General features: G+C 41.5%; 7 protein-coding genes across 14 annotated transcripts; 3 read left to right on the forward strand and 4 right to left on the reverse strand.

Annotated features, from left to right (window-relative positions):
- Positions 1-2,490: 2,490 nt before the first annotated feature.
- grid2ipb (glutamate receptor, ionotropic, delta 2 (Grid2) interacting protein, b) lies at positions 2,491-52,497 on the reverse strand. The gene is made up of 20 exons (XM_060939704.1): positions 52,427-52,497; positions 37,038-37,301; positions 34,444-34,529; positions 21,488-21,557; positions 19,569-19,862; positions 18,811-18,962; positions 18,522-18,647; positions 18,093-18,175; positions 17,853-17,997; positions 17,314-17,630; positions 16,276-17,196; positions 16,111-16,198; positions 15,693-15,770; positions 10,247-10,443; positions 9,968-10,123; positions 6,135-6,221; positions 5,852-5,981; positions 5,602-5,720; positions 3,644-3,808; positions 2,491-3,501 (listed from the first exon to the last, which is right to left on the reverse strand). Exons 1-20 carry the CDS (start codon positions 52,453-52,455, stop codon positions 3,430-3,432), a joined length of 3,579 nt encoding a protein of 1,192 aa, XP_060795687.1. The 5' UTR covers positions 52,456-52,497; the 3' UTR covers positions 2,491-3,429.
- A 12,301-nt stretch (positions 52,498-64,798) lies between these two features.
- On the forward strand, positions 64,799-80,043 carry zdhhc4 (zinc finger DHHC-type palmitoyltransferase 4). Of its 3 annotated transcripts, none has more exons than XM_060939707.1 (7): positions 64,799-64,872; positions 65,131-65,263; positions 72,505-72,578; positions 75,009-75,187; positions 75,266-75,391; positions 75,569-75,813; positions 76,200-80,043. In XM_060939707.1, exons 2-7 carry the CDS (start codon positions 65,141-65,143, stop codon positions 76,488-76,490), a joined length of 1,038 nt encoding a protein of 345 aa, XP_060795690.1. In that variant the 5' UTR covers positions 64,799-64,872; positions 65,131-65,140; the 3' UTR covers positions 76,491-80,043. The 3 variants fall into 3 exon arrangements, with proteins under 3 accessions (XP_060795690.1, XP_060795688.1, XP_060795689.1); XM_060939705.1 differs by having other exon boundaries at positions 64,805-65,040; XM_060939706.1 differs by having other exon boundaries at positions 64,805-65,028.
- Positions 80,044-93,179: 13,136 nt separating this feature from the next.
- Positions 93,180-95,288, forward strand: pgp (phosphoglycolate phosphatase). Its single transcript, XM_060939709.1, has 3 exons — positions 93,180-93,980; positions 94,056-94,384; positions 94,585-95,288. Exons 1-2 carry the CDS (start codon positions 93,386-93,388, stop codon positions 94,379-94,381), a joined length of 921 nt encoding a protein of 306 aa, XP_060795692.1. The 5' UTR covers positions 93,180-93,385; the 3' UTR covers positions 94,382-94,384; positions 94,585-95,288.
- Positions 95,289-95,522: 234 nt separating this feature from the next.
- On the forward strand, positions 95,523-98,635 carry bricd5 (BRICHOS domain containing 5). The gene is made up of 6 exons (XM_060939710.1): positions 95,523-95,890; positions 96,165-96,293; positions 96,410-96,562; positions 96,645-96,752; positions 97,749-97,902; positions 98,240-98,635. Exons 1-6 carry the CDS (start codon positions 95,837-95,839, stop codon positions 98,329-98,331), a joined length of 690 nt encoding a protein of 229 aa, XP_060795693.1. The 5' UTR covers positions 95,523-95,836; the 3' UTR covers positions 98,332-98,635.
- A 141-nt stretch (positions 98,636-98,776) lies between these two features.
- On the reverse strand, positions 98,777-105,101 carry mlst8 (MTOR associated protein, LST8 homolog (S. cerevisiae)). The gene is made up of 9 exons (XM_060939708.1): positions 104,941-105,101; positions 104,523-104,659; positions 101,527-101,578; positions 101,284-101,446; positions 101,124-101,199; positions 100,861-101,013; positions 100,619-100,743; positions 100,360-100,523; positions 98,777-99,738 (listed from the first exon to the last, which is right to left on the reverse strand). The coding sequence occupies exons 2-9, from the start codon at positions 104,649-104,651 to the stop codon at positions 99,620-99,622; spliced, it is 981 nt and encodes a 326-aa protein (XP_060795691.1). The 5' UTR covers positions 104,652-104,659; positions 104,941-105,101; the 3' UTR covers positions 98,777-99,619.
- A 118-nt stretch (positions 105,102-105,219) lies between these two features.
- On the reverse strand, positions 105,220-111,685 carry meiob (meiosis specific with OB-fold). Of its 6 annotated transcripts, none has more exons than XM_060939712.1 (14): positions 110,840-111,685; positions 110,622-110,701; positions 109,992-110,049; positions 108,864-108,995; positions 108,697-108,781; positions 108,403-108,598; positions 108,212-108,312; positions 108,086-108,138; positions 107,406-107,501; positions 107,199-107,297; positions 106,950-107,094; positions 106,676-106,862; positions 105,698-105,784; positions 105,220-105,482 (listed from the first exon to the last, which is right to left on the reverse strand). In XM_060939712.1, exons 2-14 carry the CDS (start codon positions 110,685-110,687, stop codon positions 105,375-105,377), a joined length of 1,413 nt encoding a protein of 470 aa, XP_060795695.1. In that variant the 5' UTR covers positions 110,688-110,701; positions 110,840-111,685; the 3' UTR covers positions 105,220-105,374. The 6 variants fall into 6 exon arrangements, with proteins under 6 accessions (XP_060795695.1, XP_060795696.1, XP_060795697.1 ...); XM_060939713.1 differs by having other exon boundaries at positions 110,874-111,684; XM_060939714.1 differs by having other exon boundaries at positions 105,704-105,784; positions 110,622-111,685.
- A 1,916-nt stretch (positions 111,686-113,601) lies between these two features.
- Positions 113,602-115,635, reverse strand: msrb1b (methionine sulfoxide reductase B1b). Its single transcript, XM_060938938.1, has 4 exons — positions 115,458-115,635; positions 115,127-115,269; positions 114,873-114,987; positions 113,602-114,757 (listed from the first exon to the last, which is right to left on the reverse strand). Exons 1-4 carry the CDS (start codon positions 115,510-115,512, stop codon positions 114,738-114,740), a joined length of 333 nt encoding a protein of 110 aa, XP_060794921.1. The 5' UTR covers positions 115,513-115,635; the 3' UTR covers positions 113,602-114,737.
- Between the last annotated feature and the right edge of the window lie 715 nt (positions 115,636-116,350).

The raw sequence follows: 116,350 nt of genomic DNA on the forward strand, positions 1-116,350 counted from the left end.
CAGTGAGAAACCACCAGTATCCTGCAATCCTTCAGTAAAGAGCTTTCATATAAAGGGGGATAATAATAACACAAAACGATTCTGTGCAAATTATCCTGGGCCTTAACTGAATAAATCCTTAAGTCAACTGGATTTAAAAAAAAAAAAAAGTGGTGCACTCTAGTTCTTACTTGGAGCCTTCCTCTATTTCACTCAGATTTTTCAGGATCTCTGTGAGCACTACAGACGTGGACTGGAAAGAGTCATAAATGTATAAAGTTATTACAGTGAGATCCATAAGTATTTGGACAGTGACACAATTTTCACAATCTTGCCTCTGTACACCACCACAATTGATTTTGAAATGAAGCCATCAAGACGTGATCGAAGTGTAGGCTTTCGGTTTTAATTCAAGGAGTTTAATTAAAAAAAATAAATAAAACTGCATTAGCTCTAATCATTTAGGAATTGCAGAGGCAAAGTCACGAAAATGGTGTCCCTGTCCTGGCAGTTTTGCCTGACTGTATTTGAACAACATTTTATTCACAGTATACCTCCAACACATGGATAATGGATTTAGAGTACAGCAGGAACAATCCAGTAACAACCTCTCTCCTTTATTTTCTGCAATTTGGATAGAAATTCTTAAATATTCTGAAAGAAAACAGCTTCTGCTGTTGAAAATGTCATTCACACTAAATATAGCTGGATGTCCTGCTCGGTCAAGCTCACCTGTTACTGCACTACAGTATATTTATACTTATTTATGCAGTTCTGGTTTATTTTTGCCCCCAACCAATCTGTGAATATTGTTTTCAAGGGGAAAAAGCAGATATTTATGTAACTGTCGTCATTTTAAAGTTTCCTCAAAATAAACTGACAAGCCTAAACAGCTAAATAAACTAGTAACTAGATCACTGGCGGCATGGTGGTGTAGTGGTTAGGACGGTCGCCTCACAGCAAGAAGGTTCTGGGTTCGAGGCTGGCGAGGGCCTTTCTGTGTGGAGTTTGCATGTTCTCTCCGTGTCCGCGTGGGTTTCCTCCGGGTGCTCCGGTTTCCCCCACAGTCCAAAGACGTGGTTAGGTTAATATGGGACGGCCTTGAGCGAGGCACCTAACTCCCAACTGCTCCCTGGGTGCTGTTAGCATGGCCGCCCACTGTTCTGGGTATGTGTGTGTGCTCATTGTGCATGTGTGTGTTCACTGCTTCAGATAGGTTAAATACAGAGAGCAATAAAGTTGTGCTTTCTTTTCCTTCTTGAAGCAATTAGCTTATCTAGCTACATGTAACCAATTACTGAATAAGTGAAAATACAGGAAAACGTGTGATAATTTAATTTAAATGATTTAATTAGTTTGTTTTATATATTCATTAAAAAGCGGGATTTTTGAATGCATTAAAACGTAAAAAAGGCGTACTGAGTCATGTTTCTGCCTCTGAAGGAGACGGTTTCTGGCGTTAGCTCCTTGCTAATGACTGCAGTGAAACAGCAGAGGGCGCCAGAGATCCTCAAAATATCTGTCAATCAACATCCATCAAAACACATCTATCCAAAAAGTACATTTAATAAATCTCATCTCATCTCATTATCTCTAGCCGCTTTATCCTGTTTTACAGGGTCGCAGGCAAGCTGGAGCCTATCCCAGCTGACTACGGGCGAAAGGCGGGGTACACCCTGGACAAGTCGCCAGGTCATCACAGGGCTGACACATAGACACAGACAACCATTCACACTCACATTCACACCTACGGTCAATTTAGAGTCACCAGTTAACCTAACCTGCATGTCTTTGGACTGTGGGGGAAACCGGAGCACCCGGAGGAAACCCACGTGGACACGGGGAGAGCATGCAAACTCCACACAGAAAGGCCCTCGTCGGCCCCGGGACTCAAACCCGGACCTTCTTGCTGTGAGGCGACAGCGCTAATCACTACACCACCGTGCCACCCCACATTTAATAAATTTTACATTAAATCTATAATACATTTAAAGTATGCAAAAACAGATGGTGTCTGAATACTTTACCAACTAATGATTAACTTAGTTTTTAAGCATTTGTTAATGAATACATTTGCATCTATCTTATGTTTACTTATACAGGGATATATAGAATAATATATTAGTCTTAATGGCAAACATTTTTAAAAGTTGTTATTCTGTGCTGTTCTTCCATTAAGCCCATGAAACTATCTGAGGAAGCTTTGTGTTTAGAAGTGGTCATTAAGCTGCTTTAAACACTGGGATCTGACAACCCTGCTGAACATATGTGCAGGTCAGTATACAAATGAATCAGAGAAGCATGAAGCATAAGTGCTTGTCAGTTTTGTTTATTCACAAGATATAAATTAGACAGCAGAATAAAATGCAGCCCAATGTGGCCCAAAGAAAGTGAAGCTGAAGGAGAATTGCACAGGATAAACACTATCCTACTCACAAACAATCTATACACCAATACACCTAAATCCTAATGTGAAATAAAGGTTAAGAGGAAACCACTGTTTAGGCTTACATTAAGAATAATAAAATAATTTGCCAACAAAAATAAACACAATGCTACATGCAAACTGTAGATTACCCTTTCAAAATACTGTCACTGGTTTGAAAAAGGACAGACAAAATAGGAACAGGGGTGTATGTTTTTGACACAAAGACAAGCAATTAGTTGTCCATGCATTTGGATTTAATAAGGAGGCTACTAATAAATTGTTGGGAACACAAAACATCAGGCAGAAAGAACATTTTAAACATTATTTCAAGGAAAAATCTGCCAAGCTGCATAATATTTTATCATGTAAACATTAAACAAACAAGATGTACACACAGGGCTGTTTCACTGAGACTACAAACAGACCTATGCATTTTCATTCAGGTTTTGTCACAGCAAGTGCGTTCAGAGATGACTGTTTCATAATACGTACTGTTACACTGTACAGTTTTTCATGCACAGCTTCGCCACTGTTCAGGCAGGTTGGGTAAATAAGTGGCCGTTATTAGTGTGGCAGGGCCTCTTCTCAGCAAATGACAGTGACAACACTAACGCCGAGCAAAAATTAATCATCTGTTTACAATGTTGATACACTGCTGACTAACATGATTAACACATTATCCATCATCATAGTCGGTCTGCAAGTTTTTGGTCAGTATTCATCAGAGAAAGGAATAATAAATGCACAGCTGACTATAGTACCATCAGCTGTGGGTGAAAGAATTGTAAAGTGCTCACGTTCTTGTTACATTCTCTTGCCACGGGAAACTTTTTAAAAAATAATGAAACTAGATCCATATCCTTGATAGCTTTAGAGTTGTACAAAATATATATTCTTTATGTCGAAGTTACACTTTGAACGTGTAGGTCATAAACTTTTAATTTAGATTAAATTCTTTGCTTCTCCTGTTGTTTTGTCAAGTTCTTGGCACGTGGATGGCCTTAGTTTTCTAAAGAATATTCTCACCAGGCTAAAGGTGAAGCAATGCGAGGGCTCCTGGGGTTTTCTGTGGTTCGCGTCTCATTTAGTGCTCTCTGCAACACAGAGAAAGTGGCATGACAAAACTCAACCCCAATCACTTTGGTTCAGTCAGACTGAAATGGCATCACTTATAGCGTTACTGCGTATTATTTTAAGATGTAGAACACAGTTTCTTCATTTCCATGCATGGCTCACCCCAAATTTAGAGATGAATTCTGCAAAGATGCCAAAGAATGCTTCTGTGGTTGTGGTCTTGCTGTCTTCTCCAAAGTAAGAGGCTACCTTGGTAAACTCTTCCATTGCTTTCTGCTGGTGAGAGTCCAGAGACTGCACAGTTGGATGCGAGTTTTCCAGAAAGCTCTGATACCAAAGTTAAGAGGTCAATACACACATTCTTCTACATCAGTGTCTCGGCAGGCAAATTTGCACTTAATACTTGTGTTACATGAAATATAATTTTCTAATTTCCTAATCATGTTGTGTGTTCTGTAAATGCATGATGTTTAATAAGTAAGGAATAAAACATGACAGGGCATGCTGTTGTTCCAGGAAACTAATCAATGATGGGGTGGTGTGATGAAGCCTAGCATGAAGCAGAGAGCTATTACCACCCCAAGGTTAAATATTTTCATATGATAACACATACTCTTATATAACACAATGTTTTATTCCTCTTATACCACAGCGATTTGTGTATAATTACAAATTTTAATTTATTAATGAATGGCATGTCATTCTTTTTATCCAGTTATAATTACATTTAGGGCGGCACGGTGGTGTAGTGGTTAGCGCTGTCGCCTCACAGCAAGAAGGTCCTGGGTTCGAGCCCCGGGGCCGGCGAGGGCCTTTCTGTGCGGAGTTTGCATGTTCTCCCCGTGTCCGCGTGGGTTTCCTCCGGGTGCTCCGGTTTCCCCCACAGTCCAAAGACATGCAGGTCAGGCTAATTGGTAGCTCTAAATTGACCGTAGGTGTGAATGTGAATCGTTGTCTGTGTCTATATATCAGCCCTGCGATAACCTGGCGACTTGTCCAGGGTGTACCCCGCCTTTCGCCCGTAGTCAGCTGGGACAGGCTCCAGCTTGCCTGCGACCCTGTAGGACAGGATAATGGATGGATGGATAGTTACGTTTAATGCTGTGGTACATCCACAAGACAAGTTAGTTCTTGTTACCACTTACAAGTTATTCCTTCACCAGGCTCTGTTTTTTTTCTCTTGAATTTAATAATAATAAAAATGCAGCTTGTCATGTTACAGAGAAATCAGAAGGCATACACTCATCAGTCCTGAAAATAAGTCCCTGCACCCCAACTTGTGGACTGTTACAAAGTGCTGACAAACAAGACTCCTTCCATAAACGTTAAATAAATGTCACCTTACAGAAAATGCCTCCATAGCAACAATTAGACGTTTCCTTGTTAAAAAAACCCCCAACAAATTCTCTTAATCTGTTGCTTCTATTATGTGGATGTCAAAAACCATCACCAGTACCTTCTGACCTATTAGATTCAAAGTTTCCACAGTACTGTGGAACGCATTTATCAAAGCCAGAAAACTGAGTATTTCTGTGAAAGAGAGGATCAAGAAATTAACGTGATGATGCACCAGTATTGTTAAAACGCTGGGATACCATTACAAATGGCAGGTCCAGTCAAGCACCATCTCATCTCATTATCTCTAGCCGCTTTATCCTTCTACAGGGTCGCAGGCAAGCTGGAGCCTATCCCAGCTGACTACGGGCGAAAGGCGGGGTACACCCTGGACAAGTCACCAGGTCATCACAGGGCTGACACATAGACACAGACAACCATTCACACTCACATTCACACCTACGGTCAATTTAGAGTCACCAGTTAACCTAACCTGCATGTCTTTGGACTGTGGGGGAAACCGGAGCACCCGGAGGAAACCCACGCGGACACGGGGAGAACATGCAAACTCCACACAGAAAGGCCCTTGCCGGCCCTGGGGCTCGAACCCAGGACCTTCTTGCTGTGAGGCGACAGCGCTAACCACTACACCACCGTGCCGCCCAGTCAAGCACCAGTAGTAGGGATTTCAAACCCCACTCTCAATGATACACAACTGCCTGAAATCCACCTTCTATCCTAGACTATCTTTTTGTTTATAAGGGCTGTGCATTAGCAGAGGATACACTCATAACTGCTGCAAATCGATCTTCTGCTGTGGCCGGGATCTTTAGGCAGGCAGTCCTGATTTCCTGGATGGTGGAGTGGAGATCACTGAGGTCTGTTGTAATGGTTCTCTGATTCACTGGGTGCATAGAGAAAAAAAAAAAAATCAGCCAAACATGACTTATGTTATCTGCTAAGCTTTTTAAAACATGTATAAAAGATGATATATGATATAAATACAGTGCATTATTGGCTCTTGTCTGATTTTACCTTTGGCAGCCAGGGGCACTGTTATAAGTTCTCCTGCAAAGTTGAGAAGTTCTGGAAAGTGTTGGCATAGTGATTTGGCTAGAATATGGAGGAAAGTTGACTTTCCATCAACTGTTTTTGTTGTGCTGAGCTGTGGAAAGACAGTGGTTCAGGATTTTCACAACTTTTGATTAAATAAGCCAGTTGAGAAGCTTACAGGGTAATTAACTTAATGGCAAATTAAGAAAAAATAATAATAATAAAACATCCTTGAAACCATCTTTTTGATTTGTATCTACTGTACCTCAGTAAGGAAGTTGATTTTAAAGCCTGTGGGTTTATTTGTCCTGGGTTGGCCATTATTAAGATAGTTTCCCATTGCTAAGACAAACTAAAACAAAACATTATAATAATTATATTTAAGGAAAAGTTCACCATCCAGAATATTAATGCATATAAAATTAGAAGAACAGATGCATGACTTATTACAGTGGCTATAAAAAGTGTACACACCCCATTAAAATGATAGGTTTTTCTGATGTAAAAAAATGAGACCATGATAAATCATTTAAAAACTTTTCCCACCTTTAATGTGACCTATAACCTGTACAATTCAATTGAAAAACAAACAAATCTGTTCGGGGGGAAAAAACAAAACAAAAAAAAAGGTACCACCCTGATTCCAAAAAAGTTGGGACAAAGTACAAATTGTAAATAAAAACAGAATGCAATGATGTGGAAGTTTCAAAATTCCATATTTTATTCAGAATAGAACATAGATGACATATCAAATGTTTAAACTGAGAAAATGTATCATTTAAAGAGAAAAATTAGGTGATTTTAAATTTCATGACAACAACACATCTCAAAAAAGTTGGGACAAGGCCATGTTCACCACTGTGAGACATCCCCTTTTCTCTTTACAACAGTCTGTAAACGTCTGGGGACTGAGGAGACAAGTTGCTCAAGTTTAGGGATAGGAATGTTAACCCATTCTTGTCTAATGTAGGATTCTAGTTGCTCAACTGTCTTAGGTCTTTTTTGTCGTATCTTCCGTTTTATGATGCACCAAATGTTTTCTATGGGTGAAAGATCTGGACTGCAGGCTGGCCAGTTCAGTACCCGGACCCTTCTTCTACGCAGCCATGATGCTGTAATTGATGCAGTATGTGGTTTGGCATTGTCATGTTGGAAAATGCAAGGTCTTCCCTGAAAGAGACGTTGTCTGGATGGGAGCATATGACGCGGTACGCGGTGGTCCGGATCACCGTATTTTCCATACAAAACGAGGGCATTAATTAATTATTTTTCCTGGATTGTGGTCCGGTTCACCGTATGCTGTATTATATTACGATATAAATAAAAACTTACCAAAATCATACTGTGTTTGTCATTTAATACGAGTTTTTTTACAAAGTCGTACATCATTTGTTATTTTTTCTCAAACCGGAAGAGAAATGCATGCGTAAAACACACGCGCAATAAAAGATACCAGTTCTAACGCATGTAAAAAAGCGGGAGCTGCCACGAGGGAAGTGAAAAATAATTTATCTTTATGGATAGGCCTAAACCATGCAACATCACAGTAAGACTTTTTATTTGTCTTCTGAACTTGGTGGTCCGGACCACACCTGAAAACGGCGTGGTCCGGACCACAACGGTAGTCCGGACCACCGCGTACCGCGTCATATGTTGCTCTAGAACCTGGATATACCTTTCAGCATTGATGGTGTCTTTCCAGATGTGTAAACTGCCCATGTCACACGCACTAATGCAACCCCATACCATCAGAGATGCAGGCTTCTGAACTGAGCGCTGATAACAACTTGGGTCGTCCTTCTCCTCTTTAGTCCGAATGACACGGCGTCCCTGATTTCCATAAAGAACTCCAAATTTTGATTTGTCTGACCACAGAACAGTTTTCCACTTTGCCACAGTCCATTTTAAATGAGCCCTGGCCCAGAGAAGACATCTGCGCTTCTGGATCATGTTTAGATACGGCTTCTTCTTTGAACTATAGAGTTTTAGCTGGCAATGGCGGATGGCACGGTGAATTGTGTTCACAGATAATGTTCTCTGGAAATATTCCTGAGCCCATTTTGTGATTTCCAATACAGAAGCATGCCTGTATGTGATGCAGTGCCGTCTAAGGGCCCGAAGATCACAGGCACCTGGTATGGTTTTCCGGCCTTGACCCTTACGCACAGAGATTCTTCCGGATTCTCTGAATCTTTTGATGACATTATGCACTGTAGATAATGATATGTTAAAACTCTTTGCAATTTTACACTGTCGAACTCCTTTCTGATATTGCTCCACTATTTGTCAGCACAGAATTAGGGGGATTGGTGATCCTCTTCCCATCTTTACTTCTGAGAGCCGCTGCCACTCCAAGATGCTCTTTTTATACCCAGTCATGTTAATGACCTATTGCCAATTGACCTAATGAGTTGCAATTTGGTCCTCCAGCTGTTCCTTTTTTGTACCTTTAACTTTTCCAGCCTCTTATTGCCCCTGTCCAAACTTTTTTGAGATGTGTTGCTGTCATGAAATTTCAAATGAGCCAATATTTGGCATGAAATTTCAAAATGTCTCACTTTCGACATTTGATATGTTGTCTATGTTCTATTGTGAATACAATATCAGTTTTTGAGATTTGTAAATTATTGCATTCCGTTTTTATTTACAATTTGTACTTTGTCCCAACTTTTTTGAAATTGGGGTTGTACAATAAGCTGGTTGCATAAGTGTGCACACCCTTAAACTAATACTTTGTTGAAGCACCTTTTGATTTAATTACAGCATTCAGTCTTTTTGGGTTCACACCTGCCATCAATTAAAATGACTGTGATTAACCCCAAATAAAGTTCAGACATTTACTCGGTTGCATCCTCCAGCAAAAGCCAGGGTTCGCAGAGAGCTTACAAAGCATCAAAGGGATCTCATTGCTGAAAGGTACAGTATCAGTCAGGAGAAGAGTACAAAAACATTTCCATAGCATTAGATGTACCATGGAGCACAGTGACGACAGTTGTCAAGAAGTGGAGAAAATATGGGACAACAGTGACATTACTGAGAACTGGAAGTCCCTCCAAAATTGATGAAAAGACATGATAAAAACTGGTCAGGGAGGCTGCCAAGAGGCCTACAGCAACACTGAAGGAGCTGCAGGAATTTCTGGCAAGTACTGGTTGTGTACTACATGTGACGACAATCTCCTGTATTCTCCATATGTCTGGACTATGAGGTAGGGTCAAAGAAAAACATCCAGGCCCGGCTAAATTTTGCAAAAAAAAAAAATCAACTGTCCCAAAAGCATGTGGGAAAATGTGTTATGGTCTGATGAAACCAAGGTTGAACTTTTTGGCCACAATTCCAAAAGGTATGTTTGGTGCAAAAACAACACTGTGCATCACCAAAAGAACTCCATACCCACGGTGAAGCATGGTGGTGGCAGCATCATGTTTTGGGGTTGTTTTTCTTCAGCTGGAACAGGGGCTTTAGTCAAGGTGGAGGGAATTATGAACAGTTCTAAATACCAGTCAATTTTGGCCCAAAACCTTCAGGTGTCTGCTAGAAAGCTGAAGATGAAGACGAATTTCATCTTTCAGTACGACAATGACCCCCAAAAAGTTTTGGAATGGCCCAGCCAGAGCCCAGACCTAAATCCAATTGAAAATCTGTGGGGTGACCTGAAGAGGGCTGTGCACAAGAGACGCCCTCACAATCTGACAGATTTGGAGTGCTTTTGCAAGGAAGAGTGGGCAAATATTGCCAAGTCTAGATGTGGCAAGCTGATAGACTCCGACCCAAAAAGACTGAATGCTGTAATTAAATCAAAAGGTGCTTCAACAAAGTATTAGTTTAAGGGTGCGCACACTTATGCAACCAGCTTATTGTACATTTTTTTTATTTTTTATGTTTTCCCCCCTAACAGATTTGTTTGTTTTTCAATTGAACTGTACAGGTTATTTATAGGTCACATTAAAGGTGGGAAAAGTTTTGAAATTATTTATCGTGGTCTCATAGGTTTTTCTGATGTAAAAAAAAATAATTTTAACAGGGTGTGTACACTTTTTATATCCACTGTAACTCATTTCTGTATGAATGGCTGTTTTGATTATAAAAGTACTTTACCTCCAGGATCTTTGCCAATTTCTTGCTATTTTTTAGCTCTAGGGAGGCTTTGTAGATGCACTCATAACCGATTCGCATTTCTTCAGTTTTCTCCTGCAGGGTGGTTTTAAACAGGAGACTCCGCAATCTGGTTTTATACTCCGGCACTAATAACATCTGCAAGACCCACACAAAGTCATAAGCATTCATAAACAAATCAAATGTCTTCTATATTTTAATGGAACTAAATGGAATTGTTTTTCAGAAATAAAATATCTGCACAGTAAAAGAAATGTGCACCTGAAGGACAAATTTGTCAGGTTCGCTAAGCTTGGCAGGATCCTGGTCATACTGCTGGAACTGTTTAACCTCATCATCATCAGGGGCATACAGCAACAGCTGCTTAATGTGAGAAGGTTCTAGACGCTCAGTGCTCATGGTCATGAGGACCTGTCGTAACTCTGCTGGAGACAGCTTCAGATGGGCTATGAGGATAGCTGGGGAGAGCAACCAGGCAGAGAGTGAGCACACTTCACCTCTTACACTCACCAGACACTTTGTTAGGAACACCCTCCTTTTGCCCTCAGAACAGATTCAAAACTCCATGGCATGGATTCCACAAGGTGTTGGAAACATCCCTTTGAGGTTCTGGTCCATCACATAATTGTTGCACATTTGTCAGCTGCACATTTATGCTGTGAATCTCCTGTCTATCACATCCCAAAGGTGTTCTGTTGGGTTCAGATCTGGTGACTGGGGGACGGCCACTGAACTCATTGTCATGTTCATGCAACCAGTCACAGATGACTTGTGCTTTGTGACATGGTGCATTATCATCCTGGAAGAAGCTATTAGAAGATGGGTAAATTATGGCTATAAAGGGATGGACGTGGTCAGCATCAATACTCATATTGACTGTAGCATTCAAACAATGCTCTATTGGTATTAATGGGCCCAAATTGTGCAAAGAAAATATTCTCCACACCATTACTCCACCACATCCACCACCATCACCACAACCACCACCCTGAACTGTTGGCACAAGGCAGATTGGGTCCATGGATTTACAGTGGTGCTTGAAAGTTTGTGAACCCTTTAGAATTTTCTATATTTCTGCATAAATATGACCTAAAACATCGTCAGAGTTTCACACAAGTCCTAAAAGTAAATAAAGAGAACTCAGTTAAACAAATGAGACAAAATTATTATACTTGGTCATTTATTTATTGAGGAAAATGAGCCAATATTGCATATCTGCGAGTGGCAAAAGTATGTGAACCTTTGCTTTCAGTATCTGATGTGATCCCCTTGTGTAGCAATAACTGCAACTAAACGTTTCTGCTAACTGTTGGTCAGTCCTGCACACCGGCTTGGAGGAATTTTAGCCCATTCCTCCATACAGAACAGCTTCAACTCTGGGATGTTGGTGGGTTTCCTCACATGAACTGCTCACTTCAGGTCCTTCCACAACATTTTGATTGGATTAAGGTCAGGACTCTGACTTGGCCATTCCAAAACATTAACTTTATTCTTCTTTAACCATTCTTTGCTAGACCGACTTGTGTGCTTAAGGTTGTTGTCTTGCTGCATGACCCACCTTCTCTTGAGATTCAGTTCATGGACAGATGTCCTGATATTTTCCTTTACGATTCACTGGTATAATTCAGAATTCATTGTTCCATCAATGATGGCAAGCCGTCCTGGCCTAGATGCAGCAAAACAGGCCCAAACCATGACACTACCACCACCATGTTTCACAGATGGGATAAGGTTCTTATGCTGGAATGCAGTGTTTTCCTGTCTCCTTACATAATGCTTTTCATTTAAACCAAAAAGTTCTATTTTGATCTCATCTGTCCACAAAACATTTTTCCAATAGCCTTCTGACTTGTCCATGTGATCTTTAGCAAACTGCAGACGAGCAGCAGTGTTCTTTTTGGGGGACAGTGGCTTTCTCCTTGCAACCCTGCCATGCACACCATTGTTGTTCAGTGTTCTCCTGATGGTGGACTCATGAACATTAACATTAGCCAATGTGAGAGAGGCCTTCAGTTGCTTAGACGTTACCCTGGGGTCCTTTGTGACCTCGCCAACTACAGCGCCAAAGTATTCATACCCCTTGAACTTTTTCACATTTTTCCACCTTACAACCACGAACTTAAAAGTTTTTTATTGAGATTTTATGTGATAGACCAACACAGAGTAGCACATAATTGTGAAGTGAAACGAAAATGATAAATGGTCTTCAAAATGTTAAACAAATAAAAATCTGAAAAATGTGGTGTGCATTAGTATTCAGCCCCCTGTACTCTGATACCTCTAAATACAATCCAGTGCAATCAATTGCCTTCAGAAGTCATCTAATTCATTAATAGAGTCCCACTGTGTGTAATTTACTCTCAGCATAAATACACTTGTTCTGTGAAGGCCTCAGTGGTTTGTTAGAGAACACTGAAGAACAAACAGCATCATGAAGACCAAAGAACTCACCAGACAGGTCAGGGATAAAGTTCTGGAGAAGTTTAAAGCAGGGTTAGGTTATAAAAAAATATCCCAAGCTCTGAACATATCAAGAAGCACTGTTTAATCCATCATTCAAAAATGGAAAAAGTATGGCACAACTGCAAACATACAGGCTGTCCACCTAAACTGACAGAGTGAGCAAGGAGAGCACTGGTCAGAGAAGCAGCCAAGAGGCCCATGATCACTCTGGAGGAGCTGCAGAAATCCACAGCTCAGGTGGGAGAATCTGTGCACAGGACAACTATAAGTCGTACACTCCACAAATCTGGCCTTTTTGGAAGAGTGGCAAGAAGAAAGCCATTGTTGAAAGACAGGCATAAGAAGTTCCGTTTGCAGTTTGCCAGAAGCCATGTAGGGGACACAGCAAACATGTGGAAGAAGGTGCTTTGGTCAGATGAGACCAAAGTTGAACTTTTTGGCCTAAATGCAAAGCGCTATGTGTAGCGGAAAACTAACACTGCTCATCGCCCTGCACACACCATCCCCACTGTGAAACATGGTGGTGGCAGCATCATGCTATGGGGATGCTTTTCTTCAGCAGGGACAGGGAAGCTGGTCAGAGTTGATGGGAAGATGGATGGAGCTAAATACAGGGTAATCCTGGAAGAAAACCTGTTGGAGGCTGCAAAAGACTTGAGACTGGGAAGGAGATTCACCTTCCAGCAAGACAATGGCCCGAAACATACAGCCAGAGCTACAATGGAATGGTTTAGATCAAAGAATATTCATGTGTTAGAATGGCCCAGTCAAAGTCCAGACCTAAATCCCATTGAGCATCTGTGGCAAGACTTGAAAATTGCTGTTCACAGACGCTCTCCATCCAATCTGGCTGAGCTTGAGCTATTTTGCAAAGAAGAATGGGCAAAAATTTCAGTGTCTAGACGTGCAAAGCTGGTAGAGACATACCACAAAAGACTTGCAGCTGTAATTGCAGCAAAAGGTGGTTCTACAAAGTATTGATGCAGGGGGGCTGAATACTAATGCACACCACATTTTTCAGATTTTTATTTGTTTAAAATTTTGAAGACCACTTATCATTTTCGTTTCACTTCACAATTATATGCTACTCTGTGTTGGTCTATCACATAAAATCTCAATAAAAAACTTTTAAGTTCGTGGTTGTAAGGTGGAAAAATATGAAAAAGTTCAAGGGGTATGAATACTTTTTCAAGGCACTGTATTACAGGCCTTGTTCTTGGAGTGATCTTTGTTGGTCGACCACTCCTGGGGAGGGTAACAATGGTCTTGAATTTCCTCCATTTGTACCCAATCTGTCTGACTGTGGATTGGTGGAGTCCAAACTCTTTAGAGATGGTTTTGTAACCTTTTCCAGCCTGATGAGCATCAACAACGCTTTTTCTGAGGTCCTCAGAAATCTCCTTTGTTCGTGCCATGATACACTTCCACAAACATATGTTGTGAAGATCAGACTTTGATAGATCCCTGTTCTTTAAATAAAACAGGGTGCCCACTCACACCTGATTGTCATCCCATTGATTGAAAACACCTGACTCTAATTTCACCTTCAAATTAACTGCTAATCCTAGAGGTTCACATACTTTTGCCACTCACAGATATGCAATATTGGATCATTTTCCTCAATAAATAAATGACCAAGAATAATATTTTGTCTCATTTGTTTAACTGGGTTCTCTTTATCTACTTTTAGGACTTGTCTGAAAATCCGATGATGTTTTAGGTCATATTTATGTAGAAATATAGAAAATTCTAAAGGGTTCACAAACTTTCAAGCATCAGTGTACATTATTGATGGCATAATGACCCTACAATTTCCATGTAGCAGCGGAAATTAATCAGAGATTTATTAGACCAGGGAAGGTTTTTCTAATTTTCAGCTGTCAAGTTTCAGTGAGCCCACTGTAGCCTCAGATTCCTGATTGCAGGAGTGGAACCTGATGTGGTCTTTTGCCATTGTAGCCTGTTCACCTCAAACTTCAATGTGTTGTGTCCTCTGAGATGCGTTTTTTTTCTTACCACGGTTGCAAAGAGTGGTTATTTGAGTCATTGTAGTATTTGTGTCAGTTCAAACCAGTCTGGCCATTCTCCTCTGACCTCTCTCATCAACAAGATATTTCCACCCACAGAACTGCCGTTTGTTGGATGTTTTTTTTTTTTTGCACCATTCTGAATAGAGACTGTTGTGTGTGAAAATCCCAGGAGATCATCAGCTTCTGAAATATTTACACTTGCCTGTCTGGCACCAACAACTATGCCCTGGTCAAAGCCAGTGACATCACATTTTTCCTCATTCTGATGTTTAACGTGACCATTAACTGAAGGTTTTGACTTGTATCTGCATTATACACACTGCACTGCTGTCATACAATTAGCTGACTGGAGAACTGCAGGAATGAACAGGTGTTCCTAACAAAATGGCAGCTGAGTGGATATAGCTAGCAAATCTTTTTTTTGTCTTCCTCCATTATGTGCTGTTAATCTAAATAGTTCTATGTTTTACTGTTGATATTTCAAATCTAATAAGTATATACACTACCGTTCAAAAGTTTGGGGTCACTTTGAAATGTCCTTATTTTTGAAAGAAAAGCACTGTTCTTTTCAATGAAGATCACTTTAAACTAATCAGAAATCCACTCTATACATTGCTAATGTGGTAAATGACTATTCTAGCTGCAAATGTGTGGTTTTTGGTGCAATATCTCCATAGGTGTATAGAGGCCCATTTCCAGCAACTCTCACTCCAGTGTTCTAATGGTACAATGTGTTTGCTCATTGCCTCAGAAGGCTAATGGATGATTAGAAAACCCTTGTACAATCATGTTAGCACAGCTGAAAACAGTTGAGCTCTTTAGAGAAGCTATAAAACTGACCTTCCTTTGAGTAGATTGAGTTTCTGGAGCTTCACATTTGTGGGGTCGATTAAATGCTCAAAATGGCCAGAAAAATGTCTTGACTATATTTTCTATTCATTTTACAACTTATGGTGGTAAATAAAAGTGTGACTTTTCATGAAAACCACAAAATTGTCTGGGTGACCCCAAACTTTTGAACGGTAGTGTAAGCAAAGGTTAGGCTTCCCATGATTGCACATTGAGACTAGGCATACAGTACTTTAGCATTCTTTACACAAGACATTTGCATCAATACACCTTCAAGTATTTTATATTCCTTTTCAAATTCAGCTATCTCAGTCTTGGGTGCAACCTGGATAACCCCTCTGTGAAGCAATCCCTGTTATACTCACAAGCATTGTAGGCCTTTTTATGAGAGAGAATCTCGACCACGTCTTTCTTTTTAAAGCTCTCAGGTAGAATGGTGGGCTCTGGAAGAGAAACTGACACATTTAATTACATTGTAAGGATCGGTTCTCCTGGAGCCAGCAGAGGGAACAATAAAAGGAACATCATGAGAATAAAGAAAGATGCTGAGATGCCAGTGTGGGAGGGGAGGACACTGTGAATGGATAGACTGTAAGTGATCCATGAGAAATTGTATACGTGATGAGCTGAAAAAGCACAAACATAGATAACACAAATGAGATGTATGTTAAGTATCAATGCAGATGTTAATAACATATCACAATGTGTAATCAGCAAAGATGCTTTGGTAAATGTTTCTTGATGGTGATATTGACATGAATAATTGTGACATTCCAAACTTACTGGAACCTGTGTGCGTGCCAAAGTGCAGCTCCAGATTGAGGTATTTCACCATGTCACTCAATTTACCATAGTCAGGGTCTTCTCCAAGCTGGCAAAAGAGCAGAAAGAAGCATCATCAGACCATCATACTTGGATTGCATTGTGCTTATTGTATAACAAACTAACCTGTCCCCAGATAGTGCCTTCAGAATTCTCCACTTGTTCCCAGCGGAGCCGCTTCACACTCATGTGGTTGGTATCTGAAGACTGAGGGGTTGGTTTTGGCAGAGGTGGGGGCTCACAGGGTGGGGGCAGTGGAGGTGGAGGTGGTGGTGGTGGTATTATCTTTGAGATGGTACTCTCATAGGTCTTACTGGTAGCATGTGGTGAATCTCTCTTTGCTTTGGACTGCATGGCTGAGCTCTGTTGGCTCTGATAGATGGACTGGGTGCGGTGCCTCAATGGGAGGTGTGCGGATGTGTAAGCAGGCTGAGAGGATGAATGAGGGGGCTGTGTGGATGTGTGAGGAGGCTTTTGGGAAGTGTGAGGAGGCTTTTGGGAAGTGTGAGGAGGCTTTTGGGAAGTGTGAGGAGGCTTTTGGGAAGTGTGAGGAGGCTTTTGGGATGTGTGAGGAGGCTTTTGGGATGTGTGAGGAGGTTGTGAGGATGTGTGAGGGGATGAATGCAGGATGGGGTGGGCTTTGGGTTGGTGAAGTTGTTGGCTGGCATGAACAGAGGGCTGAGAAAAGGGCTTTCGGGGCTGTGTGTGATGGAACCTTGTCTCTTGGCATGTAGGCAGCACTTGGTGAAGAGATGGCCGACTGGAGAGGACGAACCGAGGAGGGGGTGGTGGAGGGGGTATGATGGGGTGGTTCTGAAAGGCCGGAGGAGGTTGAGGCATATGTTGTGGTGTGAGGCAGATGGGGGAAGGTGTGTCAGTGAACTGAATGGGTGGGGGCGGGGGCGGTGGGCTCTGAGGAGGGGGTGGGATTTGCTCTGATTCAGATGAGTAGGTTAATGAGCTTGAATCCTCAGTGCTGCGGTCCTCACTGCTTGCGCTGCTAGCTTGACGAGACAATATGTTGTCCTGTTCTTCCTGGAAACTCATCTGTCAAAGACACATGCACTCGTTATGTCTCTGTATATATAAACTATTTAGATTAGTCAAGCACAATACACACACACACACACACACACACACACACACACACACACACACACACACCTCTTCATAGTCATTCTCGCCTCCCAGAAAATTATCCACAATAGTGACTCGGTGGCCGAGCTGTTCACTCAGGGCATCCAGGAATTTGTTTGTGTCTTGGCTGCGTGGAGGTCTGGAGAAAGTGAAGAGTTTTCTTCGACGGGACTGAGGGCTGGAGGTCTCATCTGAGTGCTGAGGGGAGGTAGGAGAGCTGTCGAGGCTGACATAGGGGTTAGAGTCCATGCTTCCAGGAGAAGGGATGGTCTGCTGGTAGAGATCATACTGAGGGCTGGAGCAGGGTTCCTTCCAAGTCAGAGACAGGCCTGACTTACGGTTCCCTGTACAAGGAACAAAATATTTTTAAGGGAGGATGATGGATTACAGATTATGTGCATATGTATCTATGTGTCAATTTTTATGTTTTCATTTATATTCAGCCATCATAATCAGGTAACTTTTCAGAAATGTTTTATAACAGCCATGTTTGTATCATACTTCACCTCATCAAGGACCAGTTAACCATTTCATTTCAGAGACACTGGGTGGCATTATGAGTGTACCTTTTTTAGCATGTGTGAAGGAGGGAGTGAGTGCATGGCTGTCAGCATGGCTCATGCCCTCATTCCCAGGTGAGGAGTTACTCTGCAGAGGCTTGCTGTTCTTCACCGTGTATGCACTCTCCAGTTCTGTGTACACTCCTGATATCTACAGGTTTTTATGTGGTTAGATGACAATGGCATGACTGAGTAGAAGCAATTGAAAATGCAAGAGGTACTTGGCAAGTGCTGAATGGTACCCACGTGGTTCAAATCTGGGGACTCTGGAAAGGAGGTCCCATCGCCACATTGTCTTTCTCCTGGGGTAGCAGGCTCAGTGAAAGTCCCTGAGGAGAAAGATCACTGTCCAGCACACAGTACCCCAAAGCAAGCTGACAAGCCCTCCCCCCAATGAAAACACAGGCACAAACAGCAGTTGTTTGTAATTCACCTTAGCGGTAAGGTTGTTGGACTGAGCAAAAAGCTACTTGCAAAACTCGACACATAGCAGCAGTCTTATTGAACCATAAACATTAGACCTGACATGGCTAGTTGTTTAAGGCTCCATAAGAACAAAGTAATGATTCTATAGCATAATGTAAAAATGGGGGTGGAGGAGTCATAGCTAATATGAGCTAGTGTAATATGATCTACATTTACAGAAGCCTCCATACTGATGAATATAAAACATACCCATTCCTAGATGAGTGCCAATAATACAATCATCTGAGCTTCTTTCTCGGACACTGTTTCGGTGGGATGTTCCAGTCACTCTCATGGAGCTGCTTCGTCTGTGACTTTCTGTGCCTAGTTCAGGCTCTGCCAGCACACACCGAAAGGGGATTAAATAAACAGTGTAAACAAGAAAAAAAATACGAAAAAATGTCTAAAATACATTATTTAACATTTATACAAGCAATAATATTCATGTCTAGTTCTTAATCAAGCCTACACGGACTACACAAAGGTCTTCACTGCACACCTGCTCCTTTGAAGCCCAGGAAGCGGGAGATCTTGCTCTTACAGCGCTCCTGCTCCTCGCAGGTCAAAAGCTGATAGATGAACTGCCAGATCAGCTGCTTGGCAGGAGTGTCCAGCACAGGATAAACATCCACAATGAGTGTGTCCACATTTCTGGATTCCAGAGAGACATGGGAGGTATTTCAATGACAGAAAGACAGCACTCCCTGTATGCTGTCTCAGTGTAATGGCAAGTTCTATAGAAAATCCAAGAAAACCCACGCAGAATGTTCTGTATGCATCTATTTGTGCCAGGAACTGCAGCTATTTTTAAAATGCTCTGCACATTGATTTCACCACTGTGAGGCTGATGAAATATTTCAGGCCTTGGGAATGCTGTACTCTGACATTTGTCCTGAAAAGCACGTTACTCTCAGTGACCGTTAGTTAGTTTTCTTCAGACTTCAAAAGTTTCTGTCAAAATTTGTTGGGGATTTACAAAATAATTAATGAATACATTTGTCTGCAGTAAGGATGCAATGCGAGATTTTGATATCTGAGCAAATGACAAATTATCTCAAAAGGTGAGGTGTAAAGACGATATCTTTCTCCATAAGACAGAATATACCAACCCACATAAAACTGGTTCTAAATCAACAGCCTGAGAAGCTTCGTAAGTACTGCTATGATGACATTAATAAAAGTAATAAAGTTTATTAATAACAGGTGAACTGTCTAAATCTGTGCTGTATTTGATGTGTGACAGCAGGAGACAGTAACCTGTGCTGAAAGAAGGTCTCAAGAGCCTTGCAGATGGTGTATCTCTCTTGCGTGGTGAGGAGGTGCTCAAGCTGCTGACCGAAGGTGCGGCCGTGTACACGGATGCTAGGAGGAAGGATCTCTGCTACCCACTGCAGGGAGCTGAGGGCAGGTGAGTGAGAGCAAGGAAGTGCGGGAGTCTCCTCGGTTTCAGAGTCTGATGGAGAGTATAGGACAGGCCCCTCCTCCACCACCAGAGTGGGATTTGCACCGCTGCCCTGAAGCATTGATACCACCTTCTCATGGGAGCAATTCCTAAACAAACCGCAAAACTGTGTTTAGGAACTCTTGGCTTTGTTTGCTTTATAAAAACTATAATTATTTGAAAGGATTCAGGGAGTTGTTTATTATCCTAGTACAAGTGAACATTATTATTATAAACACTATTATTGACCTCTTAATCTCCTTTACATTTCCAAAGCGTAAAACATATTGTGCAGCAACAACATGGAAATTGAGTGGATTTTACAAGGTTAAGACTTTTATTATTATTATTATTATTATTATTATTATTATTATTTCAACAGTATTATTTAATCAGCAGCACGTCCACATTCCTATATCACAAAAAGAAGTAGCTCATTATCCTTTGAATGAATGAATATTTAGCTTTAACCACAGAGTACAAACACACACTGATCATCCATAACATTAAAACCATCTGCCTAAAATTGTGTAGGTCCCCTTGTGCTGCCCAAAACAGCTCTCACCTGTCTAGGTATGGACGGCACAAGACCTACAAAGGTGTGCTATGGTATCTGGCACCAAGACGTTAGCAGTAGATCCTTTAAGTCTTGTAAGTTGCAAGGTTAGGGCCTTCATTGATCAGACTTGTTTGTCCAGCACATTCCATACTCAATCAAATTGAGATCTGGGGAATTTGGAGGCTAAATCAACACCTTGAACACTTTGTCATGTTCTTCCAACAATTCCTGAGCAATTTTTTGTAGTGTGGCAGGGTGCATTATCCTACTGAAAAATGCCACTGCCATTTGGGAATAGGGAACCTTCTTCCACTGCTCCTTGGTCCAGTTCTGATGCTCACATGCCCATTGTAGGTGCTTTTGGCGGTGACACCTAGCACCTTTCTATCACAGCCAGCATGAACTTTTTCAGCAATTTGTGCTCCAGTAACTCTTCTATGGAATCAGACCAGATGGCTTGCCCTCACTCCCCACATGGATCAAGGAGCCTTGGCTGTCCATGACCCTGTTGCCAGGTCACCAGTTGTCTTTCCCTGGATCACTTTTGGTAGGTACTAACTACTGCATACTGGGAACACCCCACAGGACTTGCCATTTTGGAGATGATCTAACCCAGTCATCGAGCCATCACAATTTGGTCCTTTGTCAAAGTCCCTCAGATCCTTACGCTTGCCCATTTTTCCTGCTTCCAACACATCAATTTTGATAACTAAGTGTTCATTGCTGCCTAATATATCCCACCTCCTGACAGATGTCATTGTAATGAGATAATCAATGTTATTCACTTCACCTGTCAGTGATTTTAATGTTATGGCTGATTGTTGTAATTTTCCATCACATATTTTGAGCAATAAGTGAAGAACAATAATATTGAGTGTCAGATAAAAAACCCAATTACTTGTACCTCAGAGAACAATTAATATTGTTCTAAGCTCTACTTATAACTGACTTGGATTAATGGCCCAGCAAGTCATCCACACAACAATATCCTTATTATCAATCTAAATTTGCTCACAAGATAAGCTTGCAATCCCTTACCATTTTATATACACAATATAAGTACTGCATTTGTAGTTGAAAGTAGTTAAACACTGCAGCTAAATATTTTGTGAGAAAAAAAATTATTCCATTCAGTATCTCATAAAAAGATGAAAACTTCTCATATATATAACTTACCTCATATCCAACCCATTGAGAAACAGAATGCGATCTCCTGGTTTAAGTCCACACTCCTCAGCAGGGCTATCTGGAGTAGGTGAAGAAACAAGACACAATGAGAGATATATTTATCTTAAGTATATTTTTTGTTATAGAGCAGCATACTGTATGCTTTAGTATAATCAGAATTTTTCAGTGTTATCAATTATTTATTTGCCCCTCCTTGAACTGCCACCTTATTGTGGTGGAGGGGTTTGTGTGCTTGAATGATCCTAGGAGCTATGTTGTCGGGGGCATTATGCCCCTGTCAGGGTTTCCCAAGGCAGACAGGTCCTAGGTGACAGGCCAGACTAAGAGCAGTTCACCAAAACCCCTATGGAGAAAAATCCGAGGACCGTGACGTCGCCCGGGATGACGCAGCCGGGGCCCCACCCTGGAGCCAGGCCCGGGGTTGGGGCTCGTATGCGAGCGCTTGGTGGCCGGGCCTTTGCCCATGGGGCCCGGCCGGGCTCAGCCCGAAGAGCTGACGTGGGCCCGACCTCCTGTGGGTTCACCACCCACAGAGGTAGCAGTAGGGGACTGGTGCAATGTGGATTGGGTGGCAGTCGAAGGCAGGGGCCTCGACGACCTGATCCCCGGACACAGCGGCTGGCTGTTGGGACATGGAATGTCACTTCGCTGGGGGGGAAAGAGCCTGAGCTTGTGCGGGAGGTTGAGAGGTACCGGCTAGAGATAGTCGGGCTCACCTCCACGCACAGCTTGGGCTCTGGAACCCAGCTCCTCGAGAGGGGCTGGACTCTCCACTTCTCTGGAGTCGCCCGTGGTGAGCGGCGGCGGGCTGGTGTGGGCTTGCTTATAGCTCCCCAGCTCAGCCGCCATGTGTTGGAGTTTACCCCAGTGAACGAGAGGGTCGCCTCGCTGCGCCTTCGGATTGGGGAGAGGGCTCTTGCTGTTGTTTGTGCCTATGGCCCAAATAGCAGTATAGAGTATCCGGCCTTCTTGGAGTCCCTGGGAGAGGTACTGAGGAGTGCTCAGACTGGGGACTCCATTGTGTTACTGGGGGACTTCAATGCTCACGTGGGAGATGACAGTGACACCTGGAGGGGCGTGGTTGGGAGGAACGGCCTCCCCGATCTGAACCCGAGTGGTGTTTTGTTATTGGACTTCTGTGCTAGTCATGGTTTGTCCATAACGAACACCATGTTCGAGCATAGGGGTGTCCATAAGTGCACGTGGCACCAGGACACCTTAGGTCGGAGGTCAATGATAGACCTTGTAGTCGTTTCATCTGATCTCCGGCCCTATGTCTTGGACACTCGGGTGAAGAGAGGGGCTGAGCTGTCAACTGATCACCACCTGGTGGTGAGTTGGATCCGCTGGCGGAGGAGGAAGCTGGACAGACCTGGCAGGCCCAAACGTATGGTGAGGGTCTGCTGGGAACGTCTGGCCGAGCACTCTGTCGGGGAGGTCTTTAACTCCCACCTCCGGGAGAGCTTTTCCCAGCTTCCGAGGGAGGCGGGGGACATTGAGTCTGAGTGGACCATGTTCTCTACCTCCATTGTGGACGCAGCTGTTCAGAGCTGTGGCCGCAAGGTCTCCGGTGCCTGTCGTGGCGGCAATCCCCGAACCCGGTGGTGGACACCAGAAGTAAGGGATGCCGTCAAGCTGAAGAAGGAGTCCTATCGGGCCATGTTAACCTCCAGGACTCCCGAGGCAGCTGACGGGTATCGGCAGGCCAGGCGTGCTGCAGCTCGGGCAGTTGCGGAGGCAAAAACTCGGAACTGGGAGGAGTTCGGGGAGGCCATGGAGAAGGACTATCGGTCGGCCTCGAAGAAATTCTGGCAAACCGTCCGGCGCCTCAGGAGGGGGAAGCAGTACTCTGCCAACACTGTTTACAGTGCGGGTGGGGAGCTGTTGACCTCGACTGGGGACATTGTCGGGCGGTGGAAGGAATACTTTGAGGATCTCCTCAATCCCACCGTCATGTCTTCCACTGAGGAGACTGAGGCTGATGACTCAGAGGTGGACTCGTCCATTACCCAAGCCGAAGTCACTGAGGTGGTTTGCAAGCTCCTCGGTGGCAAGGCACCGGGGGTGGATGAGATCCGCCCTGAGTATCTCAAGTCTCTGGATGTTGTGGGGCTGTCTTGGTTGACACGCCTCTGCAACATCGCGTGGCGGTCAGGGACAGTGCCTCTGGAGTGGCAGACTGGGGTGGTGGTCCCTCTTTTTAAGAAAGGGGACCGGAGAGTGTGCCCCAATTATAGGGGAATCACACTTCTCAGCCTCCCAGGGAAGGTTTACTCCAGGGTACTGGAGAGGAGAATTCGACCAATAGTCGAACCTCGGATCCAGGAGGAACAATGCGGTTTTCGTCCTGGTCGCGGAACACTGGACCAGCTCTATACCCTTCATAGGGTGCTCGAGGGTTCATGGGAGTTTGCCCAACCAGTCCACATGTGCTTTGTGGATCTGGAGAAGGCATTCGACCGTGTCCCCCGTAGTATTCTGTGGGGGGTGCTTCGGGAGTATGGGGTTCGGGGCTCTTTGCTAAGGGCTGTCCGGTCCCTGTACGAACGGAGCAGGAGTCTGGTTCGCATTGCCGGCAGTAAGTCAGACCTGTTCCCAGTGCATGTTAATTAATTAATTATTTGGCTTCTTCAAACCAGGACCTTCAGCATGCACTGGGGCGGTTTGCAGTCGAGTGTGAAGCGGCTGGGATGAGAATCAGCACCTCCAAGTCCGAGGCCATGGTTCTCGACCGGAAAAGGGTGGCTTGCCCTCTCCAGGTTGGTGGAGAAGTTCTGCCTCAAGTGGAGGAGTTTAAGTATCTTGGGATCTTGTTCACGAGTGAGGGAAGGATGGAGCGTGAGATCGACAGGCGGATCGGTGCAGCCTCCGCAGTGATGCGGTCGCTTTACCGGTCCGTTGTGGTGAAGAAGGAGCTGAGCCAAAAGGCGAAGCTCTCAATTTACCGGTCGATCTACGTTCCGACTCTCACCTATGGTCATGAGCTTTGGGTAATGACCGAAAGGACAAGATCGCGGATACAAGCGGCCGAAATGAGTTTCCTTCGCAGGGTGGCTGGGCGCTCCCTTAGAGATAGGGTGAGAAGCACAGTCACTCGGGAGGAGCTCGGAGTAGAGCCACTGCTGCTCCACATCGAGAGGAATCAGCTGAGGTGGCTCGGGCATCTTTTTCGGATGCCTCCTGGACGCCTCCCTGGGGAGGTGTTCCAGGCATGTCCCCCCGGGAGGAGGCCCCGGGGAAGACCCAGGACACGCTGGAGGGACTATGTCTCTCGGCTGGCCTGGGAACGCCTCGGTGTTCTTCCCGAGGAGCTGGCCGAGGTGTCTGGGGAAAGGGAAGTTTGGGCTTCCCTGCTTAGACTGCTGCCTCCGCGACCCGGTCCCGGATAAAGCGGAAGAAGACGAGACGAGACGATCAATTATTTAACTTTCATGATTCAACTCATCTGCTACAGTCCCCGCTGAAAATATTGGAACAGCAAGGCCGATTCTTTTGGTTTGATATATATCAAGAGCCCGGGTGCCTGGAGCACACCAGCGTAGTCTCCAAGATCATAGAGGACGCAAAAAGGAGCCGGGGTGATCTTGCAGTACTGTGGCTTGACCTAGCAAACGCCTACGGCACAATCACCCACAAGCTAGTGGAAATAACTCTAAGGACTTATGTTCCAGAGCGATTCCAGAGTCTCCTGCAGGGATATTTTGAGAGGTGTCAGATGCGCTTCACCTGAAGGAACTTTACTACCAACTGGCAAAGGCTAGAGGTGGGGATTGTTACCGGTTGCACAATATCAGTGGTCCTGTTTTCTGCAGCAATGAATCTTCTTGTGAAATCAGCTGAGAAACTGCGGCGAGGTGCAATACTGTCAAGTGGCGTCCAGCAGGTACCCGTTAGGGCATTCATGGACGACCTGACAATTACAGCCAAGTCAGTACCAGAGGGAAGATGGATTTTGGAGGACCTGGTGGAACTCATGGATTGGGCAAGAATGGAGTTTAAACCAGCAAAATCCAGGAGCCTGGTGCTGAGGAAGGGGCAAGTCCAGGATCATATCCACTTTAACATCAAGGATGTCACTATTCCAACAGTACGAGAGAAGCCTGTGAAGAGCTTAGGCAAGTGGTTCAGGGCAGACCTCAATGACAGAGAGAGCGTGAAAGAGATGCTCATTCAGGTAGACAAGTGGATGACTGCTCTGGACAAGAGTGGATTACCCGGAAAATACAAGGCCTGGGGGTACCAGTACGGGGTCCTCCCAAGAGTGTTCTGGCCACTACTCGTGTACGAGGTCCCTGTGTCCACAGTGGAAAGGCTGGAGAGGAAGATCAGCTCCTACCTGAGGAGATGGCTTGGGGTCCCAAGAAGCTTTTGCTCAATTGGACTCTACAGCACTGGGAGCAAGTTGCAGATGCCAGTTACTTCAGTGGTGGAGGAATTTAAGATGGCAAAAACACGCCAGGCAATGATGTTGCGAGACAGCAAGGACGAGAAAGTTCGCCAAGCAGGAATCAAAGTCAAAACAGGTCGTAAGTGGTCAGCAAATAAGGCACTGAGAGAGGCAGAAGACCGTCTGCAACAGGCTGACATCGTTGGCACGGTGGCCCAAGGGAGGTTGGGCCTGGGATGCATCACAAGGGCAAGCTGGGCGAAAGTGACCCTGAAGGAGCGCCGGGGTATGGTGCAGAAGGAAGTCCACAGGGCAGAAGAGGAAAGCAGGCAGGCCAAGGCAGTGATGATGGGCAAACAGGGTCGCTGGACTAGGTGGGAGGGGGTGCAAGAAAGGACATTAACGTGGCAGGACATGTGGAACATGGAGGGCTATAGAGTGAAATTCTTATTGTGCTCTGTGTATGATGTCCTGCCAACACTATCAAACCTTCACACATGGGGGTTAGCAGAAAGTCCATGCTGCACACTCTGTGGAAAACCAGCTAACCTTGAGCACGTCCTTTCCTCATGCCGTTTAAACCTGGCAGATGGGAAATTTCGGTGGAGACATGACCAGGTTTTGACCAAACTGGTGGAAGGTTTGGAGCAGGCCAGGAGGAAGCAGAGAAAGACGTTTAAAGGACCACAGTACATCAAGTTTCTCAGGGCAGGAGAGACCAGCGTGTCACAACCAACGGCGAGAGGGATCTTGGCCACAGCAAATGACTGGGAGATGCGGGTAGACCTATGAAGGCAGCTGAAGTTCCCGGAAGAGGTAACGACCACAAGTGTTAGGCCAGATGTCATTCTCTGGTCAAAAGCCACCAAGCAGGTCGCATTGGTGGAATTAACCGTGCCTTGGGAAGAGAGGATGGAAGAGGCACATGAGTTCAAGCATCGGAAATATCAGGCCCTCATCCTCGAGTGCCAGCAGAACGGGTGGAAAGCCTGGAATCTGCCGGTGGAAGTGGGTTGCCGCGGCTTCGCAGGGAAATCACTCTGGCGGACACTAGGACAACTAGGCATTGAGGGACTGGCTAGGAAACAGCTTATAAGCAGCATGACCAAACAGGCGGAGGTGGCATCCTGGTGGATTTGACTGAACCGGGATAAGCGATGGGAGAATGGAACATCAAGAATTTAGAGTAGGGTGTCAGGAGGTATAGGGTAGGGTATAGGTCAGTAAGGGGCTACTGAGCTGAGTGGCAGAGGTGGGGGTAGCTCCAGGACGCTGGTTCTACGACCGAGCCCCCTGGAGGCGTCATGGGACTAAAATCGGCGAAACGCCGGTGAAGGGGGGTGCCCATTTGACAACCCACTGAAGCCTCTCAGCTCAGGTCCTGGTGCCTCTGGAGGGGGAGGGGGTAGTGAGAGAGAGAGGGAGCGATGACCAAGCTACTGGCTCAAACGTGGGACAGGAGGAGGGCCTGTAAAGTTGAGCCAGGTGCGATGAACAATCGTATTCTGCGCATATATATATATATATATATACACACACACACACACTAGTGCATCTCAAAAAATTAGAATACCATGAAAAAGTTCCTTTTTTTCATAATTTAATTCAAAAAGGTAAACTTTCATATATTCTATATTCATTACATGTAAAGTGAAATATTTAAAGCCTTTTTTGTTTTAATTTTGATAATTATGGCTTATAGCTCATGAAAATCAGAAATCCAGTATCTCAAATTATTAGAATATTCCCTAAGATCAATCAAAAAAAGGATTTACAATACAGAAATGTCCAAATTCTGAAAAGTATATTCATTTATACACTCAACACTTGGTTGGGGCTCCTTTACCATGAATTACTGTATCAATGCGGTGTGGCATTGAGGTGATCAGTCTGTGGCACTGCTGAGGTGTTATTGAAGCCCAGGTTGCTTTGATAGTGGCCTTCAGCGTATCTGTATTTTTGGGTCGGGTGTTTCTCATCTTCCTCTTGACAATACCCCATAGATTGTCTCTGGGGTTCAGGTCAGGCAAGTTGGCTGGCCAATCAAACACAGTAATATCATGGTCAGCAAACCATTTGGTAGTAGTTTTGGCACTGTGGGTAGGTGCTAAGTCCTGCTGGAAAAGGAAATCAGCATCTCCAAAAAGCTCGTCAGCAGATGGAAGCACGAAGTGCTCTAAAATCTCCTGGTAAATGGCTGTGTTGACTTTGGACTTGATAAAATACAGTGGACCAACACCAGCAGATGACATGGCACCCAAATCATCACAGACTGTGGAAACTTCACACTGGGCTTCAAACACCTTGGATTCTGTGCCTCTCCACTCTTCCTCCAGACTCTAGAACCGTGATTTCCAAATTAAATGCAAAATGTACTTTCATCTGAAAAGAGGACTTTGGACCACTGAGCAACAGTCCATTTCTTTCTCTCCTTAGCCCAGACAAGATACTTCTGACATTGTCTCTGGCTCAGGAGTAGCTTGATATTAGGAATGCGAAAGTTGTATCCTCTTTCTTGAAGATGTCTGTTCGTGATGGGTCTTGATACACTGACACCAGCCTCAGTCCACTCCTTGTGAAGCTCTCCCAAGTTCTTGAATCAACTTTTCTTGACAATCCTCTCAAGACTGCGGCCATCCCTGTTGCTTGTGCACCTTTTCCAGCCACCCTTTTCAGCAATGACCTTTTGTGGCTTACCCTCCTTGTGGAGGGCATCAGTGATCGTCTTCTGGACAACAGTCAAGTCAGCAGTCTTCCCCATGATTGTGGTTGTGTGCACTGAACTAGACTGAGAGATACACTGTGTTCAAACTGTTTTACTCAAACTCGAAATGAAATATTCTAATATTTTGAGATGGGTTTTTTTGTTTGTTTTTGTACTGTATGCCATACTGATTAAAATTAAAATATAAAAATGCTTGAAACATTTTAGTTTATGTGTAATGAGTCTATAATATATAACTTTCACTTTCTTAAATAACTGATGGAAAATATTGAACTTTTTCACAATATTCTAATTTTTTGAGATGCACTAGTACACAACCCCGATTCCAAAAAAGTTGGGACAAAGTACAAATTGTAAATAAAAACGGAATGCAATGATGTGGAAGTTTCAAAATTCCATATTTTATTCAGAATAGAACATAGATGACATATTAAATGTTTAAACTGAGAAAATGTATCATTTAAAGAGAAAAATTAGGTGATTTTAAATTTCATGACAACAACACATCTCAAAAAAGTTGGGACAAGGCCATGTTTACCACTGTGAGACATCCCCTTTTCTCTTTACAACAGTCTGTAAATGTCCGGGGACTGAGGAGACAAGTTGCTCAAGTTTAGGGATAGGAATGTTAACCCATTCTTGTCTAATGTAGGATTCTAGTTGCTCAACTGTCTTAGGTCTTTTTTGTCATATCTTCCGTTTTATGATGCGCCAAATGCTTTCTATGGGTGAAAGATCTGGACTGCAGGCTGGCCAGTTCAGTACCCGGACCCTTCTTCTATGCAGCCATGATGCTGTAATTGATGCAGTATGTGGTTTGGCATTGTCATGTTGGAAAATGCAAGGTCTTCCCTGAAAGAGACGCCGTCTGGATGGGAGCATATGTTGCTCTAGAACCTGGATATACCTTTCAGCATTGATGGTGTCTTTCCAGATGTGTAAGCTGCCCATGCCACACGCACTAATGCAACCCCATACCATCAGAAAAGCAGGCTTCTGAACTGAGCGCTGATAACAACTCGGGTCGTCCTTCTCCTCTTTAGTCCGAATGACACGGCGTCCCTGATTTCCATAAAGAACTTCAAATTTTGATTTGTCTGACCACAGAACAGTTTTCCACTTTGCCACAGTCCATTTTAAATGAGCCTTGGCCCAGAGAAGACGTCTGCGCTTCTGGATCATGTTTAGATACGGCTTCTTCTTTGAACTATAGAGTTTTAGCTGGCAACGGCGGATGGCACGGTGAATTGTGTTCACAGATAATGTTCTCTGGAAATATTCCTGAGCCCATTTTGTGATTTCCAATACAGAAGCATGCCTGTATGTGATGCAGTGCTGTCTAAGGGCCCGAAGATCACGGGCACCCAATATGGTTTTCCGGCCTTGACTCTTACGCACAGAGATTCTTCCAGATTCTCTGAATCTTTTGATGATATTATGCACTGTAGATGATGATATGTTCAAACTCTTTGCAATTGTACACTGTCGAACTCCTTTCTGATATTGCTCCACTATTTGTCGGCGCAGAATTAGGGGGATTGGTGATCCTCTTCCCATCTTTACTTCTGAGAGCCACTGCCACTCCAAGATGCTCTTTTTATACCCAGTCATGTTAATGACCTATTGCCAATTGACCTAATGAGTTGCAATTTGGTCCTCCAGCTGTTCCTTTTTTGTACCTTTAACTTTTCCAGCCTCTTATTGCCCCTGTCCCAACTTTTTTGAGATGTGTTGCTGTCATGTAATTTCAAATGAGCCAATATTTGGCATGAAATTTCAAAATGTCTCACTTTCGACATTTGATATGTTGTCTATGTTCTATTGTGAATACAATATCAGTTTTTGAGATTTGTAAATTATTGCATTCCATTTTTATTTACAATTTGTACTTTGTCCCAACTTTTTTGGAATCGGGGTTGTGTGTGTGTATATATATATATATATATATATATATATATATATATATATATATATATATATATATATATGATGGTCTGGTGATTGACTTGGACAGTCTAAAACGTTCCACTTTCTTCCTTGATTGAAGTCTTTTGTTGTGTTGGCAGTGTGTTTTGGGTCACTGTTTGATGCATGATGAAGATCCTCCCAATTAGACTGGATACATTTCTCTGTCAATTGGCAGACAATGTTTCTGTAGATTTCTGAATTCATTCTGCTGCTAACATCATGGGTTACATCAATAAAGATTAGTGAGCCCATTTCAGACACAGCCATGCAAGCCCAAGTTATGATGCTACCTCCACCATGTTTGACTGATGAGCTTGTACGTTTTGGCTCATGAGCAGATCCTTTCTTGCTGCACACTTTGGCCTTTCTATCACTTTGGTAGAGGTTAATCTTGATTGCAGAACATTTGTGTCTCATTTCTGTATTTCTTTGTGAATTCCAATCTGGTCTTCCAATTCTTACTGCTGATGAGTGGATTGCATCTTGTGGTATGGTCTCTATATTTCTGCACTATATTTAAGTATTTAAATATAAAGTATAAATATGGATTGTGATACCTTCACTCCTGCCCTATGGAGGTTGTTGGTGATGTCAGTGACTGTTATTTGTGTCATGTTGTTTGTTTTGGTGATGTCTGTGACTGACAATGTTTCTGTCATCGACTGCTGTGGCTTTCCTTGGCTGACCTGTTCAGTGTCTGGTTGTTAGTGTACCAGTGGTTCATTTCTTTTTAATGACATTCCAAATTCTTGTATTGGCTATGCCCGATGTTTGTGCAATGGCTCTGATCGATTTTCCCTCTTTTCTCAGCTTCAAAATGACTTTCTTTTCTATCATAGACAGCTCTCTGGTCTTCATGTTGGTTTATCCTTTTTAACAACAAATGCACTCTTCAAAGGTGAAACCCAGGGCTCAGACCAAGAGCAGACATTCAGTTATTAATTGTTTAAACAGTCAATCTAACAGGACACATCTGGGCACAAGAAACACCTGTTCCACACCTGGGCAACAAGAAACACCCATTCCACACCTGGGCAACAAGAAACACATGTTCCAATATTTCTGACCACTTGAAAAATGGGTGGGTTCAATCGAAAGGTGCCATGTTTTAAGTTGTTTAACACATCTAGATGTAAATATTGGGAAATGAAAACTGAAATTCTGATCTATCGTCTCATTCATCTTTTGATATCAAATCCAATATGTTTTCACTGTATAGCACAAACAAAAGGTTTGGCCTTGCCATTCTCATACTTTTGGAAGTGACTGTATATATTGTGTCTAGTAACATGCCTGCTGATAGATTAAAGGTCCACTACTGCAGCCAACTGAATGACCCTCCCTTACACCTCCCATTCCAAGCACATATTAGAACATTTGGTGGCCGTCAAGTGTCTGCAGTGGACTTCCACCACTTACATTCATGCTCTCTTGCTTTTTCACATGCTAAATAATATGATCCTCCAATCTTCAAAATTTGGGTTCTCAAACTTTTTAGCCAACACCAGCAAACACTGATTCCTCTTCATTCTTCTTCTTATCTTTCTTCCTTCCAGCGCTTCTTTCCAAATTCACGGTGCCACTTGTAAAAGCACAAAACTTGGAAGGTGCTTTCTAGAGTTTTGTCCATTCTGGGCTACTATAGCAGTGCAACATGGTGGCTCTGTGGAAGTGGACCCGTGCCCTATGTACAGTGGTGCTTGAAAGTTTGTGAACCCTTTAGAATTTTCTATATTTCTGCATAAATATGACCTAAAACATTATCAGATTTTCACACAAGTCCTAAAAGTAGATAAAGAGAATCCAGTTAAACAAATGAGACAAAAATATTATACTTGGTCACTTATTTATTGAGGAAAATGATCCAATATTACATATCTGCGAGTGGCAAAAAGTATGTGAACCTTTGCTTTCAGTATCTGGTGTGACGACCTTGTGCAGCAATAACTGCAACTAAACATTTCTGATAACTGTTGATCAGTCCTGCACACTGGCTTGGAGAAATTTTAGCCCATTCCTCTGTACAGAACAACTTTAACTCTGGGATGTTGGTGGGTTTCCTCACATGAACTGCTCGCTTCAGGTCCTTCCACAACATTTTGATTGGATTAAGGTCAGGACTTTGACTTGGACATTCCAAAACATTAACTTTATTCTTCTTTAACCATTCTTTGCTAGAACGACTTGTGTGCTTAGGGTCGTTGTCTTGCTGCATGACCCACCTTCTCTTGAGATTCAGTTCATGGACAGATGTCCTGACATTTTCCTTTACAATTTGCTGGTATAATTCAGAATTCATTGTTCCATCCATGATGGCAAGCCGTCCTGGCCCAGATGTAGCAAAACAGGCCCAAACCATGATACTACCACCACCACCATGTTTCACAGATGGGATAAGGTTCTTATGCTGGAATGCAGTGTTTTCCTTTCTCTAAACATAACGCTTCTCATTTTAACCAAAAAGTTCTATTTTGGTCTCATCTGTCCACAAAACATTTTTCCAATAGCCTTCTGGCTTGTCCACTTGATCTTTAGCAAACTACAGACGAGCAGCAATGTTCTTTTTGGGAAAACAGTGGCTTTCTCCTTGCAACCCTGCCATGCACACCATTGTTGTTCAGTGTTCTCCTGATGGTGGACTCATGAACATTAACATTATTCAATGTGAGAGAGGCCTTCAGTTGCTTAGAAGTTACCCTGGGGTCCTTTGTGACCTCGCCGACTGTTACACGCCTTGCTCTTGGAGTGATCTTTGTTGGTCGACCACTCCTGGGGAGGGTAACAATGGTCTTGAATTTCCTCCATTTGTACACAATCTGTCTGACTGTGGATTGGTGGAGTCCAAACTCTTTAGAGATGGTTTTGTAACCTTTTTCAGCCTGATGAGCATCAACAACGCTTTTTCTGAGGTCCTCAGAAATCTCCTTTGTCCGTGCCATGATACACTTCCACAAACGTGTTGTGAAGATCAGACTTTGATAGATCCCTGTTCTTTAAATAAAACAGGGTGCCCACTCACACCTGATTGTCATCCCATTGATTGAAAACACCTGACTCTAATTTCACCTTAAAAATTAACTGCTAATCCTAGAGGTTCACATACTTTTGCCACTCACAGATGTGTAATATTGGTTCATTTTCCTCAATAAATAAATGACCAAGTATAATATTTTTGTTTAATTTGTTTAACTGAGTTCTCTTTATCTACTTTTAGGACTTGTGGGAAAATCTGATGATGTTTTCGGTCATATTTATGCAGAAATATAGAAAATTCTAAAGGGTTCACAAACTTTCAAGCACCACTGTCGATGTAAACAGCTCATTCTCAGCTTACAAAAACACAATTTGTAGTTACAGGTAATTATACAATAAGGAAAGCATACTTATGAATACTATATTCAATTTCTGCTAATAGATCTCCCTAAATTCTACACAGTGGACCTTTAAGACACACAAAACATACACTCAGGTTTGAGCCTGCAAACTGAGTTTGCAATCAGTTTGTTCATCACGATACTGGACGCCTACAATATTTCCATAAGCAGCCCCACGTGGCTCGGCTGAGTCAGTGCTAACTAGGTTCTAACCAGGCCTGTAGTGGGCGAATATCGTCATGCAGACACTCACACATTCACCTCCCACTCTCCAGCCCCTCACACATTAATCCAGACTTTCATACACAGTGTAGACCCAAACTCTAAATCACAACAATATCATAAAACATTAATTGACTTCTTGAGTATATGTACCACTGAGCAATTCTGGTTAATGCACAGTCTACTTATATTCTCATGACTTGTGACTTTTTTTTTTTAATAATAGCTGTCTAACTCAGAAATAGGTACAATGCAGTATGTCGTCTACCTGGAATGACAGAGTCAATCCACACAGGAGCATGGCCTCGGAGCGTGAACCCAAAGCTCTTCTTTCCTCTGTATACACGGATGGTCCTATAGGGGGAAAAAACATCAATTGTAAAACTATAAGTTGGAGATGATGTCCCTGTCTGAGATTGAATCAGATTTGAATTTTTGTGTGTTTAGGCAAGCTTGTATACAAATCTAAAGTCATCTAATCTAAATAAAAATTACAAAAAAAGTCAGGGGCTTATTAATTTTAATATGGCTAAGATTTGTAAAAACAGGCTGATTTATTTACACTCAAATCTTTAAAAAGAAAATGAGCAATGGATATTAAATTCTCACACCTACAGAACCAAACATATCTAATTCCGGATTCTATTTTTGGCTTCTGCTGACACAGTAAGCAATAAATTGGATTGAAGAGTAGACAGCACTGCACTAAAAACAAGGACCAAGAGCATCTGACGTTTCAGTACAGAAGAGTGCCCTGATTTTTCTGCTTCTCACTGAAAACATTTGACATTTGAACATCGAACAGCATGCATATTGGTTGCTGTGGCAACTCCTCAAAAAGATACTGAAGATGTTGAGCAAAGATGGAAATGAATAGGCAGTAAAATGCCATACTATACCATTTATACCAGGCAAACTCATCCAGCTAGATGAAGATGTGCTGATGAAAACAGTCAGGTGATGGCAATCAGTGATGCTTGCTTAAGAGGACATTATTACATAAATTACAAACATAAAATAATAATAAAAAAGAAAAGCAGATTAAGCATTAAAATGGAATCTTGATAATGGCAGTGAATCATATATGATCTATAGATTCAGTTATTAAAATGCACAACCTTGTTGTTACAATGTGCCTGTGTCAAAAATAACACCATTTAATGGCTGGAAAAATAGTTTATAGTCTTGATGAATTAATTATATAATGAACTGCTAAAAAGGTTTAAGGTGTTGTCTGGTTTTCATCTATATAAAAGTAAACCTGTTAAAAAAAAGTATCACAATAAATGGAAGCCAACAATTTGAAAAATGTCACAGTATAAAAGGTTTTGCAGTACCACAGAGGCATTATAAGAGAAATTCATGGCCATCACGTAATGAGATAATGTATGCTGAAAGCTATAAGGCCTTTCAATTTCATAAAATTGGTGAAATTTAGTTCCCTCTGAAATTTGGTAATTGTGATATACGTTTATTCCTGCAAAATCTCAAAAAACAAAAACAAACAAACAAAAAAAACAGGCCACTATGTGGCTAGGAAGTTATTTAATTTTAGGGGATTCCTGAACAAATAATGTGCATGAAATCGCTCGCTTCGTGCAGTCAAGCAGACAGAGGAAATCCGTGTGCGCATGCGCAGGTTTACCTGCTTCTTCTTCTGGGTTTTATGGCAGCTGGCATCCAGTGTTGCATTACTGCCATCTACAGGTTTACCTTGGCCGTGCACTGACGGTTACATCATTCTGTCACTAAACGAACAGCTGATCACACCGAGGTGCTCGCTGACCGCCGATATTTATTAGTTTGGTCCTGCGTTTCCTTTCCTTCGCAACATAATGTCTTTTCTTCTCACTTTCCGTTACTGTAGTCGGCCTTTCACGTTTCATTCGCACACTCACGTCCTCCATTTTTCTCTCCTGTTTCAAATTTGTATCCCACAATGCCTTGTGTGAATGGGGAAAGCCCACCACGTGATGCATGACGTAGTATCTTGAATTGGGTCATGGTGAAGCAGGAAAAAATAGCGGAGAATTTAGGGCCACATGGCCCTAAATTCATTAATTGTTCTATTTAAAAAAAACCTAATAAAATTGAAAGTCTGTGATTCAAATTCAGTAGCTTTCAGTCCACTAAACAAAAATAATTGGGTGTCAGGGAAAATTCTTATGACCTACACTTGAAAAATCTGAAAGGCAGTCTACCTTTAATCGCTTCTTTAATTCTATAAACAGCCACTTGCTGTTTTATGAGATGAATATTGTATTGCAGAGCAATGGTACAACAGAGGTGTGACAACATTGAACATGCGTGTGTGTGTCTAAACAGAGATTCCTACCAATATTAATCAAATATATTACACTTTAAGCTTCATTCTACTTCATCAAGCAATGGATGTGAAGTCCTGAAATAAGCATATGCCAGTGATGCTGTTCCCACCCACCTGCCCACACACACACCCCCTCCTACACATGACGCAGTTCCAACATTCCACAGACTATGAGGTGTCAACACTGATTTTTTTAAAATGAAAATACATCCTCATACAAATTTGTCTTTTATTTTATCATACTTTTATATTCACGGAAAATACACTTCCCTTTTGGAGGAACAATGCAAAACCACAGCACAACCTGTACACATGCAGTGTCTGGTCTAGTACATCATATACAGTGATATATACAGTGCTGAGAGAATTTTCTCATCAATTAAATCTGTTGTAACACTATCCATTTACAGGGATATACACGTGTATATTTAAGGTAAAAATCCATGGATAAACTACAGTACACAGTAATTCAACAATAAAATTAAGAGCCTTGGAACATATTTTATAGTATGTGATGTCTGTTTATATTTATATACCTCTGATTTGCCCCAGTGGAGGGGATGCTGGGGATGCCAGCCGTGCTCTTCTTGTGGCCACGTTCATGGTTCTCTCCAGTGTCTCTGGGAACTGAGCTGGCCCTTTTGGAGGCATGTGGCCGCTCATGGTGCTCCTGGCTGCGGCTGCGGCGCAGTCGGTTCTGGCCTGGCTCGCTCACACTCTTACTGCGGTACACACGGTTGAGAAGACTCTGGGAGACAGCTTCATCAAACCGCTGCCGGTGCTTCTTGGGGATGAAGATTCTAGCAAACATAGTAACAGCAAGGCAGAAGAAAGGGAAGGTGAAAATCAGCTGTAAAGAGCCATTAAGTTGAGCTTTCGGACCAGTTCAGATAGCTATGAGCTCCAGCCAAAGACGTCAGTCGTGTTCAAGTGAAAGCTGAGAACAGATTCCCTTCCCTTTGATCAAAAGAAGTAGTAGCTGGAAAATGTTCCTGTTTAAAAATCCATTACAGCAGTACAGAATGTCCTTCTGTGCTGCAGATGATGACTGAGCCTCTCAAATGGGAAAAAAAGTCTAGTTTCCTACTGACAAGCTCTCCCACTACAGCAGACAGCCTATAGCAAATTGAAAGGTGTGGGAGTATCTCTAACACTCTCTTTCTCCCCAGCTCTCTCTCTCTCTCTCTCTCTCTCTCGCGTTCCAAAGGTCTAAGACCACTAGTGAAAATACTTCTATTTTGCATTCTTTTTAAATGTAATACAAAAGTTTTCATTACACATATTACACATATTACTAACAGCTTGAGTGAAAAGTAGAATTTTTTAAATATTTACACAAATTGCAGTTTCTTAGTATTTGGTTTGTCCCCTTTTTGCTTTAATGACAGTGTGCATTTGACTCCACAAGTTTGTGTAAATTCTTATGATCCATTTTGGATCTACTTAGTCTCAGTGTTGTCTGATCATATTCTTCAATACAAGAGATTAGACATGAGGAAAATCTGAGCTTTTGTACAAAGCAGTTAACATGATCAATATCACACATTTGCTTACATTTAAACAGGGGCGATTCTAGCATCTGATCTTTGGGGGTGCTTAGCCCCCAGAGCTGACAGACGCACCTGGCTTGAACGACAGTGTTTCCACGTTTATTCCGCATTTAGACTAGACTTGACTAGACTAGACAAGACTAGACTTATGCAATGTTTTAACAGAAGCTGACCCAATAAACTATGATATCTACACATTTACAACCACTGACAAATATTTACGTTACATTTTTAACTAAACAAGACCTACTACTGCATTTATAATGTTGGAGCTATTCATTTTGAACAGTGGTAATTGTTAATTAATGTGTTATTGTGTAATAATAGTGTGTATTATTATGATTTTACATTAGTTTACATTAGTAAATGCTATGTTACATTAAATAAAATTGACTAACACACGGTGGTCTAGCACCGTAGCACTTGTACAGCTCTGCACAAAAGTATCTCGATATGGATGATAAATGTCGTTTTTATCATTCTGTTCATAGACCAGGGAACATCAATATTGCATTATGCATATTATTGTGTTGTGTTTAACAATTGTAACTCCAGTCCGTACCTTCACATCTCGCTATGCCAGTAATACTCAGGTGCTACTTCGAGTTCCTCATCGGTGTGGAATCCAGTTAAAAAAACACCATGTCGTAGCAAGCACTCGCACGGACAGGCAACCCAATCAGAGGGGATGCAAGGAGGAGAGATATTTTACTGCTCATAGAACTATCACGTAACAGGTGAATTCAAGAACACACACACGCCCGCGCACACATTCATTGCGCAGTGCGCAAGGGCACTTATTTCTGAAAATTACGTCCAAAAGCAGTGTTTTTGAGGGTGCTGAGCTAGGGGGTGCTGAGCTCGTTTTTGGGGGTGCTTGAGCACCCCCAAAAATAGGCTAAACACGCCCCTGCATTTAAATAGGAACCTAGAAATAGTGCAGAATCTTGAATATTAAATCTCAATAATATTAAATATTTACTTTCTTCGTTTTAAATATTTCAATGTTATTTACAATTTTAGTCGTAAATAAAAGACAAAAATCCAAGATTTTCAGTTTGGTCACAGATATTTGGACTCCACTCCATACTCCATATACTAGGCATTAATTAACAACAGGATTTGCATGCAATTTAGATAGTGATGGAATACAAAAAATGCAAAATGAGTGTTCAAAGCCACTTCTTCAGGAATCAGTTATTACATACTGGAGTGTAAACTTTAACTGATAAACTTAATGTCCATTAGTGCTTCACAGTATTATTCTAATATTATTTTGGTAGCAAAGGAAAAATATGATTTTATTACAATTCTCTAAGGTATTGCAAAGCAAGGTGATGAACAGTGCTAGGTAATTAGCAGTGCAAGAATAATAATCACTAAGTAATATAAAATACAAATTAGAGATAATTATATAAACAACAAATACAAAATACCAAATTGTATGTAAAGGCTAATCTAGCCAGTAACCGAGAGACCCACAGCCTAATGACAGAATGCAGGTAAGCATGGGTAGCAACAGAGAGGCAGCATCATGCCCAAAAGTCAATTTCACCCCACCATCACTGATGGGAGATGAAAGGTTGTATGACACAGGCAGACAAATGACTTCCTCAGTCTGTCAGTTCAGCAGGACAGTGACAACAGTGTGCCACTAAACATACTCCTCTGCAGAGTGAATGTGCTGTGCAGAGAGTGGCAGGCATTATCCATGATGGACAGCAGTTTATTTATGGTCCTTCTCTCTGCCACTGACGTAAGGTGATCCAGCTGAGGTGGTACCTACCACAGAACCAGCTCTCCTCACCAGCCTGTCCAGCTGCATGGCTTCACTTTTCATACTAATGATGCCACCACAGCATAGAAGAGAATACTGATGACAAATGACTGGTAAAATATCAGCAGGAGTTTCCTACAGTTGTTGAAGGACCCCAGCCACCTCAGGAAATAACACCGGATTGGCCCCTTACTGTAAAGTATATCAGTATTTGCTGACCTGTCTACTCCATCCTCCAGTTGCAACCCCATGTACTTGTAGGTCCTGACCATCAATCCCCCTCAGTTGAGACTCGTTGCAGAAGGAGTCTGGGTCTCCGGAAGTCCACCATCATCTCTTTGGTCTTGAAGGTGTTCAGCTGCAGATGGTTTGACCAACATCATGTCCCAAAGTCCTCCACCAGGCTCCTGTACTCTCCCCACTATCCACCCATAATACACCCCACAATTGCCGTGTTATCTGAGAACTTCTGCATATGGCATGACTCACAATTGGATTTGAAGTCAGAAGTGTAATGAGTGAAAAAGACAGGGGAAAGCACAGTCCTCTGTGGTGAGCCAGTGCTACAGACCACAGTCTCAGAGGAGCACTCCCTGAGTCTCCCTGTGAGGCAGTCTGTTATCTAGGCCACCAGGTGTGAGTCCACCCTCATCTCTGTCTGCTTGTCTCTCAGCAGTAGAGGCTGGATGGTGTTGAAAAAAAACAAGAAACTGATTTATCTTTGCTAAAAATTGAAAAGAAAATCTCACATAATAAGGATGATGAGTGTCATATAATATCAAGGTATTAATTAATAAATAAATGTATTAATAAACTGCAAAATGAAAGTTTACTTGGGTAAATATAAGATCTATGTTACCCTTTTATGTCATATATATATATATATATATATATATATATATATATATATATATATATATACACACACACACAAGTATATCTTCTTCTTCTGGCTGCTCCCAATTAGGGGTCGCCACAGCGGATCTTTCGTCTCCATTGCTCCCTGTCTTCCGCATCCTTCTCTACCACACCTGCTACTTTCATGTCCTCTCTCACCACATCCATGTATCTCCTCTTTGACCTTCCTCATTTTCGTTTGCCTGGCAACTCCATCCTCAACATTCTCCTTCCAACATGCTCTGCATCTCTTCTCAGGATGTGCCCATACCATCTCAGCCTCATCTCTCTTAGCTTCATTCCCAAGCTCTCCACATGTGCGGTCCCTCTGATGTGCTCGTTCCTTATCCTGTTCAACCTCGTCACTCCCATCTCAAACCTTAACATCCTCAACTCCGTCACCTCCAACTTTGCCTCCTGTCTCTTCGTTAAGGGTACGGTCTCCAATCCATACATCACAGCTGGTCTCACTACACTGTGTGCACAATTATTAGGCAAGTGAGTACTCTGACCCTACCATTATTTCTATGCATGTTTTCCAACCGCAAGCTAGATACACTTGAATGCTAATTGGATTTAAGCATTCTCAGGTGGTATTTATTTGTGTAATGAGGGAGGGTGTGACCTAAAGTAATTAATACCCTATATTAAGGTGTGCATAATTATTAGGCAGCTTCTTTATCTCAGGCAAAATGGGCCAAAAAAGAGATTTAACAGACACTGAAAAGACAAAAATTATAAAATGCCTATCAGAGGGATGCAGCACTCTTGAAATAGCTAAGCTATAGAAATGTGAGCACAGAACAATCAAATGTTTTGTTGCAAATAGTCAACAGGGTCACAAAAAATGTGTGGAGAAGAAAAGACACAAATTAACCGCAAAAGACTTGAGAAGGATTAAACATGAAGCTACCAGGAACCCATTATCCTCCAGTGCCACAATATTCTAGAACTGCAACCGACCTGGAGTGTCCAGAAGGACAAGGTGTTCGGTGCTCAGAGACATGGCCAAGGTAAGGAAGGCTGAAACACGACCACCACTAAACAAGACTCACAAGTTGAAATGTGAAGATTGGGCCAAGAAATATCTGAAGACAGATTTTCCAAAGGTTTTATGGACAGATGAAATGAGAGTGACTCTGGATAGACCAGATGGATGGGCCCATAGCTGGATAACTAATGGACACAGGGCACTTTGACTCAAAGTGCCCAGCAAGACACCAGACACCAGCAAGGTGGTGGAGGGGTAATGGCATGGGCTGCTATTATTAAGGATGAGCTAGTTTGACCATTTCAGGTTGAAGATGGACTTAACATCAACTTCCAAACCTACTGCCAGTTTCTAAAAGATACATTCTTCAAGCAGTGGTATGGGAAGAAGTCTGCATCATTCAAGAAGGCCATGATTGTTATGCAGAACAATGCACCATCACATGCACCCAAGTACTCCACTGCTTGGCGAGCCCACAAAGGCCTTAAAGATGACAAAGTAATGACATGGCCCCCTTCCTCACCTGACTTAAACCCTATTGAGTACTTGTGGCCCCTTCTTAAGCATGAGATTTACAGCGAGGGAAGACAATACACCACTCTGAATAGCATTTGGGAGGCCATGGTTGCTCCTGCACAAAAAGTTGATCGTCAACAAATCAAAAAACTAACAGACTGGATGGAAGGCTCATGGCAGTTATTGAAAAGAAGGGTGGCTATATTGGTCACTGAATATTTTTGAAATGCTAGAAGTGTTTATTTGTTAATTCTGAGTTGTTTATTTGTTACACTGAAAATTAAAATAAACAAGTGAGATGGGAAACTTTAAGCTTTTCATTTAGTTGCATAATAATTCTGCACACTAAATGTTGCCTAATAATTCTGCACACTTATATATTCCCCTGAGAAGGCCTAAACTCCCCTTTCCTTTGTTAATCATTCTGGTTTTAGGTTTATTAACAATTTGGATTGACTGAGAGCACTGTATTTGTTCAACAATAAAATTAATCATCAGGAATACAACTTGCCTAATAATTGTGCACACAGTGTACTGTCTTATACATCTTACCTTTCACTTTTGCTGGGACTTTCCGATCACAAATGACTCCCGAAATCCTTCCCCAACTGTTCTACCCTGCCTGCACTCTCTTTCTCACCTCACTATCGCAGCCCCCATTTTCCTGCACAGTTGACCCCGGGTACTTGAATTCACCAACTTTCTTTATGTCTACTCCTTGCATCTTCACTACACTCTCATCCCCATTCTCATTGATGCACATGTATTCTGTTTTGCTACTGCTCACCTTCATTCCAATGCATACCTCCATCTCTCCAAACCCAACTCAACCTCCTTTCTACTTTCACTACATATCACAATATCATCCGCAAACATCATGTTCCATGGTGACTCTTGCCTCACTTCGTCCGTCAAGCTATCCATCACTATGGCAAACAAGAAAGGACTCAAAGCAGATCCTTGATGGAGTCCCACCTTCGCCTTGAACCATTCAGTTGTTCCAACTGCACACCTCACTGCTGTTTCACTGTTCTCATACATGTCTTGCACCACTCTAATATACTTCTCATTCACGCCACACTCTCTCATACAATACCATAACTCATCTCTCGGCACTCTATCGTATGCCTTCTCCAGGTCTACAAACATACAATGTAGCTTTCTCTGGCCTTCTCTGTACTTCTCCATTAACATTCTTAAAGCAAAAATTGCATCCGACGTGCTCTTCCTTGGCATAAACCTGTACTGCTGTTCACAGATTGCTACCTCTCTTCTCAATCTCACCTCCAATACCCTTTCCCATAGCTTCATGGTGTGGCTCATCAATTTTATTCCTCTGTAATTACTGCAGCTCTGTACATCTCCCTTAGTCTTGTACATTGGGACTAGCACACTCTTTCTCCATTCATTTGGCATTTTCTCATTCTCTAGGATCTTATTAAACAATCTCGTTAGGAACTCCACAGCCGTCTCACCCAAACATCTCCAAGCCTCAATCGGGATACCATCTGGTCCGACTGCTTTCCCAGTCTTCATTCTTGTCATGGCTGCCCTCACCTCATCCTTACTGACCAACTCTGCTTCCTGATTTGCTGTCTCCAATGAATCTGACCTTTTCTCTCTTGGATTCTCCTCATTTAATAAATCCTCAAAGTACTCTTTCCACCTTCTTAATACACTCTCTTTATTTGTCAGCACATTCCCATTTACATCTTTCATCACTCTTACCTGCTGTACATCCCTCGCTTCCCTGTTTCTCTGTCTAGCTAGTCTGTACAGGTCTTTCTCTCCTTCTTTGGTCTCCAGTCTTTCGTACAACTCCTGGTATGCATCTGCTTTCGCCTTCGCTACCGCTTTTTTTGTCTTCTGTCTCGTCTCTCTGTATAACCGCCTGCTTTCCTCGTCTCTCTCATCATCCCAATTCTTCTTTGCTAGCCTCTTCTCTTTTATAATTTCCTGCACTTCTTTGTTCCACCACCATGTCTCCTTGTCTTCCTTCCTCCTTCCCGATGACCACCCTAGCACCTTCCTTGCTGCCTCTCTTACTAGTACAGCAGTAGTATTCCAATCTTCTGGCAGACTTCCATGACCACTCAATGCTTGTCTCATTTCCTCCCTAAACTCCTTCTGATGTTCAACCTCTTAGTTTCCACCACTCTCCTTCAGGTTACCCCTTCTGAAGAATATGTAGTCCACCTGTGTAGATCTTCCTCCACTCTTAAACATCACCCTGTGCTGCTCTTTCTTCTCGAAGTATGTATTGACTATTGCCAAATTCATCCTCTTTGAAAAATCAACCACCATTTGCCCTTCCACATTTCTCTCTCTTACACCGTATCTGCCCATCATGTCCTCATCTTCTCTGTTTCCCTCGCCAATATGTCCGTTGAAATCTGCTCCTATCAGCACACGCTCCTCCTTCGGTATACTTTCTACCACTTCATCCATATTTTCCCAGAAAGACTCTTTCTCTTCATTCTCACATCCAACCTGTGGGGCACACACAACATTGATTACCACTCCTTGAATCTCCAACTTCATGCCTATCACTCTGACACTCTCTTCACATCAATCACACTGTTGACCAACTCTCCCCTCAAAACAATACCAACACCATTTCTCTTTTCATCGACTCCATAATAAAACAACTTGCATCCATCTCCAATGTTCTTGGCCTTGCTTCCTTTCCACCTCGTCTCCTGCACACACAAAATGTCCAACTTCCTTCTTTCCATCATACCTGCTAACTCTCTCGCTCTGCCAGTCAATGTTCCCACATTCAGTGTTCCTACCCTCAATTCTAAGCTCCTTCCCTTCCATCTTTCACGCTCTCTCCTAACACACCTCCCCCCTCTCTTTCTCCTTCTCCATTTTGGCGCAACATTAGCACACTTTCCACCGGCACCCTGGTGACCAACAGTACTAGAGGCGGTCGTTGTTAACCCAGGCCCCGACCGATCCGGTATGGTATTTCTCTTTTCATTCCGCATGTTAGATTTGGCACGGTTTTACGCCGGATGCCCTTCCTGACGCAACCCTCTCCAATTTATCTGGGTTTGGGACCAGCACCAAGAGTATGCTTATGCACCCCCAGTGGCTGGATTATACACACATTCACTAGATATGAGCAATTGTGTGCTCTAACTGGCTACTCTACGACTAGACTATCAGCCTATATACCATGAATAGAGAAAAACAAAACGTCGGAACAGGTTGCTAAACCAACCTAGGACAAAATAAAAACTCTACTAAAAAACAAAACTACAAAATATGGAATGAAAATATTTGATGGTAAGAACATATCTTTTTTATTTTTCAATAATTATTCTTATAGAATTTTTCACAAACTGCTACTGTCATTCTGCCAATTTATTTACATTCTAAGTGGAAATGATTTTGTTGGTGGTTTTGTACAAAGTTTTTATTTATTGAATTTGCAAAAAAAAGTAAAATGCTCTGTTTCTCAAAATCCAGTGAATGTGGATAGAGTAAAACAGTTATTCCATCAATCTCGTTGTACATGGCTTATAGCCAACTCAGCGCTATGCTCCTCATCGGCTATCAGCTCATGTACAACCCAATTTTGTGGAATAACTTTTTATTTATATATATATATATATATATATATATATATATATATATATATATATATATATATATATATATATATATATACACACACATACATACACACACACACACACACACACACACACACACACACACACACAGGTCCATATATATTTGGACACTGACAAATTTTGTTTTTTTTACCTGTTTACTGAAACATATTCAAGTTATAGTTATATAATGGACATAAAGTCCAGACTTTCAGCTTTCATTTGAGGGTATCCACATTAAAATTGGATGAAGGGTTTAGGAGTTTCAGCTCCTTAACATGTGCCACCCTGTTTTTAAAGGGACCAAAAGTAATTGGACAATTGACTCAAAGGCTATTTCATGGGCAGGTGTGGGAAATTTCTTTGTTATGTCATTCTCAATTAAGCAGATAAAAGGCCTGGAGTTGATTTGAGGTGTGGTGCTTGCATTTGGAAGATTTTGCTGTGAAGAAAACATGCGGTCAAAGGAGCTCTCCATGCAGGTGAAACAAGCCATCCCTTAAGCTGCAAAAACAGAAAAAACCCATCCAAGAAATTGCTACAATATTAGAAGTGGCAAAATCTACAGTTTGGTACATCCTGAGAAAGAAAGAAAGCACTGGTGAACTCATCAATGCAAAAAGACCTGGACACTCACAGAAGACAACAGTAGTGGATGATCGCAGAATAATTTCCATGGTGAAGAGAAACCCCTTCACAACAGCCAACCAAGTGAACAACACTCTCTAGGAGGTAGGCGTATCAATATCCAAATCTACCATAAAGAGAAGACTGCATGAAAGTAAATACAGAGGGTTCACTGCACAGTGCAAGCCACTCGTAAGCCTCAAAAATAAAAAAGCTAGATTGGACTTTGCTAAAAAACATCTAAAAAAGCCAGCACAGTTCTAGAAGAACATTCTTTGGACAGATGAAACCAAGATCAACCTCTACCAGAGTGATGGAAAGAAAAAAGTATGGCGAAGGCGTGGTACAGCTCATGATCCAGTGGATACCACATCATCTGTAAAACACGGCGGAGGCAGTGTGATGGCTTGGGCATGCATGGCTGCCAGTGGCACTGGCTCACTAGTGTTTATTGATGATGTGACACAGGACAGAAGCAGCCGGATGAATTCTGAGGTATTCAGAGACATACTGTGTGCTCAAATCCAGCCAAACTGATTGGTCGGCGTTTTATAATACAGATGGACAATGACCCAAAACATAAAGCCAAAGCAACCCAGGAGTTTATTAAAGCAAAGAAGTGGAATATTCTTGAATGGCCAAGTCAGTTACCTGATTTCAACCCAATTGAGCAGGCATTTCACTTGTTAAAGACTAAACTTCAGACAGAAAGGCCCACAAACAAACAGCAACTGAAAACCGCTGCAGTAAAGGCCTGGCAGAGCATTAAAAAGGAGGAAACACAGCGTCTGGTGATGTCCATGAGTTCAAGACTTCAGGCAGTCATTGCCAACAAAGGGTTTTCAACCAAGTATTAGAAATGAACATTTTATTTACAATTATTCATTCATTCATTCATTCATTATCTCTAGCCGCTTTATCCTTCTACAGGGTCGCAGGCAAGCTGGAGCCTATCCCAGCTGACTACGGGCGAAAGGCGGGGTACACCCTGGACAAGTCGCCAGGTCATCACAGGGCTAACACATAGACACAGACAACCATTCACACTCACATTCACACCTACGGTCAATTTTAGAGTCACCAGTTAACCTAACCTGCATGTCTTTGGACTGTGGGGGAAACCGGAGCACCCGGAGGAAACCCACGCGGACACGGGGAGAACATGCAAACTCCACACAGAAGGGCCCTCGCCGGCCCCGGGGCTCGAACCCAGGACCTTCTTGCTGTGAGGCGACAGCGCTAACCACTACACCACCTTACAATTATTTAATTTGTCCAATTACTTTTGAGCCCCTGAAATGAAGGGATTGTGTTTAAAAAAATGCTTTAGTTCCTCACATTTTTATGCAATCATTTTGTTCAACCCACTGAATTAAAGCTGAAAGTCTGAACTTCAACTGCATCTGAATTGTTTTGTTCACAATTCATTGTGGTAATGTACAGAACCAAAATTAGAAAAATGTTGCCTCTGTCCAAATATTTATGGACCTAACTCTCTCTCTCTCTATATATATATATATATATATACACACACACACACTATCAGCTGGATAGTACAGTGGTAACGCTCACTGACTACGACGCAGGAGATCGGGGTTCGAATCCCGGTCGGGGCAAAACATCATCCAGTAAGGGCCCTCATGATATATCAGCCTACCTCAGGAATGAGTGAAGACATAACTGATAGAGTCATACCGGCTCAGACGTTGCCCGGGTCAACCAGGGCTACTGGAACAAGACATCGATGGACGAGGACAAAAAATACGGATTTGCTGGAATGCTACTATACAAGCAATCCCAGAGAGAGGGGATACATGCAGCGAATGTGGGACCATTGGATACTTCAAAACCCACAATCAAGGAAGTCCATCATTAACTAGAGATTAATGAAATACAAGGGGGAGCCAGGAAGACAGGCCACAACCAGAGATTGGGTACCAAGCCCCAACAGCTAACAAGAGCTGCTGACCTGAGAAGGAAGATCGTGACCCAACTGGAAACCTGGAGCTCCCGACGAATACCGAAGCTGAGTTGCCAAGTACCTTCAGAAGATCTACTAGTAGATGTGAATGCTGCTCTGAAGACAATCTCCACAAGAACCATCACTGAGACCAACAAGCTGATACACAGTACAGCAACAGTAATCTCGGGACATAAACAGTATCCACCATGGAAGAGAGGATTAGAAAAATACTGGAAAGACATATGGGAAAGAAAGGCATCACACAACACCTAAGAGCTGACCACAGCAACCTCCCTGAACAAGAACCAGTAACCATCTCAATGGCAGACGTCCAAGAAAGAGTGTCAGCACCCCGATATGATCCATACGCACTGGCTGAAGAAGCTAACTGCACTCCAGTTAGAACAGTTGCCCGAGACTGTAAGAAGAGACAGACCAACCTGTGCACTGCCTGGATTGACTACAAGAAAGCCACCCGGATCTACAGCGATGACATAGGGATGTCATTCAGATTGGACAAGTGTGGCTGGATGGTCTCAAAGAGAGGCAAGATGATCCGGACTGAGGGGGTTGACCTACCAGAGGGCAACATAGGTGATATCCAAGACAGCTACAAGTACCTTGGCATCCCACAGGCTAATGGAAACCATGAAGAAGCCACAAGGAAGTCAACCACAGCCAAATACCTCCAGAGAGTAAGGCAGGTCCTGAAAAGTCAGCTGAATGGTAAGAACAAGGTCCGAGCCATCATGTACGCACTACCAGTCATCAGATACCCCGCTGGTATCATAAACTGGCCAAAGGAGGAGATAGAAGCCACAGATATCAAGACTAGAAAGCTCCTCAGGAGGAACAGACAACCTGGAGAGACAAACCCCTACATGGCATGTACCACCGTCAGATAGAGGAAGTGGCTGATATCAAGAAATCCTACCAGTGGCTGGATAATGCAGGACTGACAGACAGCACAGAGGCACTAATCATGGCGGCACAAGAACAGGCCATAAGCACAAGAGCCATAGAGGCCAGGATCTACCAGAGTAGATCAGACCCAAGATGCAGACTGTGCAAAGAAGCCCCTGAAACAGTCCAGCACATAGTAGCAGGGTGTAAGATGCTAGCTGGATCAGCGTACATGGAGAGGCACAACCAAGTGGCTGGGATAGTATACAGGAACATCTGCAACCAGTATGGAATAGAAGTACCCAAGTCCCAATGGGCCATACCACAGAAGGTGGCTGAGAACAACAGGGCCAAGGTTCTGTGGGACTTCAGCTTCCAGACTGACAAACAGATCCTGGCTAACCAACCGGACATAGTGGTGGTGGACAAAGAGCAGAAGAGGGTGGTGGTGATAGATGTGGCGATCCCAGCTGACACCAACATCAGGAAGAAGGAACATGAGAAACTTGAGAAGTATCAAGGGTTGAAAGAGCAGCTGGAACGGATGTGGAAGGTCAAGGGTTGCGTGGTCCCCGTGGTAGTGGGGGCACTTGGGGCAGTAACCCCCAAACTGGGAGAGTGGCTCCAGCAAATCCCAGGAACAACATCTGAAGCCTCAGTCCAGAAGAGCGCAGTCCTAGGAACATCGAAGATACTGTGCAGAACCCTCAAACTCCCAGGCCTCTGGTAGAGGACCCGAGCTTGAGGATGACATGGATACCACCCCCCCGCCGGGGGTGAGAAGGAGATATATATATAATATAGTGTGTGTGTGTGTGTGTGTGTGTGTGTGTGTGTGTGTGTAACTGGTGTCTCTTTGAACAACAGTACAGCACATTATCAACTACAACTCATTATCCACTGACAAGGCAAATGCATTTATCAGAAAAGAACTCTAAACTAAATGTTCAAGACTTAACAATAGCTGCATTTAAATTAAATTTTAAATGATGCATTTTAAGTCAAAGAATTGCTATTAACTGTGCTCAAAAGACTTCGGGGGAAAATGTAAATAATTATGTGCTGAAGACTGTTATGACAATCCCCAGCTGCCTCCGGGTGCACATTACATATGCAGAGCTGAGTGCAGTAGCTCAAATATTAAATATGATGGGTCTAGTGAGGTGAGCACCATCAGGTAAAAGGGGAGACAATTAAGTGTGGAAAGAGACCAGCACAAACAGTACATATACAATGCATTCGGAAATACTAACTAATTTGTGATTCTGTCGTTATAACATATTTATAATATATTTGCTTTTTAAATGCAGTACATCTGAAGAACATTTTTTGCAAATTTCATCACTAAGTCAATAGCAGCAGGTTTCCTTATTACATACCATCATGGATTCTTTATTTCTTCTTTATCCAAAAAAAAGCCAAAGTAGTTTCAAACAGAAAAGAGAGCACTTGCTCAAATACCATTTGGTAATCAGACTGTAGAGACAGCCCACATAAGTATATACACACATTAATACTTTATAGCATTCTCATGCATGATAATACAGCTGGTTCAGTACACAACTCTAACAGCAAATGATGCAATCAGGTTACCTGATGGCAGCTCAGAAAGCTGAAGGAATAAGACTTATATGTTAAAAAGAAACTGACTGAAGTTTTAGGCTGCTTCACATACTTTAAACAAGCATATCCTGTACTCCATTCAAAACAGTGGAAAAAAATCCACTGTCAGTTCAAACTGTTGGAAAATACTTCTTACTTACTTAAATTCGTATGACTTGTTAGCATGAATAATGTTAAATAAATTGGATTTATTTACACTATGGATGTAGTAGCAACATTCAAATCTAAATTCAGCAATCTGTAATTTGCCACCAATGAAAAATACCAAATAACCCACCTTTCTTTTCAAGGATGTTGTTTACTCTGAATCAAATGGGGAAAAAAGGCACTACTGTGACAGAGAAGAAAGCAACTGAATAGTCTTTGTATTATTCGAAACCAGTAAGAAACTGTCAAAAGAGTACACCCACTTCATAATGAGCTGCAAAGACATAATGCTGAAAAATGAGATGAAAAGAGAGAAATATGAAATGTCTGCAGGCCTGCAAATTAACATATTTTAATATTCTGCCTGTACGGAGACACTCTGTCTGTATGGTTCAGCACCATGACAACCGAGTCAAACAGTATTTTTCTACCCCCAGCTAAAGTGAATATTAGTAGTGAAGGCTGGGTAGCATCCCAGTAGGCCATCACAAACTGTGCTATACTCATAGTGTTAAAACACTGACCCAGATACTGTTCAGTGGGTTAGAAATGGAAATCAAAAAATGTCGAAATGTATATAATCTGTTTTTCATTACACCAACTATCAGTTGTATGCATAATTCTGTGACTATTTGAATTTATACCCAGTAGAAACATTGCTTATAGAGATACATCTTGCTTCTGGGGCTCAGATACAGGACAGATCACAGTTCAGCAAGAATTTAAACAACAGGTTTCTGAATGCAGTACAAACCCAGTAGGAGCATTTAAATAAATTATATGATGTATCAGCCAAGTCGGTCCACATAGTCACATCCAACATTTGTAATCTCCTCTGTCACACTTCTCTAGAGGGTATGTAGATTAAGAAATTCCAGCCATAGCATACTGCATATGGGGCGTCACTACAAATTGAGTCCAGTGTAGAAAAAGTTCATTCTTAGATAAAACACTTTGAAACAAGAGCGCATAAAAAAAAAAAGACCCACATACAGTATAGTTTTTCTAATTTTGCTCTAAATACATTCCTTAATCTATTATGTAACTGTCACCAATATATTATACTGTAAAACAACCTATAAATATGACTTTGTAGAGTAAATAAGTGTGTGTTGTGCATTAATCTCAATTTACACATCTCCAAATTTGATTTTCTGTTAAGCTGATGATACCTTAAACATTTCTGCAAATTTCTCTAGATTGGCTGCAACAAATTCAACAAATAACCCATTATTTTAAAGATAATTTATTAGAGATTTAAAATATCTAATAAAACAACAGGTGGCGAAATGCTTATCACTGTTGACTCACAGCAAGAAGGTTCTGGGTTCGAACATCATGGCTGACGGAGGCCTTTCTGTGTCTGCGTGGGTTTCCTCTGGGTGCGCCGGTTTCTCCCACAGTCCAAAGACATACAGTTAGGTTAACTGGCTACTCTAAATTGCCCATGTGTGAATGGTTGAGAGGAGAAATCTCTAGAATAATCCAATAGAAGGCAAAGGGAAACCATTAGTAATTCTTCCCTAGAAACTTTGTGGCCACGTCACTGCAGTGATATGTCAGTGAGAGAGAATAAAACAACTTTTTTTTTGGCCAGCTGGACTCATTTTGTGGGGACACACCCCATATACCTCAGGGTTGCATGCACTAGTTTTTGTCTTCCCAAATTCATGGTGTAGTTGAAGGCAACAGCTTCGAAAAACACACTGATCATCATCATACATTATGTAGTGTAAGTGTTTTTGGCATCAAGATAGTGGTAGTAGCCCCTGAGCAGATGCTGATGTCCACATTAACTGCCCTGCTCTCTAAAGACTCAAACACACCCTATAATTTGACCAGGGCTTTGAACCAGAATTTTTTTCCTATTGGTTCGTTCCGAACAGAAACAGAATTTTAACGTTTCCGGTTTTGGGTTCCACCATTAAATAGACGTTCCCGAACCGGTTAGAACAAAAAAATTTCGTTCCCAGAATGGTTAATTACGTTCCCTGTCAGCTGTTTAACAAATGGCTATAAAATTATGTCTCTGTCTCATCCAGCTTAAGCCAAATGTAGGCTAATTCTATTACAGCCTTCATTAAATAAGACAAGAAATAATTCAAAACAATTATTATTTCAAATGTTGGCGATTTGGATTCTCAGTATGTCTTCCCATCTACACAAACAGAAAAAGTGCCAAAAATGAAAGATAATTCGTTTAGTGTGTTACCAAAGGCTAGTCAGGCCCTATGCATTGATAGGCTAACAGAGGTTAACGTCATTTAATGTTCGCGAGCCTCTCATTAACGTGGACAAATATATTTATATCGTGTTTGAAATTGACGTTTTTGAATAACGATAGACTGCAATATTTACCTCTTATTTAAGATGTGGAGACGTGATAGTAGTCCACCTTCCCGCTCTCTCCATTCAGTCAGCAAACGTCACACAGGAAGTGAACCCCAGCGGGTCATAGAAACTTGCGCAGGAGAAGAATGACTTTTTTATTTGTAGGCTACGGAAACTTTGAGGAACGAAATAAAAACCGGTATTAACCGGTTACCATTATTTTTAATAAGCGTTTCTGTTCCGGAACATAAAAAATAATAAAGTTTCTGGTTTCGTTTCTGTTTCATGTGAAATAGAAAAAGTTCCCGGTTTTCGTTTTCGTTCCTTGAACCAGTTCAAAGCCCTGAATTTGACCAAAGAAAGATACAAACAGAGTAACATATGTTTTGAAGCATTCTGGTCCCAGGTGAGCAATTTCCTCAAAAGACTGCTTTATTGTTTGTTCTCTGAATCACTCCAAGCTAAAATCAGAAACTATTCTGAAGAACCAGTTTATATTTCTGTGCTTGCCAAGCTGGCAGATTGCGTTGGGACACAGAGCTGTGTCAGCACTGGATCAGCTATGGTGATGCACATGCCATATCATGCCACAGAACTAGTGTACTGTTTGCAGAGGAATTTCACTTATGGACATGTTCACCTCACACACAACAAAGCCAGTGGATGAGCGCAACAGTAGCAGATGGAATCCAACTGATCAACAGCTTTATGTAGTCAGACTGACTAACACCAACTAATCTACCCTGAAGACTTTACACAAACACTGCAGGTCCTCTTGCAAAGTATTACCAGATTCTACATCGCAAAATCAGAAAATTTCCTATTACATCCTGTTTAAATGAACATTAACCTGAATCTCAAGTGAATGAACCAACACTGAGGCCCTCTAGTGGCCACCTGACAGTGCAAATATACTAAAAGTGTTTCAGGTCAGAGAGGCACTGAAATAGAGGTTAAAAACTAGAACACAGTAAAAACTGTCTAGAGGTCTAATGCTTACCTGACATTAGCAATGAGTTGCTGCTGCTCCTCAGTGGTCAGGATGTCAGGAAGAACAGATGCCAGCCAGTCCACCTTCCTTTCAGCAGCAAACTGCTTTAGCACAGCAAACAGCTTCTCTTTCACCTCAGGCTCGTTCCCCAAAACCTCCTCAATCTGGCATAATTCCACAAAAACATGGCCTTGAATCATCACGAGTATTTTAATTTACATATGTGTGCTTTTTCTGTGCACTGCTAACACAAGAAAATAATTCCTTATGTGATCTCACCCTTTTATTGAACTCTAAGGCTTTATGTTTGCGGTCCAGCCGCGTGCCTTCATTGCCTTTCTGCCACTCGTCTATGCTGCTGCTACGCTTCTGCCGGCTGCCCATGCAGAGCACTCCAAGGCGCAATGTGCGACCCTGTGATGCCTTTATTAAGGCAGCAGCCATCTCATGATGTTTTACAGGGATTCCATTCACTTCCATGACATAATCACCAGCCCTCAGACCACTGCGCCCAGCGGGGGAGCAGGGAGAGCAGTCCTCCACCAGCAGGGGGCAGTCTCCCACGATTGTAAAGCCAAAACGACCATCAGGGCCTGGGGTGATATCCATCTGCAGAACCAAAGAAAAACAGGGAGATTAACTACTGTCGATGACATTTGAGTTACTTGGAAGAATGTTTTATAAGAAGGGAAGTAAGATATACAAATAAAATGAAAAATAAATAAACATCAGGTCATCCTTGCCATATACAGTGGTGCTTGAAAGTTTGTGAACCCTTGAGAATTTTCTATATTTCTGCATAAATATGACCTAAAACATCATCAGATTTTCACACAAGTCCTAAAAGTAGATAAAGAGAACCCAGTTAAACAAATGAGACAAAAATATGATACTTGGTCATTTATTTATTGAGGAAAATGATCCAATATTACGTATCTGTGAGTGGCAAAAGTATGTGAACCTCTTGGATTATCAGTTAATTTGAAAGTGAAATTAGAGTCAGGTGTTTTCAATCAATGGGATGACAATCAGATGTGAGTGGGCACCCTGTTTTATTTAAAGAACAGGGATCCATCAAAGTCTGATCTTCACAACACATGTTTGTGGAAGTTTATCATGGCACGAACAAAGGAAATTTCTGAGGACCTCAGAAAAAGTGTTGTTGATGCTCATCAGGCTGGAAAAGGTGACAAAACCATCTCTAAACAGTTTGGAATCCACCAATCCACAGTCAGACAGATTGTGTACAAATGGAGGAAATTAAAGACCATTATTACCCTCCCCAGGAGTGATCGACCAACAAAGATCACTCCAAGAGCAAGGCATGTAATAGTCGGCAAGGTCACAAAGGACCCCAGGGTAACTTCTAAGCAACTGAAGGCCTCTCTCACATTGGCTAATGTTAATGTTCATGAGTCCACCATTAGGAGAACACTGAACAACAATGGTGTGCATGGCAGGGTTGCAAGGAGAAAGCCACTGCTCTCCAAAAAGAACATTGCTGCTCGTCTGCAGTTTGCTAAAGATCACGTGGACAAGCCAGAAGGCTGTTGGAAAAATATTTTTGGATGGATGAGACCAAAATATAACTTTTTAGTTTAGATGAGAAGCGTTATGTTTGGAGAAAGAAAAACACTGCATTCCAGCATAAGAACCTTATCCCATGTGTAAAACATGGTGGTGGTAATATCATGGTTTGGGCCTGTTTTGCTGCATCTGGGCCAGGACGGCTTGCCATCATTGATGGAACTATGAATTCTGAATTATACCAGTGAATTCTAAAGGAAAATGTCAGGACATCTGTCCATGAACTGAATCTCAAGAGAAGGTGGGTCATGCAGCAAGACAACGACCCTAAGCACACAAGTCGTTCTACCAAAGAATGGTTAAAGAAGAATGAAGTGAATGTTTTGGAATGGCCAAGTCAAAGTCCTGACCTTAATCCAATCGAAATGTTGTGGAAGGACCTGAAGCGAGCAGTTCATGTGAGGAAATCCACCAACATCCCAGAGTTGAAGCTGTTCTGTACGGAGGAACGGGCTAAAATTCCTCCAAGCCGGTGTGCAGGACTGATCAACAGTTACCAGAAATGTTTAGTTGCAGTTATGATACTGAAAGCAAAGGTTCACATACTTTTGCCACTCACAGATATGTAATATTGGATCATTGTCCTCAATAAATAAATGACCAAGTATAATATTTTTGTCTCATTTGTTTAACTGGGTTCTCTTTATCTACTTTTAAGACTTGTGTGAAAATCTGATGATGTTTTAGGTCATATTTATGCAGAAATATAGAAAATTCTAAAGAGTTCACAAACTTTCAAGCACCACTGTACGTGAATACAGTTGGATGAATATATTATGCCTCTAGGAGCAAAGTGAAGCATACCCAATAGAGAGGCACAGTGTGTAAGAAGTATAAGAAAACAGCATGATTATGTAATGGGAAAGAAAATTGAAAAAATAGAGGTTTGCTAGTGCAGAGCATGGCTTTAACTAAATGGTATAGAAATTTCTATAGGAAAGATGAGTAAAGATTTTAAGAACATGGCTGTTCTCACTCAGTCATGAAAAGCAAATGGGAGAAATGGGAAATAAAAGGAAGTTAACTAGGAAGGTAGAGCTTCAGTCATGGTCCTCTAAATCTTCAGTTATTTCTCAAACCTGGTGTATTCTGGAGACTACACCAATGCTGGGTGGGATGTTCTTTTGTGCCTGTGCCAGGGTGATAACAGCCTGAGCTCCCAGACTGGACACATCCTGCCCTTCAATCTCAAGAACCTGATCTCCAGGCTGAAGGCCAGACAGGTGAGCACTGCTACCCTCCTCCACTGTAAGGATATAGCTGGGCCCAGTGCCTCCAAGCTGGAAGCCAAACTCCTCTGGCCAGCCCTGGTTAGATGTTGGCATGGTAAGAACTGTAAGAGAGGAAGGAAAGAAGCTTACCCTTCTTTTTCCTGAACATGTTCACCTGCATGATGATTCCATGACTGGAGCTGCACCAAATATCTAATAAACCCCAAACCTGTTTTTGAATGACTAGGATATCTAGTTTCTCTTCAGGATAATTGACAATTTGACAAGCAGCCATGTAAGCAGGCCAGATTGCTCTGTAAATGACAATACCCACATATTCAGGCAAAGCAGTGGAACTGAGGTATAAGAGTATGATGCAGGCTCACAGCCAGCAAGTCTCAGCTGACTCCTCAAACCTTCTGCTGTCATTGACCTCATTGAGAATACATAACTTAGAAGACAGATTGTTACACCGCCATTTTTGCTCGGCTGCATTTCACAAAATGTCCAAAACTCTCTACAACATGGTGCTTACTTTACAATGTGTGCAAGAGAAACATTCATGCTGCAAGAAAAAATATTAATTTGGCAGTGCATACATGCAGAACAAAATCTAACAATTTACCAATTGGGGCAGACCAAAGAATCCCTAATTCAGCTCTGATCTGTTAAGAGGCTTTAAATTTGAACAGAATTATACAGGCATACATGTAAACCTATGGTAATAAATGTTCTCATCAACAAGTCTCTCAGCAACTATGCATAAGCAATTTTAAATGTTAATATAAACTTACAGAAATCTTTAGGTGGATAGCGTGAGCCAGACTTCTGGTTTTGGCGTAAGGAGTACCTCCCTTTTTTATTTTGCAGGAATCTCTTCATTTTGCCCAAGTCAAAAAGTGTTGGTAGCTATAGCCATAAGCAAAAGAAATATCCAGTGCACTTCGCCCACCTAAGTAACTGCTAAATTCGTTCAACACATCCTCCAGTCAAACATTAGCAGGCAAGGAGCCGAACCTTTCCAATGTCCTCCATAATCAAAGTCAAGCATGCAGAGTACCGACACATAAAAAGGTGAGGGGCACACAGTGCCGAAATCCTTTTCTCCGTCACGTTGACTCTGCATCTCTGGCAAGTCTGTCTAGTCTTGCCTGCAGAGCTAACACTGTGAAACTGGGACAGTGTAGCACAGATCCTTAATAATTCTCTCTCCAAAAAGGGTAAAGTGAGGCCCCATTTTGCTATAAATATCTTCCTCCCATACTCTGACAGCTAGCTCCCTCTCCAAGGGATGGAAAGTGGCCCAGTATCAGCATGGGGATGTAGCAGGATGGTGGAGGCTAATTAGAACGTCTGTGAGAAGATCACAGTCACACCAGTGCAATTAAATCCCTTGCTCTGGATTAGAAAGATTAAATGATACATGCCAAGATCCCCCAACCACATGACAGAAACGCACTTGGACAGTGTACCCTGAGGAAAGACTTGTGAAGGGAGATTGATTTCCTCAGAAAGCTTAACTCTGGGCTCAATCACAAGTACGAATTCAGTGTACTTGTTCCCCAGGCAGAACAGTAATGAACAGTGACATAATACACTAACTCCCCAAAATGAAACATGAGCATCAATTTAACTTATGTAAACATCACATTTTATTAAATTTAATTAATGCAGTCATACAAAAGGGCCAGTTAGAAATGTAAGTGACTCAGGGCTAACTGAATAATTTACCGCCAGTGCCAAATAGACACTCTTCCACAATCCATGTCTCATCTTACCAGCTCAAAGGCTTTGAACCATAAAGCAGCAAAACGGTTTGGGATTTCAAAGAACGTGCAAACAGTTCTTTGACTGTGCACTCATTTAAAGCACTCTGGTATGTCATTAGTTCCAGTCATGGAGGGACAGGATGCAATGCAGTTTGGTGATTTCCCTGAACAAAGACATTTTATTTAACTCACTAGTTAATACTAGGTTAAGTAGATGCTTTGATGGTGGAAAATCACCCTTGTACTGGACTCTGATCCTCCAGAACTGGATTTGATGACCCCTGTTTTAAAGGAACCCATTCAATTAAACACAAATTACACTAAAATACAATACCCAATTTTTTCCTTAACAGAGTACTCTAAATTAAATGTATTGTTGGTAAGAATCTGCTGAGCTTCCAAAACATGTTGAGTAAGAGATGGACACCGAAAGAGAAAACGCATCCAAACTGATCATCTAAACAGCTCAGTTACAGTTCTGAGAGAAATACAAATGCAGTGTTAGCCTAACCTAACACACTGTTCTCCTTCAGTCTATGAGAAATAGTTGGCAGCTTAAAAGACACAGAGATGCTTACATACCTTTTTACAATTGTTGTATCCGTTGCTGGATATTGAGTCCTGGACGTTTTTTTTCTCTGTGCTACCAGGTCCTGAAGGTATCACCCGAGTTGTGCTGTAACCTGAGAAGTGTTTGCAGCTCCAGCAAGGTTTCCTCCACAGCAACCTGAGCCTTGTAGAGGTCCATCTGGAACTGCTCTGATACAGTAAAAATAAGGACAAATCATCTAAACACTGTAACAAAGTCTGTAGAACAGAAATGTCTACAAGATATTGGCAAACATTAGTGAATATGGAGTAGTTAATGAAAAACATTTTAATGTACACAGTTTTAAGTGTTTTATGTATATATGTGTGTTTGTGTTTATGCCAAAGACTTTACCGTATACCGTATATCAGTGGTCTCAAAGTGCAGTCCAAGGGTTCCTCACAGGTCCATAAAGCCAGCAGGTCTGTTATTTATTCATTCATTCATTCATTCATAGATATGATGGGGAAATTGTTATAAATATTGTTATGATTGATATGGTTATTACTTAATTCTCATTTTTATAAATTTGAATTAAATTGCTTTTGTCAATGTTGGACAGACATTTTCCTCACAGCCATGATCAACAATAGGTCTCCTTGCATCAGCTGCTGATTGGCAGGTGAGAGCAGATCTGTGCAAGCAGCTGAAGATTCCAGACCATATAACTTCTGGGTTAAGAAGGCAGGCCTGTGGTCTAGTGCTGCTGGGACACAGTGCGGGGACCGATCACCCCCGCAGAGTCACCTGGGTGAGGGTGTCTGATGTTTAAAGACACGAAACACCCACAGAACCCAAGAATGAACATATTTAGGATGTATTCAGGAATTTTATTGTTTAAGGAGCCTTCTGTTCCTGAAAAAAGTGTCTGGTATGGTGTCAATGACTGTATATACAATCAATGGCTGTGTGATACCCTGGGCGGCATTAACCACTACACCACCTGGGCGGCACGGTGGTGTAGTGGTTAGCATGGTCGCCTCACAGCAAGAAGGTTCTGGGTTAGAACCCAGTGGCTGGCAAGGGCCTTTCTGTGTGGAGTTTGCATGTTCTCTCCGCGTCTGCGTGGGTTTCCTCCGGGTGCTCTGGTTTCCCCCACAATCCAAAAGACATGCAGGTTAGGTTAATATGGGACGGCCTTGGGCTGAGGTGCCCTTGAGCGAGGCACCTAACTCTCAACTGCTCCCCGGGCGCTGTTAGCATGGCTGCCCACTGCTCTGGGTATGTGTGTGTGCTCATTGTGCATGTGTGTGTTCACTGCTTCAGATGGGTTAAATGCAGAGAGGAAATTTCACAAGTGTGTGATGAATAAAGTTGTGCTTTCTTCTTCTTTCTAGTGTAATACGTATGAAAATTCATAGTTTCAAAAATTATGTTAAAATAAAATGACATTAATTATATTAAATTACATTTAAAAGTACATTTAGAACATTTAGCAGATTGCTAATTATCCAGAGTGACTTAGAGAAGAGATTTGTAGGCTGTAGCCTGTATTCCAAACAAACTCCAACCAAATTTATAGGAAGACCCTGTTAGAGAGATGTCAGAAAGCACACAAGTCAATAGCTCTTTTAACACAATGAAATTATTTTTTTAAAATAACACTTTAATGAAAAAGTACAAATGTACAAAACCAATATGGCAACATCATCATGTTATCATCCTATTAAATATAGGGAAGAACTGAGAAATTATCAAAGTGAACAATCTGATTTAAAAAAAAATCCAGTATAAACAATTTATAATACAAAAGTGAAAATAAATTATGTAGGAAATGCTGCAGTTAAAGATGTCCATGGATAGAAAGGAAAAAAAAGGAAAACAAGTAAACAAGCAAGAAAACTAATTTAAAAACATGTATGGGGTGGGCATGGTGGTGTAGTGGTGAGCACTGTCGCCTCACAGCAAGAAGGTTCTGGGTTCGAGCCCAGTGGCCGAAGAGGGCCTTTCTGTGTGGAGTTTGCATGTTCTCCCTGTGTCTGCGTGGGTTTCCTCCGGGTGCTCCGGTTTTCCCCACAGTCCAAAGACATGCAGGGTAGGTAGGTGGCTCTAAATTGACCGTAGATGTGAGTGTGAATGGTTGTTTGTCTCTGTGTCAGCCCTGCGATAACCTGGCGACTTGTCCAGGGTGTACCCCGCCTCTTGCCCATAGTCAGCTGGGATAGGCTCCAGCTTGCCTGCGACCCTGTAGAACAGGATAAGTGGCTACAGATAATGGATGGATGGAATGAATATAGTTGTGTGTGTATATTATATATATATATATATATATATATATATATATATATAAAATGCAGAGAGGAATTTCACAAGCGTGTGATGAATAAAGTTGCTTTTATATATATATATATATATATATATATATATATATATATATATATCATCTAATTATCTCTAGCCGCTTTATCCTTCTACAGGGTCGCAGGCAAGCTGGAGCCTATCCCAGCTGACTACGGGCGAAAGGCGGGGTACACCCTGGACAAGTCGCCAGGTCATCACAGGGCTGACACATAGACACAGACAACCATTCACACTCACATTCACACCTACGGTCAATTTAGAGTCACCAGTTAACCTAGCCTGCATGTCTTTGGACTGTGGGGGAAACCGGAGCACCCGGAGGAAACCCACGCGGACACGGGGAGAACATGCAAACTCCGCACAGAAAGGCCCTCGCCGGCCATGGGGCTCGAACCCAGACCTTCTTGCTGTGAGGCAACAGCGCTAACCACTACACCACCGTGCCGCCCTTATTCATCACATGCTTGTGAAATTCCTCTCTGCATTTAACCCATCTGAAGCAGTGAACACACGCATGCACACATACCCAGAACAGTGGGCAGCCATGCTAACAGCACCCGGGGACTAGTCAGGATTTAGGTGCCTCGCTCAAGGGCACCTCAGCCCAAGGCCGTCCCATATTAACCTAACCGCATGTCTTTGAACTGTGGGGGAAACCAGAGCACCCAGAGGAAACCCTCGCAAACTCCACACAGAAAGGCCCCCACCAGCCACTGGGCTCGAACCATGGCCGTAGCCAGCTATGAGGCCACCGAGGTCCGGACCTCGGTCATTTTTAAGAGCTGAAAATACATTTCTATGCTAAATATTCAACTGTCAACTGGATAAAAAAAATAAAGAATAACATTAAAACGTCTCCGTAAAAAGTGCATTGTTAATTATGTTAAACGTTGATTCTGTCTCCTGTGTCTGTTTCGTGCATGTGGCTCTGAGACCAAGAACACAAAAGCAATTGAGTGTGCAACTCGGGGGAGGAACGCAGTGCAGCAGACATGTTTTTTTCATGGTAACCATCAGTGCACTTTCATCAAGCTGTTAAATTTACATTTTCGAAGCAGGGCAGTTTTGTCCTCATTGCTTGGGCCAGATCAAACCATTAAACAAGCTTAAATTATTCTTACTCTTACCACATACATGATTTTTTTTTTTCAAGACTGATGATATTCAGTTCAAACACCATTAAAAGTTGTTTCAGGGATAGAACTCTTGTGTAACGTGTAATTCACCCCCTCATTTAAATATATAGAACATTTTTCGGCGTGCATTACGGACCTCAGTGATTTTAAAATGCTGGCTACGGCTCTGGCTCAAACCCAGAACCTTCTTGCTGTGAAGCAACCGTGCTAACCACTTACACTTAAATCAACCCCCAAATTTGTTTCTTTCTTGAATGAATTTAAATTATACTTAAGATCCTTAAAATTTGTAAAAGGAGCAAAAGCAGAAAGATTGTATGATATTTTAAAACATTTTCCCACTGAATTAGATAACTGAGATAAAACTGTTTCCCCTTGTACATTCATCCATCCATTATCTGTAGCCGCTCATCCTGTTCTACAGGGTCGTGGGCAAGCTGGAGCCTATCCCAACTGACTATGGGTGAGAGGCGGAGTACACCCTGGACAAGTCGCCAGGTGAGGATGGGTTCCCTTTAGAGTCTGGTTCCTCTCGAGGTTTCTTCCTCATGTCATCTGAGGGAGTTTTTCCTTGCCACCGTCGCCACAGGCTTGCTCATTGGGGATAGATTAGGGATAAAATTAGCTCATGTTTTAAGTCGTTCAAATTGTGTAAAGCTGCTTTGCGACAATGTTTATTGTTAAAAGCGCTATACAAATAAACTTGACTTGACAAGTCGCCAGATTATCGCAGGGCTGACACACAAAGACAAACAAGCATTCACACTCATGGTCAACTTAGAGTCACCAGTTAACCTAACCTGCATGTCTTTGGACTGTGGGGGAAACCGGAGCACCTGGAGGAAACCCACGCAGACACGGGAAGAACATGCAAACTCCACACAGAAAGGCACTCTTTGGCCGCTGGGCTCGAACCCAGAACAGTCCAAAGACATGCAGGTGAGGTTAACTGGTGGCTCTAAATTCACAATAGATGTGAACGTGAGTGTGAATGGTTGTTTGTCGCTATGTGTCAGCCCTGTGATAACCTGGCGACTTGTCCAGGGTGTACCCCGCCCATCTCACCCATAGTCAGTTGGGATAGGCTCCAGCTTGCCTGCGACCCTGTAGAACAGGATAAGCGGCTACAGATAATAATAATAATAATAATAATAAATTATTATTATTATTAATCTGTACAAGAAATGAGACCAAATTATTTAGCAACCCATGTTAGGAGAGAACAAATTGTGCAGTTAATTGATATTATCCAAATGTATGATTTTGTACAATTTATTATTATTTCATCTCATTATCTCTAGCCGCTTTATCCTTCTACAGGGTCGCAGGCAAGCTGGAGCCTATCCCAGCTGACTACGGGTGAAAGGCGGGGTACACCCTGGACAAGTCGCCAGGTCATCACAGGGCTGACACATAGACACAGACAACCATTCACACTCACATTCACACCTACGGTCAATTTAGAGTCACCAGTTAACCTAACCTGCATGTCTTTGGACTGTGGGGGAAACCGGAGCACCCGGAGGAAACCCACGCAGACACGGGAAGAACATGCAAACTCCACACGGAAAGCCCTCGCCGGCCACAGGGCTCGAACCCGGACCTTCTTGCTGTGAGGCGACAGTGCTAACCACTACGCCGCCATATATATATATATATATATATATATATATATATATATATATATATATATATAAAGAATTAATCTGAACTGTTACTGTACTAGGACTTTTACTTTGACACTGATGAAGATGCAGCCTGTTGTTGTGACTCGTTGCTTCCTGCTGCTGTGCTGAATGAAAGGAGAGATGAGGAAATAAAGTGCTTTGTGAATGAAGAAAGGTTTTTGTTTTCTTTTTCCTTGAGTAAATTGTTTGCAATATGTTTTGCCTGTGGCGAGTTAAAATGAATTAGTTTCATAGTCACTATGCTTTAAGTTGTGTATAATTTGCTGGCTACTTGAACTGAAACTAAACTAAACCACAGGACTTCACTCAGGTAGCTGGATAAGTGAGTAAAACAGGCTGTACAGATAATAACTGGAGTGAGGATGGACTCGGGAAAATCAGTGTGTAAACCCTGTTTGTTTGTCCCACTCAGCCCCAGGTAAATGGACTTCCTGACTCTTTTCGGGATCTATGTGGCGGTGGTGCTCAGCTGCATCGCCCTGGTGTGTCGATACTCCGGCCAGCAACACACTCCTTTCAGCCGAGTGTACACCACTTTCTCTGAGGTAATCACTCCGCCAGAGACACAGGGGGCGCTGTCCTTCTTCTGTCGGTTTTTATTGGCGGTTTACAAACGGTGTGTATTACCGCCATCTACTGGGCTGAGGTGTGATCCAAGGGATATTAAATCACAGATGTGTTATAAAAAAACAAACAAACAAACAAAAAAAAAACTAAATTCTTCTTGCTAATAGTGTTTCCCTTAAATACTGTATTAGAGCTGTCACTACTGGTTGTGGATTAGGTTAGATTAGATAAAACTTTATTGGGAGGGTTCCCTCAGGGAAATTAAGATTCCAGCAGCATCATTACAGATAAACAGAGAAAAGAAATAGAGAAAACTTCCAGATAAATTAAAATAAATTAAGTATTTACATATACAAATATATAAAAAGAATAAGATATGGGGAAGGGGGGGGGAAGGTGTGTGCGCGGCGGTAGGAGAGATATTGCACTTTATATTGCACATTGTCCGGTATTGCTTATTGTTAGGCTAGGCTACTGTTCCTTCCCGTCCTCTGTCCTCCTGTTACCCCTTCTCCCCCCCAGAGAGGAGTTGTACAGTCTGACGGCGTGAGGGACAAATAGTGGAGCGGATAGCTGGTAAAATATTTCACTTGGTGAACAAAGCACCAAATTTTGCATGAAACTTTGTCTGCATGTACCTGACCAAAAATCATCGTTGGCCACTCAAGTTTCCACCATTTTCAAGATGGCTGCCATGATTTTCAAAATGGTGTCATTTTTACAGTTTTCGCCTACTAGTTTTATTATTATATGTCTCATCTCATCTCATTTCATTATCTCTAGCCGCTTTATCCTGTTCTACAGGGTCGCAGGCAAGCTGGAGCCTATCCCAGCTGACTACGGGCGAAAGGCGGGGTACACCCTGGACAAGTCGCCAGGTCATCACAGGGCTGACACATAGACACAGACAACCATTCACACCTACGGTCAATTTAGAGTCACCAGTTAACCTAATCTGCATGTCTTTGGACTGTGGGGGAAACCGGAGCACCCGGAGGAAACCCACGCGGACACGGGGAGAACATGCAAACTCCACACAGAAAGGCCCTCGCCGGCCCCGGGGCTCGAACCCAGGACCTTCTTGCTGTGAGGCGACAGCGCTAACCACTACACCACCGTGCCGCCCATTATTATATGTACCATTTTTAATTTAAATTCTTTTCTTTTGCTAATATCTACCTCAATATGACTCCACATAGCCATAATAGTATACTCACAGGCAGAAATCAGTGCTGGTCCAACATCTTTTTCAAAAACAAGTAAAACCTCTCGACCTTTGTGGAAATCCTTGAGCTCTGGAATACTTGAAAGTAATTTTTTCTTCAATCGAGTTCTGTTCAGTGTTGACTTGGTTTTGAACTGTTTCAGCCTTTCTTCATACAAATTGCATAGATCAACTAGTTTGAAGACCACTCCTCCTGAGCTGCCACGTTGGGTTTCTACTATGTGTGTAACTAACTCCGCAAAAATGATTTGGTTGATTTCGCCCTCTTGTTCATTACCATCTTCTGACTGTAACTTCTTAAGACTTGATAAATGTGCCTGTTCCTTATTGTACAATGCTTTCAGACAACCTCCATGGTATTTGAGCTCTTGTGCAACTACATCTCCTGCACTTAATTTAGCTAAAAGTTTCTTATCTTGAAGATTTGTTGCACATTGGTGGTCGCGTGTTAATCTTCATTGTCATCGTCTCGTGCAGTTCAGAACGGGATGATGGTTTCTCGCATATAAAACATTCATCAAGGCAGTGTGGTTGCTCTTCTGCTGTGGTAATAGGCCTTTGTCTTGTAAATTTAGGTGATGGTTGGTCGGAACGATTATCATCACGTGGCTGGTGTCTCTTTTGAGCTCTTTGAAGTTTGGTGTTATTAAACTTCAATCTACACGACTCGTGATATTTTGCATTGTGTTTTATCAGGGCAGCTTCTATTCCATCGCCTTCATCTATTCGCTGAATGTCAAGAGGAACGGGCATTTCATTGATTTTGGCAAACTCCGGAATATTAGTAGACAACGTTCTGTAACCAGATTTAGCAGAGTCAGTTGTAGGTGAAGGAGATTTGAGTGATTCATTTTTGTCTTCCTGACATATAAAACATTTTGACCAATCTGTGATATGCTTCTCTTGAGCAGACAAAGAAAGTCGAATTCTTTTCGACATAATTATCAAAACAAATGATCAAACAAACAAATTCAAATGTAATTGCAAAAAGATACAAACGCAGTAATAAGGAAAATGACTTGTCACCATCAATAACTGAAGGCCGAGGGATTATCCTTTTACCACCTACAGCTATAACACTTTAATGTATGGGATACAACTAGGTTCGAAGATGGAATTCCTACACCTAGCCCGATCGTTCATCCAGTGCAATTTAACTCCCGTGCGATCTGTACACCATTCGAGGGACTTTTAGCCCCGTCCCTCTTGGCTCGGCTCTCCCGCGTTGGCACACTCCGTCAATTCGGATACGACATCACGACCTGTATATACGGGGCGGATCGTAATGTATTTGGGAGACTTTGTATCAATAATGAACAAAGCTTACACTGAACCCCATGCCGAGTTTAACGGCAGTAAATTGCACCATTGTGCCCTGGTAGTGTTTGCAATTTACTCTTTTGAGAATATAAAACAACAGTTTCTTAGTTGCCCTTTTGAATCAAACTTTTATCATGCTCCTGGACAGTTTTGATCCAGGTTGAATTTTTTGAAAGAATAGTCATTATAACTTCACTCACATAATAACCAAAGCCTTCTACATTAAAATTGTGAAAATCCGGCCAAAAAAACGACCACGATAAAGATATATGTCCATATTTCAGAAATTTGGTTGTTGAAAATGACGCCATTTTGAAAACGGCGGCGGCCATCTTTAAAATGGCGGAAATCGCGATGGCCAACGATTGTTTTGGAAACAGTATGGTTTGATCTACATGTGTGCCAATTTTCATGCTTTGCTCACCAAGTGAAATATTCTGGTGAAAATTTCATGTTAGCCGCTACACTAAAAGGAGTTTTTGAGTCTGTTCGTCCTGCACTTGGGAAGGAGCATTCCGTCACTGAACAGGCTCCTCTGGTTGCTGATGATGGTGTGCAGAGGGTGACTGGTATCGTCCATGATGTTCAATAGTTTGTCCATAGACCTCTGTTAGGCTGACTTAATAAATTATTCATAGTTACAGGTTTCCTTATTGCCCTCCTCATCTTCTCTCTTTCAGTAGAATACTGTCTGCAGTGTAAAAGAACATGCTCCACTTTTTCCATTTCTCCACAGTGTGCACAGACTGATGTTTCCCTATGGTATACAACCCACCATTTAGACTTGTATGCCCAATCCTCAGCCTAGTCATCCATACCTCCTCCTGCCGTTTCAGTTCACCACTCCTTCTTATTACCTCCTTTTGTAAATTATACAGATGTTTTCCTTTCTCCTCTGTACTCCATCTATCCTGCCGTAGTCTACTGATGTTGTCTTTAATTATTACTTTTAATTTCTGCTTTACTTAATGGAACCTTATTTGCCTTGTTGGCCAGTCTGTCCACCCTTTCATTTCCCTGAACCCCCTTATGTGCTGGAACCCATGTGAACTGAATAAGTAGCTTTTGCTGATTTATATTAAATATGAGGTGATTTATTTCATCTAAGAGATCTTGTTGGCATGTGGATTTTCCACTTTGGATACTGGCTAAGGAAGACATTGAATCTGAACAGATAACTGCTTTACTAGCAAGGCAAGGCAAGTTTATTTGTATAGCACATTTCATACACATAGGCAATTCAATGTGCTTCACAAAAAAATAAAAGCATAAGAACAGTAACAAAGAATTAAAGTAAAAGTAAAATCATTAAAATCCAAAATTAAAAAGAAATTAAAATAAAGAATTAAAGTAAAATCATTAAAATCAAAATTAAAATAAATTATGTTAAAGGAAATTAATTACACTTTAGGTAAAAATTAATCAAGTGAAAGCATCTGAAAACAGCTTTGTTTTGAGCCTGGATTTAAAACTAACAACAGTAGGAGCATTTTTGATATCATCTGGAAGTTGGTTCCAAAGCTTAGCAGCATAGCAACTAAAGGCTGCTTCACCACACTTCGTTTTGACAGCTGGTATTACTAGCAAGTTTTTCTCCTGTGATCTTAGAGACCTAGTTGGTGCATATAATTGAAACATATCCAGTAGGTAGCTGGGTCCCATCCCATTTAATGTTTTAAATAGGAGAAGTAATGCCTTAAAGGAACAGTCCACCGTACTTCCATAATGAAATATGCTCTTATCTGAATTGAGACGAGCTGCTCCGTACCTCTCCGAGCTTTGCGCGACCTCCCAGTCAGTCAGACGCAGTCAGACGCGCTGTCACTCCTGTTAGCAATGTAGCTAGGCTCAGCATGGCCAATGGTATTTTTCGGGGCTGTAGTTAGATGCGACCAAACTCTTCCGCGTTTTTCCTGTTTACATAGGTTTATATGACCAGTGACATGAAACAAGTTCAGTTACACAAATTGAAACGTAGCGATTTTCTATGCTATGGAAAGTCCGCACTATAATGACAGGCGTACTAACACCTTCTGCGCGCTTCGGCAGCGCATTGATATCTGAGCTCCGTATCAATGCGCTGCCGAAGCGCGCAGAAGGTGTTAGTACGCCTGTCATTATAGTGCAGACTTTCCATAGCATAGAAAATCGCTACGTTTCAATTTGTGTAACTGAACTTTGTTTCATGTCACTGGTCATATAAACCTATGTAAACAGGAAAAACGCGGAAGAGTTTGGTCGCATCTAACTACAGCCCCAAAAAATACCATTGGCCATGCTGAGCCTAGCTACATTGCTAACAGGAGTAACAGCGCGTCTGACTGACTGGGAGGTCACGCAAAGCTCAGAGAGGTACGGATCAGCTCGTCTCAATTCAGAGAAGAACATATTTCATTATGGAAGTACGGTGGACTGTTCCTTTAAAAATAAATTCAATTTTTATTGCAGAAGCATAATCTCACACTGAAAATTGTAGAAAAAGGTAACCTTTAACTCAAGTGAATTTAAAAAAAAAATCCCTGACTAAGAAATAATTATTTTTCATAAAATCACCTGTTCCACAATTATTGGCACCCATAACAATTCCTAGAAAATAAATGTAATTGAAGCATCTCTGTCATTTCTACTGTAGTTTATAAAGTTGATCAGAGTATCGAGGAACCTTTAATTAGTAATTCATCACATCCTGTTTCCCTGGGGTATAAATATGATGTGACACAGAGGCCTATTTCTCTTATCCACTCTTCAACATGGGAAAGACAAGAGAACACACCATTCAAGTAAGGCAGATGTGTGTCGACCTTCATAAGTCAGGCAATGGCTACAAGAAAATAGCCGCTCGCCTACACCTGCCCATATCTACAGTCAGAGGAATCATCAAGAAGTTTAAAACAACTGGAACAGTGGCAAACAAGCCTGGACGAGGATGCAAGTTTATCTTGCCACCAGGCACAGTGAGGAGGATGGTAAGAGAAGTAAAAAGTTCTCCAAAGCTCACTGTTAGAGAATTGCATCAAAGAGTAGCATATTGGGGTCACAAAGTCTCCATCACAGCCATCAGGCGCTATCTACATGCCAACAAGCTGTTTGGGAGGCATGCACGGAAAAAGCCTTTTCTCACGTACAAGCATAAACGTAAATGTCTGGAGTTCGCTAAGCGGTACTGGGACTTCAACTGTGTGGTTTAGTCAGATGAGTCTAAGATAGAGCTTTTTGGCAACAAACACTCTAATACATCAAAAAAGATGAGTATGCGGAAAAGCACCTCATGCTCACTGTGAAGTATGGGGGAGGATCGGTGATGCTGTGGGCCTGTTTCTCTTCCAAAGGCCCCGGGAACCTTGTTAGGGTGCATGGCATAATGAACTCTTTGAAATACCCAGACATTTTAAATCAAAATCTGGTGGCCTCTGCCTGAAAGCTGAAGATGGGTCGTCACTGGGTCTTTCAGCAAGATAATGACCCTAAACATGTGGCCAAATCTACACAAAAATGGTTCACCAGACACAAAATCAAGCTCCTCCCATGGCCATCTCAGTCCCCAGACCTCAACCCAATTGAAAACCTGTGGGGTGAGCTGAAGAGGAGAGTGCATAGGAGAGGACCCAGGACTCTGGACGATTTAGAGAGACTGTGCAAAGAGGAATGGTCGAAGATCCCTCTCTCTGTATTCTCCCATCTTGTGAAATGTTATAGGAGAATATTAAGTGCTGTCTTGTTGGTAAAAGGGGGTTGTACAAAGTATTAACAGGGGTGCCAATAATTGTGGCACACATGATTTCATGTAAAATAATTATTTCTTAATGTGGATTTTTTATCTACTGAATAAATGCACTTAAATTAAAGGTTGGATTTTTCTCTTTTTTTGCATTGTTGTCCTATATTATTTAAAAAAAAAATGAATTTATTAGAAGTCTAAGAACACATCTTAATGAGGGGTGCCAACCCGCTGTATTTAAATCCCTATATTAGAGACACTGCTTATGTAGAATGGTATTATATGCATTACATAATGTCAGGTCAGGGCGGCACGTTGGTGTAGTGGTTAGCACTGTCGCTTCACAGCAAGAAGGTCTGGGTTCGAGCCCAGTGGCCGACAGGGTCCTTTCTGTGTGGAGTTTGCATGTTCTCCCCGTGTCCGCGTGGGTTTCCTCCGGGTGCTCCGGTTTCCCCCACAGTCCAAAGACATGCAGGTTAGGTTAACTGGTGACTCTAAATTGACCGTAGGTGTGAATGTGAGTGTGAATGGCTGTCTGTGTCTATGTGTCAGCCCTGTGATGACCTGGCGACTTGTCCAGGGTGTACCCCGCCTTTCGCCCGTAGTCAGCTGGGATAGGCTCCAGCTTGCCTGCAGCCCTGTAGAACAGGATAAGCGGCTACAGATAATGGATGGGTGTCCGGTCATTTTATATATATATATATATATATATATGTTTGTAAAAATCTGGGGGGAAAAAACCCAACCCGTTTAAGTGGAGAATTTGATTTACTGTCAGTAAACCTTTTCAAGTAAGTTAAATTATTTGTAATGGAAGAATATTTTTCATGCGCCATACCACTTACACTACCCTTTGATCCAGCTGAACAATGGATCTACCTCAAAAAGTGAAACCTTTGACACGTCGGTTACTGAAATTTAAGTAGTTTTTAAGCATACTTCTTTTTGTTACCCAGGTTGTTTCTCCTTGGATTCCACAATGCATTAAGAATATTTGCTACAGGAGTATGCACAGACTCTTCCACCAGAGGTGAGAATTTCAACCAAATCCATTACTTTAATCAGTATAAATAGAAAACTGATAGTATTTCAGATTTGCTTATCATTGTATAGCAGCAGTTCTCAAATTTGTGGGTATTTAGCATGACTAAGCTCAATTTAAAGAGAAACTCGTAAAACTTTATTTTTGTCATACTGCATATAATGTTTTTATGCACTAAATATGTACAGTACAACCCCGATTCCAAAAAAGTTGGGACAAAGTACAAATTGTAAATAAAAACGGAATGCAATGATGTGGAAGTTTCAAAATTCCATATTTTATTCAGAATAGAACATAGATGACATATCAAATGTTTAAACTGAGAAAATGTATCATTAAAGAGAAAAATTAGGTGATTTTAAATTTCATGACACACCACATCTCAAAAAAGTTGGGACAAGGCCATGTTTACCACTGTGAGACATCCCCTTTTCTCTTTACAACAGTCTGTAAACGTCTGGGGACTGAGGAGACAAGTTGCTCAAGTTTAGGGATAGGAATGTTAACCCATTCTTGTCTAATGTAGGATTCTAGTTGCTCAACTGTCTTAGGTCTTTTCTGTCGTATCTTCCGTTTTATGATGCGCCAAATGTTTTCTATGGGTGAAAGATCTGGACTGCAGGCTGGCCAGTTCAGTACCCGGACCCTTCTTCTACGCAGCCATGATGCTGTAATTGATGCCGTATGTGGTTTGGCATTGTCGTATTGGAAAATGCAAGGTCTTCCCTGAAAGAGACGTCATCTGGATGGGAGCATATGTTGCTCTAGAACCTGGATATACCTTTCAGCATTGATGGTGTCTTTCCAGATGTGTAAGCTGCCCATGCCACACGCACTAATGCAACCCCATACCATCAGAGATGCAGGCTTCTGAACTGAGCACTGATAACAACTCGGGTCGTCCTTCTCCTCTTTAGTCCGAATGACACAGCGTCCCTGATTTCCATAAAGAACTTCAAATTTTGATTTGTCTGACCACAGAACAGTTTTCCACTTTGCCACAGTCCATTTTAAATGAGCCTTGGCCCAGAGAAGACGTCTGCGCTTCTGGATCGTGTTTAGATACGGCTTCTTCTTTGAACTATAGAGTTTTAGCTGGCAACGGCGGATGGCACGGTGAATCGTGTTCGCAGATAATGTTCTCTGGAAAGATTCCTGAGCCCATTTTGTGATTTCCAATACAGAAGCATGCCTGTATGTGATGCAGTGCCATCTAAGGGCCCGAAGATCACAGGCACCCGGTATGGTTTTCCGGCCTTGACCCTTACGCACAGAGATTCTTCCAGATTCTCTGAATCTTTTGATGATATTATGCACTGTAGATGATGATATGTTCAAACTCTTTGCAATTTTACACTGTCGAGCTCCTTTCTGATATTGCTCCACTATTTGTCGGCGCAGAATTAGGGGGATTGGTGATCCTCTTCCCATCTTTACTTCTGAGAGCCGCTGCCACTCCAAGATGCTCTTTTTATACCCAGTCATGTTAATGACCTATTGCCAATTGACCTAATGAGTTGCAGTTTGGTCCTCCAGCTGTTCCTTTTTTGTACCTTTAACTTTTCCAGCCTCTTATTGCCCCTGTCCCAACTTTTTTGAGATGTGTTGCTGTCATGAAATTTCAAATGAGCCAATATTTGGCATGAAATTTCAAAATGTCTCACTTTCGACATTTGATATGTTGTCTATGTTCTATTGTGAATACAACATCAGTTTTTGAGATTTGTAAATTATTGCATTCCGTTTTTATTTACAATTTGTACTTTGTCCCAACTTTTTTGGAATTGGGGTTGTATTAAATACATAGGAACTGCACTTTAACAATTCAGAAGTTATTAATTTGTGCTAGCAGCACTGGTGCAAATGGTTACTCTCACTCAGGATCCTTCTACTTTATTTTTTTCTTATTATTATCCTAACATTTTTAGGACGCTATTTCTCCCTCAGTTTTCAACCAATTATCACCTAATTTCACATGCAAAATACTGTACCTCTGGGCTGAATTAAGTTGCTATGATTTTTTTATGCTGATCCGGATCACTGAACAGGAATGATCCATGAAAAACGGGCTTTTTTTCCCCTCGCTAAGCATCATTATCTCTTACCGTTCCGGATCTACAGGGTACGGTGACCAGATGTCCCAGTATGTAAGAGCTAGCGCAAATCACTGAGACTTTAGTTACAGTATCTATCTAGTTCAAAATTACTTTGGCTTTGGGGAGAATCTCTCTCTCTCTCTTTAGTTTGTATTACAAACAGCCTGAGTTACAGTGATTCTTACAAGATACCGGATTACTGATAAATTTAATGGACGTTGCATACGATTTGCTTCTTATGTTGCTCTGTTATTGTTAAATTGTGCTGGTTGATTAATTGCATAACATCTTTTAAGTATGACCTTTTTCTCTTCTGCAACAGAAACCGCATCTTCATTTACTTACATTTTATTCTTGAGGCTGCTGTGTATGGGGAATTCTCCTACGAGATCTTTGGATTCTGTTTAGAAATGGACACCACTTTGTTTAATGTGTGTCTTCCATATTTCCTCTTGGCAATTAAGTCCTACATCTTTTACCTGTGCTGTAGTAAAGATCCAGGTAAGCAACACTACAACAAGTCAAATGATTGCTTACTACTGTAGAACCTCAGTACAGCTAAATATGCTTTCTTTTTAGGTACACTGACAAAGGAAAACCATGCAGTTCAACTGAATGTGTACCGGTATGATGGGAAGTTGTTTCAAAAAGGAATCTTTTGCCAAACATGTCAGCTGGTGAAACCTGCCAGATCTAAACACTGTAGTGAGTATTAATTTATTCAGGAAAGTGTAGAAGGTTGAAACTCATCATGCAGAGTCCTGCAAATTGGCAGTTCCATGCCAAAGGTCAGCTTGGTGTCTCACTGTTTCACTGACATTTCTCACCTGGAAAAATTGTTTTTAAATTTACTAAACTTATTTTTTTTTTAATCATACTTAGGTGTATGCGACCGATGTGTCCAGAGATTTGACCACCACTGTGTGTGGGTGAATAACTGCATTGGTGCTCAGAACACTAGATTCTTCCTGCTATACCTGCTGAGTGTATGTGCCATGGCAGGTGATATTGCACTTCTCACGGCAGACATGTTGTTTCATACTGTCGTGCGATCTGGAATCATGCATGCACAATACGTTGATCCAGAGGGTCAGCAGCAGCCTGTAGGACCACTGTTTGTCATACAGGTAGGTCACCAAAGAATGGGTCCATAAATAATATAATAGGAACCTCCACAGTCTTTGGACAGAGTGACATCAGTATTGTTGATCCAGGTCAAATTCACTAGTTTTGCTCCTTTCAGTAACTAACCAAATTCTGCCCCAAAAACTCCATGACCAGTACTAGGAGATTTGTTATCTAATCTTAGGGAGAAAGGTTTCCCTGTACACGTGCTTATAGTGACTTTACAGTAGTGCTAAACTGAGTCTTTATACAGAAATTATTTTATATAGCCTTATTGTCAATATTGTGACTGCTGGAAAAAAGACTAATTTCACAGTCCAGGAAGTATTTCTAAGCCTGAATAAAGCTGACATTTCCAAAGCTAAATGATACAAACGTCTCTCCACAGCACCTCTTCATGACCTTCCCCAGGATAATCTTCATGCTTGGCTTCGTGGTGTTTGTATTTTTCCTTGTGGCGGGGTATACCATGTTTCACTGTTACCTGGCTCTGGTGAATCAGACATCGAATGAATGGTTCAAACAGAAAGGCCATGGCTGCCAGCACTGCAATCCTGTCTCTGGACACTCATGCCGCACTTCCTACAACCCATTCCGTGGTTTTTATCACAGAGGAATCCTCAAAAATCTCAGGGAAATAGTTTGGCCTTTATGCCCGACTCAGAAGAAAGACAATTAGCTTGTAGTTAAAGGAGTTTGGCCAAAAAAAAAAGATTTCACACAATGTTTTCCTAACCCTAAATGTAGTCATATGTGATACAGAGATACAGTGTTGGCTCATGTTGCTAACAAGTAAAGGAAGATTATAGCCACCAGTATAGCATTGCGTAGACTACATGCCTAAATCATTGCACAGTTGCAGTGCATTAAGTAATCTCAAAAATACTCTGTTGTTTCTTTGTATGACACTTTTTTATTTATAAAACTGCACTAAAGGACATCACAGAGCTAGAAACAGTAGCAGCTGCCATCAAGAATGCAGACTCGCCTTTTTCATTATATAGTTTTGCATAACTTTGTGCAAATATCAGTTGTGTAGAATTCAGTGTCATATTTTAGAAATTATTGTAGATCAAATAATTTAGATTTGTTGCTTAATTTTATTAATTCGGACCTATTATTTTATGACGAAGTTTACATACATGTATCTAAAAACACCTAATATGTTTCCTGAAGCAATGTGTGAGAAATTAGATGCAGTTTGCATAATGCTTTCTTATCCATCCAGCCATTATCTGTAACCGCTTGTCCTGTACAGGGTCGCGAGCAAGCTGGAGCCTGTCCCAGCTGATTATGGGTGAGAGATCGGGATACACCCTGGACAAGTCGCCAGGTCATCGCAGGGCTGACACATAGCCCATGTTTACATTAGACCGTATCAGCGGATCATCAGATTAATGTTTTTAAAACGATTAGTGTGCACACAGCAACACCAATACACGATTTGCGTGTACATAGCAACGCCAATACACGGATACGCTCGGCTCCGCAGGCATCCTGCGCTCCAAATCACTCCGCCCTGAACAGCGAGTGCCCTCTGGAGGGTGCGCACTCCGGCCCTGCGCAGCTCACAGAGCGCGCGAGTGAAGTGCACAAGCCACGATTCGGGACTGAGCCGCTGTGTGTGAGATCCCAGCGCATATCACTTACTACTTGCAAGTGGAAGGATGGCAAGCCTAAAGACAATCATAACTACACAATGGGCAGTATTTGCATCAGTATTTGCAGTATTTTCATACTTTTATACTCTTTAATGAAAGGTGATACAAGGCGGAAGTCCGCGCCGTTTTTCAGCAGTCGCGTCACATGACCAACGCCAGCGAATCAGGAAGGTGGATGTCACAGTGACGTTGTCCAATGACGACGCCAGCTAGAGCTCAGCACAGCGTATCCGCGTATTCTCAATGTTTACACAGCACCGGAGCTGACACGATCTGGATTGAATAGGTGGACGCTGGCGGATTCCCGTTTCCAGGCGGTTTAATGTAAACGGACAGTGCATCCGCGAAGAAAACGAGACAGATACGGTCTAATGTAAACGTAGCCATAGAGACAAACAACCATTCACACCTACGGTCAATTTAGAGCCACCAATTAACTTAATCTGCATGTCTTTGGACTGTGGGGGGAAACCGGAGTACCCGGAAGAAACCCACGCAGACACGGGAAGAACATGCAAACTCCACACAGAAAGGCCCCTGTCGGCCGCTAGGCTCAAATCTAGAACCTTCTTGCTGTGAGGCGACAGTGCTAACCACTACACCACCGTGCCATCCATAATGTTTTCTCTTTACTTATTATCAACATTAGTTCTGTAGCTTTAGTATAAAAAGGAAAAGTGAATTTTGAAACGTGACTACTTTTGTCTGGATGTTTCCTTTTAATGTGATGTTTTTATTCGTACATTATGTTTTATATTGTTTTGGTGAGTGAGATTGTTGAAATAAATAGTTTTTATCTGATGTTTGTTAAACAAGTGTCTGGAGATCAGCTGTGTTTATGCCATATTCCCTGCTCTGATCAGCTCCCGGCTGCCAAAATACAGGCTGAGCTTGTCAAACTGGTAGTCCATCTTTACCTGTTGATCAAAAGGAAATAGTATCTGAATTAATGTTTTAGGATTTTTCAGCAGGGTTGGTAAACAGAGTGCGGTAGATTTTGATCACCTTGTAAAATGTACATTTAACCCTCATCCTACCATGCTATTTTACACCTTAATCTTACCATGTGGGGTCCGTTTGGACCCCAATACTTTTCTTTAAAATTAAAGCTTATAAAGACAAAATCACCAGATAAGTTTTGTTCAGAACATCTTGTATTAATAACAGCAATACACTAAAGGGCCCAAGGCATAAAGAACACACTTAACCTTCATCCTACCAGCCAATTTTACATACACAAACTACCAGGCGGGGTCCGTATGGACCCCAGGGGGGAATACCTTGAAATCAGTGCAGTAAGAACCAATTCAATGCAGCAAACAGACATAACTTTATTGAAGAACAAAATCCACTATGGCTGAATATCAATGATGTATTATAAATGCAATAACATTGCAATAATATTGCAATAACTAGCATACATGTAGCAAATTATAGCGCCATAAAAAAAAAATTGGCATTATATACATGATTTTTGCAGCTCATGCAGCTGCAAAACATTCTGGATTACAACTTAGGTCTTTTCTTACAGAATTTAAAACAAAAAGGTAATTGTAAAATAATTTCGGGCTTTTGTTTTGCAGCCTGTGCTTATTGCAGCAGTGGGGTCCACACGGACCCCAAGAAGGAATGCCTTGGTAGTTTCATTATGGAACATAAAAGAAATAAAAGAAGTTAACTTTCAGTGTGCTATTCAATTATAAAATGAAAGACAGATAAACTTTACTCTGGGGTCCGGTTGGACCCCAGTAACAAATTAATTATACCTTCACAATGCAAAAAGCTGATCTTCCGGTGCTTTAGTGTTTTAATTAAGACGTAAATTCCGACAAATTCATAAAACGGTGAGGCAGTATGTCACATATTTTTAAAATGGCAAACAAACATATTGGTGTGGGGTCCAGATGGACCCCACTTGGTAGGATGAAGGTTAAAGACTGGTCATGTATTATCCTTTTCAGTTACTGTAGCTTATTACTGGTATCCACCTGTTCTTCAGTCCCTGTAACCTGCTGTACACCAGTCATTTATTTTTATTTATGAATTTAATTTCCAGAGGTGGACAGTAACGAAGTACATTTACTTGAGTACTGTACTTAAGTACACTTTTTGAGTATCTGTACTTTACTTGAGTATTATTTTTTTTGGAAACTTATGACTTTAACTTCACTACTTTTGAAAGGTGAATATTGTACTTTTCACTCCACTACATTTCTGTCAAACTATGAAGCAGCTTTGAAAGTGGATGTTTTTTTCCTTTCTTTTTTTTTTCTAAAACATGACTGTTTTTTTCACAGGTGACACTGAGACAGCCTATCAGTAATCACTAGGGTCACGTCCATAGACTGTATAAAATCAAAATCAATGATTTCTCCGCAGCATTATTTAACACGATCATTTGATGGCAGAATGAAAGGAGGCAGTTCTTCTGGAGAATGCACGCACCCATGGTCATACCTAGAATCCATGTTTCAGTTTTCTGAAAGGATTAAAGATTCATTTTGTTTTTAAATGTTTGCTTTGGGGCGGCACGGTGGTGTAGTGGTTAGCGCTGTCGCCTCACAGCAAGAAGGTCCTGGGTTCGAGCCCCGGGGCCGGCGAGGGCCTTTCTGTGTGGAGTTTGCATGTTCTCCCCGTGTCCGCGTGGGTTTCCTCCGGGTGCTCCGGTTTCCCCCACAGTCCAAAGACATGCAGGTTAGGTTAACTGGTGACTCTAAATTGACCGTAGGTGTGAATGTGAGTGTGAATGGTTGTCTGTGTCTATGTGTCAGCCCTGTGATGACCTGGCGACTTGTCCAGGGTGTACCCTGCCTTTCGCCCGTAGTCAGCTGGGATAGGCTCCAGCTTGCCTGCGACCCTGTAGAAGGATAAAGCGGCTAGAGATAATGAGATGAGATGTTTGCTTTGTTTGCCGAAAACGAACCACATCACAGCCTACAAAAACTCGCCGTCCAACCTGCAGAAGCATATTGAGGTATATAAACGTGTTATTCCAAGAGAAAGCTTGCAACGAAGTTGTCTGTGCTTTTAGAGCTAGCGATAACGTTTGGTCTGGTTAGTCAAATGACTTTATATGGATTTGCCCACCAATTGCCATAACCTTATCCATGGATAACGTTTACACATAGCTAGTTAACTTGGACACCGCTAGTTAGCATGTAAAAACAGAGTTATGCTAACATGAATAACGTTAACTTATTCATCTAGTAGCATTAGCTACCCAATATGATTTTGAGTTTGAAAAGAGTTTGCTAGCATGTCAGGTGGAGTTTCACTGACTAGCTAGCTTAACGTTAAACCACCATGACGGCACAGCATATGTTCATTTTGTGAATTCACATTTCTGTCTTTGGTAACGGCATGAGGTTTTGTAAGCGTTGTGGCAATAATACAACGATGTGTTGACAGAAAATGTGCTTTTAATACTTAAATATTTTTAAAAGCAAGTACTTTGGTACTTTAAGTAAAAATTTGCCTGGACACCTTTCACTTGTATTGGAGTAACATTTGATCAGTGGGATCTGTACTTTGATTTAAAGGATTTACAAAGACCTTTTATTTTTAAATAAATTTCTGAGTGGATAGTATCTCCATCCTTGACTCTTGTATGCTGCATAAATGGGAATTAAAATATATATTTGAGAGTTAAAATCGACCGCAAAGTTGCCATTCGAGCTGCCCCGCTGAGACAGCCAGCCCCGAGTGTGTGACATCATAGCGGTAACCGGTTTTAAGGCCGAGGCGTTTTACAGCTATAGACCAAAGTCATAGCAATAAAAATTTATGGTGAAAGTAAGAAATAGCGTTACCGACTTGCTCAACTAAGACTGATTTGACTTCACTGATTGTGGGTTGACTCTCATTAAAACAAGATAGGTGTTATAACTTATGCAACATACATGTACATGCATGCATTTTCACTGATAAAACGTAAAAGGCTCATTAAATAATCAGATGAACTGAGAGAATCGCATTCTGAAGCAAATTAAATAATCTTACACCGGTAACTTAAACACAATACAAGTTACATGTATTAATCTAAATGCAGGTAAACAACGTGTTGTTTTTTTTAATCCAAATGAGAGTCAGAGCTTACCCATCTGTGTTCTCGCTTCTTGAAGGCCGATTGTTTTGAAACAGTCTGACTTTCAGTTCTTCGTTCAGTTCTCTGTTCGTTCGCTTCTTCCATGTAAGGGCGAGATGGCAGCAATATCCAGTTTAGAAATCAGACAGCTGTTCCACTCTTTCTCTCCATACTGTGTATTCCGCCATTACTTCTCGGCTCAGGCAATTACTAAAACCCGGGACGGAACAGGATGTCACCGGTTTTAGCAACAACCACAGGGAGGTCACTGCCCGAGCAATATGTCATGTCCCATTCTGTCCTGGGTTTTACCAACAACCCTTGGCTCACGCTCCAGGAGGACTGGTGCAACTGACCTCACTTTAAAAAAAAAAAACACCTTTCCTTTTCTTGTAGTTTTCTTTAATTGTTGGTACTGCACCCTCTTTCAATACGGGCTTATAGCCAACGCTCCTCAACAGATCAGAGGTTTCGTACAAGTCTTCAGTAAAATGTGCAGAGCAGAGGAAAGACCACTTTGTAGGCATCTTCTCGCAAAACACATCCAAATCTTTGCAGTTTGAAAATTCTTTGGCCAATGCAACGTAAATCCACCTTCTGTCATGTTGCTGCACCCGCCAGCAACACATCTACGTGGCATGGCGATAAATTAGCTCAAAATGGAGGATCAGAGTTGCAGTCAGCTCTGTGTTTTAATATAGCGGAAATGACGACGAGACCGATAGCCTTCCTGCTGTGACGTTACGGACGTCAAGGTCATTCACTCAGATCGCTACCTACAGCGCCCTCCACAATTATTGGCACCCCTGGTTAAGCTGTGTTAAAAGCCTTAAAATAAATTCAACTTTTATTGCAGAAGCATAATCTCACACTGAAAATTGTAGAAAAATGTAACCTTTAACTCAAGTGAATTTAAAAAAGAAAATCCCTGACTAAGAAATAATTATTTTTCATAAAATCACCTGTTCCACAATTATTGGCACCCATAACAATTCCTAGAAAATAAATGTAATTGAAGCATTTCTGTCACTTCTACTGTAGTTTATAAAGTTGATCAGAGTATCGAGGAACCTTTAATTAGTAATTCATCACATCCTGTTTCCCTGGGGTATAAATATGATGTGACACAGAGGCCTATTTCTCTTATCCACTCTTCAACATGGGAAAGACAAGAGAACACACCATTCAAGTAAGGCAGATGTGTGTCGACTGTCATGAGTCAGGCAATGGCTACAAGAAAATAGCCAGTCGCCTACACCTGCCCATATCTACAGTCAGAGGAATCATCAAGAAGTTTAAAACAACTGGAACAGTGGCAAACAAGCCTGGACGAGGATGCAAGTTTATCTTGCCACCAGGCACAGTGAGGAGGATGGTAAGAGAAGTAAAAAGTTCTCCAAAGCTCACTGTTAGAGAATTGCATCAAAGAGTAGCATATTGGGGTCACAAAGTCTCCATCACAGCCATCAGGCGCTATCTACATGCCAACAAGCTGTTTGGGAGGCATGCATGGAAAAAGCCTTTTCTCACGTACAAGCATAAACGTAAATGTCTGGAGTTCGCTAAGCGGCACTGGGACTTCAACTGTGTGGTTTAGTCAGATGAGACCAAGATAGAGCTTTTTAGCAACAAACACTAATACATCAAAAAAGATGAGTATGCGGAAAAGCACCTCATGCTCACTGTGAAGTATGGGGGAAGATCGGTGATGCTGTGGGCCTGTTTCTCTTCCAAAGGCCCCGGGAACCTTGTTAGGGTGCATGGCATAATGAACTCTTTTTTTTTTTTTTTTAAAGATATTTTTTTGGGCTTTTTACACCTTTATTGGATAGGACAGTGTAGAGACAGGAAATGAGCGGGAGAGAGAGAGACGGGAAGGGATCGGGAAATGACCTCAGGCCGGAATCGAACCCGGGTCGCCCGCATTCATGGTATGGCGCCTTAACCACCTGAGCCACGACGCCCCTGGCATAATGAACTCTTTGAAATACCAGGACATTTTAAATCAAAATCTGGTGGCCTCTGCCTGAAAGCTGAAGATGGGTCGTCACTGGGTCTTTCAGCAAGATAATGACCCTAAACATGTGGCCAAATCTACACAAAAATGGTTCACCAGACACAAAATCAAGCTCCTCCCATGGCCATCTCAGTCCCCAGACCTCAACCCAATTGAAAACCTGTGGAGTGAGCTGAAGAGGAGAGTGCATAGGAGAGGACCCAGGACTCTGGACGATTTAGAGAGACTGTGCAAAGAGGAATGGTCGAAGATCCCTCTCTCTGTATTCTCCCATCTTGTGAAATGTTATAGGAGAATATTAAGTGCTGTCTTGTTGGCAAAAGGGGGTTGTACAAAGTATTAACATCAGGGGTGCCAATAATTGTGGCACACATGATTTCATGTAAAATAATTAGTTCTTAATGTGGGATTTTTTTATCTACTGAATAAATGCACTTGAATTAAAGGTTGGATTTTTCTCTTTTTTTGCACTGTTGTCCTATATTATTTAAAAAAAAAAAAAAGAATTTATTAGAGGGCGGCACAGTGGTGTAGTGGTTAGCGCTGTCGCCTCACAGCAAGAAGGTCCTGGGTTCGAGCCCCGGGGCCGGCGAGGGCCTTTCTGTGTGGAGTTTGCATGTTCTCCCCGTGTCCGCGTGGGTTTCCTCCGGGTGCTCCGGTTTCCCCCACAGTCCAAAGACATGCAGGTTAGGTTAACTGGTGGCTCTAAATTGACCGTAGGTGTGAATGGTTGTCTGTGTCTATGTGTCAGCCCTGTGATGACCTGGCGACTTGTCCAGGGTGTACCCCGCCTTTCGCCCATGGTCGGCTGGGATAGGCTCCAGCTTGCCTGCGACCCTGTAGAAGGATAAAGCGGCTAGAGATAATGAGATGAGATGAGAATTTATTAGAAGCCTAAGGACATATCTTAACGAGGGGTGCCAATAATTTTGGAGGGCGCTGTATATGAATCACTTTAATTGTAAAAATTACTATATTAGATTTATTGTTAGCGCTTAAAACTATTCCAAGGCATTTATAAACGAAAAGTGAGGCCATGGCTCTGCGTATCTGCTTTAAATGGCACATCTTGGGTAAATTCAGGAGCAAGATCAATGTAATTCGCCTATTTTATATTAAACTTTGGTCAAATATCTGTAACATTTTGCATTTTGAGCAATTTTTTTACCTTGCGCAATACCAGAAAAATTCAGTTGAAATCGTACAGTAGGTGTGAATGTGAGTGTGAATGGTTGTCTGTGTCTATGTGTCAGCCCTGTGATGACCTGGCGACTTGTCCAGGGTGTACCCCGCCTTTCGCCCGTAGTCAGCTGGGATAGGCTCCAGCTTGCCTGCGACCCTGTAGAACAGGATAAAGCGGCTAGAGATAATGAGATGAGATGAGAGCGAGCAGGCTGCGCGAGCTTTGCGCAGGCTCAGTGCACAGCCTGTGTAGACCAAGCGCTCCCATTTCTCTCTCGTTTTCCGGTCTTTTGGGAAACGATCAAACTTTGGTCAAATATCGACCAAAGTTTGACCAAAGTTTATTTATTTTTTTAATTTATTTATTTATACCAGACACAAGTACAAGGTCCATATCAAAACACACACACACAAAAGCACACAACCATCAGACATATAAGCGCTCTCTCCAGTGTCGTCTAAGCTGGGAGGAAAACCTCACAGAGCTCTTAACAGGATTTACTAGAGATTCAGTTATACCATTTTGAGAGCAATCCAATCGATACATAAATTTATACATTACTTTTCTCAGCACTGCATCACACCCAGGCACATTGGAATAGGCAAACAGATAGCTGGCACTAGTCCATCTAGGTATCTGCATCAGCAATCTCATAGTATCATTATACGCAACTGTGAGCTAAAAAAAAAAGGCAAGCCTGCTTAAAAATTAATCCTCTAATTGGTTAGATTCATAAGGCATATAAATGTTTATAATGACCATTCTTTTATTATCCACATTAATCTCAAGGCCAATGGCCCAGTCCACATTCAGTCTCATCACAGACACTATTGGGTCATACTTCTTATTCCATAATATTGCAACGCCCCCTGGTATTCTACCTCGCACAATCCTCGTGCTAAGGTCAGTGGTAGACTCACTAACACCGTGGAAGTCTTTATGCAGAACATTCAGTCTATCCAGATCTTGTTTGGGAAGCCAAGTCTCTTGAAGACAGAGAATATCACACATCTCTAACAAGAGGTTGACATTGAAATTCCTTGCTTTATCAGCATCGCTATGACCAGTCCGCAGTCCACAGGAGTTATATGAAGCGATCCTCATTACTGTGTTTGGCGACATTTACACTACGTTCACACTGCAAGGCTTAATGCTCAATTCCGATTTTTTTGTGAAATCCGATTTTTTTGTGAGGTCGTTCACATTAACAAATATATGCGACTTGTATGTGATCCTCAGTATGAACGAAAAGCGACCTAAAAGCATACCTGTCAACTTTGAGGTTTGAAAAAAAGGGATATTTCCCAGATTTTTAACTCAAAATAAGGGAAAATTTCGGAAAGTCATACCCTTCACCAAAAGTGGGTGTGTAGTTGAATTTTCTAGCTAGTATTTGTGATTTCCTGTACTCTGGTGCATATTGGTGATAGCCAAGACTCAAACTCAATATGCTTATGGTTTATAGAGTGCATTTGTGAATAAACTATACATTTATTTTTATTTGCTTTCAGTGGTACCAGTTATTTCCCAAATTAAGGGCTAAAATACGTATCTTATGTTAAAATAAGAAAGGTCATTATATAACCAGTCAATAAATTCAATTCCATTGCAATTTATTATGGTTTTACCATAGTCATGGCCTCGGAACACTAGATAGATAGATAGATAGATAGATAGATAGATAGATAGATAGATAGATAGATAGATAGATAGATAGATAGATAAATAAAGAGTAATATAAGATATTAAACCAAGAGTGATTTAAAATGGGTAAGTTTCAGATAGAAAATAAAATAGACAATGAGTGGATAAAACAGTTAATACACCAATTAGTTTACACTAGGCTATTTATGAGGTCTTAGCCAGGACATACTTAATGTAAACATGTGTAGCTTACCTTTGATTATTTGGGAGGCTTTCGTTTTCCCCATGGAAAATTTATTTGCGATGGAAGAGTCTGGGAACATTCCAGCCACGCACTTGTTGAAATCATCAAAGAAAGAGAGGCTAATGTTTTTCTTAGCTATTAGCATCGCCATCTTCACCTCAGACCTAATCAGTGTTGCCAGATACTGCTGACGTTTTCCAGCCCAAATTATGTTCAAAACCCGCCAAAATGCACTTGAAACCGCCCAACTTGGGCGGGAAACCTCCCAATCTGGCAACACTGGACCTAATCACTTGTTCAGCCTCGCCTCCGGATGGAGTTCTGTAATTACTGATGCCTGAGAGGGTGGGGACGTGAATTCATGGCCCGACTTCCTGCTCTAAACTCCTGTCAGAGGGAGGAAGCACCAAGATGGCGGACTGATAAGTCGTGTTTTGTAGGAGCTCCGAAAAACCCCCGCAAAATTTGTTTGTAAAACGTGTTATTTTCCGCTTGAAATGTAACAATGGACGTACAGAACCTGATTAAACTGACAAAACTTCCATTAGCACGTTCAAAATCCAACCGCAAAATGCAGTCGCAAGAAATGGAAGTTGAACACGACTATGCTAATGTGAAGCTAGCTAACGCAGGGCTAAACAAACGGGAGAGGGGAGAAGATTCTGCGCCCCCAACTCCTTCAAAACAACCACCAGAGGAGAAAAGGTCCAAGCCAGCGGAGGAAGGAGATGGCATCTCCAACCAAAAAATACTCGAAGCTATCTTGGGGCTAGAGAAGAAATGTGAAGCACAGCTGGAGGACATTAAAGAACAAAACAGACAGAGCGCCGCCATGATTGCTAGTTTGGCAAAGGCAGTAGAGTTTAACGCTGCAGAAGTGAAGGATTGTAAAAACAAAGTTATCCAACTGGAGAAGAAAAATGAACAACTGCTCAAAGAAAACAGAGATTTGAAAGAAAGAGTGAGGGAGCAAGAGCGATACAGAATGAGATGGTGCCTACGATTGAAAGGTATGAAAGAAACCAAAGACGAGAACATCAGAGAAAATGTTTTACAAATCCTCCAGAAGATTACTCCGGAGCTGAAGTTGGAAGAGGCAGTGGATATCGTCCACCGATTAGGAAAACGAGCAGACGGCAGAAACAGAAATGTTGTTGTTCTCTTCACTCAAAGACGAATCAAAGAGGAAATCTGGAAACGCAGCAAGGATTCATCAGTCTGCAAACGAGAAGGCGTTAGCTTCACAGAGATGTTACCGCAAGAGGACCTGGAAGATCGAAGGCGCCTATGGCCTTTGATTGACGAGGCAAGACGTGCAGGTAAACGGGCCTACTTTCGAGGTCCCCACGGATTCATCGACGGGCGTAAAATTGAAGATAAACAAGTGAACTAAATATGCCAAAAACTGAAACAGTGGAAATTAGTGAGCGGTTTGAGGAGCTCAACCTTTATACCGTTTTTTTTCTTTCTTTCTTCCTTTTCACACGTGGAGTAAATTTATAATTCTTTATAGTTCATGATAAATGTTAATATTTTATTTGGTTCTTTAAATGTTAGGGGCTTGAAAGAAATTGTTAAAAGAAAGGCTTTATTTTTATACTGCAAAGGTCGAAAATCTAACTGTGTATTTCTACAAGAAACTCATTCTTCAGACAGTGATGCAACTTTTTGGATAAACCAATGGGGTGATGAGATCCTGTTCAGCCACGGCTCATCACGATCGGGAGGTGTGGCTATATGTTTCAACAACTTTCCTGGAGATATCATGACACACCGCACTGATATGAATGGACACTGGTTGATTGCTGTAATGAAAGTTGAAGGTTTGTTTGTCATTCTAACTAATGTATACGGGTATAACAATGACAATCAGAACAAAATAATGTTGGAAGAAATAACAAATAGTATTTCAGAACTAAAAGGTCGATATCCTACCGAGTACATTTTGATGGGGGGTGATTGGAATATGACACCGAATGAGTGGCATGACAGGTGGCCCTCAAAAACTAGCAGACCCCAATATAACAATTTAATTTGTGACTTTATGGCAAATAATAATTTAACAGATGTTTGGAGAGCAATGAATCCAGGGCTTCAGTGTTTTTCATGGTTTAAACCAAATGGGGCATCTAAATCTAGAATTGACTTTTGGTTGGGAAGTGACAGGGTACTTAATCAAACCTCAAAAGCTTTGATTTCAAATGCACCTCTTTCAGATCATTGTTTTATAGAGCTGAATTTTGAACCTGAAAAAAGGAAAGTTAATAAGAAGAGTTATTGGAAGTTTAATGCTAAACTTTTACAAAATGAAGACTATTGTAATATAGTTAGAAGGATTATTAAAGATATTTTGGCTAATGGTTCGATTGTAGGGTATATCAATAAATGGGAATTTATAAAATTTAAAATTAGAGAATTTAGTATTCAGTTTAGTAAAGACCAAATTCGAAAACAAAAAGATGAAAGCAAATTACTGCAAGAAATAAGTGAATGCTGCAGTCAAAGCAATCTGACGATGCAAGAAAAAAGTAGACTTATGGAATTGCAAACTCAATTAGATCAACATTATCTGAATAAAGCACAGGGAGCTTTTGTAAGATCCCGTGCTAAATGGATTGAAGCTGGAGAAAAAAAATTCCTCATATTTTTCCAACCTGGAGAGAAGTAGACAAAAAAGAAACTTTATATCGAGCCTATTAATTGATGATAAAGAATGTAAAGATCCCAAAGTCTTAGAAAATGAGATTTATGCATTCTATTCTAAATTGTACTCTTCTCACTTTTCCCAAATAGATTGTGATGCTTTTTTTGATAAAATTGGTCATTTGATTCCACAGATTGATAGTTCATTTAAAGAATTCTGTGAATCAGACCTTAAAATTGAAGAATTAGATGCAGTTATCAGAAAAATGACACCAAATAAGTCCCCAGGGTCAGACGGGCTCACAGTTAATTTTTTCAAATTCTTTTGGGAGGATGTGAGAGAAATCTTATTTAAAGCATTATTAGATTGTATGGAAAATAGAGAACTAATGACAAGTATGAAACAAGGGATAATCACCTTAATTACTAAGCCAGGAAAAGATAAACGGCAATTAGATAACTTAAGACCCATAACACTATTAAATACAGACTACAAAATCTTCTCTAGCTCACTTGCAGCAAGAATTAAACATGGGGTGTCAGATATAATCAGTGAGACACAATCAGGTTTTTTAAAAGAAAGGAATATTCATAATAACATTAGACTTGTCTTAGATTTAATTGATTATAGTGATTTAATTGAGAGTGACAGTTTTATTCTTTTCTTAGATTTTTATAAGGCATTTGACTCTGTAGAGCATCCTTTTATTTTAGAAACTCTCGCACGATTTGGATTTGGGAAAAAATTTAGAAATACAATTAGTATGCTCTATAACGATATAAATAGCTCAGTGTCTTTAGGCCACGGAACATGCAAAAGATTCAGCATCAAAAGGGGCATTCGTCAAGGTTGTGGAAGCTCACCTTTGCTGTTTATAATGGTTGCAGAGATGCTCGCCATTTTAATTAAAAACAGTAATATTGCTGGTATTGAGGTCATGGGTAAATCATTAATAATTAGTCAGTTAGCTGATGACACAGCCCTTTTTTTAAAGAATAAACATCAAATTCCCTTGGCTCAACAACTTATTGTTAAATTTTCTAAAGCCTCAGGCCTGCAACTAAACTTGAATAAATGTGAACTATTTGCTTTAAAAGACCATCCCTTGCAATCGTTGTACAATATAAAGGTGAAGAAAGAGGTGAAATACTTAGGTATAGTCATTACAAAAGATAGTAATATTTGAGATAAAGCAAATATATCTGATAATGTTGACAAATGTAAACTAATCTTAAATAGATGGTTAAAGCGAGATGTCACTGTCTTTGGCAGGATATTACTGACCAAAATGGAGAGTCTCTCTAGATTAATTTATCCTGCGTATTCCCTCCCTATTTCAAAAAGAATGATAAAAACATTTAATAGATTAAACTTTAATTTCATTTGGAAGAACAAATGTCATTATATAGGTAAAGATGATCTAATCAAACCTTATGGTGAGGGAGGGGGAAATGCAATAGATTTTGACATCATGAACGGTGTACTAAAACTTAAATGGCTAAAGTCTTTTCTAAATAATAGTCACTCTATTTGGTACTACATACCCAACCTTATTTTTAATAAGCTCGGTGGAATCGACTTCCTATTAAAATGTGATTTTGAGTTAAATAAACTTCCTCAGACACTTTCTGACTTTCATCAACAGGTCCTCCTTTATTGGAAAATAATATGTAAGCATAATTTTACCCCTCATAATAGCCCAGTGTGGAATAATAGGTATATATTGGTTAATAGAAAATCTATTTTTATTGAGGAATGGTTTTCCAAAGGTGTGTGGGCTATTGCTCACTTTATGAATGATGGACAGATTTTACAACATGGCCATTTCTGTCAGAAATTTCAGATTCAGTGTACAAAAAGAAAATATAACCAAATCGTAAAGGCTATTCCTGTACCAATCCGAACTATGGTGGAACAGGATATGGTGTACTCTGACATCTCTCCTAGACTGAGACAACTTTGGATTGAAGGGGTCGAATTTTGTAATAAAAAGTGCGATAACAAATTTTTAAGATGTTCCTTACAAAATATTTGCTTTCCTAATTCTGTCAAAAGAGATTACATATTAAAAGATTTTGAAACAGTAGAAATTAAAAAGATTAGAACTAAATATCTCTCCTTTCTAATTCCCTTCAAAGCGAAAGAAATACAGTTCAAAATTTTGAATAGAATTTACCCAACCAAAGAATTTCTTAAGAAGAAATTTAAATTTGAAACTGGTAAATGTGTGTTTTGTGAAACAGAGGAGGAGGATTTGGAACATCTTTTCTTTCTATGTGATTTAATACAAAGATTTTGGATTGATTTTCAGGCTTGGCTACAGTCTAGGGGGATTCAGTTTGCCCCTTTATCCATTAAGGAAATTAAATTTGGAGTGTTTTTAAATAATAACAAAATTGAATATGGTGTTAATAATTTGCTACTTTTAGGTAAACACTTTATTCACAAATGTCGTTTTTTTAAAACTGGACCTTGTGTTGCACACTGGAGGAGTGACCTCAGGCTTTTTGCCAGGTCTTTAAGGTTGGTTGAAAATAGGGATGTTGGTTATTTTATATCCTTTTTGGATGACTTTGATTTGCTCGATTGACGTGTGTAAGGATGGTTGAGTGGCCCCTTTCTTGTTCATGTTTTTAACTTTATTGCTGTGTGTGTGTTTTTGCTTCTTTGATGTTTTTTGGATCTGTATATATATGGTGCTCTATTTGTTTGTATTTTGAATGTTTTTGGAAATAAAAAAAAAGAAAAATTAAAAAAAAAAAAACCCCTCCTGTCAGAGGTGCGTCATGAATTCTGGACCTACCTTTTTATATTGTGAAAATACGGGATATTTTCGGGAAAATTAAAAAAAACGGGAAGACAGCGGGAAATAAGTCAAAATAAGGGATTTCCCGGGAAAAACGGGAGGGTTGACAGGTATGCGTAAAAGTGTTCCGCATACGCATTGCAGGATACGACGACATCACACGCAGTGAGCATGGCCAGTGTTTACGGAAGTAACCTAAAGTTTCCTGTGTATGACAGTAGCCAGCATGGAGTACCTGGCGATGATACAGTTGTTGTTGCGACGGAGCCAGAACATGCACAATAGCCTGATGTTAAGGAGGAGGTTGAGAAGGAAGAGGGCAAGGGTTTTGGCTCAGGTGTTCTGCGGGGTAGTGACTGCAACCTCCGTTCAAAGGAACATCAAAGCCATGTTGTTGTAACTTTTTTGAGAGACCCGCCGCCTACTTCAGCGCAGAATAGTGACGTTTGTGGCTTGCTGATGACGTGTAAGTCGGATGAATGCGACCTGGCAGTTCAGACTGAAGTCGCATATGAAAAGATCAAATAGGAATCGGAATTAGAATTAGGACCACATATCCAAACGGCCTGGGTCGGATTTGAAAAAATCGGATCTGTGTCGTTCATATTGTCGATAAAAGATCGGATACAGGTCACATATGGGCGAAAAAATCGGATTTGAGTCACTTCAGCCTGCAGTGTGAACGTAGTGTTAATCGTGCACTGAGCCTGCGCAAAGCTCGCGCAGCCTGCTCGCGCTTCTTCTACACAGGCTGTGCACTGAGACTGCGCAAAGCTCGCGCAGCCTGCTGGCGGTTCCGCAGGTGACGTCACGAATCTGGCTCCAGACTCCCTTGGGATTTTTCCAGACGCGTTTTGTTATTTTCTTTCTTTTTTTTTTTTTTTTTTTGCTGTAGACAGATGGCCTTGTGCAAAATTACCCTTCTGGATGAGTGTGTAAAGGGACATACTTTCATATAAAAAAACACGAAATTGGTCCAGGATACGCACTTTAAGAGATAATGAATCTGGTACTGTCCATCTCTGTTCATTTGTAGTTGCTGTTCCTTTAAGCCGGTGCGGAAGTGTTGCGCGTGCGGATAAAGCAATAAGGTCATGCCGTGATGCCTTAGGCAAGCGAATGCATTACTTAACCCCGGATATCACGTGTTGCAGCAACATTTAAAAAAACCTACAGTTGTCAGTATTTGTTGGCTGCTGTTGATTGTTACAGTCTTAACCAGAGAGTGGAGAAGGTTTGAGTAGGACCTGAAGAACCGGCGAGCTAAACAGAGACAGCAGAGAGTTTCTCCATGGCTGTGTCTAAATGTACTCGACTCAGTGGTCCGTTGATGAAGCAGGTCCTGGACTCAGTGGACACTGTGCTGTTTGACTGCGATGGGGTGATATGGCGAGGAGATCAAGCCATTACTGGCGCCCCAGAAGTGATCAACTCCCTGAAAAAAGCTGGTAAGCGCGTGTTTTTCGTTACCAATAACAGCACAAAAACGCGCAAAATGTATTTGGAGAAGCTGGGTAAACTGGGCTTCGATGCCAGCGAGGACGAGGTGTTTGGCACAGCTTACTGTTCAGCTGTGTACCTCAAAACCGTGTGCAACCTCAGTGGCAAAGTGTACTTGATTGGAAGCAATGCCATGAGGCAAGAGCTTGAGGCGATGGGAATCGAGCCAGTCGGTATGGGACCTGATCCAGTCTCAGGAGGGCAGAAAGACTGGGCCAGTGTTCCTCTGGACCCAGAGGTCAAGGCCGTGCTGGTGGGTTTCGACGAACACTTCAGTTACATGAAGTTGAACAGAGCATTACAGTACCTCTGCAATACCGAGTGTCAGTTTGTGGGCACCAATACGGACACCAGGCTTCCTCTTGAAGGAGGCAAAGCAGTCCCAGGTCAGATTTCATTCTCCTGTGGTATAATAACGAAATCGATGATTTGCTGACTGATCTGATGTCGTTTTACCTTAGGTACTGGTTGCCTTTTGAAAGCCGTGGAGACGGCGGCGCAGCGCCAAGCCCAAGTGGTCGGCAAGCCCAGCAGCTTCATGTTCAAATGCATGGCTAGCCAGTTTGGGCTTGACCCAAGCAAGTGTCTCATGGTTGGGGACAGACTGGACACAGACATCATGTTAGGTTCCACCTGTGGTCTGAAGACTCTGCTGACCCTGACTGGTGTCTCAACAGTAGCAGATGCAGAGGAACACCAAAGAAGTGGATGCCCCAGACGTCAAGGGATGGTGCCAGATTACTATGTTGATAGCATTGCAGAGATCTTACCAGCACTCCAAGCATAGCGGGTCAGTATTGATGAGGATGTAATACATATCCTGTCTTCAGCAGGAAAGAGAGATTTTAATATTATTTACAAAACACAACTCACTTGAATCATCATGATCATTAGTCAGTTTTAAGAGTGAATGAGGAAGTTCTTAATTTAGTCTCCAGGACCTCCAGTCAGCACATGTCCCAGATAATAATAAGTGAATTTCTGGTTTAGGTGTCTTTGGAACTTCAGCAGAAGAACACGTGGACCGACTTGAAGATCTTGAGGACTAGATCAAGACCCACTACAACGGAGGATTTTAAAATAGCTGAATATTTCCAAGTGATATTTATATCTGCAATTTCTCATCTCTAGTTCTCAGGACCCACAGCCCTGCAAGTTTCGAGTTTCCCCTACTTCACCACACCTAAGATCCAGTTTATAAACCGGTTTAGGTATTTGGAGGTAGGAAAAACTAGAAGTAGATCCCCACTGTCCAGCATTTTGTATTGGACACTGATCAGAATATGTACTGAGTATTATAAAGCCACAAAAGAATACTATCTGTTAATAATCTGCTCCATCGGCAGGGTCTACCTCTGTTATTCCACAGTAATGTTCATGTGCATCATTGTGCTTTTTGCCAGGTATTGTGTTGGAGTAGTTTTCCTTTATTCATTTTTGAAGACACACACACAGGTACATGTCTATATACATACATGTACTGAATACAGAATCAGTGTGATGCTTTTTTATTTTGCTGTACATTTCAAACCTCGAGTACTGAAAAATGGCTTGCAATAAACAAGATGGCTTACTGGTTGATAATGCAACCAATGTAATGATTTGCTCAGATGAGCACTACCACACAAAACTAAACACAATGTTCTTTATAGAGGTGCTTGTTTTTCTTCATCATTAAATTATATTTAAACCCGCTTGTGGAGTTTGAAGCGTAACAGCTATTATAACTGAGTTCAGTGTTATGTTCACGTGTTTTTGTTTTTTATCTTACCTTGAACAAAGTGCTCACTGCACAAAGATCAAATAAATGAGCATCATCCCAGACTGAAAGATGTGACTGGTGTACTGTGTGCAAGCTATTACATGTAATTACGTGAGGTTTTTATGATCAGTTACAGTACTTAAAGTCACCTTGGCCAGTCAGCAGCTACAGTAGCTGATCCAAGGCAAGAGCAATGCATTTCTAAAATAACTACCTCTTTGCGATGACAAGCCTTGTCCACAGGGGAAGAAAAAAAAAAACACCCTACCTCTCCCCTTCTCCCCTTTTGTTTATTGTCCAGTGTGGGGTGGCAGCCAGTGGGTTGGACTATGTTTTGTGTGGAGTGTGTGTGTTGGCAGGGTTAAAGACTAACAGTGAGGACTTAAGCAGGTATACAGCAAACTCTCTTGCTCTGTCATGAGCACAGCTTGATGCAGACAAGCAAGAGCCAGGGACTGAGGAGAAGCCACTAGATACAGAATGATGAGGTGGTGGAAATTCTCAGAAACCAGTTTGGAGGAGCCACAGTGCATGGTGAGTTTCCATGATGCTCTCTTTCATTTAGGTCCAAACTGATTCACGTCGCCAAGTATAGTTAGTAAAGAAAATATTAGTGTATTTTTATAATTTTCTAAGAATAACTGTCATTTTCAAGTATAGATTAATCCCAGTCTTTGAGACTTTTGAATAAAGAAAGGTAATTTAATGCAAAATGTTCACTTGAATCCAGATTAAATATGTTCAAGAATGAAACAGGCTACAGTAGTGCTATGATGAGGTGATATTTCTGTATTTCTTCTGGTCTCAGCATTGTGGCCCCGTAGGCACCTCCAGGTTTCCACAGCGTGTGTTATGGGGCAGCCTCATTGTTACACTGCTCATTGTTATCATTGCTGTCATCATCACTGGGACATTCACACTCCAACCAGACACGCAGGTGAGAGACAGGGTGTCCACTTCAAAGCATTTGCTACCCTTACGAGTAATGAACAATAGAATAGCGTTTTGTTTAAGTCTCCAAAACCTAAATGATAAAGAACCTCTCCCAAACAGTCTTCACTGCAGGTTGTACGTACCACAGCTCCTGACCACCCTGCTGCTCTGATCAATCAGTCTGCATTAGTAGACAAACACAACAGTATAGTGACCTACTCTGTCAGCTCACACACAAATGACACCTCTACAGTGCTCTTTGACATGAAACATGTAAGATCTCTTTCCTTATTGGCTTTAACAAAGCATCTAAATGTAACAAGAAATCCTTTTAAAGATCATTTCTCCTGTTTAGGGGTTAATATGCTACAAGCCTGACAGCCAGGACAGCTGCTTTCTTCGTCAAATGGAGCCGTCTGATTATGAAAACATGCACATTCTCTTGAATGAGTCCAAACAACAGGTAATAATGCTTAATTAACAACAGCTCAAATCTCCTCATTAGTAAAAAGTCACACCGTGATTTGAAATGTACCCTGAAATACATCAGGTCCCTCATAGGCATTGCAGTGTTACCTTGTGTAAGTGCTACTTGGCTAGCAGACTGACTGACACTTGAACACAGTGCCACCCCCCAGTGGTCCTGGGCTGATTAAAGAGTACTTTTGGCTGCCTGCTTCTTTCCAACTCTAGAAAAGGAGCAACAGACCGCACAGGTTCAGACGAGCTCAGGCCTAGCTGGCTCTGAATTCCTTAGCACATTTGATCTGTCTCATACGGATCCCATTTCAGGCTAGGACCACTAAGTGCACAATGGCCGCTCTGTTGTTTCTTTCCCCCTCTTATAAGTCGCTAGTGGGAGGAAAAAGCACTCTTCCGTTAACAGGCATGAGACTTGTGCTGGCCACACTTCTCTCAGCACTTAACAAGCTGTTCCTGTGGTGGGTTATGATCTGCACAGAGTAGACGAGTGGTTCCACCTGACTTGATGTGTATCCTTGTCCAGGTAGAAAGTCTGGCGTAATTTTAGATTTTTTTTTTTCTTTCTAGTGTTGCACCTAATTGAGGTCATTAGACAATTCTGAGTAATTCAATCTGCTCACTTATCCTAATGAAAAGATATTTGGAATGAATGTCTTCATTTTATTATAGATATTAACTACTTTGTATCATGTTCACTGACACGTCATATTACATCCATCCATCCATCCATCCATTATCTGTAGCTACTTTATCCTGTACAAGGTCGCAGGCAAGCTGGAACCTTCATATCACATGTACATGTGTCATTTCACTGGAATAGTAATTAATTATGGTATAATTATATACATATTAAACCTGTAGATGCATTTATAGAATTTTCACCAACATGACATGTATTTATGGACCTAATGCAGCTGTAATTTAACATATACTAATAATATGAATTTAAATGTGATGGATATGGTCATTATTTAAGGTGAATGAGATCTGGCTGATGGGAAATAAGACTCAGAGACACACTGAGTTTTTAGGTGTACTGTCAGACCGTCGTGTGGATGCTTCAGTACTACAGCAACCGCTGCAGACCTTCTGTCAACAGAGACCTGTGTACTGGACCAGGAGAGCTGGAGGTGAGCATTCCCCTACAAATACAACTTCCAAAAAGAACGCTAAAACCTGTTAGCTCTTATTATTTTTAATACACTACTTTGGTTGTTCGAAAGACAAACAATGGAATGTTTAAAAGGCTGATGTTGGCGAGCAAGCCAAGTGCAGGAGCACATAGCGTGAAGCACTTTAAAGAGTAACATGTGACTGAGAAACTTAATCCAGCTCTTCAGCTGTGACCTTTTCCAGAGTTGTAGTGACTAACTGTGGTAGGACTGGGAAGCTGAAGTCATTTTGTGATTGATGTAAGTAAGAACCCTACCTCCCTTACTGATCAGAGGCTCACTGGTCTCCTTACAGGTCCCAAAGAAAGACTAATTTACTTCTGCATTGACATCTGCTTCCCCAACAACGTCTGTGTCTCGGTGTGTTTCTACTACCTGCCCGAATGAGTTTCCATTCAGCGTGTGTGTGAGCACACAGCATGGAAACACACATCCATCGCCTCTGTTATGGAGACACATTCATGCTGCTATTACTGAGACAACCTGGAAGAGCCACATACACACACACACACGCACACAGCCACTCTGAGAAGGCAAAAAGATGCATCCAGTCATGTTATCCAGGCCTTTTTTTTTTTTTTTAAACAATAGTTTTCCAAGTCAGAGACTTGTTGCTGCTTATATTTGTGTAACCTGATGCAGATGAGTAACTGAAAGCACTGTTCAGCTACAATAAAAAGTCTCATGATTTTGAGTGAGTCATTTTTCCTGAATATGTGCAGATACATATTATAGGACGGCAATAGGACACTTTAAATTGTACACATTAATCTTGGTGGTAACATTTCAATACTGCTAGTGTTTAGTGCCAGTAGAAATTACAATAACCCAGTTTCTTAAATCAGTGTTTTACTGGCATGGATTGTATTTACAAACCTGTGGTTATACACAGATGCAGAAGCAAGAAAAATGTGTAAGGAAAAGAAAATACCAAACCCCACATGTCATGACATGTGGTGAACCAGTACTGAAATGACTGAATACCTTTAGGTCATAAGAGCAGTTTCGAACCTTGTGGAATGTTGTTTAATAACTCATCCACTTACAGGACAAAATATCTGAAGAGGATATTAGTTAAACAGCAAAGGAATGCATATCACAAACGCATATTTTGAGATTGAGTTATAGGTTCTTTCTACACTCAAAATCCTTGTATTGCTATTTTTAAACACTTTTTTTTTTCCTGATTGTTTTATAAATGTATCTACCACCTGGATATTTAAATACTACACGTTTTAGAAGAATGACGAATCATACCCAAATCTTATTTTTACCAGACTTTCCTTAGACATGATACCAAGGTTGCACAATTAAGTACTTCCCTATGCATCCTGATATGTAAAGGTGGTAATGAATATACTATTTAGCAGGATGCCTGTTGAATCAAAATCGTACATCGCAAACTGCAGTCTTGCACATTCTTTGATGTTCCGTTGACTGTTGTTGCATTGGGCTAATCCATGTTCTCTTTTTTTTTTTTCATGAAATGTGCAGTTATATACAAACAATAATACATTACAATTTCAATAACAATCAAAACATTCATCATTTCTGTCACTTAGAGTTTAACCTCATGTTGTCCTGATGTAGGAGTCCAGGTTGTAAACCTTATGACAGTAAACAGTCCTGCTGCCCATTTCATCAGAATGGGAGATGATGGCAGACTGTTTCTTATTTAACCAAGCACACTGTCATTGAAGGCCAGACACACCACAGCCTTCTGATGCCCACTGTACTCACGCTTGATTTCCCCAGTCTCTACACACCACAGACGTGCCAAGTTATCTGAAGAGGCTGAAAATCAATGCAGAAGAAGTATAGAATGAGCTGTAAGCCTTTACAAATTTTAGTGAAGACAAGCAAAATATTTTTTTCTTGTAAAGAACATGCATGTGTATGTCAGGATACCAAGAGACAGATGTACTTAGAGTGGGTGCATAACACCTTAAAATGTAAGGTGTTTTTATTAAAGCGTAAATAGAGCTTGTAACAGGCATTGCTTGCAATAATTTATTTGTGTAACATCTGCTTTATGTTAAAAATGATCCTTCTACAGAAGATGACTGCATTTTTTTAAAGACTGTCAAAATACCCCAAAAATATTAAGTCCCTTGGAGCTTAATTGCAAAAGACCTTACTGCTAAAGACAAACTATTACTAGGCCAAATTTTACAGAAATATCTGATTACTCTGGAATTTGCCTTGTCCTGGAATCAAAACTACCTGACTGGCTCATGTCACATTATTTAACAAAGAGAGAAACTCTGACTTATTTCCCTGATAACAGAACAAATACCTAACTACAGCTGCAAAGTAAGTGTTCTTAATTAGGGAAAAGGAAGAACACAGGGATGGAACAGTTTTACAAGGGAAAGTTTCCATATTAGATCTTCAGTATCCCTACTACATGCTCACCTGTGACAATGTACTGCGAGTCTCCAGAGAAAGCACAATCCCACATCCAGCCACGAGACGTCTCTCCAGGGTTGTTGCTCTTAATGCTCAGCTCTGTCATCAGTGAGAAGTTTGAAGTCCTCCAGATCTTACATGTCTGGTCTGCAGAGCAGGTAGCCAGCAATCTACATAAAATTAAAAAAAGATAAAAGGACGAGTGGAAAAAAAAACTACACAATTCTTTAAAAGAATTTCTTTAAATAATTCACGATGTACTTACGTGGAGTCAGGACTAAATTTACACCGCAAAGAGTAACGTTTGTGAGCAGGGATTTTGGTTTTGGGAATAAGCTGCGTCACCTCATCACCGATTCCTCCAGCCAAATTCCACACGTAACAGTTGCCCTGTGCGGCAACAGCAAATATTAAAACAAACAAAAAATTATTTGTAGTATTTAATACATAACTACTGTAGCAAGAAAAGAACAATCATGACAGAGAAAGTGGAATGTGGATACTAACAGAGCTATTGACTGCAGCCATGTAGCTAGCATCGGGGTCAATGTGCACTGAGTTGACCGACACCTCTGGCTCTGGGATGAGCTGTTCATTGTGGTCTGTTTTAAGATCCCAGATGTGGATCACACCACTTTGGTCTCCAACAAACAATTCAGCCTACAAAAAAAAAAGGCCCACATCAAATAAATTCTAATGTAACAATCCAAGAGCTCCATCACAGCCTTCAGTTTTATTTTATTAACACAAATATGAAGCACAAATCTTACTTGGTTGGGATGAAGGCACACACAGTTAATGGGTGCGTTGACCTGGAAGATTCTTTGACACTGTAAATTTCTTGACCTGAATGAAAACAAAACAACAACATAATAAAAACAAACATTTCAAACAGCGTTCTTATCTAAACCAGTGGTAGCTGTTTATCACCTTAGATCCCAGATGCGTGCCATACAGTCTTCTCCTCCAGTGTACATCCATCTGCCATCCTCATGGAAGCCGACTGATGTGATGTTTTTGCTAACGCCATCGTAATTGATTACAGGATTTGGATTGTTTGAGTTGAGGTCATACATGCGTATGTGCTGATAACCTGTAAAAACAGAGCTTGACAGTAATAAAACCCATTGCACAAAGTTCACTTTTTATTGCTTGCAATGGATTGTAACTCACCAGCTGCAGCAATCATGCTCCTGTCAGGTGTAACTTCTAGTGAATTCACCTGCTGGTGTTGGAGTTAAGCAATCATTGGGACAACATAATAATCTCAAATTTTCACTTGGGCATCAATTAAGTATATCCATCCACCTATCTATCTATCTATCTATCTATCTATCTATCTATCTATCTATCTATCTATCTATCAGTTGTGGCGTAAGCAAGTGGTCATTTACGTTCAGTCATGCAAAAGTCGAGTTTTAAAAGTAAAATATCGTGTGTGAAGGGCGGCGTAGTGGTTAGCACTGTCGCCTCATAGCAAGAAGGTTCTGGGTTCGAGCCCAGCGGCTGATGAGGGCCTTTCTGTGCAGAGTTTGCATGTTCTCCCCGTGTCCGCATGGGTTTCCTCCGGGTGCTCCGGTTTCCCCCCCAGTCCAAAGACATGCAGGTTAGGCTAATTGGTGGCTCTGAATTAACCGTAGGTGTGAATGTGAGTGTGAATGGTTGTCTGTGTGTCAGCCCTGTGATGACCTGGCGACTTGTCCAGGGTGTACCCCGCCTCTCGCCCATAGTCAGCTGGGATAGGCTCCAGCTTGCCTGTGACCCTGTAGGACAGGATAAGCGGCTACAGATAATGGATGGATGGATAGATGGATGGATGGATGGAAATATTGTGTGCGTGTGTCCCAGCATTAGACTTAGACAAAACTTTATTTATCCCCGAAGGGCAATTAGAAAGGCGAAGAGCGGTACATTAAAAGAGCAAGAAAATAAAATCACAAAAAGAATAAAATCACAAAAATGGGTGGAGAAAAAACAAACAAACAAAAAAACCAGTGTATTATGTACAATACAGTGGTGCTTGAAAGTTTGTGAACCCTTTAGAATTTTCTATATTTCTGCATAAATATGACCTAAAACATCATCGGAATTTCACACAAGTCCTAAAAGTAGAGAAAGAGAACCCAGTTAAACAAATGAGACAGAAATATTATACTTGCTCATTTATTTATTGAAGAAAATGATCCAATATTACATATCTGTGAGTGGCAAAAGTATGTGAACCTTTGCTTTCAGTATCTGGTGTGACCCCCTTGTGCAGCGATAACTGCAACTAAATGTTTGCGGTAACTGTTGATCAGTCCTGCACACCAGCTTGGAGGAATTTTAACCCATTCCTCCATACAGAACAGCTTCAACTCTGGGATGTTGGTGGGTTTCCTCACATGAACTACTCACTTCAGGTCCTTCCATAACATTTTGATTGGATTAAAGTCAAAACTTTGACTTGGCCATTCCAAAACATTAACTTTATTCTTGTTTAACCATTCTTTGGTAGAACGACTTGTGTGCTTAGGGCTGTTGTCTTGCTGCATGGCCCACCTTCTCTTGAGATTCAGTTCATGGACAGATGTCCTGACATTTTCCTTTAGAATTCGCTGGTATAATTCAGAATTCATTGTTCAATCAATGATGGCAAGCCGTCCTGGCCCAGATGCAGCAAAACAGGCCCAAACCATGATACTACCACCACCATGTTTCACAGATGGGATAAGGTTCTTATGCTGGAATGCAGTGTTTTCCTTTCTCCAAACATAACACTTCTCATTTAAACCAAAAAGTTCTATTTTGGTCTCATCCGTCCACAAAACATTTGTCCAATAGCCTTCTGGCTTGTCCACATGATCTTTAGCAGACTGTAGACAAGCAGCAATGTTCTTTTTGGAGAGCAGTGGCTTTCTCCTTGCAGCCCTGCCATGCACACCATTGTTGTTCAGTGTTTTCCTGATGGTGGACTCATGAACATTAACATTAGCCAATGTGAGAGAGGCCTTCAGTTGCTTAGAAGTTACCCTGGGTTCCTTTGTGACCTCGCCGACTATTACACGCCTTGCTCTTGGAGTGATCTTTGTTGGTCGCCCACTCCTGGGGAGGGTAACAATGGTCTTGAGTTTCCTCCATTTGTACACAGTCTGTCTGTCTGTGGATTGGTGGAGTCCAAACTCTTTAGAGATGGTTTTGTAATGTTTTCCAGCCTGATGAGCATCAGCAACACTTTTTCTGAGGTCCTCAGAAATCTCCTTTGTTCGTGCCATGATACACTTCCACAAACATGTGTTGTGAAGATCAGACTTTGATAGATCCCTGTTCTTTAAATAAAACAGGGTGCCCACTCACACCTGATTGTCATCCCATTGATTGAAAACACCTGACTCTAATTTCACCTTCAAATTAACTGCTAATCCTAGAGGTTCACATACTTTTGCCACTCACAGATATGTAATATTGGATCATTTTCCTCAATAAATAAATGACCAAGTATAATAGTTTTGTCTCATTTGTTTAACTGGGTTCTCTTTATCTACCTTTAGGACTTGTGTGAAAATCCGATGATGTTTTAGGTCATATTTATGCAGAAATATAGAAAATTCTAAAGGGTTCACAAACTTTCAAGCACCACTGTATACAATGGCAGGCCTGTTGCCAGTAACAAAGTAAAAGAAAAAAATAAATAAATTTAAAAAAGGCAGCAGATAAAATATGGCAAATAAAAAAAATGACGCGTGGATAAAATTAAAATGACAATATGATTAGAGTGACATTGTAGTTAAAGTGACAAGGTGATATTGTAATATTGCACATCAGGACATGTGATATTGCACTAGAGTACTGTACAGAAGACTTAAGTTATTGTAACTGTCTTAGGCTTCTTAGAGTTCAGGAGGAGAATAACACTTGGAACAAAGGTTGCTCTCCTCCTCTGGGTCTTACAGGCCGGACAGCGGAACCTGCGACCAGATGGCAGCTGCTCAAATGCCGGGAACAAAGCATGAGTCGAGTCCTTAAGAATTCGACGAGCCAGGCCGCTCGCCTGCTGCTCGTACACAGTATTCAGGTGGCGAGCAGGAAGTCCAATAATCTTAGAACACACCTTGACAATATTATGCAGGCGGTTCCTATCCTGTACAGTAATGGAGTAAGGAGAGGATATTTTCCAGCTGAAAGGATACAGAGTCCTGGTGCTGTACTGTTCTGGTGCAGATCCCACTGTGTGCTTGCCAGAACCGCACTGTGTGGTCATACCCAGCCGTGGCCAGGATCACTGGGTCACTCCCGACTGTGCCTTGGTTTACATTCATGGTTAACTCTGTAGTAATTACACACCGGTTATCAACTGCAGAAAGCTACAGTATAAACAGTGCATAAGCAATAAACAGTGCGCTTCTGTGTGACAACTATAACACTGCGTGATACCTGGAGCAGTTTAGTGATTTATTGCCTCGGAAAAAAACAAGTTTTTCTCAACAGCTGTTAGCATACACCAAAGAAAAATCACCACCACCAAGTAACTAACAACACGATGATCGTCCTCTATTGAAGGACCGACAGGTTCCCGGAAAACATCACACGGAAACATAAATATTTTACCTGTGAGTAGATGCACGATTAATTCCGAGCTGAATAAAGGAATAATACAATAATATTAAAAGACACCGTCAGTTAAACATTCTTTATTGACAAAAAAAAAACAAGTCCGTGCTCATCCGAACACATTCCCACTGAAACACAGAAAACATTCAATAGTTCCGGCTTACAGAAAGGACCCCAGAGCAACTTCTGAAAGCAAATGAAATATATATATATATATATATATATATATATATATATATATATATATATATATATATATATATATATATGGTTTATTTCAGAACATTTAATACACAAACACAAATAACCAAACCAAGCAATTTTCCAAGTCAAGAACATTTGTTTCAGATCGAATATTAACCTTGCTTGACTTATTTATCTAACACTGTTTGATCTCATGTGTGTATAATAACTGGTGAGCCCACTAGTATTCAGCTGGTCAAGGCAGACATGCTGTGCTTCACTTCCACTGGATCGGCAAGGGTACAAGACAGGATGCTTGTCCTCATGCCAGTTCTGCTTTTTGCTGATGTTAACACCTGGTTAGAGAGAGAATGTCAGATTGGAAACCCCTGTGATTTTTCAGAAGGATCACAGTGCATAAGTATATGAAGCAAAGTGTAAATTTTGTTTCATTAAGTGTAGAATTCTCCTGACACAACAGTATCTAATGGTGATCATGATATGTAGATGGGATGATAAAAGTCATAACATTGGTAAAAATGGGATTTCAAAACAAGGAAGATTGTTGAACCTTTACATAAATTTTGCATCTTTCCAACAGAAACCTCCACTTCATGGTTGTCCGGTTTGACTCTGGGAGACACACAAATTCCTTGGACTGAAAGAGAAGCAAAGTTTGCATTTCTAAACAGAGCTCTTCTCAGCAAGAGCATGACATTTCCAAACAGAAAACAGAAAACAAAAATTTATAAAAGTAAAAAAATAAGATCAAGAACTGTAGCAATAAACATGTTCTTTACAATCTTGTAGCTGATGCGGATGTTAGATTTAACTCATCTCATCTCATTATCTCTAGCTGCTTTATTCTGTTCTACAGGGTCGCAGGCAAGCTGGAGCCTATCCCAGCTGACTACGGGCGAAAGGCGGGGCACACCCTGGACAAGTCGCCAGGTCATCACAGGGCTGACACATAGAGTTAACCATTCACACTCACATTCACACCTACGGTCAATTTAGAGCCACCAGTTAACCTAACCTGCATGTCTTTGGACTGTGGGGGAAACCGGAGCACCCGGAGGAAACCCACGCGGACACGGGGAGAACATGCAAACTCCACACAGAAAGGCCCTCGCCGGCCACGGGGCTCGAACCCAGACCTTCTTGCTGTGAGGCGACAGCGCTAACCACTACACCACCGTGCCGCCCCTAGATTTAACTCGTTGATTTTTTTTTTCTTCTATACAAACTGCTATATTTTGTGGTTACAGAAACTGAAATACTGAAGTTGTGTACAAAAATATGTGTAGACAAACATGCATACAAGTGCATTAGGTATGTACCAGTGTACAGAATTGTTCTAAAAATGTATAGCCATTACAAATATACCGATATAATGTTTATCTACCTCATGTCCAGTCTGTCCATCCAGTGTTTTTAATTTGATTTATTAGGGGTACACAGTGTACCCTAGGTATTGGACTCAAAGATCTGTCATGCAGATGAAGTAGTTTATTTGAATAAAAAAGAAGATTTAGTTGTGTGTACTCACAGTACAGCCCAGTGTTTTCTCAGCGACTGTGCCTGACAGGTTGCAGCCCTGCAGAGTTCCTGTATGATCACTGATATCCACCAGCAGATCAAAGGCTGCAGTGACTTCACCTGCTTCTCCTTGTTTTGGACAAGCTGTGTTAGTGCAGACCTCAATCTCCTCACAGACACGAAATTTGCATCTGTCACTATAAAATTAAGAATTAGTTCAACCATACTGAGAAAACTCATGTCATTAAACTGAGTGCATTAACTTCCAAGGATTTCTGACTTACCACCTGCTGCGAATGACTTTAGTAATGCAGGAATCCAATCCTAAAGTTGTGATGAACCCATAGATCACACCGTAAAAGGCATCAGACCTTTTTTGGGCTCTGGCTTTAACTTGACTGACTGTCAGTACATCACTAATGGAATCCACTGAGAAATAAATGGGAAAGACAGATTTAGTATCAACCTGTCATCATCATATAAACCTTTATATATGCACATACAGCTAAGAAGAAAATATGTTTTATGCTTACAGGGAACATTAACATTCACTTCTATATCTGGCTCATCCAGCTGTTCACTTTCTGACAATTCTTTGGCATAACTGAAGAGCTGGTTGGCTTCTAATGTATCTATATATATATATATATAAAAAGGAGTTTTTAGACAAAGAGTAACCTTGTTTTCACTTAAAAGTATACTAAATAATAATTATATTTTAACGAGACACTACAACTTACCAGGGTTCATAGTAATGATTGTTTTTGAAGTAGCTGTTGCCACCATACAGTTACGAAAAGTATCAAAGCTGATGCGAGCATCCACTATAAAGAGCACTACAAGTGTAAAAATAAATAAATAGATAGATAAATACATATATATATATATATATATATATATATATATATATATATATATATATATATTTTTTTTTTTTTTTACATGTACATTAGTCATTTATGACTAATTCCTGATTCCAAAAAATTTGGGACGCTGTGTAAAATATAAATAAAAACCGAATGCAATGATTTGAAAATCCTTTTTGACCTCTATTCAATTGAATACAATACAAAGACAAGGTTTTTAAATATTCAAACTGATACATTTTTTTGCATTTTTTGCAAATATACATTCATTCTGAATTTGAAGCCTGCAGCACGTTCCAAAACAGTTGGGGGGGGGGGGGGGGGGGGGGGATAAAATACTGGGAAAATTGTGGAATGCTCAAAAAACCACCCACCTGTTTGGAACATTCTACAGATAAACAGGTTAACTGGTAATTGGAAAGGCTCAGTCGTTCACAAGTAAGGATGGGGTGAGATTTGCAAATCATTACATTCTATTTTTATTTATATTTTACACAGTATCCCAACTTGTTTCAAATCAGAGTGGTATGTTTCTTTTTTGTTTATTACTCTACCTGTCTCACGTGGTGGCAGGGTCTGCGCAAACTGAATTGTTTCTCGATCCCAGCTATGAAGGACAATATTTTTAACAATAAATATTATAATGATGCTAATGCCAATTTGGGAATATATAAACATACCATATGAAAGGGAAGGATGTCAAAGTTTCATCAAACAGTTTAATCTCCAGCTTCTGCCCTTTTCGCCCATTTGAAGTAGTGAAGTACTTTGGCTCTCCAATCTTTGGGGCACACATTGTCATACAAAAAAAATTATTTTGCCAAAACTACGTTTTAATGTTTCAATGCAAGGACATCGCACAGTTTCATACCGATCGCACAGCAGCTAGAATATTAATGAAATTCCCATCTAGGCTTTGTCCATTTGCAGTAATGTCTCCCAATGAGTAGAAATCCCCCGAGTCCTTCACTGGTATGTGGAACAGAGAAAGAAGTTGGCTCTCTGTGTCTAAATCTGTACACATTCTTATGGCTGAGTGAGCTTCTGTCACCAACAATCTATAAAGGCTGAGGACAATGAAAAGTTTAATACATCAAAAAAGAAATATTAAGAATAAGCAATTTCAGAGCACCACTCAATATCTTATAAAAAGTTTCTCATTTACCTTGGAGTTGAAGGACAGAATCGGTCTTCTTTCTCTGGATCTTTAGTAGCAACAAGAGGATTTTCAATGACAACTGAAAAAGAAGCTAAACAGTTAAGTCTAAATCACATGGTGGTTGAAATATGCAGGACTGGGTAGGTAGAAATATGTTATAATTTAGTACTTACCACAGTCTCCTATTTTGATATGGCTGGAAAGCCCTTGAATGTATTCTTCAGTGCCCCATGAAGATACATTAATGAAGTGGTCTGGTGAGTCTTTAATTGTGAAGCTGAAAGTGAATCGCTCTGAACCAACATCTAGAATTAATCAGAATTACATTATTCCATCCATCCATTATCTGTAGCCGCTTATCCTGTTCTACAGGTTCGCAGGCAAGCTGGGGCCAATCCCATCTGACTATGGGCGAGCGGCGGGGTACACCCTGGACAAGTTGCCAGGTTATTGCAGGGCTGACACAGAGACAAAAAAACATTCACACTCACACCTACGGTCAATTTAGAGCCACCAATTAACCTAACCTGCATGTCTTTGGACTGTGGGGGAAACCGGAGCACCTGGAGGAAACCCACGCGGACATGGGGAGAACATGCAAACTCCACACAGAAAGGCCCTCGTCAGCCACTGGGCTCGAACCCAGGACCTTCTTGCTGTGAGGCGACAGCGCTAACCACTACACCACCGTGCTGCCAATAATAATAATAGTAGAAGAAGAAGGGGACTTTAGGGGAAACCGAAGCACCTGGAGGAAACCCACGCAGACAACATGCAAACTCCACACAGAAAGGCCCTCGTTGGCCACTGGGCTCGAACCCAGGACCTTCATGCCGCCAATAATAATAATCTCATCTCATTATCTCTAGCCGCTTTATCCTGTTCTACAGGGTTGCAGGCAAGCTGGAGCCTATCCCAGCTGACTACGGGCGAAAGGCGGGGTACACCCTGGACAAGTCGCCAGGTCATCACAGGGCTGACACATAGACACAGACAACCATTCACACTCACATTCACACCTACGGTCAATTTAGAGTCACCAGTTAACCTAACCTGCATGTCTTTGGACTGTGGGGGAAACCGGAGCACCCGGAGGAAACCCACACAGACACGGGGAGAACATGCAAACTCCGCACAGAAAGGCCCTCGCCGGCCACGGGGCTCAAACCCGGACCTTCTTGCTGTGAGGCGACAGTGCTAACCACTACACCACCATGCTGCCCCATAATAATAATAATAGTAGAAGAACACTGAAATCAAAACAGATGTAAAGAGTGAAGAAGTAATTTGTGATAGCCAACTTTTCCTGTCAGGGAATCCTCTTGCATCAGTCTTTCCGATGATAATCCCGACCACATTCTGAAAGTAAGATGTACATATACATATATTTTTCTGTTTGTTAATAAATAAGCCAGTATATAATTTTGGTGAACATGAAAGGCCACTGTGTTTTATAAAGTTAGACAGTTATGCTAAATGTGTTAAAGCTGTGCTAACACATTTAGCATCCTAAACTAGTGAAGTCAGTTCTTCTAAACCAACTCAGTGCAAGTCAGTTTGCTAACTAACTAACTAACTAACTAACTAACTAACTAACTAACTAACTAACTAACTCTTTCTCAGTTAACTAACTAACTAACTAACTAACTAACTAACTAACTATTTTCAGTTAACTAACTCACTCTTTCTCAGTTAACTAACTCTCTCAGTTAACTAACTAACTAACTTTCTCAGTTAATTAACTAACTAACTAACTAACTATTTTTCAGTTAACTAACTTTTTCTCAGTTAACTAACTCACTCTTTCTCAGTTAACTAACTCTCTCAGTTAACTAACTAACTAACTAACTAACTAACTAACTAACTAACTAACTAACTAACTAACTAACTCTTTCTCAGCTAACTAACTAACTAACTAAACTCTTTCTCACCGGACGTGTGATATTCGGGCTCAGGTCAGATATTGAAACACTGCTGTGTGTAGAAGAATACTCCATCTTTCGACCTAAAGCTAAAATAATAATAATAATAATAATAATAATAATAATAATAATAACAGCTTTTCCTGAAATGAAGACGTTAAAAGTGTAAAATATTTTCTTAAGCTCTAAGTTCCTGGTGTTAAAATGAGAAAATTAGCACACTTTACATGTAAGGTAGATTATTAATCACATTGTTTTTACCAGGAATCCCTGAGACAGCCCTGTCCCTGCTAACTGCAGCTCTGACAGCCCTGTCCCTGCTAGCCCACTGCTAACTGCAGCTCAGGCAGCCCTGTCCCTGCTAACTGCAGCTCTGACAGCCCTGTCCCTGCTAACTGCAGCTCAGGCAGCCCTGTCCCCGCTAGCCCACTGCTAACTGCAGCTCAGGCAGCCCTGTCCCCGCTAGCCCACTGCTAACTGCAGCTCAGGCAGCCCTGTCCCCGCTAGCCCACTGCTAACTGCAGCTCAGGCAGCCCTGTCCCCGCTAGCCCACTGCTAACTGCAGCTCTGACAGCCCTGTCCCCGCTAGCCCACTGCTAACTGCAGCTCAGGCAGCCCTGTCCCCGCTAGCCCACTGCTAACTGCAGCTCAGGCAGCCCTGTTCCCGTTAGCCCACTGCTAACTGCAGCTCAGGCAGCCCTGTTCCCGTTAGCCCACTGCTAACTGCAGCTCAGGCAGCCCTGTTCCCGTTAGCCCACTGCTAACTGCAGCTCAGGCAGCCCTGTTCCCGTTAGCCCACTGCTAACTGCAGCTCAGGCAGCCCTGTTCCCGTTAGCCCACTGCTAACTGCAGCTCAGGCAGCCCTGTTCCCGTTAGCCCACTGCTAACTGCAGCTCAGGCAGCCCTGTTCCCGTTAGCCCACTGCTAACTGCAGCTCAGGCAGCCCTGTTCCCGTTAGCCCACTGCTAACTGCAGCTCAGGCAGCCCTGTTCCCGTTAGCCCACTGCTAACTGCAACTCTGAGGGAAACGGTGTCGAGCGCGCGCGTCACTGACGGCACCGTATGATCTCAGAAGTGTTGACGGGAAATGAGTGATCTGATGATGAGGTGCGCAGTGTGTCACATACACCAGCAAATTATATTATACCGTGTATTTAAAAAGACTTAAAAAAAAAAAACCCGACATTTTAAAACGTTTTATTGATGTAACGGGTCTTTGGGGCTTGTGTTTGCTCCGTCAGGCAGCGAGTTTCCTGCGCGAGACTCAGCAGTCCATGACACGCCATATATCAGCCACAGGGACACGTGACCATCACACACACTGTAGGTACAGGTCCATCCTGGGATCGAGATGCTGACCTCTTCTGCTCCTCGGACCTGCCTGATCCAGCCTGATGCCCTGTGTCTGGTTGGAGTCTCATCACATCACTCCTGTAGAGGATGGCCCCATATGGACAGTCGAAAGTCAGACTTGGAAGACACTCTGGACACTTATAGTAATGCTTTTATGGCTGAGGACTACAGTTGGCTTGCTAACTTTGGGACTGCGGTTGTCATGAACAATTTTGCACTCAAGTTTCCATTAATGAAGAGTTATAACATAAACAAAACTGACTTCATGTTAAAACTGTTAATGCTATAGTCATGTCTGTTGTTGTCCAGGTGAGGATGGGTTCCCTTTTGGGTCTGGTTCCTCTCAAGATTTCTTCCTCGTGTTGTCTGGGGGAGTTTTTCCTTGCCACCGTCACCACGGGCGTGCTCATTAGGGATAGATAAGGGATAAAATTGGCTCATGTCTTGGGTCATTCAGATTCTGTAAAGCTGCTTTGGGACAATGTCTATTGTTAAAAGCGCTATACAAACAAACTTGACTTGACATTCATGTGTGGCTTGGTTGGTTGGTTATTGAATGATTGATTGATGAATGTCCCATTCCAGACATAGTCCCCACTTTGCTACTATAATAACCTCCACTCACTCTTCTGGACAGGCTTTCCACAAGAGCATGAGGTCAGAACAGATGAGAGGCCTAGGGGTACAGTCTATATTCCAGTTCATCCTAATGGTGTTCAGTGAGGCAGGTGTCATATTCTATCAACATAACACACCTGTGCAAATATTAAGCCCCTTACTAAATGTGTATAAATATATTTGGCTATATATTGAAGCTATAGAGTTTTTTTTTTAACTCTAACTTTCCACTGATAGATCATTACATTACAGGCATTTAGCAGACACTCTTATCCAGAGTGACATACAACATACCCAGAGCAGCCTGGGCAGCCTGGGCAGCACTTGGAGATTAGATACCTTGTTCAAGGGCACTTCAGCCATTCCTGCTAGTCCAGGGAATCAAACCGGCAACCTTTTAATCCCAAAGCTACTTCTGTAACCATTGGGCCATGGCTTCCCACACTATGTAATTTTATTTTTGTTTATTGGTTGTATGATTTTAAGCTCTTGAGGTTTGGATTAAACCCATAATTAAATGGCCAATCAATTAAAATGTTCAGTCAAATAAGTTTTATAGCTAAGAATAACAATAATTTGATAAAGTTGGGTTATGATTTCTACCACTATTGAGGGGGAACAACCCAACACTGTCAGAAACAGGGGTTTAGTCAGAGTCCATTGCTGTCCCCCAAGGTACAAGCTACACTAATGTACCCCCTAGGGTTCTTTTTTTTCACCTCAAGGTAACTGTGTATACCTTTTTAGGGCCAAAAAGGTACATCTATGTTCCCAAGCAGTATATAAAGTGTACAAATAAGTACTTTAGAGGGAACTGCTCCAGTGACAAGCTGTTGTACTCCTAAAGATACAGTAATTTACTTTATTTTCTGAGAGTGTACCTTGATCCCTGGTTATGTTTGACATACCCACGGGGATCCTCAGACACCACATTTGAGAATCACTACTCTACTGAAGGTGTTCTTAAACATTTTGCAACCAGAGATCCTCTTGCAGTGTAAAAAATATCCACTGACCCTTTATTAATAGTAGAACAAATTTATTTTACAAACAGTTGAAAACATGTATCATTACACATATTTGTTGTAGCCTGAATGCTCCTGAACATTCCACCCTAAAGCAGATGCAGTAGTGGGATTGAAATGCTTAACATATTTTTCCTAATTTTAATGAAATTGAAATATTTATACTTCTTGATATGTTAATGTGCTTTAGATGATCCCCACTCTTTTCTTTTTTGCTTCACCTTTATTGGATAGGACAGTGTAGAGACAGGAAATGAGTGGGAGAGAGATGGGGAGGGATCGGGAAATGACCTCAGGTCCAAATCGAACCCGGGTCCCCGGATTTATGGTATGGCGCCTTATCCACCTGAGCCATGACGCCCCCGATCCTCACTCTTTTCAAATGACTATATAATTATATACAGATGTAAAATAAAAAGACAAGATCAGAAGAGACAAGATCAGGAATGACGTGATCAGAGGAATGGTTGGTGCCACAAACATCCAGAATTACATTGCACACCAACAGATCAATTGGTTTGGACACCTCACCAGAATGTCACCTACCCAACCAGCCCTGAGAGCCTACAACACCAGAGGGTCAGGCTGGAGAGCTAGAGGACGACCACGCCGCCGCTGGATTGATGGTGTGACAGAGACTCTGCGCACCATTGGCCTGACACCCCAACAGGCGACACGTCTAGCACAAGACCGTCTACTCCATCTCCCCGCGACACCCCCGTAGAGGTAGCAGCGGCCGGATTAAGTAAAGTAAGTAAAATAAAAAACTACAACATTAATAGTATTTGATCTCTCTTTAAAAAAGTAATAATAAATTATATCTATACATCATAGGTCCCAGTTTGTGAACCATAGGTCCAGAGTAGTCATACCAACCCATATGGATTAGTGAAGAATATTCATTACTATGACAAATGAGGAAGCATTTGTTTTTGTTTCTATAATATTGTGCATATTTTAAAATGTTATTACAACTGTCTTGCAGTGAGATACAGAGCAGGACGACCACATACATCTGTGGACAGGAGCTCCAGGTGGAGTTTTCCCTGTCCACTTCATGAACTGAGCATCCCATTAACGTGCATGCAACAGCAGCTACAGAGCATGTTCCCCAACCTCCATCCTTGCTTTAGTGCTTGTCAACCTTGTCTGTAAAACACAAGGCAAGAATCAATGTTTAAAGTAATGTAATTCATAGACTTTCATATTGATAATAGAATATAGTTAGAAAATAAGAATTTAATGACTATTATTGTCTATATACCTTCTGGGACAAACTTCAGCGAGTGGCTAAAAATTCAAAATCTTGACATGCCTTCTTCTGGACCATCATTCAGAAACTTATGGCCTAGTCCATTGCCACACTTGCCACACAGAACCTGCACATGAACCCAAACTCAAACCTTAGTTAAAGGAACCAGTGAAGATGAAATTCACCTTTAGGTTTATTCTACTATAAAACCTTTTAACACTAAAGCTCATGTAATCGTGATATTCATAGTTAACAGTTTTGTGAACCTTATAAGCTGTGAGTGTCTCCATCACTTTAGTTACACTGTCCTTATGGATGGTTTCTGTGAAGGCTGGCCAAGGTGAGGAGTGGGCATATTTGGATCTACTTGAAAACAGTGGGTTTGCACATTGGGAGCAAACATATATTCCTGCAGACAACCAAATATAAAATACATGATTTATGCTGTCACTTCATTTCCGATTCACCTCTATTGCAAATCCAAACACATGAGACATGAAAACTAACATTAGAAAAGTAGTTTTCTGTATTGTTAAACTGTATAGTAAACTGGATCAAGCTGTTTCAAAAGCTGGGACAAAAACATAAGAAGATTACCTCGTTTAAAATGATCTTTGTACACTTCCCTCCCGGAAAAAGAACAAAACGACATTTTGTTGTTAGAATTATAGATGGTAGAGCTCACTGTACAATTAATAACACTCGAATTTAGATATCTGTAGGGAAATTAAAATTTTTCTAACAGCACAACATTAACGCAACAGTACGACTCCAGCACGCATGCGCTGTTGAACTATTCCGGCCACGTGATAATTACAAAACACAACCGGGTGTAAACCCTAAAATGTCCAGTAGATGGGATAAATCATATACCCATGATTAGTGAGAAAACTTTCTTTCTTTCTTTCTTTCTTTCTTTCTTAATGGTTAAATTTGGGACATAAATTGCCATGACTGTCTTTAACAGTTGTAACTTGAATGACCTTGAATGTAGATGTTTGTTTTATTAATGTAATTATTACAAATTTATAAATACCCACTGCTCGCTCTCTCTCTCTCTCTCTCTCTGTGTGCGTGTGCGCGCGCGCGCGCTCATTGGTCTCTTGTGTGCGCGTGCGTGTGATCACTGCTTCAGATGGGCTAAATGCAGAGGAGTTTCACTGTGCTCTGGTGTACATGTGACAAAATAAAGTCTTCTTCTTCTTCATTTGTAAAATATGAAATGAATGAACATAGTGTTTTCTGGGCGGCACGGTGGTGTAGTGGTTAGCGCTGTCGCCTCACAGCAAGAAGGTCCTGGGTTCGAGCCCCAGGGCCGGCGAGGGCCTTTCTGTGTGGAGTTTGCATGTTCTCCCCGTGTCCGCGTGGGTTTCCTCCGGGTGCTCCGGTTTCCCCCACAGTCCAAAGACATGCAGGTTAGGTTAACTGGTGACTCTAAATTGACTGTGAATGGTTGTCTGTGTCTATGTGTCAGCCCTGTGATGACCTGG

This window comes from Neoarius graeffei, chromosome 14, assembly GCF_027579695.1.
Source record: "Neoarius graeffei isolate fNeoGra1 chromosome 14, fNeoGra1.pri, whole genome shotgun sequence".
NCBI classification, from domain to species: domain Eukaryota; kingdom Metazoa; phylum Chordata; class Actinopteri; order Siluriformes; family Ariidae; genus Neoarius; species Neoarius graeffei.

Excerpts from the sequence above, each read along its gene's own strand:
- pgp (XM_060939709.1), top strand. The coding sequence starts at position 93,386 with ATGGCTGTGTCTAAATGTACTCGACTCAGTGGTCCGTTGATGAAGCAG. Across the intron at positions 93,981-94,055 it reads AGGAGGCAAAGCAGTCCCAG|GTACTGGTTGCCTTTTGAAA; the intron begins GTCAGATTTCAT and ends GTTTTACCTTAG.
- zdhhc4 (XM_060939707.1), top strand. The coding sequence starts at position 65,141 with ATGGACTTCCTGACTCTTTTCGGGATCTATGTGGCGGTGGTGCTCAGC. Across the intron at positions 75,188-75,265 it reads GTGCTGTAGTAAAGATCCAG|GTACACTGACAAAGGAAAAC; the intron begins GTAAGCAACACT and ends CTTTCTTTTTAG. Across the intron at positions 75,814-76,199 it reads GACCACTGTTTGTCATACAG|CACCTCTTCATGACCTTCCC; the intron begins GTAGGTCACCAA and ends GTCTCTCCACAG.
- bricd5 (XM_060939710.1), top strand. The coding sequence starts at position 95,837 with ATGATGAGGTGGTGGAAATTCTCAGAAACCAGTTTGGAGGAGCCACAG. Across the intron at positions 96,294-96,409 it reads CACTCCAACCAGACACGCAG|TCTTCACTGCAGGTTGTACG; the intron begins GTGAGAGACAGG and ends TCTCCCAAACAG. Across the intron at positions 96,753-97,748 it reads TGAATGAGTCCAAACAACAG|GTGAATGAGATCTGGCTGAT; the intron begins GTAATAATGCTT and ends TCATTATTTAAG.
- meiob (XM_060939712.1), bottom strand. The coding sequence starts at position 110,687 with ATGGAGTATTCTTCTACACACAGCAGTGTTTCAATATCTGACCTGAGC. Across the intron at positions 108,996-109,991 it reads AGGATTCCCTGACAGGAAAA|ATGTTGGTTCAGAGCGATTC; the intron begins GTTGGCTATCAC and ends GATTAATTCTAG. Across the intron at positions 108,313-108,402 it reads TTCTAGCTGCTGTGCGATCG|ATTGGAGAGCCAAAGTACTT; the intron begins GTATGAAACTGT and ends TGTGCCCCAAAG.
- grid2ipb (XM_060939704.1), bottom strand. The coding sequence starts at position 52,455 with ATGATGTTCGAACCCAGAACCTTCTTGCT. Across the intron at positions 18,648-18,810 it reads CCTGGGCTTCAAAGGAGCAG|AGCCTGAACTAGGCACAGAA; the intron begins GTGTGCAGTGAA and ends GTGTGCTGGCAG. Across the intron at positions 18,176-18,521 it reads TGGCACTCATCTAGGAATGG|GGACTTTCACTGAGCCTGCT; the intron begins GTATGTTTTATA and ends CTTTCTCCTCAG.
- mlst8 (XM_060939708.1), bottom strand. The coding sequence starts at position 104,651 with ATGAATGTAAACCAAGGCACAGTCGGGAGTGACCCAGTGATCCTGGCC. Across the intron at positions 100,744-100,860 it reads TGGCTGCAGTCAATAGCTCT|GGCAACTGTTACGTGTGGAA; the intron begins GTTAGTATCCAC and ends GTTGCCGCACAG. Across the intron at positions 99,739-100,359 it reads CTCGCAGTACATTGTCACAG|CCTCTTCAGATAACTTGGCA; the intron begins GTGAGCATGTAG and ends ATTGATTTTCAG.